At 34.8% G+C, this 144,179-nt stretch overlaps 1 long non-coding RNA gene across 1 annotated transcript; it reads right to left on the bottom strand.

Moving 5' to 3' along the window:
• Positions 1-56,383: 56,383 nt before the first annotated feature.
• On the bottom strand, positions 56,384-115,780 carry LOC105370283 (uncharacterized). The gene is made up of 4 exons (XR_942125.2): positions 115,647-115,780; positions 109,044-109,197; positions 60,012-60,083; positions 56,384-56,453 (listed from the first exon to the last, which is right to left on the bottom strand). It is a non-coding gene; the product is annotated as an uncharacterized LOC105370283 (long non-coding RNA).
• Between the last annotated feature and the right edge of the window lie 28,399 nt (positions 115,781-144,179).

Below are 144,179 nucleotides of genomic sequence, written 5' to 3'. Positions count from 1 at the left end.
CAAAGCTCATGCCAATTAAATCTCTTCAAACAGAATCATTCTGAGGTTATTCAATATTTCAGGTAACTCAAAGGTAATAGCTTAATGAACCTTATTATCTTCAAAGGCTTAAAACCAATATAGCTTTAAAATATGTATTCTACTGTGAGCAAGACAGCATCTAATTTTCCTTACAATTACAGTTTTTAATGGATGGAGGTAGTGGAATACATGGCTCAACAGCTGGCTTCACCAGGGTACTCCAAAAATCTGGGCATTTATAACAATTATTTATTTATGAATTGCTGACTCTTCTTTGGTTAACATTCCATTAATTGAATCTATGTTTTATAGTAGTTTTAGAGCTTAGTGATATTGCATTGTATGTCTCATTGATCTCCCTTATAAATATTAAAGCAAATGAACTCTTTCCAGTTTGTTAACATAAATAATTTATCTCTAGAGCCTGGAAACTTACTGGAAACTTCTTGCATTTTAAGTAAGGCATTTCTACACTTAAATACTCAGAGAAATGATAGAAGGACCATGTACAGATTATAAGTGTTATACCAATAAATAACCTACCATTAATGAACTTAATAACTCTGATAAGTCAAAGAATAATTTGTTTTTATTCATATCCATTTTTATTACTAGAGAAAACAATTAAAATTTTATTTTTTATTAAAATAGAATACAATATATAATTTCAAGTTCAAAATAGGAAATGGAATACACTAGAAGTTTGTTGAATCTAGACGATTTTAATTTTATATGTGTGTGTATGTTTATACATATATATATATATGTATATATAAAGAAATGACTAATGAACAGTCAGAATTTCTAATTCTATGACCTTGAGGAAACGCAGAGTGGTTCTACAATATCCCCAGCAGTGCATTAAATTAACCTTGTAAAGGAAATATTATGTTAATGTACATATTGACAATAATAATCCTTCAAATCTGAATTCTGTAGGCCATATTGACAGCAATGATCCTTCAAATCTGAGTTATATGGGCCAAAGGTCATACTGTCAGTCAGGTTTTCCTTGGTAAATTTCTAGAGAAAAGGTTGTGTTGCAATGTATGCAATTCCAGCACTCCTTGGACAAACTGTGACTTACAGGAGGCTTAGTGGTAAGGAACTTTAATTCTGAGCTCTTTGTGACCTTCAGTTAACCAGTTAGTGTTCCAAGGTTGTCTTCTGGAAGATGGAGCATAAATAATGTCTTATTGGGCTCTTGTTGGAAGTATATGAAAAAACAAACAAACATATATTTAGTAACGAACACATTATAGGTACTCAATCCTTTTTACCTATTTTTACCCTTTATGTATAGTTCTTAAGACTCCTAGAGAAATTCCATTGTACATTATCAAGCACTTCTACTGCTGAACTAGGTCATGACTTCCAGAGGCAGCAATTCCATTCCCTGTCTCTAAAGATAAATGATCAGTAATCCATGAGAACAAAACACGAGCATCCAAAGACAGATGTATTTCTAATTCATTCAGAGCATAATAGAATAAATCAGATGAAAATCAAGACACATGGAGATATGTATTGATTAACATAAATAAAATGCATATTTGCTTCAGACCCCAACCACTATCATAGATTATTTTTCCTCCCAGATACAATCTTTAATCTTCTAAACTATTATATTAGAATAGAAATTCGTGTTTTGTGGCATGTATTTCATATGTGTATTACAATTTGTGAATTGTATATGTTTATGTATAAATAATGTATGTATATGAATATGTGTGTAAATATATATGTGATTATATATAATGTGTATGATTGTGTGTGTACAATGTCCTAAATTTGTGTCTTTACTATTGTAAGGGACTTGTGACTATGAAAGTAAATTTGGTGTGATGCTAGGTCTCAAACTGCCAAAGTGGCTCTGGAAGTAGAGGTCAACAAACCACGGAATGTGAGCAACCTGTAGGAGCTGGCTGGGGCAAAACAAAACAAAAGAATGTATTGTTATCTGAAATTAAAATTTAGTTGAGTGTCCTGTATTTTTATTTACTAAGTCTGTCAACCTAATATTTGTAAATATATTAGAAATTTAAAAGTGAAAAAAAGTGGAATTCTGAGTGCTGAAAGGTTAAGACTTTTTAGATAAAAACATTTGGGATGGACTTTTTATTTTTAACATATAAATGTTATTAATTCGTGGATTAATTTTTAAAGTACACCTCTATGTATGATAATTTGTTTAATACCAGGATTACATACTAAACTCTTATTTCAGTATAGGGTAGGAATTAAGTCAATATGTTTTAACAGATATGAAATAACTATTGAAATAATATACCTTAAATAGTACGTAGTAATTTATTAAAATTTATTTTATAGTGTGAACCACTTCCTAGAAAAAAACGCAAGAAAGGCACAATGTTAAGACACAGTCAAACTGTGGTTAACTAAGTGTCTAGAATAGACTCAGCTCTGAAGTATAAAGATGCATATAGGACATTATCTAATTTGGCAGTTGGCTGTTAAAACAAGTGCATGCAATTAGTTGCTTTAGGTGTTACATAATAATTCCCTAACTTAATTGTAGTTTATTAATTGTTATTTAATTTAATTTTGAAGAATTTAAATCACAGTACACTTGAAAGTCATTCCTGCTCAAAACAGGAAAGGCGAAAAGTAACACTTTAATTTTTTAAAGAAATTAAGCAATTGACATAAGAATGTAGATTTCAGCAATGATAGATTAGAAAAGATAAAAGATAATTAGAAAAATATTTCTATCCTTCATTAGAAAACAATAGAGAAGAGTCTCGTAGCCTGCATGAGGTGTCATGAGTCTTCTGAAATGTTTCCTAAATAACAAGACTTGAAACTCAAAATTACTCTTTGATCCATGGACTGTAGAATGGAAGTTATGTTAGCAGGCATGAAAACAACATTAATCTTGTATGTCTCCATCAGAGCTCCCAGATGACCAGGTACATTATTGATTCACAATAATATTTGAAAGGAACCTTTTTTGTTTTCTTAGCAGTAGGTCTCAACAGAAGGCGTAAAGCATTCAGTAAACTATGATCTAAAAAGATAAGATGTTTTTCAGGCTTTGCTGTTCCATTTATAGAACGTAGGCAGAGTAGATATCACACAATTCTTAAGAGTCCCAGGATTTTCAGAATAGTAAATGAACATTGACTTGAAATTAAAGTCATCAGCTGCATTAGCTCCCAATGAGAGAATCAATCTGTCCATTGAAGCTTTGAAGCCAGGCATTGACTTCATCTATCTAGCTATGAAAGTTCTAGAAGGCATCTACTTCCAAAAGAAGGCTGTTTTGTCTACATTGAAAATCTGTTGTTAAATGTAGCCACCTTCACCAATTATCTTGGGTAGATCTTCTGGATAACTTGCTATGGCATCTACATCAGCACTTGCTGCTTCAACTTTTATGTTATGGCGACGGCTTCTTTTCTTACACCTCCCATCTCACCCTCTTCTATTTTCAAACTTTTCTTCTGTGGCTTTCTTACTTCTCTCTGCCTTCATAGAATTGAATAAAGAGAGATAAGCCCTTGTTCTAGATGAAGCTTTGATTTAAAGCAATGTTGGGGCTGACTTGATCTTCCACCTTGCTAAAACTTTCTCCATATGAGCAATAAGGCTATTTTTGCATTCTTTTCATTCATTAGTTCTCTGGAGTAGCACTCTTAGTTTCTTTCAAGAACTTATCTTTTGCATTCACAACTTGGCTGTTAGGCACATGAGACTTAGCTTTCACCCTAAGCTTTCCTCAGTGAGCTTGATTATTTCTAGCTTTTGGTTTAAAGTGAGGGATGTGTGACACTTTGTTTTACTTGAACACTTAGAGACCATTGTAGGGTTATCAATTAGCAGAATTTTAATATTGTATATCTCAAAGAATAGGGAAGCCTGAGGAGAGGGAGAGAGAAGTGGGAACCAATGATCAGTAGAGCAGTCAGTATATACAAATCATTAAGTGATTTGTATATCCATTAAGTTTGCCATCATATATAAACACAGTTTGTAGTGCTCCAAAACAGTGACAATAGTACATCAAAGATCACTAATTACATGTTAGTGTAATTACTAATTACATGACAGACATAATGATAATAATAAAGTTTGAAACATTGCAAGAATTACCAAAACGTGACACAAAGACATGAACTGAGAACATGCAATTGGAGAAATGGAACTGAGAGAGTTGCTCAACACAGGGTTGCCATGAATCTTCAATTTGTAAAAAGCTCAATGTCTGTGAAGTACAATAGCATGAAGCACAACAAACTGAGGTATGCCTCTAATTGATGTTCTCCTTTTTGAAGAATAATCTCTTAACTGTTTTGTTTAAACTCAACTGAGACAGACATCATCAAAGCCACGGTTTTATATAATGGGTGGCTGAATCTTGTATACTGTAGTTTCATGTGAAATCAGACTTTTTTTTAAAAAAGAGTAGCCTAATTGTAGCTTTAGTAATGACATGTCTTCATCTTCTATACTAAGATATCCACCTATGTGACTTCTTAAATAGGAGATTCTCCAGGATTGGAGGAAAACTGAAGTTAATAATTTTGTTAGATAAATTGAAAGATATTGATTAAATATATTTTAGATGAAAAACATAGTACAACTTTAAATTGATATATGCAAATTGCTTAACTGAATCAGGGTAATATCTTTATTTTTAGCAGATACAACCATCTTTCATTAGAAAGTGCATGGATTTGGATAATCTCCACAAAGCTGTTCATGAAAACAAGGTAAAATTTACTCAAAGAATTAGGGAAATATCACTACCAAAATAATGCAAGATATAACTCTCTTTTGAGAGTTAAAATTTTTATGAAAATTTTCACTGTTTAAAATTGTTTTTGTTTGTTCCATGTGATTATGTCCTATTTGTCATTATTATTATTGTTTTGTTTTGTTTTCAGAGGATTTGAATGTTACCTAATCCAAAACCAGGCCTAATCCGAAACCCGGGAAAAATATCTACAATTCAAGCCTACACATTAGAGACTAAGGCTTCAATTAAGATTTATCTGAAGTCAAATCTAATTATACAGTAGGTAAATTACTGTTTGTTTCCTGATTGTCCTGTGATGACTGATTTTTAGATACATGATTTTTTTTTTTTTTTTCTGAGATGGAGTCTTGTTCTGTCACCAGGTTGGAGTGCAGTGACGTGATCTCCACTCACTGCAACCTCCACCTCCCGGGTTCAAGTGATCCGCCTGCCTCAGCTGAGTAGCTGGGACTACAGGCGCGCATGACCATGCCCAGCTAATTTTTGTATTTTTAGTAGAGATGTGGTTTCACCAGATACATGATATCTTAACTCTAGGAAGATGATCCAAAAAATGCTGTCTTTTCTGTAGCATAACTTTATCTATGCCACTGTGAAAATATTCACTCTCTGGACCAATATTACTAGATCAGAAACACATCATATTTATCAGACGTGGAGGCACCATTGATGGACCAGGTAATATTATATACAATAATTTCAGAAGGAAGAAAGAACAGAATCTTCATGCTGAAATTAGAAATTTTTCTCCAAAAACCTTTTTCTTTGTAATTTTACAAATCATCTTACAAAGTTCCTTCTCCATGTTAATTTAGCTACTCTCTATTCCTTCACATTTCTTACTTTTCAAAAATAGATTTATACAGATGTCTATATATAAAAACTCATATACAGGTAACTAAGCCTAAGATAGGAAGAGGTTAAGGCCTTGGCTTTTAAAAGTTGAGCAACTCAGTTTTGATTCAGAAAGCAACAATGACTTAAAATATTTTACTTTTTAAGAAAGACGCCTTCAATCAACATTCAATTGTAAGCAGCAACCCTTCTAATTTGCTAAGCCAGGAAACCATTGCATCTTCCCCTTAAAAGTTATTCTCATTTTTTTCATATTTACCTAATTACCATTTACAAAGCACATAACATTTCTTATAGGGCTGATTCACATTAGGAAGAGATGAAGTGGTTATAACTTCACAATCAAAATCAGTTCTGATAATTACAGTATTCAGCCTGGATACATGGGTATTCATGCATAGCTTGTGAATAATTGGGGACAATTCAAAGAGTGTGTAGAATTTACAAAGACTTACAAGTGAAAAAAGTTCAGGAAATAGGAAGAGCCCAAGTTATTTGAATGATGCTATCTGTATGATTTTTCAAATTCATATCATTTCTGCACAATATCACAGCTTTCAGGATGTATGCATACTTTGGTTTATCCTCTTTGAGGCACAGACTGTATATCAAAGCAAGAAAGAATTGATAATCATTTACATTCTGTTTAGTAAAGAGCTTTACCAAATGATACATAGAAAAAAAGATTGAATTTTTATATAAAATGAGTACTGCAATTATTAACAACAATATTAAACAACTCATGAATATGTACGACTCTTCTCCATGTACTTTGATTAGCAGTCTTTGAGAAGCTTCATTATTTAAATGATTTGTAGGGGGTAAGGTTATTTTAAAGTCAATTATCTGTTCTCATATGTATATAGATGCTGAGGCTAGAAGCTACATAGTTTGTCACAAATATGAAAACATGGCTGCCAATGTTCAATTCAATGAAATATTTATTAAGTTTTTGATATATTCTGATCACTGCTTTAAGTCAGGGTGAAAATGGGAAAAACCAAAAGAATATGGGATCCAAAAACTGAGTCAACATGTTCCCTACAAAAGAGAAACATAAACATGTTGAAAAAAAGAAGATATGTCAGCAAACACATAACTAGAAAAAAAATTTTTTTAATCTTTAAAGAAGGAAAGTATATAAAATTTGTGACGTTCAGATTGTATTCATGAAGGGTTAAAAGCACTTATTCTTCCTGAATACTATTTTTCTGAGAAGCCTGCAAACTTTCCTTACAGATAGGCAAATTATTTCTTGGGACAGGTAAATATATTTATCACAGCCTTTCTTTCTAATAATTTAGGAGTTCCTTATAGGAATCTGACTTTAAAAAGCAAAGCAGGGGAGCTGATTTTCTGAGAATTTCCCCTTGTGTTGTTTCTTTGATGTTTTATCAGCATTAATACCTGCTTAAATTGTCTGGCTAATCTCACTTTTAGTTTTTTAGCCTAGTCACATTAGATTTGCTTTCCACATTTAACCCTACCTATTATTCTCAATAGTGGTGCAGGAAGATCTCACTCCAAAGACCATAATTGTTAATATACAAGTATAAGTATTTTATTCATTTTCACGGTTTTTGCCACCTAGTTTATTTATAACGTTCACAGAAATTTTCCATAGTTTTCACCAGGCCTCCCTTTAAATATTAAAATTCTCTTTAAACGTGAAAACACACTCACACTAACAGACAAATTCTGTTCTATATACATATTAATTAACCAAAGCATCAAGTACTGGCATAGAATACCTGGACCTTGAAATTTTATAATCAAAGTGTTAATTGCTTCTAGCATGACTTTCTGTAATTTATTCTTATATGCCACAGATTATGTTATATGAAAACATATATATACATACACACATATGTATAATATGCAAGTATGCATATATACATAAAAAAATTACAAAACATTGAATTATGAAAATTGGCTTTATATTAGTAAAATGACCTGCAAAACTACATTTTTAAGCCAATAAACAGTCTTTCTTCCTTGAAAAGTGAGATAGCTAATGAAGACTCAAAATGCCTATGATTTACATATCTGATCTTAAGAAAATATTTTGAAATACAATGTTTGGAAATATTTACTTATCTTTCTGTCTAATGCAATGTGATGTTTTAAGAAAGATCAGCAACAAAATTTTATATGAATATTTTGAAGTTACAATATTGTGCTTTCTCAGTGTTAAAATTGATTAGGATTAAAAAAAAATTACATACTGAGATTGTGGGCTTATCTGCTGTGTTATGGTGTCCCCCAGGTTTAACAAAATAACTGATACATAGAACATACCATGTAATAAAAATGGTTGTCAAATTGAATTTACTAAAACTAATAATACACGAATACGTTGATATAAAATAACATGGTAACTTCAGGAGATAGCTTTGAGTTTTCTTCAGATAAACTCGGATACAGCGAGATACCACTTTGCTGTTACAACAAATAATAAATTTGATTCTTAGAGCGGGAAAACATCTAAAACTTCATGAGTATACCATCCTCTCTAAAGTCACAATTTTGGTTTTTAAAAAAATCTATCTTTTTGCTGTATAGGCTATATTGAATTCTGTAAATAATAGGAAATACGTTGCTTTGTTGAGAGGTCATAAATTATTAGACATCTAGTGTTATAGAGGAAATTATTCAAACACCTTGGTACTAAAAGCCCCTACCTAGATAGGCTCCCTTTAGTTATCTTCCTGCCTTATTGATTGTGGTGGTTAATTACTATGTCAATTTAGCTAAGCTGCATCCACAATCCTCAGAATTTTTTTTACTATATGTCCTCTGGTTAATATTGACCAGCAGACAAATTTTTTGAGAGTTTGAGGTAGAAATAAAGGCAGTCTTATTTTTGTACTGTGAAGACTGAAGGAGGGTGTTATCCACTATGGCAGCTTGCACATGTTGTCACTAATGTGTTTGGTCACGTTTTTGAAGTGGGGCATCAGCTGAACCTGCAGCAACTCTAGCTCCCACCATACCTATTCCTTCATCTTTTCTGATGCTGGGCTAGGTATATGTAGAGCTACATGGCAGCAGATATTGACCTCTCCTGCGGAGCCTCCACAGCCATAGTTGCAGACAGTGAGATAGAGGCACAGATTTTATTTTGTCCCCAAAGTTTTTTGTTTGCATTTTCCAGCTTTAGTTTATCCTTGTTCTCAACCACATCTATCGGGTTGATGTTTTCCAAATTCACTGGGTGTCATAAGCAAAATTCCAAGACAATCTCTCAAATTCCTGCCCCCTGGTGTTCAAAACTTGTATAGCCTCCTCTCCCGATAGGTGTGCAGAAGTTGTGACTGTAATGAGATACCATTCCTACAATAGACAGACTTTTAAGTAATCAAAAGTAGATTATACTGGTGGGCTTGGCCTAATTTGATGGTTCTCTAAAAGAAGGTGAAAGACATTTTGCCTGCTGACCTTGAACAAGCAAACTGCAGTCTTGTAGAGAGGGTCACAGAGCAGGAACTGCAAACTAGAAACAGCTCCTGGTTGACAGCCAGAAAGAAATTAGGAAGCTCAGGTCTACAACCACAGTGAAGTCGATTTTGACAGCAATCCAAACAGGCTTAGGAGAAGGCTCCAGTCCTCAGATGAGAATGCGGGCCCAACTGAGACCTTGATTTCAGCCTGATGAGACTCTGAGCAAAGGAACCAGCTAATCTGTACCCAGAGTCCTGGACCCACAGAAATTTTTAGATAATAAATTGTTATTGCATTAAGCCACTAACATTGTGGTAATTTGTTAGGAAACAATAGAAAATTAATAGAGATTGTGTTACCTGGAAGTGGGGGTGTTGCTATAATAAATGCCTATAAATGTAGGAAACGCTTTGGAATTAGTCTGTGAGCAGAGGCTAAAATGATTTTCAAGAGTCTAAGTGAGAAGTGCTAAATTTTCTTGAAGAGACTGTTAGCAGAAACTTGGACTTGCAAGATGCTGCCCAGGAGGACTCCGGAAGGAAGTGAGGAAGTGAAGAAGATGTAACATTGTAAACTGGAAAAAGGAAGATCCTTGTTATGTAGGGATAAAAAGCCAATGTTTAGGAAGGAATAGGACACTGAAAATTGTAAAAGTCATATATTTTCAAATCTTGAATCCCTAAAATTTTGTTGAATCTCCTTTACCAGTGGGAGTACTTTTTCCTCTCTGTCTGAAGACTTCATCTACTTTTGCCTGAAGAAACTTTGGTGTGCTCCCCTGTGGTCCTGCTATTCCAAGGGACTGCTGATCCTTCTGAAATGTACCTCTTTATCCCTTATTACTCCTCAATATATAACTAGACTTAAGTCTCAAGAAATCCCAGAAAATAAGGTACACAGTATGACCCATGGAAAGGTGTGATACACATAAAAAACTTTTATGATTTAAAAAATTTACATAGAAACCTGGGGATCATATATTGTAATTAATACTAAAGTTCTTAGAACTGGGTTAACAAATATTTTGTTTGATCAGGCTGAATTGAGACTCCATAAGTAAGTATTTCACATTCAATATTCATATCAATATTCAATAGATACAATCTATTAATTTATGTCTTAATTCAGTTAGATGTGAGTAGCTATATTTTTCTTTGTTGATTGATTTGGGCCTAAATGTGCATTACACTAAATGAAGGGGACATACCAGAACTTCTTTATTATGCCGAAGGCATAATGAATGCCTGTAGATTAAGGCATCCAAGTGTTGATGGAGATTGGAATGCATTAGTAGATTTATCATATAAAATGAACAGCAACTTATGGAAGTTATAAAGGACAGTCCTTCATAAGTTTACAGAAATACATTTATGAATGGAATCTCTCCATGCTTTAAAAGTCCTGTGATGACTATTCTTTACAAGCCAGAAATGGTAGTCAGAACTACTTCTATTAAAATGAGCTCTCCAAATCTTCAAGGGAGTAAAGGGATCTGGTGCAAATTGTGAGTTTTAATTGCCAAAGAGAAAGGATGCATGTTTGCCATAATCAGTGACAAGCCAACACAGTAATCAGAATAGTCTAACCTGCAGAGATTTTTGGCATTGGCCAGTTGATTACTGCATCACTAAAATGAAATATATGGATATCCTGCTAAACTTGTATGAGTAATCCAACTCCAGATTTGTTGAATGTAATTGTTTAAGTCACTATAATACAAATCACAACCCCTGTACCAATTCCCAGACTTCAGTGAGTTCAACCCACAGTCTTTTGATTGAATAAGAGGCAAGGTTCATTCAAGGAAGAATCCTTCCCTATATCCAAAAATGACTACGCAAAATTTGTTTCTGCTTTTCCCCAAATTACCTGTGGCCATTTACCACGGTGATTTTGGATTGGAAAAGAGGAAATGATTAGATATTTAAGGGGTTACTGAACTCTGTCTCTGAAATGACCTTAATGCTAGAGACCTGAAATGCCATTTTGCTGTTCGCCATCAAGATTAGGGGGTTATGGAGGTCAAATAAGCAATGGAGTTTTGGCTTGTGTCCATTTTACAAAGGGCCTACTGAGATAAACATCCCTGGTGATTATTTCCTATAATTGGAATAGTCACACTTAGCCACTGGCAGAGTTCCCACATTCATCACCTGGGCTCTTATAATAAGAAAGGTCAACTGAAAACCACTAGAACTGACTCTATCTACCAATAGAGTAATTCAAAATAAATCATGAGAGAATTGTAGAGATTTGTGCCACTCTGAAAGACTTGAAAAATGCAAGGATATTGATTCATGCTACATTGTTATTCAATTTGCCTATTAGGGTCATACACAATCCAGATAGATTTGGAGAATAAGGATGGATTGTCGTCATCTCAATTACATGTTGACTCCCAACTGCAGCTGCTTTTATAGATGAAGTTTCATAGCTGGAATAAATTAACAAATCCCTCAGCCAGCACCTCGTATGTGTCTATTGATCCTGAAAATATTTTTTCTTCTCTATATTTATAGTAAATGCCATAAAAGCACTTTACTTTCAGCTGAACTTGCTAGTAATATGTGCTCTCTGCCCTAGCTATGAAACTGTCTAATCCTACATCACTTGGAGCAAACATAATCATCCCTCCATTCCCCCAGAATGGTATATTACATTGATTTATTTCATCAATAATAATCATGCTGATTAGGCCTGATTAATTCAGATGCAATCACTATTATAGACATCTTGTTAAAATATATACATATCAAAAGATGGAAAACAAATCCCTTAAAAATTACAGGTTTGAAAAATGTTTTGAGATCACTTTCAAGTTGAATGACAACATACTTCAGGCATCTCCAACCACTAAGGAAGAGGACCTCTTTGGAACTTGGAGGCAATATGTACTTCCATCTGTGCATGCTATCCTGACTAGTTTGCTGAGTAACCAAAACAAAGCTCACAATTTTGAGCAGGTCATAAAACAAGACAATGCTTTGCAATATGTCCAGGTTGTCATACTTGCATCATATAACTTAGCAGATTACATGGTGCTTCTAGTATCTATGGTGGAATGGTATTACATTGCCCCCACTCCCTCAACCCACATGTATGGTCTTTTAGGGGAATTCCCTATATATATAGCAGCTAATGAAAAGCAATGGGGGCTGTTTACAAATGTTTTTACACAATACACTGGCACTATACACAGGTGCAGCATTACAATGGAGTTACTCTGGGATCACTTCCAGAAAGGTGATACTAAAAGGTTATTATGTTAATTAAGGAAAATCCTCACCTTCAAACAGTATACCTGGTTTTTAATGTTGTGTAGTAGGAAAGATAGCCAGAAGCATGGATCTTTCTTCATTCATGGACAGTGGTTGCTGATTTGGCTGAATGTTATCGATTTGAAAAGAAGAAAAGGGAAAAACTGTGACAAAGAAATGTGGTGCATAGGAAAACATTTCTGAATGGCCCTGGGTATGAAGATACTTGTGTCCCATAAGAAACTTCATGAAAATGCAATTTAGAAAGGGAGAATTATAATAATTAGATGGGAAAGTTGACCCATTCTAAGGATAACAGGAAATATTTCCCTTTAGCTATATCTATGCTTTCCTGTTGGGTTCATAAACTAAGTGCTCATAGCAGCAGTGATAAGAATGCCTGGGGTCAGCAATCTGGACTTTGACTCACCAAAGCTGATTTGAATCCAGCTACAGATAGCATCCACCTGCCTAAAGCAGAGACCAACAGTAAGCTCTCCAAATGATATCATATCTAAGTTGACCAGTCAGTTACCTGGTGGTGGGTAAATTGAATGAGACACCCCATCACAGAATGGGCAGTACATTAGTCTCACTGAAATAGATCCTCATACTGCATATAGGTTTATCTTTGTTGTCCACAATGTTTATGCTATAAGCACCTCACACATATGCAATTTATTGGACTTCTTTGTACTCCATGACCTGAAACAGCTGGCTTAAATAATGGTATGACTTTTAGATTTATAGATGAATGCACCAGGCAATAACAACTCTGTAAAAAGGCAGGATAATATTGTTTATTTTAAAATGTCAGAAACCAAAAATTATAAATTAAGAATTTTCCAAAAGGCACACAGTTATTAATTATTGAGGTGTGTATTGAAATAAATATCGGTAAACCAAGCACATTCTCTTTCCCATTTACTATATCCCTTCTCTTATGACCAGAATTAAAATAACGTTATTTTCTATATACCTATATGCTTCATCTAGAAGAAAACTAACATATATTCTTGTTAATTACTTCATCTTTCCAAGTTGAATTAAATTTGCTTCTATTATCTGTATTTTCCTCTACTAGAAAAAAATTAAACTACTTATAAGAACATCTGCTTTGAACAAGTCAGTGTATTTTAGCATTTCCTCTTTCTCCTTTTGGATATCATACAAAAGCAAAAAAATAATTTTTAAATAATTCAGAAAATGCATTTTTAGAGAATCTTGGAGATAAATATAATCCAAAACCTCAAAAATACATTTTTGGCTGCCAACAGCACTGATGCTGAGCATAAGTCATCTGAAAAGGAGTGAAGACAAGAAGCATAGCGAATGATGAGAGAACTATCCTTGACATAGCTAAAAAAAAAAGCTGCAGACAAAAAATATCTACAGTTGAAGTGCTCATTCTGAAGCTTAAAGCAATACTAGATAAAGTAACTAGTTTGACTCAAAGAAGCAAAGGACATACCATGATACAAAGAATTACAGAGATGGGCCATATTTTCAGGAAACAGTCTATCTCTGTGACAGCAAATAGTCTCCCAAATTATCATCTCTGCACACTACTGCCTATAATAAAGACTAGCCTTTTTGAGTCATATTGCATGGCCAAATGAAGAAGTGCTGAATGAGAAAATGTAAGCTGAACTTCCTGGAAACTTCAAAACATGACTCAAGGGGTCCATTTATCCCTTTCTTTACCCATTCTTCCTGCTTAAGATTCAGACGTAGAGCCAGAGTGGTAGAACAGCAAGATAAGATCTTCCTAAGAGATGAATAAGCTTGTCTCTTGTTTAAGCCAATTTTATTTTGGATTTTCTTTTGGACAGCAGCTAACCTTATCAAAATATATTTTTCCAAATATACATGGGTTTTAATTTCATTTGATGTCTTTTTTCCAGAGAGAAAAGTAACAATTCTGACAACTTAACACTTAAACAAGAAAAGCTTTATGTAAAAGGATAACTAAAAATATGTATGTAACCAAGGATATCATAAGCAGTGTCTAAGATAGGTCCCAAAGAGTGTTGGTTTTAAAATCCTCTCATTGTCTGGTGAAGTATAACCCTCTTCTTGAAAATCTAACCACAACATCTAGATTTTAGAAAAGACAGAGAGAGAGAGAAAAAATGTGATATCCTTTTGAAGAAGTGGCACGCAGACACCCAATGACATCAACAATTTCTTTGAGTCAGTGTTAGTTTCTGCAGAATTGAAATGCTGTCTCTGATAATGAATGTTGTCACCTCTCTATTCATAAGTTCAATAAGGCGATCGTACTGCTCTCCAAATAACAAGCAAAGGAGAAATGGACAGGGAAATCCAGTATTCGCTTGTGTTTTTATGTAGCATTTGAAGGCTGTTGGCAACCAAGAATAAACACAGTAAACAAAATGGAGTAGATTTTTGTAACAGAATGCCACGCATATATGCATTGCTCTTAATACACACTACTGAGCAAGAAAAATTAAAATTCAATGAGGCTTATACAAAAATATAACTTGTGTAATAAAAACAGATACATCCATGAAACCATATAATACAATTTCAGAGAAGCATATAGATATACACACACACACACACACACATTAACGTGAATGTCTCTGATGTATGGTGTGTTTGAAGAGGATCGTGGTGGGGATAGGGCTAAAGAAGTGGGCCAGAAAGGGAGTAGTTCCTTGTTTAGTTTGTTAGTTCTTATGAGGTATGGGCCAAATAACATAATTAATTTAATTTTGCCTTTGAATTATAGAATTAGAAATATACATATTTAAAAGGTTTTGTTTGTTTTATAGAGACATCTGTCCAATATCACACAGGACTGAGAAACAGGAACATTTCCCTGGATTACAATGTCAGGGTTACTTAGGTATACATTTTAAATGGCAGATGCCCATCACTTGTGTGTGGGAGGAGGAGTGTATGTATACTTTGCATGGAAGTGGGTACATCAAAGGCTTTAAGAAGCATCCAAGGCTTAGTTTCTGAGGGTTGACATGTATTCTAAACTCTTTACATCTCTGGAATATTTTTTTCTTTTGTTTTCTGTGATCCTAAATCTTTTTTTATTCTTTCTTTCCTTTTCTTTTCTTTTTTTTTTTTTTTTTTTTTTTTTGAGACAGAGTTTTGCTCTTGTTGTCCAGGCTGGAGTGCAGTGGCACGATCTCAGCTCACTGCAACCTCTGCATCCTGGATTCGAGTGATTCACCTGCCTCATCCTCCTGAGTAGCTGGGATTACAGGCATGCACCACCATGCCCAGCTAATTTTGTATTTTTAGCAGAGAGGGGGTTTCTCCATGTTGGTCAGGCTGGTCTCGAACTCCCGACTTCAGGTGACCTGACTGCCTTGGCCTCCCAAAGTGCTGGGATTACAGGCGTGAGCCACGGTGACTGGGCGATGCTAAATCATTCTTAAAGTCTAGGTTTTGTCCCCAATTATTCTACATCAATCCCTGATCCTAAAATATAGATCCATGCACCTGTACTGTGTATTGTCCTGCTGCCTCGCTCACTATTATAATTTTTCTAATCAGACTTTTCATTACTGTTTTTCAAGGCAACTGAAACTAATGATGCAAATGAGTCATTATGTATTCAATTTAATAAAATTGTACTATATACCTATTCTCGCAGTGTTCCTATTACGCCTGGATAATTATCCCTTCTTTATTTATTTAAATAAATTTTTTTTATCTTGAATGGCGGGTATTTCATAAAGCTTAATATAATTGGCTTCAGAATAAAGATAAATGATAAAAGAAACATGTATGTTGATTAAAATATTTTGAAAAACATATAACAGATAAGATAAAATATTAATATATGTTGTAATTTTAACAGAAGAAAACCTTCCCTACCCATTCTCCTTTGATATAAAGCAGAAAAAAATAAGGCTTGAGAGGTAGCGATTAATCAGAATTAGATAGATTCTCAATTGGAAGAAATATCTATGTCTATTTTATTCACCCTTCTATTCAACGCATGGATTCCCTTTCTAAAGTTTGGTGTCCAAACAAGATAAAATTTAGACAAAGTCTCAGATAAAACCCTAAATCAGCTGAAGAAGAGTTATGCTTAACTTCTATAAGAACATTTCCTGGAAATCTACAGTGAAGACAAATAACAAAAGCATTGAGAATGCAGTAAAGCTTGCTGCACATCAACGATGGTGTCAGCAACTAGTGCGACGGAACTGAGGCACTGGAGCAGAATTCACAATAAAGCCTGAGGTGTCAGGCAGCAGGCAAAATAGGTACAAGTTAAACCGAGATCACCTCAGTGCATCTAGGGAATGCTTCAGTGACAGTTTTAGGAGCAGTTGATTTAGAAAATGCATAGCAATTATGTGGTCAATTTTAGCATAAGTGTGATGTGGTGCTGAGAAGAATGTATATTCTGTTGATTTGGGGTGGAGAGTTCTGTACATGCCTATTAGGTCCGCTTGGTCCAGAGCTGAGTTCAAGTCCTGAATATCCTGGTTAATTTTCTGTCTCGTTGATCTGTCTAATATTGACAGTGGGGAGGTTAAAGTCTCCCACTATTATTGTGTTGGAGTCCAAGCCTCATTGTAGGTCTCTAAGAATTTGCTTTATGAATCGGGGTACTCCTGTATTGGGTGCATGTATATTTAGGATAGTTAGCTCTTCTTGTAGCATTGATTCCTTTACCATTATGTAATGCCCTACTTTGTCTTTTTTTGGTCTTTGTTGGTTTAAAGTCTGTTTTATCAGAGACTAAGATTACAACCCCTGCTTTTTTTGCTTTCCATTTGCTTGGTAAATATTCCTCCATCCCTTTATTTTGAGCCTATGTGTGTCTTTGCATGTTAGATGGATCTCCTGAATACAGCACAAAAGTGGGTTTGACTCTTTATCTAATTTGCCAGTCTGTGTCTTTTAATTGGGGCATTTAGCCTGATTACATTTAAGGTTAATATTGTTATGTGTGAATTTGGTCCTGTCATGATGCTAACTGGTTATTTTGCATGCCAGTTGATGGAGTTTCTTCATAGTGTTGATGGCCTTTACAATTTGGTATGTTTTTTCAGTGGCTGGTACCGGTTTTTCCTTTCCATATTTAGTGCTTCCTTTAGGAGCCCTTGTAAGGCAGGCCTGGTGGTGACAAAATCTCTCAGGTTTTTCTTGTCTGTAAAGGATTTTATTTCTCCTTCACTTATGATGTTTAGTTTGGCTGGATATGAAATTCTGGGTTGAAAATTCTTTTCTTTAAGAATGTTGAATATTGGCCCCCACTCTCTTCTGGCTTGTAGGGTTTCTGCAGAGAGATTCGCTGTTAGTCTGATGGGCTTCCCTTTGTGGGTAACCCGACCTTTCTCTCTGGCTGTCCTTAACATTTTTTCCGTCATTTCAACTTTGGTGAATCTGACGATTATGTGTCTTGAGGTTGCTCTTCTCGTGGAGTATCTTTGTGTTGTTCTCTGTATTTCCTGAATTTGAATGTTGGCCTGTCTTGCTAGGCTGGGGAAGTTCTCCTGGATAATATCCTGAAGAGTGTTTTCCAACTTGGTTCCATTCTCCCTGTCACTTTCAGGTACACCAATCAAACGTACATTTGGTCGTTTCACATAGTCCCATATTTCTTGGAGGCTTTGTTAATTACTTTTTATTCTTTTTTCTCTAATCTTGTCTTCACACTTTATTTCATTAAGTTGATCTTCAATCTCTGACATCCTTTCTTCTGATGGATCGATTCGACTATTGATACTTTTGTATGCTTCACAAAGTTCTCGTGCTGTATTTTTCAGCTCCATCAGGTCATCTATGTTCTTCTTGAAACTGGTTATTTTAGTTAGCAATTCCTCTAACCTTTTTTCAAAGTTCTTAGCTTCCTTGCATTGAGTCAGAACATGCTCCTTTAGCTTGAGGAGTTGGTTCCTACCCACCTTCCGAAGCCTACTTCTGTCAATTCATCAAACTCATTCTCAGTCCAGTTTTGTTCCCTTGCTGGTGAGGAGTTTTGATCCTCTGGAGGAAAAGAAATGAGGCTTTTGGAATTTTCTGCCTTTTTTGTGCTGGTTTTTCCTCACCTTCATGGATTTATCTACCTTTTGTCTTTGATGCTGGTGACTTTTGGATGAGGTTTTTGCCTGGACATCCTTTTTGTTGATGTTGATACTATTCCTTTCTGTTTGTTAGTCAGGCCTGTCTGCTGGAGGTCTGCTGGAGTTTGCTGGAGGTCCACTCCAGACCCTGTTTGCCTGGGTATCATCAGCAGAGGCTGCAGAATGACAAATATTGCTGCCTTTCTCCTCAGCAAATGCAAAAGGACAGAAATAATAACAAACAGTCTCTCAGACCACAGTGCAATCGAATTAGAACTCAGGATTAAGAAACTCATTCAAAACCGCACAACTACATGGAGACTGAACAACCTGCTCCCGAATGACTACTCAGTAAATAATTAAATTAAGGGAGAAATTAAGAAGTTCTCTGAAACCAATGAGAACAAAGACACAACGTACCAGAATCACTGGGACCCAGCTAAAGCAGTGTTTAGAGTGAAATTTATTTCACTAAATACCCACAGAAGAAAGTGAGAAAGATCTAAAATCAACACCCTAACATCACAATTAAAAGAACTATAGAAGCAAGAGCAAACAAATTCAAAAGCTAGCTGAAGACAAGAAATAACTACGATCAGAGCAGAACTGAAGGAGATAGAGACATGAAAAACCCTTCAAAAAATCAATGAATTCAGGAGCTGGTTTTTTGAAAAGATTAGCAAAATAGATAGAAAGCTAGCCAGACTAATAAAGAAGAAAAGAGAGAAGAATAAAATAGACATAATAAAAAATGATAAAGGGGAGATCACCACTGATCCCACAGAAATACAAACTACCATCAGGGAATACTGTAAACACCTCTATGCAAATAAACTAGAAAGTCTAGAAGAAATGGATAAATTCTTGGACACATACAACTCCACCCCAAAACTAAACCAGGAAGAAGTCTAATCCCTGAATAGCCCAAAAACAAGTTCTGAAAATGATGGAGTAATTAATAGCCTACCAACCAAAAAAAGCCTAGGACGAGATGGATTCTAGCAGAGGTACAAAGAGGAGCTGGTACCATTCCTTCTGAAAGTATTCCAAACAATAGAAAAAGAAGGACTTCTCCCTAACTAATTTTATGAAACCAGCACCATCCCGATACCAAAACCTGGCAGACCCACAACAACAAAAAATTTCAGGCCAATATCGCTGATGAACATCAATGTGAAAATCCTCAATAAAATACTGGCAAACCGAATCCAGCAGCACATCAGAAAGCTTATCCACCACGATCAAGTCAGCTTCATCCCTAGGATGCAAGGCTGGTTCAACATACACAAATCAATAAACATAATCCATCATACAAACAGAACCAATGACAAAAACCACATGATTATCTCAATAGATGCTGAAAAGGCCTTCAATAAAATTCAACACCCTTCATGCTAAAAAGTCTCAATAAACTAGGTATTGATGGAAGTATCTCAAAATAATAAGAGCTATTTATAACAAACCCACAGCCATACTGAATGGGCAAAAGTTGGAAGTATTTCCTTTGAAAACCGGCACAAGACAAGAGTACCCTCTCTAACCACTCCTATTCAACAGAGTATTGGAAGTTCTGGCCAGGGCAATCAGGCAAGAGAAACAAATAAAGCATATTCAAATAGGAAGAGACGAAGTCAAATTGCCTCAGTTTGCATTTGACATGATTTTATATTTAGAAAACCCCATTGTCTCAGCCCAAAATCTCTTTAAGCTGATAAGTAACTTCAGCAAAGTCTCAGGATACAAAATCAACGTGCAAAAATTACAAGCATTCCTATACATCAATAACAGACAAACAGAGAGCCAAATCATGAGTGAACTCCATTCACAATTGCCACAAAGAGAATAGAATAGCTAGGAATACAATTTACAAGGAATGTGAAGGACCTCTTCAAGGAGACCTACAAACCACTGCTCAAGGAAATAAGGACACAAACAAATGGAAAAACATTCCATGTTCATGAATAGGAAGAATCAATAATGCAAAAATGTCCATACGGCCCAAAGTAATATATAGATTCAATGCTATCCCCATCAAGCTACCACTGAGTTTCTTCACAGAATTAGAAAAAAACTACTTTAAATTGCATATGGAAACAAAATGAGCCTGTATAGTTAAGACAATCCTAAGTAAAAATAATAAAGCTAGAGGCATTATGCTACCTGCCTTCATACTCTACTACAAGGCTACTGTAACCAAAACAGCATGGTACTGGTACCAAAGCAGATATATAGACCAAGGGAACAGAACAGAGGCCTCAGAAATAAAACCACACATCTACAACCATCTGATCTTTGACAAACCTGACAAAAACAAGCAATGGGGAAAGGATTCCCTATTTATTAAATGGTGTTGTAAAAACTGGCTAGCCATATGCAGAAAACTGAAACTGGACCCCTTCCTTACACCTTATACAAAAATTAACTCAAGATAGATTAAAGACTTAAATGTAAGACCTAAAACCATAAAAACCCTAGAAGAAAACCTAGGCAATACCATTCAGGACATAGGCATAGGCAAGTAATTCATGACTAAAACAACAAAAGCAATGGCAACAAAAGCCAAAATTGACTAATGGGATCTAATTCAACTAAAGAGCTTCTGCACAGCAAAAGAAACTATCATCAGAGTAAACAGGCAACCTACAGAATGGGAGAAAATTTTTGCAATCTATCCATCTGACAAAGGGCTAATATCTAGAATCTACAAGGAACTTAAACAAAGTTACAAGAGCAAAACAACCCCATCAAAAAGTGGACGAAGGATATGAACAAACACTTCTCAAAAGACGACATTTATGCTGCCAAGAAACATATGAAAAAAAGCTCATCATCACTAGTCATTAGAGAAATGCAAATCAAAACCATAATGAGATACCATCTCACACCAGTTAGAATGGTGATCATTAAAAAGTCAGGAAACAACAGATGCTGGAGAGGATGTGGAGAAATAGGAACACTTTTATACTGTTGGTAGGAGTGTAAATTAGTTCAACCATTGTGGAAGACAGTATGGTAATTCCTCAAGGATCTAGAACCAGAAATACCATTTGACCCAGCAATTCCATTACCCAAAGGATTATATACCCAAAGGATTATAAATCATTCTACTGTAAAGACACATGCACACATATGTTTTTTGCAGCTCTATTCACAATATCAAAGACTTGGAACCAACCCAAATGCCCATCAATGATAGACTGGATAAAGAAAATGTGGCACATATACACCATGGAATACTATGCAGCCATAAAAAAGGATGAGTTCATGTCCTTTCCCGGAACATGGATGAAGCTGGAAACCACCATTCTTAGCAAAGTAACACAGGAACAGGAAACCAAACACCACATGTTCTGACTCATAAGTGGGAGTTGAACAATTAGAACACACGGACACAGGGCGGGGAACATCACACACCGGGGCCTGTCGGGGGGTTGGGGGCTAGTGGAGGGATAGCATTAGGAGAAACACCTAATGCAGATGACGGGTTGAGGGGGTAGCAAACCACCATGGCATGTGCCTACCTATGTAACAAACCTGCACATTCTGCACATGTATCCCAGAACTTAAAGTATATCAAAAAATGCAAAAATACAAAAATATAAATAATAAAAAATAAAATGCATAGCAAATGCATGAAGCAAAGAACAGTAAAGAAAAAATGGCAATGATATTGAGTAGCAAATTTTCATTCTCGCTAAGCATACTGTAAGTCTGTATAGCAAATTTATTGATCGTATTTACACTGTGCTTAATTTAAAATCACAAATAAAGTTGAAAATATGAGTGATTCATTGGTTTGGGGTTAAAAATGTATTGTAATCTGAGAGACTCAAATACATTCTTTCAAGGCTCCTAATAAAGAGGTCTGAAGAATACAAAAGAAAGGAGTTCACCCTCTGTTTTAAATGGTTGCAGTTGTGGAGGTAGCAAGACACAAGTTTGATGTGAAATGCATATGTGATTAGGCCTTTTGTCATACTCTCAAATGTCATTTTTCCTAAACTATTTCCTTTTTTGGCCTTTGGCAAGGAAACTATATATAACATTTCAGTAAAAATAGCTAACAGTTATGCATTAGTAACAATTAATTACTGAGAGAATGTAAATATGCTTTAACTATTTTACAGGTGTAATTGTGTGGAATAGGTAACCAGCTAATACAATGTTTTACACACCAATTTCTTTATCCCTAAAGCACTGACAATTATTTTACAGTACAGACAAGGACAAAGCATCAATCGTATGATAGGGAAATAATTACTCTAGTATGTATAACCTGTTACAAATGCATTATATATAATTTCATTAAATTCTGAAGGAAAAAACAATACAATATAATACTTACTTGCTTTCCATATTTAATAAGTACTTTCCTCTTATCTTCCATACCAAAGGAAGCCTCAGGCTTTCTTATGTCCTTGCCTAAAATACTTTAGCAAGACAGATAGAGGAAACTATTGAAAACAAGCCTCATTTTTGTATGAATATGAAAGCTTGAGCTTATTTATGAGCCTTTGCTTGGTGTCCCATTAGGGAAGCCCCTTACACTTTGGAATCCATTTGACTGTGAATTAATTCACCTAAAACAACCCATTATGCTTGCCAAGTTCCATGTTATCAAAAACATGTTCTTGTTAAATATTTACAAAGTTTTTAAGCAAATTGTACAGCACGGGATGGTTTCAACCACCTTTGAATATTTTTGAAGTTCAATTCAATTCAGTTTTAATTTTAATGTGATTCTTTCAAAATCCCAGGCCTTTGATTTAGCTGATTAGCTATGGTTTTGAGGGATAGCTGAATTGTATGCCAGTGTATATCTATTCACATTTCAGACACTGAACATCTCATTTTTCCCCAAAATACACAAAATGAACATCTGATCAAGTTAGTTACATTTCTGGACTGGGATTGAAAATGTGTTTAAATTAGGAGCATTTCATGATTTATAAAAGCATTGACATCCAACCATTGGAAACACTTGAAAATCAAAACATACAACAAATGCATTACCAAATATCATCAAACCAATGTCTAGAGAAACTCAAAAGTATGCTATATTTTGTCCACAGTGGAATTGGTGTCATAAAACTGCTTCAGGCAAATTTAAAAAAATTACAATTAAAATTAAACTACACTGAAACTCTAAATTGACCATCTGCAATTCAGGAGGAAGACTCAGAAGCTACTAAAATTACCCCATTCTATATAATTTGTTGTAAACTGCATAAATACTTAAAATATGTATTTTGTAAATAGGAAAGCCTTTAAATTTAATAATCATTCAACTTAACAAATTTTCTTTTAGCCAGTTACATTTTATTACAAATTTTCACAAGATTTTTGGCCACACATCATATTGGCAATTGCACCTGGCAGGTGGTATATCCTAGGAAGGAATATACCCACTTGTTGCCTAGGGAGACTGGACATTGGGCAGGTTCCCATTCTCTCAAGAAGATCATAGAAACTGAAAACTTAGCATTGGCTTTCAAAGGAGCAATTAGCATCCCATGTGTAGACAGAAATCCAGGACATTCTCTGGAACTTTGACAGAATAGAAGGACTCCAGGATCTCTGTAGGAATCTGAAAATGTGGTACGACTTTTTTAAAAGCTGAAGTTATTTACTGAAATGAATGAATATCTTGGTTTCAAAAGACATTGATGTTAAAATCTGAATAATTTAGAGATAATATTTGTGGTGTAAGAGATAATATTTTTTGGCTGAAGGATAATGAAGTAACTGAAATGGAAATAAAAACATATTAAGGGATACATAGCAAGAAGGCTGTACATATCATAAAAGAGTCTTTAACTAACTTTACATTTTGTCATTTTAAAAATGCTTACATCTGTAAGAGTATATTCATAATTATTGCACAGAAAACTATTGATTTACAGGTACTTCCTTAGATATGAGCTAAATGGTCAATTCTTAGATATAGTAAGATCAGCAACTACAATTAATTGCAACAAGGCAACTGGTTATTATTCTAAACTAACTTAGTTCCAATAATACCAACATTTTTCCATGTGACATTTGCAAAGCATCACAAACATAAGAGAGCATGGAAACATACCTACAAAAGTATTAAAAGTATTAACAAAATATTAGTTGTTAATGAAAACAAAACATTTAACGCAGTTCCTGGAGCCATACACAAGTCTGTAACAATAAATTTTATTAACATAAAAATGCCTGAATGAGACAATACTCAAGTTGCCGGCACAAACGAACATGTTTCATGTAAGTTGGAAGGCCAACTTACATTTCATGTAAGTTTTGATACCGGCAAAATACTGTTAGTTTTTTAAAAACAGTATTAACTATATACTGCATTTCATGAAATTTTATTTTCAGTAGTTTTATCAAATGCAATATCCTCATTAGGCAGATGAGACAATTGAAACATATAGAGATAAACGTTTTCTTTTCTCTTCAATTCCTTTCTTTTTTACCTTATTTTCATAGGATTGAAATTGAACCAGGAATGCCCCAAAGCAAGTTAATTCTATTTTCATGTTGACGACAGAATAAAAATTTGTAGAAGCATTTTTATAAGTTCTTGCACATACAAGAGAGAGTTAAGGACATAGTGATGATTGTTTATAGATGGAAAATATATATTATCACCATAACATTTTATGCAAATGCATTGAACATAAGTCTGGAGAGCAAGAACAATAATCAGCATAACTCTCAGAAAACTATACACTGGTTTTGATGAGATTCCGCAAACATTTTATTAACTTTTTTGTGTTGAGATTTTTTAAAATTACATTCTGTCTCAAGCATGCTTATGAGCTTTCCTTTATTTTTCAAAGCTTATTTGTAGAAGGAAAACACCATTGCCATATTTATAGAAAAATCAGAACTTCCTGCTTTCAGTTTACTTCCCTTTTACCCTATTTTAAAATTTTCCTTTGAACTTGGCTTCTTCAAATTTGTCTATATTTCTTAAGACATCATATATTTCATGTAAGGTTTCTCAATGTCACCTTTTTAGCAAAGCTAAAAATAGAATTTTTATGTCATATTTAATATTAAAAATACCTTATAAAAATGTAATAATCCACTTTGCAACCAATAAGTGAGTTCAATGCACATCATAACTAAATTTTTTAAAGGTCATTTCATATTTTATTTGAATTGTGAAAACAAAAGATAAAATAGGACAAAATAACTGTTATCAACACCATTTTCTGCTGACAGGTTTTCTAAGTTATTGATTATCAACCATGGGTAATTTTGCATGCCCTACAGGGTTCATTTGGCAAGGTCTGCAGTTCGAGAAGGGAGCTGAAGTTGTTGGAACATAGCAGGTGGAGGCCAGGAATGTTACTAACCATCCTATGAGGCACAGGACAGACCCCCACAACGAAGAGTCATCCAGTCCAAAATGTTAACAGTGCTGAATTTCCCTGCTTTCAAGTAGTCTTGAGATTAGTCAGTATTTAGAAAATGTAGATTAGGAGGTTTACTGCACCTATTTGTTCTCCTCATTCAACTCCCACTTATAAGTGAGACCATGTGGTGTTTGATTTTGTGTTCCTCTGTTAGTATGCTGAGGATAATGGCTTCCAGCTCATCCATGTTCTTGCAAAGGACATGATCTCATTCATTTTTATGGCTGCATAGTATTCCATTGTGTCTATGTACCACATTTTCTTCATTTAGCCTACCATTAATGGGCATTTGAGTTGATTCCATGTATTTGCCCTTGTGAATAGTGCTGCAATGAACATATGCATACATGCATCTTTATAATAGAATGATTTATATTATTTTGGGTATATACCCAGTAGTGGGATTGCTGGGTCAAATGGTATTTCTGGTTCTAGCTCTTTGAGACATTGCCACACTGTCTTCCACAATTGTTGAACTAATTTACACTCCCACCAACAGTGTAAAAGGGTTCCTATTTCTCCACAGCCTTGCCAGCATCTGTTGTTTCCTGACATTTTAATAATTGCCATTCTGACTGGCATGAGATGGTATCTCATTGTGGTTTTGATTTGCATTTCTCTAATGACCAGTGATGATGAGCTTTTTTTCATGTTTCTTGGCACAGGTTTACCTTTGTAAGAAACCTGCACATCCTGCACATGTATCTCGGAATTTAAAATTAAATTTAATTTAATTTTTTAAAAAAGAAAATGTAAATTAGGAAATAAACTGATTTATTTTCTTTTCAAGCTGAGAAAATTTCAGGTGTGATAACTAAATAATCAACACTTTCCTGAATAGCCTTTGTCTATTTTGCTCTCCAATCATCAATTATTTTTTAATACTTTTGTTAGACATAGAACATACATAAATAAATTTTAAAAGCTCTTACTAATATAACATAATATAAACTGAATTCACTTTTTACAATTTGCCAGGTTCTCATATGCAAAATTACACACACACACACACACACACACAGATTAAGAAAATATGCTACCTAACATTTGTGTAACCCCTGAAAATTTACTAAATTATTTCAGTGGCCTCATTATGCCTATGAATTCAGTTACCTCCAATACACTGATTATTTTCCAAATTGCCTCTAATGATAATCTTTCTTCTTTAGTTTCAAAAGTACTCAAGGACTATTGGTGCTTTCTCATAGACACTCTTAGTACACTGTCCAGTGTAAAGTAAATTACACAGTAAACGCTATTGACAAGACCATAAATAGCATGAGATTATGAATAAGCCTGCCTAATTCACCAATGTATCCAAATACCTTGCATAATACTTGCCATATATAGCTTACTCTCAATCAATATTTATTAAATGAATAAATGAATTAAATGGAAAGCTTGTTGATTTAATTCCATACAATATCTCTGCTTTTTTGACTTTAATAAAACTAGAGAAGCCAAAAGATATAAAGTCCTTATATTTTGTATACTTTGGATTGCAGAAAATATTTAAGGTGGAAAATAGTTGAAATAGTTGGCCATGTGTGTTGATGTTACCTTAATTGTTGAGTCACACAATGTAAAAGCAGAGTAGCAAAGTTGATAAACTGACAGGAAGATTATAGCACAACAGCCTGTGATAAACAGTGAGAGGCTGAAGGAAAACCTATTGACTTCTCAAGTTGTAAACTTCTGAGATAGCATCCTTTGTTAGAACATTGCTTTGACTTCAGAAAAAAAAAAATATTTCAATCTCTCAAAGTCTATGTGTGCTTTGTTGGGGGAAAAAACAGATTATTTTACATCTGTTTACTTATTATATGGAAACAGGTTCAAATCAGACTTGTAAGATGCACCAAAACTTAGATGCCATCAAAGTCTATTCACAAAGCTAAGAACAAATATAAAAAGGACCTTCTATTTTTATTTACATCTTGCAATAGTAACCATACTATGATACTAAGTAATACTGATTATACTTAGAACTGAAATAAAAAGAAGACTATACTTTAAGAATTCCACATTCAGGCAAAAGTATTAATTAAATCAATAATAAAAACAAAATAAAAATTCAATAATTTTGTATTGGACATTACATTTTCATGTTCTTTCACACTTAGGGGTTATAATGAGGATGTGTTGCAGATGGCATAGGCATGGAATTTATTCTTGTTTTAATTAGTTACTAGACTTATGACTTCATATTTAGATAGGAATTAATTGTCTTTTGAAAGCTACAGAGATACATAAAATGTGCAGAGTATATTTCACTGTTCAAGAATATATACTTTTTTTTCAGACACTCAGGGAAACATGTAGTGGATTTTTTTCTAAAATTTTCTTTAAAACATATTGTTCAATATTATCATATTTTCTCTCTAACAGTGGTAAATTAGAACAGAAGAGCTATGCTATATCTACTTTGCAAATGTAGATTTTTAACCACTTTTTTTTAACTACACAATATTTATTTCAGATTGTATTATACAATGTGATTTTAAAATTATCCTTATTTTCATTAAATGTTTTAGTGTAATTTCTTTGTGCCTTGTATATGTGAGAGGATAAAACTTATTTTATCAGGTTTTATCTTTTGGAAATAACTTGTCTTTGTTTAGGAGAATAATTTTATATACCACTTGTAAGTACTGAGTGCACGTTTTAGAAAGAAATACCCTGAAGAGAGGTAAAAATCACTGTGTAAGAAGAAAAAAAATCCAGAAATTTAAGAATAGTAGATTACTGAGAATCAAGACAGGGATAGACAATTAAGTGGATCTTGTATTAGGGATTTACTACCACAAATGGTTTTCATAATTACATGTAATAAAGTTTTAACTGTGAGTGCCCCCAACATCCTATTCACAATCCATTCTTACCAACACACAAGAAGATGCAGTATCTCCAAGAAACTAGAAAGGCAACATGTCCCTGCCCACAATTATAAATCATTTCACCTATTAAAATACCCACTTGCCAAATGTGATGAAATCTTCACATTCATCAAGTTGCTCAGATTCATCAAGCAGTATATTAAAAAAAGATAACATATACACTTAGCCTGTTCTTTTCAGGTTCAAATGAATTCCTATCTACAAATTCCCTTTAAGAAAAACTATCAAACAAGTTTACTAGATTTTTTTTTTACTATTTTCTTATTTTTATTTTATTTTTTAGAGACAGGGTCTCACTCTGTCACCCAGGCTGGAGTTTTGTCACAATGAAGAAGGAGCTGGCAGAGGCTTCAACTGGGAGTAATGGAAAGTAATTTGGTGACATGGACTTATGCTTACCAGGTCAAGTGGCACAAAATGTAATTCTTTATTTTTTAATATTTAATTTTTGTGTGTATATATATATTTATAAGGTACATGAGATATCTTGATACAGGCATCCAATACATTATGACACATCATGGAAAATGGGAGTATCTATCCCCTCAAGCATTTATCCTTTGTGTTACAAACTATCCAATTATATTCTTTTAGTTATTTTAGAATGTACAATTAAATTATTGTTGACAATAGTCACCCAGTTTTTCAATCAAATACTGGGTTATATTCATTTTTTTCTAATTGTTTTGTTTTTCCCATAAACCACCCCCACCTTTCTCCCATCCCCCAACTATTCTTCTCAGCTTCTGGTAACCATCCTTCTACTTTCTATCTCTATTTTAAATTTTAAATTTATCTTCAGAATTTACAAATATCACTGTAATATAAGAGCAATGTTTTAGCTTTGCAATTTCACTCTTTAAAGGGACAAGTTACTTACTGATCTGGAATGTTTGATATTATTTTATTAATTTTTCCAGCAAATAATACAGTGTACTTTAATTAAAATGTAATTCAGATTAGATTCCAGCTCTGCTCAAACTACTGGATGCTTCCTATTTCCATCTGAAAATATTCCAGTATCTTCACGTAGAATATAATATCCTGCACTGTCTTGGATATCTGCTCTTCTCTCAGACCTCATCTCACCATTCTGCCCCTTTCTCCATGGACTCCAAGCACACAGGTACCTCCGCAATTAACATCCTGCCAGGATTTACACTTGTTCCTCCTGTCTGGGGCACCCATTTCAGATATTTCCACGAATACTTTCAAGGAGTACTTGAAAACTTGAATAACTATAGGTTTGACAAGTTAGTAAGTACTTTATCAAACTTATTTTGGAGTTTGGGAAGGCTTCATTTAAACAACTACTTCCATCGCAGTGATTCAGTAAAAGGTTTATTTCCTTTTCCGGGAGAAAGTGGATATTTTAAACCATGAATCTGTTTCCTTAGAAAGATACCCATTAGCATACACTTTGAATAAATCCTCTGAAATAGTTATCTAAAATGGAGAATTTAACAATTTTCTAGACGTATGCTTTCATTTCCTGCAGTCAGAGAGTGTAAAAGGGTGTTCTAAAAAGTAACAAAATAAAATAAAAAGCTGAAGGAAAATTCCAATGTAAAGATCAACAGTAGTTACCAATTTTTAGAAGAAATATGCTTTAAACTTCCTCTAAGAGACTTTTTTTTTAAATTACTTCTTGGTAAAACCATATTTCCTATTCTTTTATCTTTAAATGCATATTAATTCCAGACTACTATATTAATATTGAAAATGTGATAGTTTTTCTTCTAAGGAGATTATTAATATTTGATTGCATACAATCATACATAGCTTTTATATCTCACTTATTACATACCTTTTTGTATCTCACTTACTTTTTGAAAAACAGTGGATAATTCAATTATATGTTCAGCAACACTTTTGCAACAAGCAAACTGAAAAACTATCTTTTGCTCATTTAAATATATTAGCTCATTCAAGTGTATCAGGAAAGTGAAAATAGCTAGATAAATTACTAATGTTTCTTTATTTTTGTGGATATATGAGGTATCACACATTATATATTCTTTACAAAAATAATGTGTCCATGCAAATACTTTGTTAGTCTTAAATTTCATTACCGTTATATGCCAGAAACTGAATATATTTACTGATTTACTAAAAGAAAAACTGCACTACTACAAAAATAATTTTGAGTAACCATGATGGCATAATTTATACTCTATAAAAAGGTTGACACAATGAAGAGACTTTTAAATTGTTTATTTTTGTTTTTAAATGTATGCATTTATTTAAATTGTCAAATTTGTATGTATTTATGTTATACAACATGATGCTTTGAAGTGTATATACACTGTGGAATGGTTAATCTAGCTAATTGAGATATGAATTTACCTCACATAGTTATTATTTTTTTGGCAAGAACACAACATGCACTCTCAGCATTTTCCAAAAATATAATATACTGTCATTGACTAATGACCATGCATTATATAAAAGGGTGTAATTCTTAGGTACAGTCTATGACAGCTGGAGAACTGAGAAAGAAAAAATAAGTAATAAGCAACATTTTGTTTTAAGAAATTTTGAATACTGAATGTGCTGTCAAGTTATCAATACTTAAAAATCAATAATTTAATTATTTTATTGAGTCACTTATCTGGAGTAAACTAGATTAGTCCTAATTTCCATTTATGTGTTTTATAGATATTGTTATGACAAAAAATAATTGAGTGATATAGATATAAATTTTCAGTAAATATATTTTTGACCCAGAGGCATACCTTTTGAGTTCTTAAATCTTTTTATTGTGAAATTTTATTTTAAAAAACGTATCATATATTCTTCTTTAACCATAAAGACATTCTTTGCTATGAATTATGGGGGTTTTATTGTAATTTAGAATCACTATAACTCTTGCTTAGATTCTGCTGTAATCAATAGGTCACAAACAGCTAGGAACTTGCGCTTAGGTCAGATAGAATGTAAGATTTTAATATTTCCACAAATAGCAATTATCATCTTTTAGATGCTCAGGTCAAAATATGTGTTGGCATTTCTTACTCCTCTCATATTTTACATTCAATTCAACAACAAATTTCTGTTGGCACTACTTTCAAAACAAATGCAAAATCTTACCACTTACTACTATCTCTACCACTACTCCTTTGGTTCAGGATACTATTTTCTCTTGCCTGGTCTATTTAAAATGTGAACTGTGCAAAACACTTAACAACTAGCCTGCCTGAGCAATGATTTCTTGGAATGCGCAATTATCATAAACAACAAGTATGGTCACACTGGTAAATGGTAGTGACATACAATGAAGGGAAGTAATTAAAGTTTAAGAGAAAGTGATAACGATTTGGGAGTGTATTCTCCGTAGAGAGGAGGGAAGAGAGTTTGATGAAGAAGAACCAGTTCTCTGAATATTTAAATTCTAGTAGACATTGCTTAAAAGTAAATTGTCGTTAATGCAGTTTTCCAATGAATTCTCTTGTATACTTTGAGCATAAGTCTGATGGAAAAAAAGGTCCCTACATGTATTTAACAAATTTATGAACAGCAACAAATAACTCCTGTTGCTAAGTAATTGACTTTAAGTAATAATATACTAATCTTTCTTATGCATTAAAAATAGTACTGATATAGTTGTCAAAACTCTGATAATACAAATAGAAATAAATTATAGAAATTTATATAAGATGTATCATTATTTCACTCTTTCTTCACTCTATTTACTTTTTGTAAAACTCTCCTGGGTGCCAAGGTCCTGCTATATAGTAAATGTGATGTATGAAGTTAGCGCATATACAATGTAGGTGAAAATATTTCCTGCTCTTTTAAAAAGTAGCAGTATCTTGCAGGAGACAGAAATGCTTTCATGTAATTTCAAGATTTTAGTAAATACCAAAATAGAACATAAAGAAGCTCAAAGTTCTGACAAGACAAAGTTAGTAACAGCCCAGAGAAATATGAGAGATGCCAACTAAGGGTCATATTTACTCTCAGTGTGGAAGGTACTCGGCATGCAGGAAAATTTGGTGTGAGGGGTATGATAACTGTGTCTGGTAAAGAAAATGTCAAAAGAATATCAATAAAATTCTCACAGCTTTAATAATATTTTAATGGAAATTTCAAAATACGTATCAATATTTAAAAGCTAAAATAAATACATGATTTAAATGTTCCTTTTTAATTCTTTTCCTGACTTTTTATTTTCTAGCCATTTACACTCAAAGAATAAAATAGGTAATAATATTTGCCTAATATTCACATGCTTAGAGTAGTATGTATATAATTGCTCATATTCACTTATACCTGAGACTAGTACTTATTAGGCAAAATTTCCTTTCTTCTTGAAAAATTTCATTGCTATATATTCACCAAAGTTTTTATAAAGAAAATAAACATTTCAGACTTATCCTCATGAGTAAATAATGTTTTTTTCACTTGAAAAATTAGGATTTGCTTCTATAGATCACACTGAGTTTGGCAATAAAGCTCATTGCCACAGCTGCACTCACTTCAGTGAATTACTTTTTAATTACCAACAATTCTTTTCATTTGGCTTGGATGACCAGACTAGCATCTGGGAATTAAGGGAGAAAAAATGGCTTCTCCAAACAACAACTTTTCTTAGCTGTACAAATCCTTTTTTGTTGTTATTCTTATTTTTAACTCAGATTTTAGTGTTATTACTTTTTCTTTCAATACTACTAATTTTAGGCAAAATACCAACAAAAAGCTAAAAACTAAGTTCTGGCAAAGCCTTGTAATTAAGTCATCAGGTCTGAGATTTCTCCCCAATAGAATTTTCCAACTTCAGTGCCAATTGGCACAACCTATTTTAGAAAAGTGTAAACCCAACTTTAGAGAAGAGTACTTTTCAGGTGAAATTATTTCTGTCATGGAGGTCTGGGTCACCTTTCAAGCTGTAACATTTCTACGTCTTTTAGTCTTTTAGAAATTTCTGGGAAATAACTTCCCCAGATAATCCGCTAGACTGGAAATAACTAAACTAGCCAGCCTGAATAAAGAAGAGCTTCAAAACAGTGTTTTCCATCTGAGAATCGGGAAAAAGAGAGACAATCTCCCAGAGAGGTTTTAACATCTTTGGATACTCTGCTTATAGAAAAGTCTCACACAGAGTCTGTTGGTTAGTTCCCAAATCACACTCTGCTATAAGAGCTTTGCACTTCTCTGCTGTTCATAAAGGAGGCATTATGTTCAAACATTATGTTCAGCATCTGCCTGGGCTTCTCTCCCCTCTCTTATGTATCTTCTGACTGCATTAAAAAAATCTTTCTAAAAGAAACCACCTCTTTCTCTTTAATATTTTCAAAATAACACATTTGACAAATCAAGTTCTAGCACAACATACAATATTTTCGTCAGTTCAATTTAGAAGGCAAAATAGCATTTACTATTTCACAACCAGGTAGAGCTATTTAACGTTCAGCATTATTTACTGAATGGTGTCCTTCAGCCTCAAAAAAATTCTTGACAATGGAAATTAAAAATTGTGTGTATTAGCAAAGATCTTAGTTCTTATAGATTCTGCATTCTAGAGGGAAGCATTGAAAGCCAATAAAAAGAGAAAGAACAGCTTTGGAGACATGTATAATCAGAGAAATAGAATTAGGTTAAGGTTTAGAGAGGACATTCCAGAAAAGTCACCAAGAAGGAAGTTCTGGTGTATTCAAAGAAACTGAAAGAAGGCAAATATGGTGGAAGTCAAGGGAAGGTAAAATGTTTCACTACCAGTGAAACAGCTAGTGGCAAGTCATAATGGGCCTTGTAGGCAAGGGATAAGGATTTGGTTTTTCTTTTAAGGGCACTGGAATTCAATAATTCTGTGCTCAAGAGTAAGACAATGTAATTTTTATTAAGAAACATCAATGTATCTTCAGAGCAAAGATTGAAGCAAGAAGGTCATATATATGCTAATATCAGTAGTCACCATAAGAAATGATGTTGGAATGGATTAGATTGAATTGAATCGAATTAGGATGGAAGCAATAAATTTGAAGAAAAGTAAATGGAAAATTGCGTGTTTTGTTTTGTTTGTTTTGCCTTTTGCTTGAAAGTAAAGCTATCAAAATTATCTAATGGTTTATATGTAGGAGGATCAGTTAGGAGACATCCATATTGAATTCTAGTTTTGCCTTTAATAGTTGTCTGGATGATAGTCCTATTTACTGAGATGAAAAATGCTTAGGCGGGAACACATTCAATTGAGGACAAGGTTCTGTTTTGAACACATTAATTCTAAGGTGGCTAATAGACTTGAAATTGAAAGTATTGACAAGTATTAGGAAATTCTGACTTGAATTCACAGGTGAGGTCAGACCAGAACATTTAAATGTGGCAGTAATTAATAAATGGATAACATTTAAGCTGTAAGACTGGATGAGTATACATATTTCAAACTATATTGTGCCATATAAACATATACAATTATGATATGTCAATTAAAATAATAAAGAAAACAAAAGACTGCATGAATTCATCTAGGATAAGTTACAGAAAATAAGGGTCAACGAGGCTCAAGCATAGCACATTCTACAATGCAGGATCCAGCAAAGAAGGTTTAGAACTAATAGTCAATGAGATAGATGTGAACTTCTAGAAACAAAGAGAAGGAATGTTTAAAGGAGAGAATAGTACAGAGAGTTAAATGCTGCTACATTTATATATATATATATATATATATATATATATATATATATATATATATATATATTTGTAAAGTGGCTATTAGATCAGGCAAACAAAGTTGACAAGAGTAGCTTTAATGGAATAAGGCTGGTATTCAGATATGGTAGAATGAACAGAGAGAAAGTTTCAAAGATAACACTTTACGGAATTTGGGGGGCTTTATTTTGTTTTTGTTTATTTGTTTGTTTTACAAGGAGAACACAGATATAGAGAAGGAAGGACCGAGAGAGAAATGTAGATATCAACACTTTTTACTGATGATTTCTGATAATATTTAATATTAAAACATAACCTCAATTTTTCATATAAGAAAATAACATTGATATAAAAATCACTTTAGGAATAAGTATCCATTCTCTTCCAGAATAGCTCTATTATAATGAAACTCAATATTATTTATTAACCATGGCCTCAATTCAGTACAGAAAGCTATGAACTAGACTTAAAATGTAGGAGCTATCATTCATAACCTTTAAAGACCTGCTTCTGTATATAGTACTGCATTTTATTAAATTCTCAAATTTAATGTTGTAACTTTGCTATTCATGAGGAACACCAAAGTTCCAAGTGTAGATCTTTCCTTCCCCTTCATTTCACAGGTTTTGATCCCAATCAGCATCTTGCACCCAAATTCCATCTTAGCTACTCTCTCTTTTCAGAAGGCCCAGCCTAAGAAAATAGTCTTGAAAATAATATTTATTCTGTAATGTCAACACTATAAGCTTTTTTGTCTATGTGTTACTTTTAAAAGAAAATTAAAGTATAAATTATTATTCTTAAATATATGTCATTTCCTGCAGAGTTAAGTAAGCTCTTTTTATTATATTTTCTTCTCAACAGCCCTAAGTATCATGCCTATTGAATGATGGTATTCCTGGCATAAATTCAAAAGAAATTTTCCTTACATTTATTTGTCTAAGTCACGATACATGTTGACTTGTTTTATATTGAAAGTAGGTCTTTGCTATACAGTTTGTGATTTTATCTGAATTTTCTTACTGATGTTGTTTTATATTGAGAGAATAAATAGGTTCTTTTCCTATTATTCAAATATTATTTACCTTTTCTCTATTCTAGATATTGCTTGAAACCATTCTTTTCTATTGACATCATTCATTTTATTTTTCAGTATGGAAGATTTGCTTCATGTTATATCCATGTATCTGCCCCCTGGAATTTCCAATTGCTGTGTATATACATGTGTAGATGTATGTGTACATATATGCATACATGTCTTATTTTCTCATACTCTCTCTTTATTATATCTCATATATTTTTTCCAAATTGACTCCCATACTACCCCAGTCTATGGCATCCTTACTACCTGATATGGTTTGGCTGTGTCCCCCACCCAAATCTCATCTTGAATTGAGACTCCACAATTCCCACATGTCATGGGAGGAACACAGTGGGAAGTGATTGAATTATGGGGGCCAGTCTTTCCTGTGCTGTTCTTATGATAGTGAAAGAGTCTCACAAGATCTGATGGTTTTAAAAAGAGGAGTTCTTTTTGCCTGCACAAGCTCTTTTTGCCTGCCGCCTTCCATGTAAGATGTGACTTGCTCCTCCTTGCTTTCTGCCATGATTGTGAGGCTTCCCCAGCCATGTAAAACTGAAGTCCAATTAAACTTCTTTCTTTTGTAAATTGTCCAGACTTGGGTGTGTCTTTATCAACAAGCATGAAAGCAGACTAATATGCTACTCTATTTCCCCTTTAAAAGCAAAGCAAAACAAACAAACAAAACCCACTTCTCACCTGGAATATTTAATTTTTTTGCTTTAATCTGTGCAGAATTCTTATCAGGTTCCTGCAAACCCTCATTGCTTCCTTCGTTGGAGACTTGTTTCCTTTACCCTTTACCTTACCTTGCTTCATTTGATCCCTCAGTTATCTATGTATACTCACTTTAATATATTTTAATATATTTTTAATAATAGGTATTCAAAGCAAAATTTCTAAATCCCTTCAGCTCTGAAAATGTATGTTTAATCAGTCTGTTCTCACTACTTGGTACATAATTTGGTAGGAGAAAGAATTTGAAGTGAAAAAGCATATCTCTTTCAGTATTTGAAAACCAATCACCACTGTCCTCTAGGATTTAGTAATATTAATGAGAAATCTAATACAGTAAGTCTTCACTTAATATGATTGATAGGTTCTTGGAAACTTTGACTTTAAATGTAATGTTATATAAGGACACCAGTTTTACCACAGGCTAATTGACATAAACAAGAGTTAACCTCATACGGCATATTTCTGGTCACAAAAACATCACCAAAACACTTTCTCAATAAAAAGTCAGAAGTACTTTTAATATTAAACATTCAAATAAATGTGAGCTCTACATTCATTTAAGAGAAATTAATAGAAACTAGTAAGATAATTATGTACCAAATTTTTTGGTGAATCAGTGAGTGATGGCAGTCATAGAAGTGTGGGGGTAAAACAAGGAATATGTTTGGAAAGTGATCATTGCTCAGAGCAGCTTCTACCACTGTACAGTTCAAAAACAAACAATCCCAACTATCCAAGCCCTTTCAGACCACATATATTTATGTATTTATTTAGACAAATATATGCTTGTTAATAAACAAATAACATTCTAGAGATGGATGCATGCAAAGATTTAAAACTTTGAGAGAATACAGCACACCAGGGAGACTAATTCTATGACTATTGGAAGGATAATACCAAGAGTTTGGAGTATGCTCCCTACCCAGATTTCCCATAAACCAAGTGACCTAAAATCAAGTAGATCAAAGAATAAGCTAGATAAAGAGTTTACCCACTTAAAGCAGTTTCTTTGTTGCTTCCCTACAACTGAATCTATATAATCTTCATTTGATGTATTTCTCCACAGGCCACAAGGGCGAGCAGCTGCACAGATATTTCTCTGTTTAGCCAATTCTATTACTTAGTATAACTTTCACAAGAAAATTTAAAGTCTGCTGTGTAACTAAAGCCTTTACATTAGAATCTGCTATAAAGCTTATCATGAGGAATACCTTTCTAATCATTGCTTATTTTACTCCAAACCATGGAAAAAGGACCTAACAAATGATGCCCTTCTAAAAAAGTGAAGGCCTCCTGGCAATATTCTCTTTAACCCATGATGCAGACCACATCATTTATTGTCAGGAATTTGTATGATTATTGCCTACAAATTTTTGTTTTATAATAATTGGAATTTATTCATTCACACATTTCTAATTTGCTTATTTCATTTTAGGGTTGCAGGTGGTTGGAGGCAATCCAGGTAGCTCAGAGCACTGGGTGGGAACCAGCCTGGACAGAAATAATGTAAATACACCAACTCGCCTAATAGGCACAACTTTGAGATGTGGGAGGAAACCAAACACCCAGAGAAAACCCACACAGACATAAGATAATGTGCCAACTCCACAGAGGCAGTGGCCCCAGCCAGAAATAATTTTCTTTTCTCATCAAAGTTATAACAAAACTACTTTATTTGACAACCTGCTGTATCATTAAATTATTGCAACTTTGTAGATTACCTATTTTCTCTATAAAACCCAAAACTTCTACAGATTTATTTGTTGTTCTGGTTACTCATAATGATTTTTATAGGTATCAGTATAGGTTATTATATTTACTCCGTTTGGCAATTCTAATATAAAGACTGCTTTTTTATGATCTTTTAAAAAATTTCTTTTGAAAAATGTTTCCATTTTTTGGTTTTTCATTTTTACTTTGAAAAATCTGTTCTTGTCAACATATTGAACCAATGGTGGAGTCTGCATCTTATATTCATTTTGGCACATAGTAAGGACTTGATATTTTGAATCGATACCTTCATCTTTTTGTCATTTTATGAGCAATTTCTTTGATGTAATTTAGCCCTTCTATTGATTTTTTAAAAATTTTTCTGATGAGCAAAGAAAATCTAGCAACTTCATTTTTTAAAATAATTGATTTAATCCTCAGAAACTCTTAGGAATAGATAAGGAGGGGAATCAACGGTGTAGGATGCAAAACAAATGCTCAGTTTTAGGACAGCTACCTTTAAATGTTCAGTTACTTTAATGGTTAATTCTATTATTGGCTGATTCTATTTCTTTCTCTTTCTCATTCTCTTTTTCTTTCTCTTTCTCTTAGCCCAGATGGTGTGTGAGCACAGGGTTGTGTAGGAAATAAGCTTGAATGATCTCATACCAGCCATGAGAAGAGTCTGTAGAGCAGCATGTGTGCTCTGGCCCCGCATTGTTTTCCACTGTGGTAGGGGTGGGGATAGATATTATTAGTCTGTTCCCCACAGATGGGATTTGGCTACAATATTTGTGGCTGATGACCTCCTGGTTTCTTATTCTAGTATGGCCAGAGCCTACCTAGATCCCACCAACTATCTTATTTTTACACCATGCTGTGTGTGCTCTCCTGTGGGATGACGGTGCTTCCTAAGATGTCTCTATATTGCTGCTGTAATGAAGTACCTCAAACTTACTGGCTTACTACAATAAAAAATTATGATTTTACAAATCTCGGGTTCTAAAGCAAAGTTCAAACTTAAAAGTGTTGGGTGGGCTAAGTCTCTTCTGGGGGCTCTACAGGAGAACTGGTTCCCTTCCCTTTTCCAGTTAAAAGTTCCTTGCATTCTTTGATTTGTGGCCAGCAGGAGTGTATTATCTCTCTCTCTCTCCGCCCTGTTTCTGTTGTCTTACTTTTTTTTCTGACTCTCACTTACCCTTTTCTAATCAAGACTCATGTGATTACATTGGCCTCCAACTAGATAATGCAGGATAATTTCCATGCCTCAGGAACCTTAACTTAATCACAGCCCCGAATTCCCTTTGCCGTGCCGTGTGGTACGTACTCACAGATTCCAGGCAATAGGTATCCTTGGAGAAAGTTGGGGAGGACATTTTCTATTTACCATTTTTTAAAATAGATGGTCTTTGAGCTACTGGTAACCTTGCCCCACCAATAATGACTACTTCATCAGTTTTACCAGGCAAAATTAGCAGTCACATGTCATATACTTCTATGGGGCACTGGAAACTGAAGCCATAAGCTTGGAAGGCTCACTTTCTGTCCTGTTATCATTTCGTATCATATTCATCTTGTTCCATTTACTCAATGATTGTATGTATCATCTCTTGGAGAAATCTACTCTGAGTATCTAAACTGGGATCATGAATCAGACACAATATTATTTCTTTTTAAATTACTTTATATTTTTAGAGACATGGTTTTGTTCTGCCACCTAGGCTGAAGTGCAGTGGTGTAACCACATCTCACTGCAAATTCGAGCTTCTGGGCTCAAGCGATCCTCCTACCTCAGCCTCCCAGGTAGCTAGGACCATAGGCCACCAAACCAGACTAATTTTTTAAATTTCTCTTTTGTAGAGACGGGATCTTGCTACGTTGCTCAGGCTGGTCTGGAAGTCCTGGCCTCAAGCCATCCTCCTGCCTTGGCCTTCCAAAGTGCTGGCATAGCAGGCATGAGCCACCACACCCAGCCCACAATTTGATTTTGATTGTTCCTTCACTACATCTAGAAGCCTGTTTCTTCCTAATCTAGGTGAAGGAATTATACAAGAAAAAATGCATGTTTCTAACAACTTGATTCTAGTTGCTTCCCACCCCAAAACCCAGGCTATTCCTTTCCTTATTTTTGTTTCATTTTCTCAAGATGGCCTTCTTTTATATAGTAACTTCTTTTGCCAGTGAGTTTGTGATCAGCTTTTTGGGTGCATATCACTTGGTATTTTATAACCTCTCCTTTAAAGGACCTCAAATATTAATCCTGAGTTAATTGCTATTAATGTTTGTATGTATTTGCCAAAATTTCAAGATCAATTCTTATTGTGTGTTACCCACACTGTGGAAATATCACAGCACTGGCAATTGCATGATTTGTGTTTAGAGTCTAGTTTCAAATGTGTTATCTGACATTGGGAAAATCAATACACTTTCAGGGCTTTGTTTTCCTTTGGTATCAAATGAGGTTATCTAACTAAATATTATTTGAGATGCAAAGTTTTGATTTTCTGATCCTGAGAAATCCACTATATGTTTATTTGTAGCTAGATGTATGGAACTACTCATATTAGGAAGACATTGTGAGTAACCTTGGGGTATGTCAATGAGAACCAGAGCTGGACACTAAAGTGATACTGATAGATTTTTTAGAAACTATTGCAATAGGAGAAAATAGACTTCAGTATTTAACTGAGTTCAATCTCAAGTATAGCAAGGGCAAATAGGAATTTATAGCCAAGGGGAGGGAGGCAATGGGTAGAAAATTACTAAGAGGAAATATTAAGGGGATTCTTGCTAAACTGACTGAAGCAGGATTCTTGCTACAACTGGGCTGTGCAGGCTTAAAGTCAAGGGCCAAGGACAAGACCTAGTCCAAGAAATGGCTCAGAGGAGCCCGTGGAAAGTTCAGTCACGGAATCTTACTAACAACCCCCACAAATGCTGTGCCTGGGAGAGAATGAAACAATGTGTTGGTAAAAAGTTATATTAGGAATCAAATATAAATATGTAGCACTACAATGTTTCTCAAATTGTCTTGGTTACAAACAGCAGAAAAGCTTAATAAATATGAGTGCCTTGGCCTGCTGTGAGAAATTAGCTTACGGCTGGGATTGAGAACTATTAATATTTGTGTAGATTATCACCAACATATTTTTAGCTTGTTTTAAATTACTTTACCCTCTTGCTTACAATGGCAACATATGTTTTTCTTTGTTGGGGGAGGGTAGAGAACATTAAAATAATATAAAAAACAGAATATATAATTATCATTACCTTAACCTTATATCCCAATCCAGAAAATATTGCCCTTAGGGAATTCTATTGATGAAGAGCATGTTTGAAAGAGAAATTGCCAAGAGCATATAAAACAGTAACAACATAGGCGTTATACCCATAAATAAAAGGAAGTTCCATATTTTTTGCTAATCTTGAGTTCTAAGTTGCTTAATAGGTTCATTGTGGAAACTTGAAATTAAAGTTTTAAAAAGCATGTGATGATTATTTTATGTGTCTCTATCAATTATAGTTTAAATTATGACATCTTTGTGCATGGAAATAGTGTCCCTACCTTCTATGGATCATTGAACAGGTTCCAGAAATGAACATAAAGATGTTTCTTATTCAATTGCTTGGAAAAAAACTATCTGCATTGTCACGGTATACATTTTTTTTTTTTTTTTGGGACGGAGTCTTGCTCTGCCGCCCAGGCTGGAGTGCAGTGGGGCGATCTCGCCTCACTGCAAGCTCCGCCTCCTGGGTTCACACCATTTTCCTGCCTTAGCCTCCAAGGAGCTGGGACTACAGGCGCCCTCCACCACACACAGCTAATTTTTTGTATTTTTAGTACAGACGGGGTTTCACCGTATTAGTCAAGATGGTCTCGATCTCCTAACCTCGTGATCCGCCCGCCTCGGCCTCCCAGTGCTGGAATTACAGGCATGAGCCACCCCACCCGGCCGTCACATGGTATACTTCTAATGTGCTTAGAGCTAACTTTGGAATGTGATAATTCTTCCTAAGACTTAACTATAATAGAAGTACATACATGTAGTACCTAATGTCATCACAAAAGCTTAAAAAGAAACAATTCATACCATTAATTTTGAGCTATAATTTTAGTGAGAACTAATGTATTAATTGATTCCTAAAATTGCATATTTTATACTTGACTATTAATGATGTATTATTTATATTTAGATATTCTGAATTACAAATTAAAAGCATGATTTGCTAGCATTTTTTACAATATTGTGTTGTGTGAGTGTAATAAGCTATGACATGCTTGTGTGATGTAGATCCAGTTTCATGTCAATTATATGAAAAGTAAAGCTGTTTACAAGCCAAATGATCTCCTTTGAGTTCAAGCTCTCAGACTGTGAATACCACGGGTGGTTTCTTGGCATGCAGATTTCTTCCACCTGTTCTTAGATGAAACATAAATGTGAACCATAGGAGATGTGATTTTCAGTGCTAAATAGAAACCATTTACTTTATAACTTTGCAATGGAAAACTACCAGTATGGCCAATTAGGTGTTGAATACTTTAAATATTTTTCTCTACCAATATGAGATTTTTGCCTAGAAAATGTCTTCGCCAAAACAAACAAGAAAACAAATCGGTTGTTTAATTTACACAATCAAGTTAGACAAATATGATAGAAAAAACTGAGGCAATAATATAGAAAATTCAGGTTAAATAAAATTCTATTGGGTATAGTGTTTAATCTTGTTGAGTTTTCTTAAAGTTTAATTGGAATGATTGGAATCGTTGGATATGCATTTCAGTTAATCTATAGAAGCAGGTTTAAGGAAATAGTGAAGTAGATCCATAGTAGCCTGAAGAAGTTCCTTTACCTTTCTCTTATATATTATTTATAAGTAAAGATAATAATAAGAAGTGGTAGGATGAATTCTATGCCATCTTAAATTGCTAATGTAAAAATCAGAACATTCAGTGCTGAGTGCTTTGAACTGTTCTCATTCCTTTCCTAAGTGTATGAGAGAATTGCCTTGTTGGTAAAATCGCTTGGACCAAGTGTACCTGACTCAATTGGACTCAGAACTGGTAAGCAGATTAATATCAAAAGTAATACTTTTCACTGGGAAAAGAAACTAAAAATAAAACTTGGAGTTTTTGGTATCTTTCTTAGCCTGGGCATAAATCATACCTCAAACAAAGGAAAAGCAGAAATTGATTTAACAGAAAAAAAATATATATATATATATATTTGGGAAAGAGTCCTTGGGAGCACACAGGTCATGGTTTCTCAGATGCATTGGCCCCCTTTCTCAAGAGCTTGGTTGTTAAAATGTTCTTTGGAGTGTGGGATTTGTATATGTCCATAATTTTTTTTTTTTTTGACAGTCTCGCCTCTGTCACCCAGGCTGTAGTGCAATGGCGCGATCTTGGCTCACTGCAACCTCTGTCTCCCAGGTTCAAGTGATTCTCCTGCCTCAGCCTCCTGAGTAGCTGGATTAAAGGTGTGTGCCACCATGCCTGGCTAATTTTTGTATTTTTAGTAGAGACTGGGTTTCATCATGTTGGTCAGGCTGGTCTCAAACTCCTGACCTCATGATCCGCCTGCCTCGGCTTCCCAAAGTGCTGAGATTACAGGTGTGCGCCACTGTGCCTGACCAATGTCCATGATTTCTTAAGCTACCTTAAGGATTTCTATCAATTGAAATCAAGAGTACTAATATAATTAGCTTAAGATTAAACAAGACTCAGTTCCCTTTAATAAGAAATTAGATTTCAAATGCACATCTTATCAAAACTAAGGTCGTACTTGAATAATAAATAAACCTCATTATATATACATTTGAAAATATTAATATTCTTAATAAATAAAGATACATCTTTCGGAACCAAATTGGCAAAGTGAAAGAATAGGCAACACCAGACCATTATGAGGCTACAGAACTACTAAAAGGAAAAAAAATAGCGTAATTATATGAAGACATTATACTTTTTTCAGTTTGGATGTGATAAAGATAATATGCTCAAATATTTGGTAAAAAAAAAAACAAAAACAAAAACAAAACAAAAAAAAAAACTGTGATTAACAGCATTACCACTCGGAATGGGTGGAAACATGAGTGAATCATTTTTAAGATAAGCATTTTAGTCATTAATTGCAAGAGTTTGGAAACATTTATTCTGAAAGCCCTTTTAAATAAAATGAACTGTTCAACCATGGAATATATATTTTTCTGAGGATGGAGTGAAAGAAGTAAGTAGACTCAGCTATTACTACGAGTAATGAAGACAGTATGGCATGGGTACTCTCGCAAAATTGTAATCAACTTCCTTGTGCATTTTTAGGACACTTCATCATGTTTTAGTTGACATAATAATCAATTGTCATACTGAAAAGACTACACAACTATCTAACTAAATTCTGGAATAAACTTGTACACACAATAATAGGTTTTGTGGGTTTTCCTACACATCCAATGAACTTCTTTATTTTTTCTAGTAATGGAACCCCAAATTTACTTTAAGTTACCATTGCTCCCTAATTGTTTCCATGTTTTTTGTTTTTTGTTTTTCAAGCAAAGTCAATTTCACCTGTAACTCCAGAGACAGGGACATGGCCCGGTGTTGATTACTCAAATTAGCTGAACATGAAAGAGGTCATGTAACCCAATCAGAGCCTTTGAGACAATGTCTCTGGACTTTCCTTGGTCTATACATAGAGGGTGGCTCCACTTTTTACATAAGCTTGCAGTCTGGAGGCCATGAGTGGGAACTACTCTGATGTGACTGCATGTGGACACTGCATGGTAATGCCCTGTCTGAATGAAATGACAGCAATAAAACCCAACAGCGGGGCCTAGGGTCACATTGTAGCACCTAGATTCAGCTTCACTAAACTCTGGCTTTTGAGCAGCGTAACTTCCAAATTCCATTTTACTTAAATAAATTTATATTGGCTTTTCCTTGACTTGAAACTCAAAAAAGAATTAATTGGGAACTTGAGATTCTGAAAATAATGTGGAATCTAGGAGATAAATACGTAGAATTATGAGCTATAATTACCATTTGGAGTATCGACATCTCTCACAACTATTTCTCTCTCTCTCCCTTTTTTCTTTTGTCAATTCCTGCTCCCAAAGGTAAGACCCTCAAAATCATATGTGTGTAGAATTTCCAGCTTCCTCAGTGGAACTGGTTATATGACCCAAGCTGTTCCAAACATATTCAGATTAAGGAAAAACCATATAATATTGGGAGTTTTTGGATTATCTTCTGTTTGCAATATTGTTTAAGAAACATAAGCAGGAAGTGAAGGAAATATGTGGAACTGTGCGGTTATAATAAGCTTACATCCGCCTTTTTACATACATGTTCACTAAAGCAATTTGGTACTAAATACTTATCCTATCCTACCAAATATTTTATCAACTTAAATGCAATTTCCACAAGTCTTATTAATATGTTGGAAGTATCAGAAACCATAGGATGTGGAGAGTCTGTTTTTATTCCATACATGATGACACATAACCTCCAAGTTCATTTTCTCTATTTTCCTGCCTTTATTTCCTTCCTTTGCTTTACTTTTCTTAGACTCCTATCCCATGCTGGGTTTGATCTATGATCTTCTAGCAGCATCAGAGGGAGTTGGAATAAAAATAAAAATTTTATAGTGTAGTAATTAGAGTAACAGGTAGAAAGATCAGTAAATACATGGCTCAGTGCTAAATTCTTGCAGATGTTTCTGATTGAATTCTTGCCAGGAATTTGAAAGCAATGTATGACTGTTTCTGGGAGCTGCAGACAGTCAACTCTCCCTTTCTGCACTTTTAAGTACAAGGTACTTACAAGCAACATAATGAAATAACTTACATCTCTCTAGTTTGTTGAGCCAGAGACAACATCTGAATCTTGATTTTTTTCAAATCTCCTTTATGAAACTTTTTCAAAAGCATCATTGTGTTATTGTTGTAAACAAAAGTATCTTTTAAATCATAATTATCTGAGTTTCAGACATCTGTTGATAATTAGTACTCTTATTCACACAAAATTATTTTTAGTCCAGAATTGTCACAGTTGTTTTTGATTGTGAGATTATCTAAGGACTTTGGCAAAATTATGGCTATCTTTGGACCTGTCCCAACTCTAATATCTCCCAGAGATATTAGAATCTGGAGGGTCTTGTAGCCATAATTTGAATAAGGCCTCCACGCAATTCTTATACTCAGAAAACATTGTTAAACACTGATTTAGTCTTGACATAAATTTAAACCATATGTCTCCGCTTCTGCTATACCTTCTACATCTAGTTAGTAATCAAAAGTTCCTGTGTCTTTTGTTCCTCAATCTACTCCAAAGCCAACATCTTCCCCCATGTCCTTCACATAAATCCTTCTTCCTAAAATTGTACTCTTCCCCCATGACTTAGTTTGTGCTGATGTATCAAATTAGCATAGACTGGGCAGCCTAACCAACAAACTTTTATTTTTCTCAGTTCTAGAAGCTGGGAAGTCCAAGGTCAAAGGGTGGGCAGATCCACTGTCTGTTGAGTGTCCTCTTACCGCTGTGTCTCTTCACATAGTAGAGAGAGAAGAAGCAAGCTCTGTCCTGTTTTTTTATATAAGGGTATTAATCCCTTCACAAGGGCTTACCTCTTAAGGAGTAGTTACCTTCCAAAAGCCGTATCTCCAAATACCATAACATTGAGTATTAGAGTTTCAACATAGAAATTTTGGGGAACACACATTTTTGTTTTCTTGATATATGATATGTAGTTAACTTTGTGAAATTATGTTCTATTCATGTGTGCTGCATAATATGAGATTATATCAGTTTTTGACTTTTACATATTGACTTTTACTTTAGTTTTGCAGCAACTCACATTCTTTATTCTCCAAAGCAGTTTGGCTTCTGGTTTGTGAATGAGAGAAACTAACAGTAGCTAACTTAAGCAGAAAAGAAATTTATTGGAAGGATATCTAGCTGCTTAAAGAATCATCAGAAAGACCAGAGGGACAAAGTAGAGAAAATTAGCAGGAAAAAGGAAAGCTAGGCCATGTAAATTTGCCAAATATCGTATCACAGAAACAGACCTTTTTTTTTTTTTTTCTTTTGTCTGGGATTCTCCCCATGGACACACTTTACTGGCTACCAATATCACTTCTACTCTAATTTCCACACCACTGCCATTGGACATATTTTCTCAACTGGCCATTTACTTTTCAGCTATTTCTTTAATGTCCAAGTAGCAAATGGGAGCATTTATATGGGTGATTATTGGTCATGTGCTCATTTTCAACACTAGAGGAGATAAAAAGAGATGATATTTGAACTCTTCTTCTCTCATAGTACAGGTAGAAGAATTCAGAATCACATAATGGGAAATTAAAATAGGTAGTGTCTTCACATGCTGATTTATAAAAATACAACTGTTGATTCTAATAATACACATGAGTAATTCTTCCCATACACAAATTTTCAAACTAAAAAATTGCCCCAACAAACGTAAAACAACTATTCTCTGTTCAATGTAAAATTCATATACATGCGACAAAGTGACCTAAAGGGAGGCAACCCACAACATTATTACAAACAATGCTGAGGCCCACGTATCTTGATGTTGTCCATTTTTTCTCTAGTTCTGACCTGTTGTTATCTAAATATTGTCTCATGTACATAATTAAATTGCAAAGCTAACCACAATCGATACACTCAATATATGGTTTGGGGAAAAGAAGTAGTAAAGACTATATATATATAGACGTGTATATATATATATATATATATATATATATATATATATACACACACACACACATATATATACACTATATATATGTATATATTATATAAATGTATATATGTGTATATACACATATACACATATATATGTATATACACATATACACATATATATGTATATACACATATACATATATATCTATATACACTATATATATGACTATATATGCACACACATATATATATACACACACACATATATATATATACACACACACACGCACACACGGAAATATAAAGGAACACAAATGATTTTAGAAAATAAATTTTCTCATTTTACAACTGAATTTTAGGGGGAATTCATGACCTTTCTTCTCCGTTAACGATACCATCTTCCCTATGACTTCAACAAAAGGCTCAAGTGGTCAGATCCTAAGTCTTCTTTTGTAACATAAACTCTCCTTTCTGAAAGACCTGTGTCCACAGTGGCTCTGCTTTTATACTGTTGCAATAGTCTTCCACTAACATCTACCGTTAGATACAAAAGAATAATAGAGTCTTCCCAGAGGGAATTTGGGCTCCATTTGAACTCTCCTTGCTTCTAAACTTTGGAAATCACCCTAACCAAAATAAAAATTTCCATTTTTCCCAAATGGTGGCAGAAACTACAGAAGATAAGCTGCTGTTTCAGCTTTCAATTCAATGGAATCATGGAATAGGGGAAGTCTATCTGAGGTAGAAAAATCTCTAAATTGCACAAGATGATAGTCATGGAAATAGTAAGCAATTTTTTTTTGAATGGATATTTAAGGGTAGCCATGGGAAGTACCACCCCCTACTTCTGCTTGTGGACTTCCAGACCCATGCAGAATATATTTTGTACCTTACATTGTGTTTTTTACAACTGATGCCTGACTGGGGAAACCAGTGATCCCCATTGACTTTGGCCCACTTCCTTTCTTATTTTCCTGTATAATGAATTTCTTTGTCAGAAGCAATGCTCTATAAAAGATTAAAGTGGTTTGTCATCACTTACTAAGTACATAGATAATAGTACTAGCAGAGGCATAAAAAGGCAGAGAAAGAATTTTTAAAACCCAAACGAGTAACTGAGTTATCACAAATTACTACTCTCTCCAAGGTAAAATGAATAAATAAAATTGAACTTTTTCAAGGTTATTCTAAGGATATAATACAATATTAGGGGCTTAAGGCTTCTTACTTCTGCTAAGTTGAGCACTTGGTGGCAGCAGTCATTAAAATAGCTTTAGTTATGGGAAGACTATGCCATTGATTTTCATGCATAGCCTCCTATTTACAAAATAATCTCCTTATGAGGTCTTTGTGAAAATACTACAGTGGCAGATGAAGGAGACATACTTACTTCCTTAGCTTAACTAATCTTGCCATGTTGATTATTAAAGTTTCTTCTGTCATAATGGCTTTTTTGTTGAGCATTCATATGTGACACAAATACGTTTATAGAAGGGACCATTATACAATATCTCTCTAAAATAATCTTCCTCATTGTTTAATAATTTTTTTCACTTCCTTGACCATCCAACAAAATTGATTACTTGTACTATGAATTGTAAGATACCCCTATCTCATACCATTTTTTTCCAAGCAAAATGGGCCATAATATGTACTACTCTAAAAAATATCTCTGGCAAAACATTGCTTGTTCTCATGGCCTTCAGAACCACCCCTGAGAAGACTATACTGCTATCACAGTTCATTTTTCATTATTTTATTGGTATATAAGGTAAACTCATCTATAAAATGTTATATTGTTTCAAATTATCAAGGAAATCTCCTTATAGAAAAATTGTTAATTGAGAAAGGGGAGGTTACAAAGTTGGATAATTACAGTGGGAGGTTAATGACTCAATCTATGATGTGCACCCAAAGCTATGTCAATTCAACAAAATTCATAAAGAACATTTAGCATCATATGAAAATTGGTAACCATTCGTATTAGTCCATTTGTGTTGCTATAAAAGAATACCTGAGGTTGAGCAATTTATAAAGAAAAGATGTTTATTTGGCTCATGGTTCTGCAGGCTGTACAAAAATCATAGCACAAACATCTGCATCTGGTAAGGGCCTCAAACGGTTGCCACTCACGGTGGAAGGGGAAGGGATGCCAGCATGTACAGAGATCACAAGGCAATAGAGGAGACAGGGACAGGGGAGTGCCAGGCTGTTTTTATCTACCAGCTTTTGTGAGGACAGAGTGAGAACTCACTCATTATCTTGAGGACAGCACCAAACCATTTATGAGGGATCTGCCCTATAATCCAAATACCTCCCATTAGGCCCTATATCCAATACCGGGGCTCAAATTTCAACATGAGCTTCAAATGGGTCAATGAAACCAAACTATAGTGCCATTCATGGTTTCAGCTGTTGGACTCTTCCATGGCCTATCACCAATCTAAAAGCTATGTCTGAAAATGATAATGGTTATATAAGAAAGGTGACAGTCTTGCTTCAAAACTAGAAAGTTTCTACTATGCTTTCAAATTGTGGGTTATTGTAGCCTCCGTAGAACATTCTGAAATATCACAAATGCTTGAGTGATACTAGATTTTCTGTTTCAAAGAGTCAAGTGGCAGAAGAACTTATTTGTCATGAAGGGTTAACTGCAGAAAATTCTCTTGCCGTGCCATGAGTCTCATTTAATTTTGGCTGCCTTTCAGATCACAAAGTAAACAGACTGAGCCAAATCTCTTGTTTTTGTTTTTTCTGTTTTTGGTGGTGGTAAGCAAAAGGTAGAGCAATTTATTTTTTCCATGATGTGCAGGAATCATATATGCTTCCCTAAAATGAAAGTTTTACTTTTTCTTTGGGATATGTGTCTTTGTCTCTGCCAAATGTATTACCATATTATTTAGATTTTTTATTAATTTGAAGTCAAGTCAGCATGATGCATACAATGGGTCCATCGGAATGGGAAGACATTAAAGATCCCTAAAAATAAGAAGTGATAACAAGTTTGAGAAATAACCTAGCCCAGGAAAAATGTTGAATGTATAGTCTACTAGGTAAAGGAAAACTGATTGTGATGTTCTGTGTTTATTAGGATAAAGGCAAAAACATTGCCACATCGATAGTGTTCACAGGAAATGAACTGATTTGCTCTGAAACAAAACAAAAGTTAAACAAAAGCTACAACAAAAGCTACAATCATTGGTTAATGTACTACCATTCTGCAAGACTTCTCAGCTTTCATTTCAGACCAAACAAGGACATGCAATTGCTTTTAATGGACTATTTTGATACTGAGAAGGAACTGCTATTATTTTAGGGTCCTCTCTTAAATATATATACCACACTTATATTTATATATTATTTACATATTTATATATATATATATATATATACACACATATACATATGCATACACACACATAATGTTTCATAATTAATATAAAGCAGTATTTCCTGCTTGGAAACACATACTATGTGCACTAGGACTCAAACATGATGAGATGTAACTTTAGGACAGATGGAATATAATCAAAATAAACTTATATTATTGACAGACTGAGGGTCTATTAAGAATATTTCATCTTTAAGAAAAATTAAAGTGAGATAAATAAGTTGGTTTTTAAAAAGTCAGTGGATATATGCTTTCAGTAATAATTAACTAGATGATTTGGAATAAGATTTTATAGAGAACCAAGTGAAAATGCATCAGAGAAGAACAATGTAGTGAGAAACTGTGAAATCAGAGTCTGGGCAAAGAGAGAAGACTAAATAGATAAAATGGACATTTGGGATATTTTCTCTTGTAGAAGACTTTAATGATGTTGGACACAACAGCTGAGAGTTTGAGAAGCTGAACAAAGCTTTCTGCAGACTCACGGACCTAGAGGGACAAACTTGGATTTCAAAACCACCTGAAAAATCCACAGGACTTGGAAAAGGGCCCACAAACAGCTATAATGAAGCAATAAAAGTTAACTGGAAAGAAACAAGATTTTCACCAAAACTGAAGGCAGCTTCAGATTGTCTCAATTTCGTAACTTTGCCAGAAGCAAGATAAAGTTACAATCATTGGTTAATGTACTACCAGAAGAAGATAAATACTCTCTAAATGAAGATTACATAATACAGAGCCTCAAATTGTTTTCATAAAGTGTAGTATAATATGGCAAATGCTCAATCAAAAGGAGCATGAAGAATAAAATGTGAATGAAAGCAAACAGTAGCAACTGGAAAGAGACACTGACCTATAGAAGACACAGATAATAGAGTTGTCAGTCACAGACTAAGCAATGTATGTTTAAGAAGAATTTATTGACAATAAATGGCAGTATTGTCAGAAGACCAGAAAGTATAATAAGAAAATAAGTGTAATATGTAACACTAAAAATTATAATAAATGAAATCAAAAACTCAGTAAATACATTAAGATAAAATCAGATGCCAGTGAAAAAGAATTATTAAACTAGAAGGTAAGCCAGAAAAAGAAATATTTGAAATGAAACACAGAGATACATGTCAAAAATTGTGAAAAATCTGAGATTACACTGTGCTTACAAGTTAACAAATTAGTCTTCCAGAATGTCATCGATGCTATCAGAAAGCACAACATTCCTGAATCAGACAAATAGCTCCTATAGAGAGCATGACAGCAGCATGAACATGATGTTCATATCTAATTTGTCTCCCTCTATATACCCCACAAATTCCATGGGGATGAGGCTCACATTGGGCCCAGGCAGATGCTGCACATACAACTTGTTTGTTCCACAAAACTGAAGAACCCCAAGATTAGAAAATCTCCAGTCTCATAAGGAAGCTGCAAGCAAACCTACCTAACTTTTTCTCAGGAAGGATATGTTATCTTTATTTTTCTGAACAGAAAACAAATCATTCTTTTGTCCCAGTGTGAGATACTATCTTTCTCTTTCAAGTTTATTTACTATGTAAATCTCTTTGAATATATAGTCTGAAACAAAATCTACTCCAAGATATGTAGAAATACTATGGAGAATTGCTCACTAACAATACATAACTCTGTTTGCATCATCATGTTTTCTGAAAGATTTTTCAATGAATATGCTGATCCATTATCCACTTTGATTAATCTGGGGAAAAGGACTTCATTCAATGAAGATACCATCAATAGAATTCTAAGCATCAGGCCAACTATCAATGCCACCCAATAGTATTTATAGTAATAGTATTATTTATAATAATCCCCAAACTGGAAATTGCTCAAATGACCATCAACAATAGAAAAGATAATAAACTAGCCAGGCCCGGAGGTTCACACCTGTAATCCTAGTACTTTGGGAGGCCAAGGCCAGTGGATCACTAGGTCAGGAGTTTGAGACCAGCCTGGCCAACATAGTGGAACCCTGTCTCTACTAAAAATACAAAAAAAAATAGTTAGGCATGGTGTCAGGCACCTGTAATCCAAGCTACTTGGGAGACTGAGGCAGGAGAATCCTTGAACCTGGGAGGCGGAAGTTGCAGTGACCCGAGATCGTGCCACTGCACTCCAACCCAGGTGACAGTGCGAGATTCCATCTTAAAAAAAAAAAAGAAAAAGAAAATATAATAAACTATGGTGTATTAACCACATAATACTTCTGTACTTGTAAAAATTGCAACTTTATGAGCCAATGGTGAGGAACCCCAGAAAATAGTTTTGAGAGAGAAGAAAAAAGGCAGACACAAAAGGATGCATCCTATGTGGTTCAGTTTACACAAAATCCCAAAACAGAATTGATATGTGAGTTAGAAGTTAGCATAGTTTGGTTAGTCAGTGGGAGGAAGAACCAGGTGGGACAGAAGCCCAGTATACTTCTTCTCAATCTGTATACTGGTAATAGAGAGTTGCTAGTATGCAAATACTTCATTGGGTTTTACATCTAGAATTCATGCACTTCCTTGAAGGTTCAAAACTCTGATCATGGTATAATAATAAAAAAGTGAAGAGACTCTGTCTCTCCAAAGAAAGAAAGAAAGAAAGAAAGAAATCCTAAATAAAACTTAGAAAGTTATAAACATTAAGAAAAAGAAAAAGACTGACATTTGGTTTCATACATTAGAATGATAACTTATTTTCATTAAAAGACAGAAACAAATGCATGAAGAAGCAAGGCAAAGAGCTGTTTGCGACACATGTAACTGAAGAGGGGCTTATATCAAGAACTTAGCACAAATTCCTGCAAATCAATAATAAAATGACAGACAAACTTGTTTAAAAATTAAACAGGTTCTTCAGAAAAATCGGATATAGAAATGTCCAAAGTGGTTATTTTTCAAGGAAATGCAAATGAAAGGGGCCCTATCACCAACATTGGCAGGACTATTACCAGCAGACTCTGTATAAAGTAGACCAATAGCTTGGCTTTACAAAGAAACATTATCCTCAGGGAAGGAATCAGCAGAAAAATATGTTCTTGCAGTGGGATTTGTCTGAAAAAGTTCTAAAGTTTTCATTGACATAACACAGTAATTTACCCAAGCAAGCCTGAGTAATTGAAAAAAAAAAAAAAAAACTTTCTATGGAGCAACAAGAGAATTATAGCAGACTTGGGAATGATCCAGAGAAGGTCCAGAACACTCCAAGCCCAATAAGGCAGGACTTTTATTGGAACACAATTTTCCAAAGAGGTGGAGGAGATGGCACTATGGATGCAACCTGTGAAAATCCTATAAGACTGTTACAGTGACCTTCTTTTCTGATCACACTGGAATGGTAGCAAAATATTTTTATATGCAAATAGATATCAATCAAGTCATATTGACTATAATTCTGAGAAAATTCATGAGTTCTAATTCATTATGAAAATTCTTACTATTTTTTGCTCCTAAGCTTTGCTTTCATTTAGCCAGCCGACTCCAATTTGAAAGGAGCCCTTGGGAAAATCCACACTCCTCAGGATAAACCAGACTCACATTATGAGACATATTTCTTGCTTACTATGATGCTTTTCTGCAAAGGCCTTTGGCTGTTTAATGAACTAAGTCATGAAGACTGAATCACCCGAAGTTTCTTAATCACCTTTTTGGACTTTCCTTCAGAAAAGCTAGTTAATTAATTTTGGAAAAGCAGCTGTTTATTTAAAATCAAATAAATTAACACTGTAAATCTTTTAGGAAAAGCTTTTTCTTTCTTTCATTTTCTTTCTTATAAATGAAGCAAGAATTATTTTCTAGGAGAAGTTTATTTCATGGCAATTTAAATATGCGACCTTAGTCTGCACTGAATGTAAAGAATACCATTTCAAGTATATGATTTAATGAGGAGGAATATTTTAAAAATTCAAAGGACAAGAATGGCTTAAGAGTTGAAATAGGTACTTTGGAAAACTGGGAGCTGATATGATTCTAAAATCAGACATTCCGAATCAACTCATACAATTGGAAAGGGATCATAAAAAATTCACACTTAAAAATCACGGATTTGCAGGATTTTAACAAAATCATTTTGGAAACTGAAGGTGGGACCAATTTTATACAGGACTGGAAGCCCCAAAATCTGAGTCTGTTACAGACTGTTTTAGGGATGGTTAGTGGCTTCCACTTTATATTTTTCCATAAGCCTAAACTGATGTGAAAATAACTCAGCCCAGGTTTACTCTGCGATTTATAACCTCTTCCCAGTGGAACACCACTCTTGTCCTGAATCTGAATTTCTTCTCCTCAACTGTTGGACCTAATCTACTACTCTCTTAGTCTCCTTAAATAGATGACAGTTTCTCTATCATGGGATTTCCGATTTCTAGTCCATCACATACCTCAAGAGAGGTTTTTAGTCAGTTCCTAAGTCTCAGGACTTCCTCCAAAGGCAATAAGTCTGGTGTGAATATTAAGCTAGAAAAGAAAAGCATGGTGTGAATGTTAAGATAGAAAAGAAAACAAGTATCTGAATTTAAAATAGTTTCAAATCCAGTACAGGGTGCCTTGCAAATATAAATAGATAAAATGTTTTTTCATGTGTATTTAAATACAAATCTCATTATACTATTGAAACTTATTTCTGGAAAACCAGTTTTAGAATATTTATACATTTTAATCAATATAAATGAAATAAATGCAAAAATGAAGTTTCTGCCCACCTGAGCAAATTAATGTTGAGGTAATTGAATAAATAATGAATTAATATTGAAATGAGTTTTCTGCCAATTTAAGTAAAACCACAAGTCATTATAAATAATTCCAGCCATCCTGCACTAATCTCATAAACATGTCCAATTGACTAATTTAATTATATCATTTATGCTCCCATCATTTCTAAAATGTTTAATTTTAATAGAAAATAAGTTAAGTGGCTCATTGAAACATATATCTACCAGGTTAGAATAGGGTGGCATATTTTTCTTCAGTTGAAAGATGTAGAAATAAGTGAAGACCACTGAAATGAGAACAAGCAAAGGCAATTTATGCAGAACTTGCCATGGGTGACAAAGAGCCATGCACCATCACTTGCATTTGGCAGTAGTTCAAACACAGGCAGGTAGGTGTAAAAGCTTTACAGAGAAAAAAGAGGAAAGTTTTAGTATGACCTGATAGGAGGTTGTTAGCAAGGGGAAGCTGTAGATGGACTAACTAGAAGTGGGGCATCCTATCTGATTGGTTGGGGGCACACACTTGGCTTTCTCTGGTTGATCCAAAGTTGGAAGTGGGAGTAAAAAGGCGAGAAAAAATAACAAAGCTGGCAGGTATCAATTTAGTCGTGACCATTTCAAGTGCTGCAGTGCTACAGAGTTTGAGGTTTGGCTTTCCGGTCTGCAGACTGTTGGACAAAATTCTGTGGGTCAGAGTTTTATTTTTATATGTGGTCTGGCTGCTCTCCTTGTCCATTTGCACATTCAATCTCTAAGAGACAAGTGCAACTACAATAAAACTCAACTTTTCTTCTATTAGGTATTTTAATACTACAAATGTATGTGTTGCTTTTTGAGATATTTAATCCCCAGTATATAGATAACACTTATTAATGTAGAGAAAGTTATTGAACTTACACACATAGTTGAAACTTTCATACACAATTGTATTCATTTTCAAGTCCTTAAATATAAGGAGCAATATATATCTTTTGTTTCAAATAGAATGAAATCCTTTTTGACAGTGGTACACAGTCTTGGCAGATCTTTAAGTAGAAACTTGATTTCCAGAGAAATTAATATCTGTGAGACTGCACTGTTCTCTCATTGCTTATAACACATATTGTTAGTAAGCCTTCAGGAATCACCTTCAGTTGCCTCTCTGCCCAGTACTTATTTTGGTGGCATTTTCCAAATTTAAAGTTACTCAGGCACAACTACTCAGAAAATACAGAGAAAACTACAAAATTCATTTGATCTCAAAACAAATCTTCTGGGAAGTGGACTATGAAAGTTGTGCAGCTTCAGTTCAGACTTAGACACAGAGAATAATAGACAAGATCCTGCTAGAGGGTGGTGGATCCACAGAGCACAGAGAATAATAGTCAATGAAGGAGTTTTGTGAAAGAGCTTAATAAGAGTCAATCTCTGGTCTATGGTGGAGTGTTGGGGATAGACTTTAGCCATAGACTTTTGTAAAGGCCCTTTCCTGAGAAAGTTCCTCTCTATTCCTATTTTGCTTTGTGTTTTAGTCATTGACTTGTTCTGTGCTCTTCCAGCATCTATTAAAATGACCATATATTTTTCATCTTTACAAAATGAGTTGGAAAGTGTTTCTTCCTCTTTGGTGTCAAAATTTTTTTAGAATTGGTGTTCTTGAGTTCTGTTTAAAGTAAAGCTTTTGAAAATGAATTCAATCTTTTAATCGATACAGGACTAATTTTTTATTTGGCATATTGGATTAGTTCAGATAAGTTGTATTTTTCATGAGATTGGTTTAATAAAAGTTTTTGAGTTTATTGCCATAATGCTTATACATATACATAGTTATACATATATATATACACATACATATGTTTATATAGGTAATTACCTTAACATATATAGAATTTGTAAGTATAGACTTTTTTTTGCCTTTTTTTTTTAAATCACTCAGCTCAGGGCTTCTCAACTTTGTTGATCAGTGCAAAGACCTAACATTTGGCTGTTAGTTGTCCCAATGGTTGGCCTCTTTTCTATATTATTGATTTCTCTTCCTGCCTTTCCTTTTTTATCTCTCTTACAGTTGATTAAATTTGTTCTTTTTTCCCTTAGCTATTAGAGCAGATTTTAGATCATTTATTTCATACATTTTTGTTTCTTCCCTAATACCAAAGTATTAAAACCTATAAAATTTCCTGAGTCTTGTTTTTGCTACTTCTAATATAATCACATAAGAAAAATAATAATTTACTGATGTGCAAATAAGGGAAGATATTCCGCCCCCCAACTTTAGGAAGTTCTTTTGTCTCTTTGAAATGTATGTGAAATTTTCTAAAAGTTAAATAAGCCTCTTGCCAGCTTTAGGACCCCAAAATGTCTTTTTTAAGTACCTACAAACCATCTCCTTGAAATACCATGATTAAAGAAGACAGTGCTGTCTTCAAGTTTCTGTGAGAGAATAGGCACATGACTTCAGCGGGCACCTTGTTCCAAGTTGTAGAACCATTTTCTGTTATAAAGATCTAATTTTATTTTTTCTTTAAAGTCAATTAACAGATGACTACTCTAATTACTGAGTAAATTTAGGATAAATATGTGTGACAAATCATGTTACACATGCTCTTACTTGAGGACTGCATATTTTTTATCTTGAGAACACATATGTAATGGGCTGTATTTGATTGGCTACATAAAAGGGTGAAATTTCTTTATGATTTTGCAATCTTTTTGGTGGATTGTCTGTGATATGCATCATTAGTACTTATTCAATAGTTAAACTATTTTTTTTCTTTTCTACCTTTGTGGAGAATTTTTCTATATTGGAAGATTTTATTTTTAATTTTATTTCCCCAACAATGGTATGTTTGTTAACATTCATTTTGAATTTTTTAAGTTCCTTTAAAATATCATTTTAAAGTTTCATTCTTTAATGCATGCATTATTTAGAGGTGTGTTTCTTACTTTTCAAATATTTGAGCTCAGTTATTTTATTCTGCTTCTTTATATATTAATGATTAAAATTCTGTCATAATTTGAAATATTAAAATTGTAAACATATTGGATAAAATAGGATATAAAGGTCAATAATTCTTGACTTAGAAATACAGTTTTGCCAATTAACTTGTGTGACTTTTGAAATGTTAGTGTCTCTAAGCCTTAATTTCTTACCTATAATATAAAATAATACAAAGTTGATCCGTTTGAATGAAAATATAAATATGTGTATATTTGTATGTGTAATGTAGGTTAAAGCAAGGGTTAAATTAATAGTATTATTATATTGACATGGGAGATTCATCAGCCTTCCACTCTAAAACTAGTCATTGTTATTATTCAAAATTACCTTGCATCTTTGATGAAATCAATGCACTCACATTAGTAAAGATGGTGGAAAACAACAGTGATAACATTTTTCCTAAAGAAAAGAAAGTAATATCACAAAATATCGTCTCCGAGAAACAATGGGTATTTTCCTTAATTGAAATAACAAATTATAATTTATACCACTGATCAGAAAAGAAGTTGGGGTATTCTCCTTAGTTAAATACTTTAATGAGGACTAGATGGGTTAATGTATTTAAAGCAATCTGAGAGTGACTGAAAAGATGTGCTTTTCAAATGAATCAATAAATCAATGCATATGTACTACCATCACACCCAATGGCTTAAAAGTAAAGGAGTCATTACCATAACAATAGACGTAAACCTACTTTGCATTGTTACTGTAATATCTATATTTGCTTTTAGATATCATATGCATATAATCTGAAAAACATTGCTGTAGAGAAGGTGTAAGTTATTACTCTGAGTTAAAATGTTCTGACCTAGTAGTTAGATATCAAGGAAAAAGCAAATAAAATCATCAATAATTTATTATTAAAGGGCATGTATATGAGATAATTATTACTAATTTCTAGTCTCATCATTTACTAAAGAGTCAATATTGTTGTTGTTGAATGATAATATATGAAAGATATTGTAGAAATGTTAGAAAATATTTTACCAACAAAAGCATTCACTATTATGGTATCAATGATATCATGCACTAGATGCTGGAAGAAGCTATACATACTACAAATATTTTCATTTTGTTGGTTAAACAAATTACTTTTTTGCTGTATTCCACTGGTAATCTTAAAAACAAATTCAAACAACAAATAACATTGTATGTCAGTTAACAGTTTAAAATGTATTTTCTCCTTGTTCATCAAAAATCCGTATGAGAGAGATGAGTCTACATTGTTAGGTACCTCATTTTATTTATAAGTAAAAAAAAGACCAAAGTTTGTATAACTTTTATATAACAGGCATTACTTATCTTTGTAGTCAGATAACTTCAAATGTTTGTTGTCTCTTTAATCTGCAATTCTCAAATTTTAATATTCTTAGGAATCTCTGAAGTCCTTGAGAAATAAAATTTTGATCCCAGACTCTACTTACATTCTGATGATTCATAAATCTTATTTTTAGATAAGCACCGCACCCAATATTATTCATAATTGGGTTGTCTATTGACCATACTTTGAGAAAAAACACTTTCTAGCCTACATTTTTGTATATGTCTAACTGCCATGATTGGCATCATGCATACATGATCCCCTATTAGGCTCCACCTTTGGAAAGAAATGAATATAATACATGTGTTTTCCTTAGGTAATTGTTGAGTGTATCTGGAATACCCAACAAGCCCTTCTGAATGGCGTATATTTGCTATCAAAACTTCCTTAAAGGTTACTGCGTATTTTCTACACAAATAAATGGATTATGCAAGTTCTTAAGTACTCTTTAATTAGACCTGCATCCTAAACTCCAATTATTTCTCTCAAATCTTGTTTGTATTTGACTAACATCTATTCTAATCCTACAAAGTAATTTCCAGGCTCTGCCAAATTATTGCACTATAAATAAGAAATAATCATTTAAACTTCAACCTTCTCTTTTCAAAGATTATGACACTCGGGTTTGATGGTATTACCACAGAAATGTCAGCTCAATTATTTTTAGAATAATTAGTTTCATTATATAAGAAAGTACACAGATATAAAACTCAGTTTCCTGATTCTAAAGTACCTTCAATAGCAATCAAATCCTAATTGAAAGAGGCTCACACCTGCTAGCTTCATCCTTTGTCACTCTCTTATGGAAAGATTTACTACCACAGAATCTAAATAATTATTAACTATCCCCATAGAAATGATTGTTAAATATCAACACATATATCCTTAAGTTACTAGATTGAAATTACCTAAAATTATTTCTTATAATTGGAAAATACATTCCTATATAGGGTTGCTGTGTAGCTAAAGTATTAGAGGCACAGAGATGTTATGCAATTTGATGAGGAAAAAACCTGAAATAGGACTTAGGTGTTCAGACATAATCACTCCTGTTAAATCAGTTCATTGCATTCCTAGAACATAGGTGTTTACTTTGTCAACTGAAATTGCTTCTGGGATAAATGGAAGTATTACTCTAGACCTAAAACAATCTAATTTTTTTCATGTGATTTTCCAGGTATACAATTTTTAAAGAACATGCAGTGAATAATATACAGTTTAGGGAAAAATAAGAAAGATTCTGTTTAGTTGCCAGGAAGACCAAGAGACAGGATGAAGATAGTTATGTGCAGAAAAAGTCAGGGGAAAAGAATAGCAGCTGAGAGCTATGAGTATGTGCCCATTAATTGAGAGGATAACTTGGGGCTCAGGTTTGGTACATCATTAGTTAGACAGGTTATGTTTCACATATGAGTAAACAATATGAAGACACACAATAGTTTCAAAGATTAAACTTAGGTGTATACTCCACTCTCCATAAATATGCTCATAAAATAATGATTTTGTGAGATGAATCAGTTTTTGAAATATTTTACATAAAAAAGTTGAGTTTTTATTTCCTTTTAAAATCCAATTTGTTTCATAATTATACAATAATCTAAATTTGGATTTATACCAAGTTCAAATTATTTATTACATAATTCTCATGAAATAATGTTAATTTCTTTTTAAAATTTTAGTCTATTTATTTGGAGACCAAGTTATGAGACTGGCTAATTTTTGCATTTTTAGTAGAGACGAGGTTTCACTGTGTTGCCAAGGCTGGTCTCGAACTCCTGGGCTCAAGCAGTCCACCCACCTTGGCCTCCCAAAGTGCTAGAAATACAGGCTTGAGCCACCGCACCTGGCCAATAATTTCTTTGCCTAAGAAATATTAGATACAACACTACATGCACTTTGATTTCTTTTCAACTGTGGTAAGAACACATGAGATCTACCTTCTTAACAAAGGCTTTAAGTGTATAATACAGTATTGTTAACAATGAGCACGATGTTGCACAGCAGAGCTGTAGAACTTATTCATCTTTAGTAAGTAAAATTTATACCCATTAGCTATTCCTTATGTTCTCCTCCCCTAATACCCTGAAACATCACTACTTTACTCTTTGCTACTATAAATTTGACTATTTTAGATACCTCTTGTAAGTGGAATGATGCAGTATATTTCCTTTTGTGACTTTCTTATTTCACTTAGCTCAATATCCTCAAGGTTCATATGATAGGATTTATTTCCTTTTCAAGGCTTAATAATATTCTACAATGAGAAACCCTGTCATCCCTGTTAGTATGAATATTATCATAAACACAAAAGTATTGATGAAGAAGTAGAACAATTAGAACCCTTGTACACTGTGAACAATGCAAAACAGTGCAGCCACTATGAAAAACAGTACATGTTTCCCCCAAAATTAAATATAGTACTACAATATGATCCCCTCATCTCACTTCTGAATATTTATCCAAAAGAATAGGAACCAGGATCTCAAATAGATATTTACACTCCCATGTTCACTGCAGCATTATTCACAATAGTTAAGATGTCGAAACAAACTAAATGTGCATCCATGGATGAATGAATAAAGAAGGTATTTTATAACTTAATAAGCATAGTTACTATGAATATTGGAAAGACATTTATATTTTTATAAACCATTTAAAAAACAGTTAAATCATATTTAACTCTAATTTTTATATATTCTTGGAACTAATGAATACAAAGTATACGTAAAATGTGTGTTTCCTAAATAAATGCATGTATGTTGTCCTCAAAGCATTACTATTATTACAATCTCGGTGTGATTTATGAATGAACCAATGGAGTTAGCCTTAAAGGAAGGGCTTTTTAATTTAATTTTATAACTGTTAAGTACAGTTATCATCTGCCTCAGATTTTAAACTTTTGTTCAATAGAAAAAAGTTTATCATTAAACAACTTAGGAAAGCTTATCTATGTAGGTTTTTTCCAGCAGGTTTCTGTTGTCAAAGGTCTAGTTCAACCATCTGATGAAACATGGTAGCAGAGGATATTTGCTGAATGGTACAAGCATTCAGGATTATTGAGAGGAATTTCTTTATAAATAAAATTGTTTTAAAGATTAATGTTTGGAATAGATTATAAATCCAGCTTCTAAAGGCAGAGAGCAGTCAGGTTTTTTTAGATGCTGGACTCAAGGCATCTTTAGATGGTGGAGTGAGCGAGTGAGAATGGTAGTGGCAATCAGATAAGTATCCCAGTTATTATTCTGAATGTTTTTTGTGATGGCATAGACATCAGAGAGGATTTGAAACAATGATGATAACACTTAACTTTCTGTGAGAATATAATGTTAAAGAATAAAGATAAAATATTTTTTGGACATAATAAGGACCATGTCAAATGTTGTATCATTTCATAAATGATTGGTATTTTGTTTTATATTATTAACAAACTAGATGGTAAACAACATAATCATAAAACTATAATATGATTTAGAAGAACAGCTCTCCCTAAACTTCTAAATAGGAGCTTTATAACAGGATATCCTGACTTCTGAACTTCTTCTACAAATTGACATTTCTTAAGTAGAAGGAACATATTTTTGCATCTCTATAAAAGCTTGCATATAAGTAAGGAATTTATAGTCTCCCATAAGAGTATCAGCCTATAAACTGCATGGAGCTTCACACTCCTGAACTACTGTTGTTCCTTCTCCATCATTCCATCAGTGAGCATAGTCAGAGAAGAAAATATAGTCTCCATAAACTAAGATCAAACTGTTAATTTTTAATTCAGCTCTTATTGACATAAATGGCATGGTAAATGCTTAGAACACTGACTGAAAATAAAAAGAACTGTTTAGTAAATTTAAAAAGTGTTGAGAGATTTACTAGCAGCCTCATAAGAATAATTTTTCTTGAAGTGAATTTCAGAATAAGATATAAATCACTAGATCTTATTTAGAGTAGTTTATTACAGATGCCACGAGGTCCGTTTGTAAGATGGCCTAAACTCAAGTTTCAGTGCCTGTTTTCTAATAGCATTACATAACCATATCTGGGGTAGTATTTATTAGGTAGTAATTCTCTGAAATAAACCTCCAGCTCTGTGTGCTTATTTATGGCACTTATAAGATTAAGGCGTGAGCTTAAATAAAGCAGTTTGGATCAGCGCTTACAGACTTGTGCCCTCATGTCTCACGAAAGGATAAAGACAGGAAGATAAACATGGACTGGCTTTACCAAGAGGACATCCTGACTCTTCGTAAGTCACTTTGGAATTTTTCTCACCACTTGATGCCTAACACTTTGCCACCTGTAAACCAATGACTGTTAGGTTTCCAAGACAAAAAGATTTGTCCAAAACTTGTAACCAGGGAAAGTATTGCATCCCATGGAAGAAGCTTAAAAAATATAGCACTCTCTTTATCCAGAAAAACTAATAATTATTTTAAAACTGCTTACACTGATCAGTATGTGAAGAATGTTTAGGGAGAAATTAACAGATATATTCCTTTTTTTTTTTTTTTTTTTGGCAAAGAACTTCCCAAGTCAACCTAATAATAAGAATCATAAGAGGCACCAATTTAAAATAAAAATAACTAATAAAAGTAATAGAACACATAACTGGCAACTTCTCCTTTACTCTAATTCATTAAATCTGGGGCTCCCCAAATAATCTATCTTTTTATGAAATAATTTTAATAAGATTTTGAGAAACATAAGTAATAACTGAAAAGCCATTTAAAATGTCTCTTCATAGCATATACTGCAATACAGGTATTAATATAGTTTAGAAGTAGAAAACAGAGTTTCAAATCATGGGGGTAAAAATGTGAAGCAAATATAAGAGAAGAAAAATGTATTTGAAAATAATGCAAAAATAAAATTTAGAATAAATGGCAAATATACATAGATTGTGTTATGCAACAAAAGAGGATTTATAGTATAAAAATGATGTATATCACTTAGCATTTGTAGATGGTCTGCATTGTAGTCTGTGTCTGGTGCTGGCCTAAAGATCTAGAACTTATTTCTTTCCCACGTTTTAGATGTGGGGATATTATTCACACCTAATTAATGTTCTCTTCACTCTTATTTTAAAAACCATCTAAGTGTATAGCACAGTCACAGATTTTAACCAGCACAACAATTTCTTTATCTAGAAAATTGTAATTGCTTTTGACCTACCTTGAGCTTTCTCAATGACAGCACACACTCCAACATACACTCATAATCTAATTTAAACTGTATTCTGATGCAATAATTTAAACTTTAATTTCTATTTGTCCTAGAGAAAATTCTCAGTCCTCCGTGAGGAAGCACGATCCCTGCTTCTTTGTTCAAGAAGGTGCCTATATGTTTGAAAGAAGGAAGGTGGAAGGTTTTGGGCATAATGACCTCCATCTTCTGGGATGCTATCTTTTTTCCATGTGAAAGCTATTTGTCCTCTAAATCTCTCTTGTCTAAAACATGAGCATATGGTGCTCTTTGCTCCCTGGCTTAGTGTCCATCTCTTGTTCCTGCCAATCCTATGTTCCCTCTGGGGTCTGGGTACCATTTTGGCACAGCTCTGAAAGTCTGCTCTGCAGGCACATTATAGAACCAGCTTTCTAAGGCAAACTCCTTAGGCACAGTGTCAGCAATATCTGGATCATGTCATTGGTACACAAGAAGGAAAGGCAAAATTAAAACCTCAAAAACTGTCCTCTGCTTGATCATTAAGCTAAGCCCTGCCAGATGTACTTTGATATGACCCAACCTCGATTTAGTATGGAATACCCTGCAAAGCAACCTTTTCCCATTGTCTCTAATGTAAGGGTCTGATCCTCAGTCCACCCCCAGTGTCAACCTCACTTACTAAAAGACTTCCTCATCAATGAGTCAAAGTCTAGAATAAAAAAAATCCAGATCTCATTCTTTGCTTTCCTTCTTATAATCCTCTATGCCTAAAAGTAGGATTTTTAAATATCTCTTATTTTGTATACATCTTTGTTATAGCCTTCACAGAATTGTCACAGATGTTAAAAGTTTTATTCAACACATTGCAGGAGAACATTATGAGTTGGTCCTTTCTGCCTTGAATCCGGATTTGCTTAAAAGGAGGAAATGATAATATGGAAAAATGATCTCTCTACCAAATCCCTGAATCTAAATGCTGCTGTCTAAATCTATAATTCCATTGTGTAAGTCATTATTATCATAGTCTTACCTTGTAGTTTCTTTTGTAACCAATAGAAACTGATGTGATTTGACTCTGTTTCCCTACCCGAATCTCATCTCCAATTGTAATCTCCACATATTGAGGGAGGGACCTCATGGGAGGTGATTAGATCACGGGGCCCATTTCCCCCATGCTGTTCTCATGATAGTGAGGGAGTTCTCACAAATCTTGATGGTTTAAAAGTGGCAGTTTCCCCTGTGCCCTCTCTCACACTCTTGCTGCCTTATGAGAAAGGTGCTTGTTTCCCCTTTGCCTTCTGCCATGATTGGAAGTTTCCTGAGGCCTCCCTAGCCATGCAGAACTGTAAATAAATTAAACCTCTTTTGTCTATAAATTACCCAGTCTCAGGTAGTATCTTTGTAGCAGTTTGAAAACAGAATACAAATACCAATATTTCTACTATCACATAAATATCTTTAGTGGACTAGTGTGTACATTTTATGCTTATAAATGCAAAAAGTAAAAGCATATTAGTAATTTTTAAAAATATTCTCAATAAAAACATTTATATTAATATTTATTTGACAAAAAATGTAAATTATACATAAAACTTGAGAAATACTCTAGCTCCTTCTTCAAGCTGCAATATTCTTCTGAAAGCAGTGCTTCCTTTGGAAGCAATTACTTAAATAAACTACATTTTTCACTACAGGTTTTTTTTGTTTTTGTTTTTTGGTTGGTTTTTTTTTTTTGCTACCAAAGTGCAAAAATGCTTTTGGCTGGCCATTTTCAGTTATATTTTGTGTTCTCTGCTCTCATTCATAACCTCCATTCACAGATAAAGAAAAGCTGGTTTTATTCTTTCACTGAATGTATCAGTTTCCTTCACCTTTCAATTACTACAGGAAGTCAACAATAGTTCCACTTACCATCTCCCTTATTTGTTCCCAATAAAACCTCAAATGGCTCTCCCTAGTCCTTCAAATGCCACCTTTTTCTAGAATGTATCCATGTACCATTCAGTTACTTTTTTGGAGGGTTACCTATTTCTTTTTTATGCTCTAATGTCCTGGACAAGAAAGGGAATTTCCAGATTGAAAACATTCTGTATAATATGGTGAAAATAGACTAATATCACTATTATCCTTGCTTCAGATTTCTAAAACTCAAAAGCATACTAAAATACTGTGTTTGAGAAGGTATAATTTGTAGTATTTACAGCTATTCTTAGAGGTAACCAAAAATTGAAAAAAATTTTATATATATATATATATATATATATATATATATATATATATATATATATACACATACACATACACACACATTTATAGTCTGTTCAGATGAGTTTTAAATGTTGTCTTGACCTTTATTTCTCTCCTTTATTCTTTGATAAACACAGCTCTGAATATTGAAAACTCTTATAACATAGTGAGTAAACAGCTATTTACTTATTATTCATCAGTCTTATAATTAGCTATTCCTACCTTGAATGCTATTGGGATAATTCACGTAACTGCAGATGGTTTGAACCATTTTACAGTAACATTATTTCTAGTAAAGAATGATCAAATTCTGCATTACAAGTTTAAAAGGACTGTTTTGTTTAGATTGAGAAAAAAGCTATGATCATTTTAGTTTTATTTATAAAAAATAAAGAGGTCATTACAAAATTTTAGAGTTAGAGTAATAAAATAATTTAAATGTGCTATAACAACGGTCACCTATTTTTTCACATATTTAACTAAAGTTGATTGCTTCTGAGAGATGACTTTCCTCTTTTATGGAGCTTAATTAGTCGATCATTTTTTGTTCTGGCCACATAATATATTATTTACATTACCCTAAATCATTTTCTTTTCACTTTAAAGTTACTCCAAAGTCTTTTACTTTATTTAGTCTTCTCAGAGCTTTGCAAAGCAAGCTTAGGGTCTAAAAAGAAGACTATAGCAATTTCCCTGCAGCGATTTTGCATTGACTAAAAGACAGCAATCAAACTTATCAGCTGAAAACAGTTTTTGGCTGCAAGCAAACAAACCAGTTCATTTACTACATTTAGAGTCTTACTGGGGCAGTCCAACTCCACTGCGAAGAAACCACTGCCACAGCATAATTAAAGAATCTGTCATTCCGACTGGAGTACTGTGCATCTTAACCAGGACCTGAGGTTAGGATGGCTAAGGCCCAAACAATATGGAACAAAAGAAATAGTATTTTATAACTGGTGATTTATGACAAACCTGAACTTTTAAAATAATTCTCCATTGTAAAAAGCCAAAATCTTTCTATTTATAATACATTGTTATTGTAATATATTGAAGGAATGCTTTGGAATTACACTCAATATTTTAACTCAGTACATATCTTGTAACAGGTTATAGGAATAATAGAAGTGCAGAGAGTTAACTTCATTTCTCTGAAAACTTAGTAAATTTTCTTTAAAATATTATTTTCAATATAATTAAGAGAAATAAAAATTATGAACAAGGGCTTAAAGAACAAGCATGAAAGCCCTGGCAGCTACACAGAAGAAAATACAAATGTAAGAGGGAGTGGGGCAGAAAGATGAGAAAGGAAGGCATACTGCTCTACAATTATGCTTAAGGGGATATATACTAAATAAAGGAGTTCTTCAAAATATATAGTATCAACCTAAGAAAAGAAAACAGTGAAAATATATTCTTGTTTTTTTCTGCATAGAATAGACTTCTACTGTAAAGAGGAAGAAACTAGCCTCACACAACCATATCATACTGCAAATAGAATTAAGTATGCTGATTCCACACCAAATGGTCACATCCAACATTGCTGCCGGAAGAGAAGAGAAACCATGTGTTAGTATTTTCATCAAGGGTCTCACAGTGTAATACTTGGAACAAAAAAATTAGATTATAAATTGGTACTACCTATGATATATCTGAGACAAAAATGTGACTCCTTCAGTAGCTTTCTAAGACTAACATAGGCAAGTCAATTCATCTTTCTCATTTTCAGTTTCTTCTTAGATAAATTGAGACAGTTGAATAAGTTGAATTACAGAACACTTTGATGCTATATCTTAAATATTTTGTGGCCTCCAAAATTCACGTGTTAAAAATTTAGTCACCAACCTACAGGCTTGGGCAATGGGGCCTGTAAGAGGTGTTTAGGTCATAAGGCCTTCACCATCATGAATGGATTAATGACATTATAAAAAAGGGAGATTGGGAATGAGTCTTTTTTCTGCTCCTCTGCCACGTGCAGGCACAGAGTCCCTTTCTTGACCCTTCTGTCTTCTATGTGAAGAAGCGCAGGAAGGTCCTGGACAGATGATGGCAACTTGATCTTGAATTTTCCAGCCTCCAGACTTTGAAAAAATATATTTCTGTTCTTTATAAATTATCCAGTCTCAGACATTCTGTTATAGCATGCAAAATAGAGTAAGACATTTAAAATGAACCATGCCAATGATTTCATACATCAGTAATTAGTGACTTTTCAATAAATAATAGTAGTTTGCTTATCTATACTTCAATGCCAGCAAATAACATCTTTTTAATGTAAGTGTGGTGTTGTCACAATTGAAAATATACAGATATGGTTGCTTAAAAGTTACATATCTCCTAAATACTAAAAACAAAAATAAATAGCAACAGAACTCTAAATATTTCCAAATTTGAGAGTTTAATCTTAAATAACACATAAGCATACCTTTATTCTTCAATAATTTAATTGATTTAGTCATTTGATTATTTCAAGCAAAAATAATTAAAGGTTTATTTGCCACATTTTATCTTGTAAATCTGAAAATAAATCAGTACCATCCAATTGTTCACCAGTCACTGCCTTTTTGCTTTCATTGCCATGGTTTTGAACTTTAAAGTTATTGTTAAAATTTGTAAAAGTCTGTGATCAAGAAATATCACTTCCAGATGTAAATTAGAAACTATCCATTGAGGTTTCTCTATAACGTCACAGTGTGATTTCAGCCTTTTTCCTAGGGGAATTTATTTTTGAAGTGCCTGTGTTTCTTTTTTTTACCATTTCCAGCCTTTTGTTTTGTTTCCTTCTTCTGGGTTTCAAAGTTTCTTTTTGTTATTTCCAATTAAGGTTGAAGTTTGCTGTGGTTTTTTTTTTTTTTTTCTTTTTGGAACAATGCCATTTTCCTAACCCACAAAGCTGTTACTGTGAGTAGGCCTGCTCTTAGATAACTCCTCCGGTAGAGCTCTGTTCATGATTAATTAGCATTTCTAAAGAAGTAAATGAGCATCTTGCTTTTCACTTTCTTTGCAAATGTTTGACATATTGTGAATGTTTGATTTTGCTGTATTACTCTTAATATATGCTAATACATGCTTGCAATGGGATAACATAGTATAGTGATTAGGCAGGTACATGAATCTCAGTGAGGTGATTAAATGCTTTTCTTCTTCAATAGTATGGTGACATAGTAGCTTGTCTATTATTGATAATGATACTATTAAAATAATCTTAAAAATGGAAAATAAACTGATGGGTTTACTTTCTCTTCTCTTGGAAAGTATGAGTTTTGGAACTCCTCTATATTCTTAACCATTCTTAATCCAGGAAGGTATCCAGATATACCAAAATAAAATTGTTAGATAATTTATGTGCATTAGATTCAGCTTCAAGAAACAGAGTTTTTCATTTCTTAATTGCCATAGCTCCAATTTCTAGAGGAAAATTACTTTTGAGCTTGAATATCAGCATTATATTTTTACAGATATTGTCAAAGTTACATCAGAATACACATATACCAAGTTAAAAGGTAAGAAGCAACCTAAAAAATTATATTCAGCTGATCTTTGACAAAGGTGCGAAGCCATGCAATGGAAAAAAGATAGCCACAAATTAAAAAAAAAAAAATCAATCTAGACACAGACCTTAGAACCTTCACAAAAATTAACTCAAGATAAATCATAGACCTAAGTGTAGAATGCAAAAAGTATAGTATAACATTCTTAGAAGGCCAAGCAAGCACCATGGTTCATGTCTGTAATCCCAAATTTTTCTGGTCCATGATTCCTTTAAGGATCACGGGAGATGGGAGGTTAAGGCAGAAGGATTAAGAAAAAAAATTCTTAAATAGAAGAAAATCTACATAACTTTGTTTTTTTTCCCCTTTTCTAGTTGGTTTTTTTTTTTTTTTTTTTTGAGACGGAGTCTCGCTCTGTCGCCCAGGCTGGACTGCAGTGGTGCGATCTCGGCTCACTGCAAGCTCCGCCTCCTGGGTTCACGCCATTCTCCTGCCACAGCCTCCCGAGTAGCTGGGACTACAGGCGCCCGCCACCGCGCCCAGCTAATTTTTTTGTATTTTTAGTAGAGACGGGGTTTCACCATGTTAGCCAGGATGGTCTCGATCTCCTGACCTTGTGATCCGCCTGCCTCGGCCTCCCAAAGTGCTGGGATTACAGGTGTGAGCCACTGCGCCTGGCCATTTAAAAAAAAAAAAAATAGCTTCTCACTGTCACCCATACTTCTGTATAGTGACACAATCACAGCTCACTGCAGCCTGGACCACTAGGGCTCCAGTGATCCTCCCACTTCAGCCTCCCAAGTAGATGGGACTACTGGCATGCACCACCACACATGGCTAACTTTTTTATTTTTTTATTTTTTGTAGACATGGGGGTGTCTCCTTATGTTGTCCAGGATGGTCTCAAACTCCTGAGCTCAAGTGATCCTCCTGCCTGAGGCCCTCCAAATGCTGGGATTACAGAAGGGAGCCACCATACCCGGCCTGACCTTGGTTTTGACCATGAATTTTTAGATACAACACCAAAGGCATGATCCATGAAAGAAATAATTGATAAGTAGAACTACATCAACATTAAAAAAAAAGAAAACAAAAACACTGCTCTGTGAAAAACACCATCAAGAAAATGCAAAGACAAGCCAAAGACTGGAAGAAACTATTTGCAATAGACACATCTGATAAAGGACTGCTATCCAAAATACACAAAGAAAACTTGAAACTCAACAATAAGCAAACAACTTGATTAAAAAATGGGCAAAAGATGTATAGGCATTTAACTGAAGAAGACATACAGATGGCAAATAAGTGTATAAAAATGCTCAATATCCATTTATTAGGGAATTGCAACATAAAACAATAAGATACCACTACACACAACGAGGTACCATTTGAACTAAAGGGATGTCCAAAACAAAAAATACTGACACCACCACATTCTGGCAAAGATGTGGAGCAACAGAAACTTGCATTCCAGGTGGGAATGCAAAATAGTACAGTCGTTCTGAAAGATAATTTGGATTTTTTTTTTTACAAAACTAAATATATTTTTAATAACCCAGAATTACATTCCTTGACATTTATCCAAAAGAAAAAAATTCTTATGTCCACATAAGAACCTGGACAAGGATGTTTATAGCAGACTTTTTCATGATTATCAAAACTTGAAGGCAACCAAGATATATTTTGGCGGGTGAATAGATAGATAAATCTTGCTACATCCAGACAAAGGAATATTATTCAGGGCTAAAAAGAAATGAGCTATCAAGTCATAAAAAGACATGAAGGAAACTTAAATACATATTACTAAGTGAATCAACTAAATCTGAAAAGGCTACCCCTTGTATGATTTCAACTTTATGACATTCTGGAAAAGGCAAAACTATAAAGGCAGTAAAACGATCAGTGGTTGCTAGGGGTTGGGAGGAAGAAATGAATAGAATATTAGGGCAGTGAAAATATTCTGTATGATACTAAAATGGTAGACACCTGTATTATACATTTGCCAAAACCCATATAATATACAACACTAAGACTGAACCTGATGTAAACTATGGACTTTTGGTGATACTGATGTATCAATGTAGGTTCATCAATTGTAAGAAATACACCATTTTGGTGGGGGAGGTCTATAGTGACAGAGACTGTGCATATGGGGGTATAGGTGGGCAGAGAGTATATGGGAACTCCTTATACTTTCTATTCAATCTTGCTTTGAACCTAAAATATCTATAAAAATAAATTCTATTTTAAAAAGCAGAAAATATTAGAACTTAAAATATTTGTAAGTTACTCCTCACATTTAGAGGAGAGGAAGTGGACTGTAAAGTGCTAGGCGACTTGCCCAAGGATGGACAAGTAACTAAAGACAAATTATTGAATAGAAACTTGACTATTTACTGTCCTCAAAGTCCCTGCTCACCACTAATACAGGACAGACATGTTGTTAAATATCTTTTCAATAGTGTCTGAATTATATTGACCTTTTAGGCTAATCTATGTCTCCATGGTTCTAGTATACTTCCCAAGATAATACTATCCAACATTGATTTCTGTTGTTCTTGATCAGCATAACGTTTACACTGGGTATCATACAACCTAGGAAACAAATTTAATTCAATTATATGCTCTCTGTGATGCAGTATTTTCATTCTTCAATAGTCTGATTGTAGTATAAACTCTTTTTAAAATAAGTAAGCTATTTTAAAAGTTGGTTGATGGCTTATACATATTCGATATGCTTTAGAACCTAATCTCATGCACTGAATTTTATGTGGCTTAAGAAATATTTATATGATCTGGAAAATCTACACAATGAGACTTTTACTAAAAGGAATTATTTATTGCTAAAGTTGAACATGAGCTGATAACATGATTTAGCATCCAACAAGAAAAAAGTACTGCTTATTTAAAACCACTGTTTGGATATTAAATGTCGTAGTATTTAGTACTGTGTGCTAGGTATAAGACAGGAATAAAGGTGAAACCCCGTCTCTACTAAAAATACAAAAAATTAGCCGGGCGCGGTGGCGGGCGCCTGTAGTCCCAGCTACTCGGGAGGCTGAGGCAGGAGAATGGCGTGAACCCGGGAAGCGGAGCTTGCAGTGAGCCGAGATTGCGCCACTGCAGTCCGCAGTCCGGCCTGGGCGACAGAGCGAGACTCCGTCTCAAAAAAAAAAAAAAAAAAGACAGGAATAAAATTACCTTCTTCATTATAAATAATGCTTTCTTTGTGTGAGATAAGCAAAATTGATATTTATTGCTTTGATAGCACTTTTAAAAATGAATACATTTTTAAATCATTTATTAAATATTATTTCCAAAGAGATGGACAACCAAAAATACAACATATATAAAAGAGCTACTAAGTTAATTCAATTTCTAAAGGCGTCTTAACAATTCATGTGTACACTTAACTCTTTACTTTAATTTGATTTTTATTGTCTCCTCTGTTAAAGTAACTGTAGAAAATTACTCTTAAGCTGAAGAAAATATAGAAAAGAAATATAAGTGAAGAAGAACGTAAGTTTTTATTTGTCACCTTTTTATTTGGATTACACAGAGACTTACAGAAAAGGTAAAAAAAAAAAAAAAAAAAAAAGTAGCATTAGATTCCCAATGAACCCTTAACCTGTTTAAACAAATGTAAGTATCTTACAGAAATAGTTTTTATGTAAGGAAAAACTATGATCAAACTAGGAAACGTTGCTGTAGTACTAATAACTAAGCTATAAACCTTACTCAGATTCCCAATTCATGTGCATTTTTCCTGGTCCATGATTCCTTCAAGTATACTGTATTAAATATTTTGCCATGTTTCCTTAATTTCTGCTTATCTGTTCCCCACCCCCGCCATCCTTATCAGTCATATTGAAGACATTTCCTCAATTTGGGTTTGTCTAATGATTTATCATGCATTTGGGGCATGTCAATATATGTGTCTACATACATAATATATAGTCTTGTGTATATCATTGTGTGTGTTCATTGACAGTGTTTATACTTAATTACGTACACATTTTATCCAATTCAAAATGTACTACGGTTTGTGTTCTTAACAATGTATATTGAAAATCCTTCCTCTTCAGTAAAGTTCTTCATATATTTTCTATGGCATTCAAAAATTATATTAATTATTAAAGTCTGACGAATCAGAGAATTTGTCTTTTTAATAAAATACAATCAATATTCAATAATATATTTTCTTATTCATTGTGATGTATGAAACCAACTTTACTTTTACCTATTTGTTGATAATATCCCCAAAATTCCCCAGATATCTATGATTAAATACTTTCTCTTGTCCCTAAGCATAACTCAAAAATTTTTCATTGATTATTTGTTAAGGAGATTTTCTACTTTTTCCAAATACACACACACACACACACACACACACACACACACGTATGTCATGGGTCTAACACTTCTTTCACATCTCTTATTTTTACCTTTTTTTGGGGTAAGTCTCCTGATTTTCTGCTTTAAAAAAATATATTTCATGTTCATACCTAATGCACACCTGATAAAAAGCAGAGGAGTGATTCTGAGTTTATGAAATAATGCCCTGCTTCAGTCAGACCACACAGACCAAATTAGGAACTCCAAGAGCCAGTGTTTGTTCTCTTTGACTTGTCCCCAAATCACAGCTGATCAGAGCAGAGTTAATCAGATTTTCTCTCCTGTAGCTTTGAATGTGGAACACAGAGACACAGAGATTAATTATTATCTTTGAGTCACATTAATTGAAGTGGCTCTCAAACTTTAATGTGCCTATGGATAACCAAAGGACTTGCTAAAATGCAGATTCAGGTCTAGGATACAGAGAGCAGTTCTGCCTTTCTTGTAAGCTCTTAAGCAGTGCTTTGGCTGCTTTTTAGCTGGACCACATTGTTAACAGCAAGGATATATGTTAACCAGAAAGTTGATGAAATTCTTTGCTGATACTCTTGAAGTGTCCAGGTTTTTCCCCTTCCTTGGGTTATTTTCTCTTCTAATTGCTCAAGACAGCTCACCATCTTTTCAATAAATTCATCTTTTTTTCTATTACACTTAAGTTTTATCTAAAGGTACAGTTCATTCATTTGTAATTCATTTAATTATATGAGCTCCTATAATTATTTTTTAGGAAAATAAAAAGAGTATCTAAAGACAAAAATCTTAATTAATTTTTAAAAAATGTGAAATATAAACCCAAATTCATTTTTTCTTCACATTAACCAGAGTCAAGTCATTGTGATTACAACAAAAAAATGTCGAAACCAAGAATACTAACTAATGCCACTGTGTGTGTATATTAGTGTGTAGGTATTCACAATGAGCTTTATTTAATTGCCCCTATTCATTACATTACAGAGTGTTAAATGCATTAACAAAGAAATTACAACTCTGGCTTCCCCCTGAAAATACTTGCTCTGTTGTGGACAGGTAATAGTAATTTCTGAGTGTCTGTTAAATTAAGGTAATCCAATTTATTTCCCTTCCTACATGGCTTGTTGCACCCAGCCTCAGTTTCTCTAGTACTTGTAGTCCTATGTACATCATGATGTCTCACAATGGTATCTGAGATTTTTGAGGCTTAAGTGAGCATCAAATAATCAAGTACAGTAGTAATTATAAAAAATCCATACCGCACTTTGGGAGGCCGAGGCAGGCAGATCACTTGAGGTCAGTAGTTCGAGGCCAGCCTGGCCAACATGGTGAAACCTCGCCTCTACTAAAAACATAAAAATTAGCCAGGCGTGGTGATGGGCACCTGTTTTCCCAGCTACTCAGGAGGCTGAGACAGGAGAATTGCTTGAACCTGGGAGGAGGCGGAGGTTGCAGTGAGCTGAAATGCCACTGCACTCCAGCCTGGGTGATAGAGCAAGACTCCACCTCAAAAAAAAAAAAAAATCCATACCATAGATCTCTAAGTAGGGAAATGAAGAATATATAATGGATAACATTCTAATATGCATGTCAATGAGTCTTTCCCCCATTGCTTGAATTTAGGAGGAAATAATTTTGACACAATTTTTAATCTCATTCAGAAAAAAAGAATCTGTAAAACACATAATTTTTAGTTGTAAAATAACTTTCACACAATGGGGGGAAGTTCTTAAATATTGTAAGAATATTAATAATAGCTCAAAGTACATAGAAAATACATATTTATGTTTATATATTTTAACATCTCTAGAATCTACATAACACAACAGAAACAGCTTCTTATAATTTAAAGTGAAATGCAATGTTTACAGTATTTTTGCTTTCTAATTCCTTGTTATGACTACCCAAGAATTCGAAAAATAACTCTCAGAAGTGTCCACTTTTTTATCTGGATAATTGCCGCTTTTGCTATCAGGAAATCTTTCATCTTTCTGGCAAAAGATTACAGTAACTTTCCTTAAGTACAATGCTACACAACTCTCTCCCTGTACACGGTTTGGATGTAGTTGCCATAATCACTAGCTAATTGGTGAGCTCTGATTGGCCTAAATCTTGCAGAGTGACCTAAAAAGACTGGTTCAAGTGTGGCCTACTGATCCATTAGCGGCCTATGAGATCTGCACTCAGGACTGTTGTTCCTCTGTTGAGTGAAGAGAAGAGTTCTTTTCGTTACTGACACTTAAGGAGCTTTTAAAAATAGGGATGTGTGGGCCCCACGCCAGACATAGAATCTAAGGAGCTAGGTTTAGGTAGGGGTTGTTTTTAAAAGCTCTTTCAGAAGTCTAATAAGCATTCCAGTTTCACTCACTCACTGATTCATGGTGTAGATTAACGCACAGCAACTTTCCATGATGTAAAACTTGAGTGTGAAAATAATGTAGATGAAGACAGAATCAAGACATAAAAGGAAATGGAGTCTTGACAAGATTTGAATACATGTCTGAATTCAACATTACTGTGAAAACTTTGCTTCTACTTTACAATCAATTATTTTCTGATGTAAATGAGTTCAAGTTGGATTTTTTGTCACTTTCAACAAATAGGCCTAATATATAAACAAAGAACATTTTAAGTACTTTATTTTATCACTGTTTTCTTAAGATATTTTATATCCACTTACAAATATTAATATGGTAATTTTCAATAAGTAATGCTATAAAATAAAATCCAGAGTTACTATATATATATACTTCTATGGTCCCATCAATTACCCCATACAACTGAAGTCGTCATTGGTCCCAAGAATTGCAACTCATCTAGAGCCTAATTATATTTCTCTTCTAAGTCTCACAAAATAAATGACTTTGCATGTTTTGATATTAGATAAATTAAAAAAGAGTGTAATATAAAAGGAAACAGGTTAAACTCATTTTGTTTGTACTTTTAATTGATTTTTGTTTCATAGCCATATTACATTATCAAAACTTTTAATATATTTATGATAGACTCATAGCAACTATAAAAGTCATCTTCATAGGACAAGTATTTTTTCTGTGCCATATATATTTCAACAAATCAAAGAGGCCTGCAGCTATATGAACAGCTTTATCATACCTACTAATAATTAATCATGTGACTAAATAAGCACATGACTAAATTAATGCAATTCTAAAATCTACAATGGGATTTTTCCTTTTGTCTCCCTCATGCATTCATTCCATATTGTTGTTTCATGGCCAGAACACTTGTTTGTACCAAGAATATTAGGTAAACTGAGAAATATATGTATTTTTATGTAAATAAAAGGATAAAAATTATGCCAAGCAAAAATCTTTTTTAGGCCCAATATATTGTTCTAATTTGTTACCAAATCTGATGTTAAGTGGAAATTTTACCAACTTATTTACAATGCAATTATTTTATCTTTAAAATATAATTCTGTCATTTTTTAATTGATTCATAATTTGTAACAATGATTAGTATATATCTATGATACCTAATCATTATAGAACTGTTTATGGTTATCACAAATGCTAAGAAAAGGATAAATGTTTATTCTTGTTCTGTTTTAGTTATTCATTCCTACATTTGAAAAAGCTCTAATAGTTTGTAGTTTAGGACAACAATGAGTTATTATTTCTCATATTTCTGTAGGTCAGAAATGTAAGCAGTGCTGGGCTGGGCAGTTCTGTTCCACTTGGTGTCAGTTAGAGCTTATTCTGTATTCAACTGTATTCAAGTGGTATTCAACTGGTGACTGAAACGAGCTACTCTAGAAATATGCAAAACATACACATCCCTCATGTCACAAATCTATCCAAAAACAGTATTAGCAAAAAGCCAAGAATTGCATCATGCAAATTAGGTCCAGGTACAGAAACGCCTCCCTAGGGGAAATTACTCAGTTGTAGCTTCTCAGTTTAGCTCTCTTGTTCCAGAGCTAAAAACATAACTTACTTGAAGTTTCTCTAAATCTAACTATCTGTGTAAAAACGAAATTATTTTTCTCCCTTACCCTACCACATAACATGTAATAATGAAGCAGAAATGAGAAAAAAAAATCACAGAAACTCCAATAAAGAGGTGAATGGAAGCACCTAGCAGTCAATGGTTTACACCTGTTTTGAAATCCAATTGTGCATATATTGTTAGTGATTTCTACGTCCAAAGCAGGGAATAGTTTTCAATTAAGGCCCCATTTTCTCTCTGGAAATGCACTTCCATGGCCATTAGCACTATTTTCTGGGAGTTGGTTTCTGCTCTTGGAGTTCACTCTTAATGTTTTAATGAAACATAGCCTATGTTTACAACTATCTTTCTCAGCTAATTTCTGCCCTTAAAAGATAGGAGGCCCAGATTCCTCCTTTCTTTTCAGCTAACTCTTCCTCTTTTATTCCAAGCTGTTGATTCTTTCACTAATACAATTCTCTTAAAAACATTGTTGATTTCAATGAACAACATTGGGATTCATTCGTTCTCCCAAAACACTCGTCTATAATTCATTTTGAGACAGACAAATCTCTACTGTAGGCAGATAAGGCTGCTTTTGGACAATGCCATTTAGATTCTTAGAATCCATTTTGTCTAGCTGCAAGAGATTGCAAGTGACCCCCTTAAATATTTCAAATATTTTAATAGGGAACTTGCAGGCTCAACTTGTAGTTTTATCTTTACCATTAATCAACATTTTACTAGGTGCACTTTAAATGTTTATCATAAGGCTGTTTCCCACTTTGAGAAAATTTTTTTGTTAGGAATAGTAGAAGATAAGAAAACACATTTTCCAACTTAGCAATTTTGGGTATGAAATATTTCCTCCAAATTTTGCTTAAAGCTGAACAGCTCTGCCTTTTATTAATCTCTCTTGTAATATCTTATCATGTCATATATAAACCAATTGGCACTTTGAACATTATGCCTTGAAATATATTTAGTAGTCCTCAAATTCATCAGGTGTATTTTCTATTATGCATGTAATGCAGTCAACTGTCCTGCTGGTTTTTCCATCAGAATATAATGTGCCTACTTTTCTTCAGTCTCCAGTAGCAATAGCTTCATTGAATTTACAGTTTCCATTAACAATCTTCTTCTTGTCTTCCTAGGCTTTTCTTACTGCTTGACGCCAGAGCCAATGTCACATGTATTAGGTCTTTATTAGAGCAACAACCACTTTCAAACTCAGTGGAAACAAATTCACCTCCTAGGAGAATTGGTATGTACATAGAGATAGAAAAAAAAGTTAAAGGCTGTCTTTCCGAACTACCACATGATCTATGGTAATTGATTATGGTGGTTATAGAACTCCACCCTTCTGCATAGTGCCAATTTCAGACTACTACATGATCTACGTCTGTGTCAGTTTCAGACCACTACATGATCTATATCTTTACATATCTACAGATAGACATAGATCATGTAGTACTCATCGGAATAGGTACTATGTAAAAGAGTGGAGTTCTACAACTGAAAGCTAAAAACCGAATATTTGAAAAGTCATTAGTGTTTCGAATGGGAATGCAAGGATAATTTAGGCTTTCTTTCCAATATGGTTTTATATATTTTAATATATTGAATGTTATGTGTATATATTTATATGTACAAATATAGATAGGTATATAATATGGCATGAATAAACGGTAATATTTAACAACTATTTTCTCTCTATTTCTTCTTATTGTAGAATTCTGAAGGCTATGGCGCTTGAATAGATGAAAGTAGTTGTTTAGGTTGGAAAAATAAATATCTTCATTTTTAAATTTTGGCAATTGTATTAGGATATCTATATCAGTCTCACTTACACTAATTAGCATGATACGTATTTCAAAGCCAAAATAAGTACTGATTGAGAAGCAATATGGTACAGCAATGAAGACAGACCTAATTATTTTGAATCCCACTTTCTCAATTTCCTATTGCTGTTGCATTAATCAGCTTGTCAATGCCATAATAACACTTCATAACTTTTTTAAATGAAGCAAAATGCTTGACATTTAATAATTTAGCTATTGAATAAAATAAGATATTTTCACTGGAAATGGGGAAAGCACCAAATCACTACAATCTATAGTATCACCTCTGAGAAGCAAGCAGACCTTCCTTGATAAAACCCTATTTTAATTCTCTATAAGGTCACATTTACAAAAATAAAGTATTTTATGTAAATATTGGTTTAAATAATGAAAAAGTGCATGTATTCATAGCATACTGTTAATAACATTTCAAAATATATCTAATATTTTATGGAGCATTTAATAATATGGATTTATTTTAAAATATTTTAAAAGTCCAAATGTGCTTTCTCATAAACAGACGTCGATAACACTTTAAGCCAAAATTTGTCAAAATTTGAGTATGTATTTTTTCCAGTGCAGAGACTGAAAAAATGAATCTAATATTTTCATTTCTGTCCTCAAACAACTTATTAAAAAGGTCAAAACAGAAGCTATCTGTTGGAGTTTCACTGCTTTTGAAAATTTACCATGATTTTTCAGCGTATCTATTCTTAATGGGAAGTGACAGCATGGCAACAGAAGTAATTTCAACATATTTTCCTGGTATCAGTGGCACACACTATTACTTGTGATCACTACAAGTTATATTTGGCTAAATTTCCCTTGACATTTTATAATCCATTTTTTCTCGGTATAATCATTGTACTTAAAAAAAAATAAAACCTCATATTATCTCAAAGCTTTTATTCACTATTAAAGACCCAACTAAACTGCCAGAAGTTACAACCTTTCCTTTGAAAATTTTTAATAGATCTGCTAACTTATTAATTAGTCCAATCAGCAAAATTTTGGACTGTAATATATCCAGTCAGTATTTGAAATGAATAAATCAAGAGCTAAAATTCCAGCACTCTAAGAAATAATACAGAATAAAAGTCTACTAAATAATAAATCTAAAACTTATTTTAGATAGTCTGAATTTTCATTTTTGTGTTTTTCTTCTCAATTTGTATTTTACAACAGAGCTCCAACTAACTTCAAGTCCCTAGATAATGTTCCATGTTATTATGTCTATGTGATTTGAAAGAAGTTAGTCAGAACCAAGTATTTGGTTTGGTATATTTAGCTGCGATTGCATGAATGGAATTTTACTAACATAAATTGGATTAGTTTTCATTATTAATAAGTGCACACTACAGTTTCTATTTTATAATACATCTATACTAAATTTTCAAGATCAAATAAATATAGATCCATGAAAGAAAGGTAACACAAGAAACCCCAAAATCGTGGTAACAGTTTAATTGGCATGCCCTTAAAGTAGGTATTGTATTTTATTGAATGGATTAATCAATTTTTCAGATAACACAGTTTGTGCTTAGAGATTAAAAATATTACAGGAAGTAATTTCTGAAGAAAGAAATCCAGGAAAAAATGGGAGAATGCATAACAATTATTTGGAGGAAATACATTTAATCAATCCAATTGCTTCAAAATTATACTCTGGATCAAATTTGTTTGAATATACCTTGTGAATAATACTAAATTTGACTAATGCCATTTTGAAACCAATTTGTGGAAGGCAGCATGCTAGAAAAACATATTAATTCAGTCAACTCTACATAGCACCCAAGCTAAAAATTATCATCCTCTTTTGGTAGATGAGGAAGCTGAGGTTTAAGTTGGCAGAGAATAAATTCAAGTTTAAAAACTTCTGTTTGGGATTTATTGAGTAATATTAGATTCAATCTTTTCAGTAAGTCTTTTTAATAAAGGGAGATACAAAAAAAGAAGGAATTGAATTCTCTATAAGTTGATGCTCTAGCTTTCCACCTTCAGGTTGATGGCTAGTAATTTTCCCTACTGGATATTCTCTAATTGATTCATGTAAAATTTAGTTATTAAAGTGAAATGCAGAGACCACATAAAATCTTCCAAATACATATTTTACAGCAACTTTATTCAAAATTGCAAATACTTGTAAGCAAACAAAATGACCTTTATTAGGTGAATGGATAAATAAACCATGGTACCTCCAAAGGTATTTCCTTTTATTCTGAGCTAAAAAATGAGTTATCAAGTCACAAAAAGACATGGAGGAACCATAAATGGATATCACTAAGTGAGTAAGGACAATTTGAAAAGCTATATACTGTAAAATTGCAACTATATGACATTCTGGGAAAGTCAAAACTAGAAATCCAGTAAAAGAATCAGTGGTTGCCAAGGGCTTAAGCCGAGAGAGCGGGATGAATAGGTGGAAAGCAGGATTTTTAGGGTAGTGAAAATACCTGTAGGATACTAAAATGATGGATACAAGTCATTACACATATGTCAAAACCCATAGAATGTACAACACCAAGAGTGAACCGTAATGTAAACTACAGACTCTGGGTGATAGTGATGCGTCAGTGCTGGTTCATAAATTATGACACACGTACCACTCTCATGGGGGAGGCTATGCCTGTGCAGAAAAGGAGGTTTATGGAATATCTCTAACTTTCCATTCAGTTTTGCTATGAACCACAAATCATTCTAAAAAATAAATCTGTAAGAAAACGAAATGCAGAAACAGAAGCCTCTGGTAATAATACAAAAACCTGTCCCTCTCTTCCAAAAATTAAAACCTGGAAGTAGGTGTTCAAAAACGAGCTTAGTAAGTGTTCTACACTTTTGGTAGCTTTCAGTGTGAATTAAAAGAACAATTGCAGCACAGCTATTTTGAATGATGATGCTTATCTTGACTTCTAATAGTTTTTTTATTGATAAGCCAAGCACAGAATAAAAAACAACTTCTGTTTTGACTTTCAATATGAAAAACCAGTATATAAGCCATGCAATACTGGAAATCCTTCAGAAAAATCTATCCTTTATAGGAGTTAACATTTATCTCCTGAAATTCAACTGTGTTCTTTACTTGTGTGTTTTTTAAATGCAATCAGCTTCATAAGAAATTGGGACCAATAGTGCTATTGTTTTCTATATACCACTTCAAGAAATTCCAATTAAAGTTATTAAAATTTACATATTAATATTTGTCAGAGACAAAACAGAGACGCTAAGCTACTTGCATTGTTTGTAAAATCCCCACCTCTCCCAATCTTGCCTTCATATATTAAAAAGTACCATTATCATTTCAAACAGTAAATCATTTGATTACAATATGCACGACAATGTGAGTTCACCTAGTCCAGGGTCACAGGGACACCATGGTATAGCAGAAGGGCCCATCTCCTGGCCCAAGACCAGAGTCTCAGATTGAAAATTTACATGTGTTTTTTACAATTAGGTCAGGAATTGAGGCTTACATAATTTTTTGTCCTAAAACACTGACATTCCTCCTTGCTTTTTTTTCTTTCACATATGCAAGTACACAAAGCATATTTCTGAGAGATTAATTATTAAAACCTAGGTAGTAATTGCAATCAAAGCAATATGTTTTCATATTTAGATTATCTTTGGTTGATAAGCTGTTTTGACTCCAAACCTCAATGCTTTAGTCACTAATGAGGATTGTTTTCTCTCTGAGGGCTGTAAGCTTAAGTATGTCTTTATGTAGCTGATTTTTTCCCTCTGTCTTAAAGCTCATTAATTAGAAGCTAACTTCCCCCAGTTGTAGCTTTTTAATGTGCTGCTTTAGAAGAGCTTTCACTGCTTAGCATTAAAATGTCACTGAATCCAAACAGCTTTTACATTCTCTTAAAGAAAGCATTTTATACCAAGTGCAATAATACAGTTAGCAAAGAACTAAAAGAATAAATTTGTGTTTTGGAATTCATATGAAGCTTTCTTTTTTTTCCTAATTCCATTGAAGAAGTGAAGAATCTACTTTTGCAATTCAGGATTTTTCTGTGTAGCATAACCCTAGAACCAAGATGGCATACCCTAAACTACCAGCAATTACAGAATTATGTTATATGATTTCCATAACTGTTAACTTAAGCCCGTCAGCAACTCCCAATGAGTGCTTCTCATCACCATCCATCATCATCTACTTTCCTTTTAAAGTTTATCTTAAACATGCTATTTTTAGACCTTGGGCATCTGCATACAATCATATGTTTATGCTACTGATGCTACTGATACTCTTTGTTCCCGTCATGTTTTATTTCACTCCCATTTCTCACCCCCAGCTCTGTTTCTATGCCATAGACAACAATTTAAAATGTGTTTGATGTGTGTTATTTTACTCTTATGTTTTCATTTAGAAAATGTAATGTAGTTTTCTGTGTACATATTTTAAATGTTTCTAACTATATTATTTTTAACACTATATTCCTGTTGCTATGTGTACGTTTCATCATTTCATTCCCTGCAAAACCATCCTTCACATTTGGGTTTTATATTTGACAGTATTGGATATAATTATTATCTCCTACTCCCTGCAATCACACACATACTCACACACCCATCTGTAATAAATGTTCATAAATATAACCTCTTATGGAGCACTATGAAAATTTCTCTGTGGTTCATATCCAAGAGTGGGGTGGGCTGGTTCTTATGGTTAGAGCTTTATCAATTTGAATAAGCCTTGCTCTTCAGAATGCCTGGAGCAGTCTATATTCACATGAATAGTACATTGGGCTCATATCTATAACACTAATTATTATCCAGTTTTATAATTTGCTAAACTGTCTTAAAATATATATATTCTCTCTTGTTTTGTTTTGTTTTAGACAGTGTCTTGCCCTGTTGCCCAACCTGGAACAGTGGCGTGATCACAGATCACTGCAGCCTTGAACTCCCCAGCTCAAGCAATTCTCCCACCTCAGCCTCCCAAGTAGCTGGGACCACAGGTGTGCGCCACCATGCCTGGCTTTGTTTTTGTTTTTGTTTTTGCTTCTGTTTTTGTTTTTGTAGAGATGAGGTCTTCCTATGTCGCCCAAGCTGGTCTTGAACCCCAAGGCTCAAGAGATCCTTCTGCCTCAGCCTTCCAAAATGCTGGGATTACAGGCATGAGCCACTATGCCCAGTCAAAATACATATTTCTAATTATAAAACAGCTCTTCATATTTATGCAGTGAATTGGATTTCTTCTCAAGTTACTTGATGACACCTTTAGTTTACTTATTGAATAAGCTGTTGGTTTGTAGGACTCTCTTGTGTTTTCTTGATTTTAACCTTCTAACATTATTAGACATTTTGCATATTGTTTCCAACAGGTCATCTTTGTTATATTTGTTCCAGGTATTGTCCTTTTAACTGAATTGTTTTTATTTTAATGTATTAAATATGCCAATTTACTATGATGTAGCTTTCTTTAAAAAGATGTTCTTCTATACCACAATTCTCTTACCCTCATAGTTTTAACTTTCTAATTTAGATCTTTAATTTATCTTAAAGTAGACTGAAGTCTACTTTAATATGTTCCTCTGTGAGGATCCACATTTTATACAAACAATGGGGCATCATGCAGTTAAATTTCTCAAAGCACAAGTTATAAGTAGAAATCTGTATCTAATTGCCCTGGCCAGAACTTCCAACACTATGTTGAATAGGAGTGGTGAGAGAGGGCATCCCTGTCTTGTGCCCGTTTTCAAAGGGAATGCTTTCAGTTTTTGCCCATTCAGTATGATATTGGCTGTGGATTTCTCATAGATAGCTCTTATTGAGATACATCCCATCAATACCTAATTTATTGAGAGTTTTTAGCATGAAGCATTGTTGAATTTTGTCAAAGGCCTTTTCTGCATCTATTGAGATAATCATGTGGTTTTTGTCTTTGGTTCTGTTTATATGCTGGATTACATTTATGGATTTGCATATATTGAACCAGCCTTGCATCCCAGGGATGAAGCCCACTTGATCATGGTGGATAAGCCTTTTCATGTGCTGCTGGATTTGGTTTGCCAGTATTTTATTGAGGACTTTTGCATCAATGTTCATCAAGGATATTGGTCTAAAATTCTCTTTTTTGTTTGTGTCTCTGCCCGGCTTTGGAATCAGGATGATGCTGGCCTCATAAAATGAGTTAGGGAGGATTCCCTCTTTTTCTATTGATTGGAATAGTTTCAGAAGGAATGGTACCAGTTCATCCTTGGGGGCAATTAGGCAGGAGAAGGAAATAAAGGGTATTCAATTAGGAAAAGAGGAAGTCAAATTGTCCCTGTTTGCAGACGACATGATTGTATATCTAGAAAACCACGTTGTCTCAGCCCAAAATCTCCTTAAGCTGATAAGCAACTTCAGCAAAGTCTCAGGATACAAAATCAATGTACAAAAATCACAAGCATTCTTATACACCAATAACAGACAAACAGAGAGCCAAATCATGAGTGAACTCCCATTCACAATTGCTTCAAAGAGAATAAAATACCTAGGAATCCAACTTATAAGGGATGTGAAGGACCTCTTCAAGGGGAACTACAAACCACTGCTCAATGAAATAAAAGAGGATACAAACAAATAGAAGAACATTCCATGCTCATGGGTAGGAAGAATCAATATCGTGAAAATGGCCATACTGCCCAAGGTAATTTATAGATTTAATGCCATCCCCATCAAGCTACCAATGACTTTCTTCACAGAATTGGAAAAAACTACTTTAAAGTTCATATGGAACCAAAAAAGAGCCCACATCGCCAAGTCAATCCTAAGCCAAAAGAACAAAGCTGGAGGCATCATGCTACCTGACTTCAAACTATACTACAAGGCTACAGTAACCAAAACAGCATGGTACTGGTACCAAAACAGAGATATAGACAAATGGAAGAGAACAGAGCCCTCAGAAATAATGCTGCATATCTACAACTATCTAATCTTTGACAAACCTGAGAAAAACAAGCAATGGGGAAAGGATTCCCTATTTAATAAATGGTGCTGGGAAAACTGGCTAGCCATATGTAGAAAGCTGAAACTGGATCCCTTCCTTACACCTTATACAAAAATTAATTCAAGATGGATTAAAGACTTAAACGTTAGACCTAAAACCATAAAAACCCTAGAAGAAAACCTAGGCATTACCATTCAGAACGTAGGCATGGGCAAGGACTTCATGTCTAAAACACCAAAAGCAATGGCAACAAAAGCCAAAATTGACAAATGGGATCTAATTAAACTAAAGAGCTTCTGCACAGCAAAAGAAACTACCATCAGAGTGAACAGGCAACCTACAAAATGGGAGGAAATTTTCGCAACCTACTCATCTGACAAAGGGCTAATATCCAGAATCTACAATGAACTCAAACAAATTCACAAGAAAAAAACAAACAACCCCATCAAAAAGTGGGCAAAGGATATGAACAGACACTTCTCAAAAAAAAGACATTTATGCAGCCAAAAAACACATGAAAAAATGCTCATCATCACTGGCCATCAGAGAAATGCAAATCAAAACCACAATGAGATACCATCTCACACCAGTTAGAATGGCAATCATTAAAAAGTCAGGAAACAACAGGTGCTGGAGAGGATGTGGAGAAATAGGAACACTTTTACACTGTTGGTGGGACTGTAAACTAGTTCAACCATTGTGGAAGTCAGTGTGGCAATTCCTCAGGGATCTAGAACTAGAAATACCATTTGACCCAGCCATCCCATTAGTGGGTATATACCCAAAGGACTATAAATCATGCTGCTATAAAGACACATGCACACGTATGTTTACTGCGGCACTATTCACAATAGCAAAGACTTGGAACCAACCCAAATGTCCAACAATGATAGACTGGACTAAGAAAATGTGGCACATATACACCATGGAATACTATGCAGCCAGCCATAAAAAAGGATGAGTTCATGTCCTTTGTAGGGACATGGATGAAATTGGAAATCATCATTCTCAGTAAACTATCACAAGGACAAAAAAACCAAACACCGCATGTTCTCACTCATAGATGGGAATTGAACAATGAGAACACATGGACACAGGAAGGGGAACATCACACTCTGGGGACTGTTGTGGGGTGGGGGGAGGGGGGAGGGATAGCATTAGGAGATATACCTATTGCTAAATGACGAGTTAATGGGTGCAGCCCACCAGCATGGCACATGTATACATATGTAACTAACCTGCACATTGTGCACATGTATGCTAAAACTTAAAGTATAATAATAATAAAAAAAAGAAGAAAAGAAAAAGAAATCTATATCTATTAGAGGGTCTTGGACTAGACCAGGTAGCCAGCATTCACCTGCTTTTGTTTATTTGTTTGTTTTGTTATGTGTTTAAGACAGGGTCTTGCCCTGTTGCCCAGGCTGGAGTGCAGTCATGCTATTACAACTTATTGCAGCCTTGATATCCCGGGCTCAAGTAATACTACCACCTCTCGGCCTCCCAAGTAGCTGGAACAACAGGTGTGCACCACCACTCCTAGCTCATTTTTGTATTTTTTTTAGAGATGGAGTTTCACCATATTCCCGAGGCTGAACCCAAATTTCTGGGCTCAGGCCATCTCCCTTCCTTGGCCTCCCAAAGTGCTGAGATTATAGGTATGAGTCAATGTGGCCAGCCTTGACTATTTATTTATTTGTTATAAAATATATTGTCAGTTTATTACAACCCCTTGCTAGACTACGGAATTTTTTAGAAGAGTTAAGTATTAATTTTGAAACTGAACACTGAGAGCAAGTTTAAAATAGTACAAATTAACATGAAAATCCATAATACCCAAAAATTCTGTATCATTTTTAAACTAGAAAATTAAATGCTAGGGCTGGTTACTCACATTGTACAATTTCCTAAGTTAAAAAAAAGAAGCCTTACCTGTAAGTGTCAAAATTATAGAACATTCCAATATCCATGCAACTACTTTTAACCTCATCTAACCTTCAATAAAACTGATGATTTCAGTGTATACATGTTTAAGATGGAAGTTCCTATCTAATATAAATGAGATAATTTTGAGAAGAATTTGATGACAGGCAGAAGAGCATATTCGTATTTTAAAAGTCTGAAACAAAATTATAGATGGTATGGGAAAGTTATGTGTTACTCATGAGTGAGAACATAAGAAGCATATTTGTCAGATTGTTTTACATGTTGCCACTCCAAGTTGTTTAGATTGTTTTAGATGGTGAGCTCAAAACTATTAAAGGATGTAGCAGCATTTGAACCCAAGAATATGAGAATTAGTCTGTCAGCCTGTGGAAAAAGGTTTACATGGACCACTTAAAACAGCATGGCAAGATAAATATACACATAACTAAATAAAAGTCTACTTATCAATATTTTTTATTAAAAGTATGGCATGCCAGGGAAATTTTTAGGTGATAGGGAAACAGAATTTTATGAACACATGTAATTCTTATCACAAAAAAAAGTATCTTCTTCTACTTTGGGAGAAATAGACAATAGATACATAGTCATACACTAGTCACCTAGTCGTGATTTTTGCAAAACGAAATGAGGGTTTATACCACAAAGACCTTAGAAAACATTCACTGATAAAATATAGCCCTAAACCAGTTGAAACCACCATCTTTGTTTCTGAAATCCACAACTATACAAAAGTCTATCTGTTAATGTTTGATAGCTAATTAATATGGGAAGCAATTTCTTCTTTGCCTTAGATTCCATTCAAAACTTGATAAGAAGAAAAAAAAAACTTGACAGAAATAAAGGATGGGGTTCAGAGTCAGACTGTTCAACGACTGAAAAATTAGCAAGACTTGGATCCTTACAAAGTCCAAAGACTATCTTACTAATTCAGCGCCACATTTGCAATATAGACATTTCAACTGGTCCACTTGATATTAATCCAAAATTGCTGGTATCTCAGACAGATATTTTCTCAATCTATAGTGAAAAGGCTAATAAATTGAGAATTAATTTATAGCCTTAATCTCTTTAACTTTCACTGATTCAATGGTAGCTCTTATCACTGCTTAAGGAAAGCTCAAGTCAAAACACAACCACCAAAGTCAGTGAAAACAAGTTTTGACAAAAAGAATATCTTTAACTTTGATGCCTCTTGCTGAACCAGATGAATTATCCAATCCAAAATTGTCACATATTTCTGAGCCTTATTTATTCAATGATTCCAGCGTGATAGAACAAGTTTGTTTTTATTGTCTGACCACAGTAAATTGTTTAATTTATCTTATTTCCCTTCTTTGCATTAGCTGCTATACAGAACACACCCAAATTTGCAGCTTAATTCAAGCAAGAGTAAAACAAAAGAAAAGCAAATTACGGCATATTTTTCTGTACTAATCTCAAATTTCCCTTGTTTTTTTATTTTCTAATTTTGCAATACATGTCTCAATTTTCAAAATAATGTATAATACAATCATCTATTTATTTTTTTAAATAGTTCTGGAAAGAGTACCAGATGAAGAAGTAAAGAAAGACAGGTTGAAATTGTGGTATTTTAAATCATATTAGATGATATTTAAGGTCAGCCTTAAGAATGATATGTAAAATTATTTTAGAAGAGTTTTTCCTGGGGTGAAATTTCCTATGAAAAGGCTTTATTAAATATGTCTATAATTTTTCTGCCAGAGTAGCTGATTTAATTGAAGTCTCATTTTAAAAGTAATTTATGGAACAAATGTATTTTCCTTTATCCCTATTCTTATTTGACTAATTAGCACAGTTCTTAGTTTTTACACTAATTAAAAACAGTTTGTATTTAGAGCCAAAAAATGAATATAGATAAAATTCTTTTTTCTCAGACTATAGAGAAAATTTAATATTAATAAAAATATGCAAAAGTTACTGATTTCTTCAATATTATGTTTACAACAGAGCAAATGTTTCTATTGTTTACTTTGTAATGTTACCACCAACAGCCTTATAAGATAAGCTGATTTATCACATTTCTGTCTCTTAATCCTTCAAATCTAATTTTGGAGATATCAGTATTTGAGTTAATTTCAGAAAGGATACATAAAGCCGATTTCAGTTTTTCCTATAAGACAAAACTTTTTCTAAGAGATGAGGCAATTTAATTATTCCCAATTGCAATCATTTTTCTAAGTCTTCTTAAAATCTTGAGAATGTGTTTTGCTAAGTTTGGTGGGTATTTTTTAGCTTGGCATTGACCATTATCATGAAACAATGTGAATCTCATCAACACAAGTAATTGAAGAGATTGTAGTTGGTAAATTAATGAACAAATTACTTTGGCTGATTTACAAAATGACCATTATTTGGCTCTCTTGAATATTTTATAAATAAATGCCTAAGGTTTCTGACTTTTTTTTAAATGTTTTCTTTAGATGTTTGATATTATGTAAAAATGCCTGTAAGCTAAGAGGTTTGGGCAGTTCACAAAAGGGGCCAAAGATTTCTTTGTGGTAATAGAAAACCCATCATTTTTCCTAACACTACATATTCCCTTTTAATTCTGCTTCTAGTATACATGATAGCACAAGAGGATCTACCCTTAACCTCCTGCTGTAAAAAGATTGGTCTCAGCCAGCCACAGTGGCTCATGCCTGTAATCCCAGCACTTTGGGAGGCCAAGGTGGCCAGATAGCCTGAGGTCAGGAGTTGGAGACCAGCCTGACCAACATGGAGAAAGTCCATCTCTACTGAAAATACAAAATTAGCCGGGCGTGGTGGCACATGTCTGTAATCCCAGCTACTCGAGAGGCTGAGGCAAGAGAATCGCTTGAACCCAGGAGGCAGAGGTTGTAGTGATCCGAGATCGTGCCATTGCACTCCAGCCTGGGCAACAAGAGTGAAACTCCATCTCAAAAAAAAAAAAAAAAAAAAAAAAGGTTGTCTCTTTCTTTATTTAACCTTTCTATCATGATCTGACATATTTAGTATCTTACCCTTAATGCATTAACAGTTTAGGTTGAATGACTTCTGAAGTTTACGGGATACGTACAATGTTCCAAGTGCTGGTATACCATAATTTTCACACTTGTTATGAAAGTGGTATTACTATTAGCCACATTTTTTAGGTGAGGGAACTGAAGCACAGAGAGTTTGGGTTGTGAACATGCCAAAAGGTGACAGAGATTTGGTTCCAGGCTACAGGAGGGATATCCTATTTTATCATCTCTCTTTGATTTCTACCCCCGCAGATAAATTGCCATTTTGGTCATTCGCTTGGGTGATCTACAATCTGTAGCTCGCAGACAAGTACTGCAGAGCCTCCTCCCTTAAACCTGCTTCCATGAGCCTTGGATTCTCTATCCAATTCTTGTCCAGTGCTTCAATCCTACTTTTTTATTTCCTTTTTATTTTTATTTATTTATTTTTTTTTTTCTGAGACGGAGTCTCGCTCTGTCGCCCAGGCTGGAGGGCAGTGGCACAATCTCGGCTCACTGCAACCTCCGCCAACTGGGTTCATGCCATTCTCCTGCCTCAGCCTCCTGAGTAGCTGGGACTACAGGCACCCGCCACCATGCCCGGCTAATTTTTTGTATTTTTAGTAGAGATGGGGTTTCACCATGTTAGCCAGGATGGTCTCCATCTCCTGACCTTGTGATCCACCCACCTCAGCCTCCCAAAGTGTTGAGATTACAGGCGTGAGCCACAGTGCCTGGCCCTATTTCTTATTTATATTAAAGAATGATTAAGAATTTTTAGTGAAATCAAGCTAGAAGAAGCACAAAAGTTCCCAACTCTGCCAGTTTCCTTTTCAAAATTGATAGATATGAAATTATGGCATATGCAGAGAGGCTGTTTCAAACCTAAGTAAGTATATAGGAGATGCATACCAGAGATAGAAAATGAAGAAGCCTCTATCTGAAGATGTAAAAAGGTAAAAGAAATTTGCTCAAAATTACTAAAACTTTCAGTGGTTTAGCAAGACTATTTCATTCTCTGTTTACGTGAATTTCACCCACATACATCTTTGTTCTGTTCTTTATCCATCATACTGAAGTTATTCTCTTTCTGCCTGTACTCAGGTGTTTTTGTCAAAGTGGACTTGGATAACTTTGAAATTACTGGTATAAAGATTTTGCTTTGCTGTGACTAAAAGAATAACAGAAACTAGGCTACCTTCTTTTTGGTTCTACATGAAGTAATTTAAAATATCTCCAAAAGTAACACTATTAAAAGGGAAACAATATTCAAGTAATGTAATTCTAGGCAGTTATTAGCCCCTAGAGGACACAAACCATGGCTTCTGAATCTATTTATAAGCGGTGTTATCTTGCATAATATGCCAACCACTGTTGACCATTTAATGAATAGTTGTGGAGTAGGTGAATTTAATAACCTTACAATTACCTAGCTGTGATGATTGTTGCCCTAAATTTAAACTCCAAAAAGATATATTGCTAATGAGAATTTACATTGTGCAAAATTAGAATGGCTAGTGATGATGTGTAATTGTTATGAATCTTAGTTTGCACACTTGGTTGGGTACAACACACATTAAAAAAAATCCTCTATATTTTAAGGCCTCACCCAATGTTCTGTAGAAAACACAACCTAAATTAAACTTATATGGTATTATTTCATTGAGAAGTACAATCCCGCAGAAAGAGAAATGGGAGGGGGACGGAAAACAAAGTGTGGCCAGAAAGGATGGAGACCACACAGAAAAGAGTGTATTAGGAAACTGATTGTTCTTCATATCAAGCACAGCTGATCACTTGGCCTTCAATGATGTCTTCATTGAGGCATTATTAACTGCTGCTTTGTAGAACAGTTCATGGAGAGGAGGAGAAAAAGGAAATTCATCGTCTTGATTTTTCCTGTTATGCTAGACAGTTTCTTTAGCCAAAAGCATAGATTTTCTCCAAGTTCAGAAATGATAGGAAGAACCAATAACATGGCGGTTTAGTTTATCAGTCTGGTGCTTGTCTCTAAGTCTGTGGGTCTTGAACGGTTGTGCCTAAGGATTCTCAGAAGTCACATACAAATGGTCACCTATTACTTGTTGCATTAATTTATGAAATAGTGGCTACATGGTCCAGGACTCAGGAATTATTGTAGCAATACCGAAGATAGAAGTCTTAGGAGTAAGGAGGGAAGTGAAGCAGGTAGGGAAGATGGCAGCGCTGAGAGAATCAAGAAACACATAAGAGATGCCTAATACATGCAACTTAATTTTAGTTTGAGTCAGAACATTATGTATCTATTGCTGAATAACTATTAGCTTAGAGGATGCCAGCAAAAGTGGTAGAGTGGGCAGCTTCAATGGCCCATCACTCCACAGAAACTTCAAAAAAATCAAGCAAAAATGATCAGAATCAACTTTATCGGAATTCTGAAAAACAAAGGATTACCGCCAACAAGTAAATGCTTAATAAATAAAAAGGCAACATAAAAATGATAAGAAAGCTATGTGGCACTTTTATTTTCCCTTGTTCTTCTTGACAGTTTGATGATGGTCTTGAAGATGGCAGCCAGTGTTCCCAGTGTAAACTCTGGTATCTGGTTTCAAAGAGAGGAGAGGAGACCTCAAGGACAAATAATTGTATTTATCTGTTCTAACCAGCCTGGTGCTAGCCAAAAATTACTTACTCAGGCATTTGTCTTTATTTCACCTAACATGAAATTCACTCAGGGTGGAAAAGCAGCAGGTGTTCCTTTAAAACTTCTTAAGGCAAACAACCCTCAGATCAAGGAGGAAAAGGTTATGGTTGAGATATATAACAGACCTCCTCAAGCCTCATAGGAAAATCTGGGGAGAGAGTTTCTTTGGAAAATAAGAACATTAAAAATACTCTTTGTATTCTGGGAAACTTAGGAAGCCAAATACACACCCAAGGCAAGAGGCAAGCTTAGAAAAAACTGAGAAGATTCCAAACTTTCAACTCTGTCTGATCTCTGAGACTTACTGAAAGACAAAGTGAAAGATAAGACATAGTTGAAAATGGCCTGGCTAAGTGTTGAAAAAGTATGCAAACACCATGCCAATCTAGAAAGAAAAGCAGATATTTTTCTTTTACTTATTTATATTTTTAAATCATTCTCTTCCCTCTCTATCTCTTCCTCTGGCATTTAAGAAAATCCCTGTCAAAATGTTGACTGATTATACGATAAGGAGCAGAGACTCTAGGGACCATGAAAATAACACAGTTTTTTAAAAACTGTTTGGAAAAGTCACGAAGCAAATAGCTACAGCCCACAACAGACAAATCAAAAAACAAGGCTGAAGAGAACAATCTGAATTTCAGAACCATATTAAAATATTCGACATCCAAGTTACAAACAAAATATATGAAGCATGCAAAGGAATAACAAAATATATCCCATTCAAAGAAGAAATTTAAAAAACTGCCCCTGTGGAAGCACAGACATTGTTAGTATGACACAGAGTTTAAAGAGCTGAAGGAAAGCATGGACAAAGACCTCAAAGAGATAAAAGAAACCAGGAGAACAATATGTGAGCAAATAAAATATATAAACTATTAAAAGGAACCAATAGAAAGACCAGTCTTGTTTCAATGAGAAGACTACGAAGGCTTGAAAAAACCATAGTTTTAGAGGTGACTACCCAGTCAACACTTTTCTGAAGGATTAGAAATTAAGTCTCAGTAAATTTAAGGTTGCTTCCTCTTTCACCTAGGTTGTGGCTAAATTTCATGGATCCAAGCTATATGGTGGATTTGGCCCCTGATATGGTTCGGCTCTGTGTCCCCACCTAAATCTCTTATGTAATCCCCATATGTCAATGGAGGGGCCTGATGGGAGGAGACTGGATCATGGGGGTGGTTTCCTCCATGCTGTTCTTAAAATAGTGAGCTCTCACAAGATCTGATGGTTTGAAAGTGTTGCAATTACCCTCCTCCTATTGCCATGTAAGATATGCTTACTTCCTGTTCCATCATGATTGTAAGTTTCCTACGACCTCCTAGCCATGCTTCCTGTTAAGCCTGGGAAACTGTGAGTCAATTAAACCTGTTTTCTTTATAAATTACCCAATTTCAGGTATTTCTTTGTAGTAATGTGAGAACAAACTAACAGAGACAATTGGTATTGAGAAAAGGGGGCATTGCTAGAAAGATACCTGAAAATGTGCAAGTGAATTTGGAACTGGGTAATGGGCAGAGGCTGAAACAGTTTGGAGGGCTCAGAAGAAGACAGGTAGATGAGAGAAAGTTTGGAACTTCCTAGAGACTTGTTGAATAGTTGTGACCAAAATGCTGATAGTGACATGAACAATGAAGTCCAGGCTTAGGTGGTCTCAGATGGAGGTAAGAAACTTTTCGGGAAGTGAAGCAAATGTGACTCTAACTATGCTTTAGCAAAGAGAATGACAGCATTTTGCTCCTGCCCTAGAGATCCATGGAACTTTGAACTTGAAAGAGATGATTATCTGGTGTAAGAAATTTCTAAGCAGCAAAGCATTCAAGATTAAATCTGTTTTTTTCTAGATGTGTATTTTTACATGCATGAAGAAAGAGATAGCCTGAAATTAGAACTTACGTTTAAAAGGGAAGAAGAGCATAAAGGTTTGGAAAATTTGCAGCCTGATCATGTGATAGAAAAGAAAAACCCATTTTCTAGTGAGAAATTCAAGCCAGCTGCAGAAATTTGCATAAGTAACAAGGAGCTGAATGTTAATAAAAAAGACAATGGGGAAAATGTTTCCAGGGCATTTCAGAGATCTTTATGTCAGCCCCTTCCATCACAGACCCAGAGGCCTAGGAGAGAAAAATGGTTTAATGGGCTGTGCCCCGGCCCTGCTACTCCCTGCACACTAACAACATGGCACCCTGTGTCCCAGCCACTCTAGCCATTGCTAAGAGGAGCCAAGGTATAGCTGAGGCTGTTGCTTCAGAGGGGGCAAGCTGCAAAAATTGGCAGCTTCTATGTGATGTTTGGCCTGTGGGTACACTGAAGACAAGGGTTGAGGTTTGGGTACCTCCACCTAGTTTTCAAAGGTTGTATGGAAATACCTGGATGTCCAGGGAGAAGTCTGCTGCAGGGGCAGAACCTTCAAGAACCTCTACTAGGGCAATGCAAAGGGGAAATGTAGGGTTGGAACCACCACACAGAGTCTCCACTGGGGCACTGCCTAGTGGAGCTGTGAAAAGATGCCCACCATCCTCCAGACCCCAGAATGATAGACTCATTGACAGCTTGCACCATGCAACTGGAAAAGCTACAGGCACTAATGCCAGCCTGTGAAAGCAACTGTGGAAGCTGTACCCTGCAGAACCACAAGGGAGGAGGTACCCTAGGCCTTGGGAGCCCACCTCTTGCATTTGTGTGCCTTGAATGTGAGACTTGGAGTCAAAGGATATTATTTTAGAGCTTTAACATTTAAAGACTTCCCTGTTGGGTTTCAGACTTGCACAGGGCCTGTAACCCCTTTGTTTTGGCTAATTTCTCCCACTTGGAATGGGTGAATTTACCCAATGCCTGTATCCCTATGGTATCTAGGAAGTAACTAATTTGCTTTTGATTTTACAGGCTCATAAGCAGAAAGGGCTTGTCTTGTCTCAGATGAGACTTTGTACTTGGATTTTTGAGTTAACGCTAAAATGAGTTAAGACTATGAGGGACTGTTGAGAAGGCATGATTATATTTTGAAATGTGAGAAGGACATGAGATTTGGGATGGGCCAGGGGTAATATGATATGGTTTGGCTATGTATTCCCACTTAAACTTCACCCTGAATTGTAATACCCATGTGTTGAGGGAGGGCTGTGGTGGGAGGTGATCGGACTGGGGACACAGTTTCCTCCATGCTGTTCTCATGATAGTGAGTTCTCATGAGATCCGATGGTTTAAAAGTGTGGCACTTCCCCCCTCTCACTGTTTCTCCTGCCACTTGTAAGATGTGTTTGCTTCCTTTTCCTCTTCTGCCATGATTACAAGTTTTCTGAGGCCTCCTTAGCCATGCTTTTTGTTAAGCCTGCAGAACTGTGAGTCAGCTACACAGCTTTTTAAAAAAATAAATAAATTACCCAGTCTCAGTTAGTTCTTTATAGAAGTGTGAGAATGGACTAATACAACCCTTTCCCTTCTTTGTTGATGCCTAATGGCCACTGCAGAGATAGACTTCAGGAACTCCACTTGGCTTCCTTAGGTGCTGCTCTACTCTTCTACTGCTTATAGGCTACCATTGTTCATTGCAATTGTTCTATTCTTATAAGCTACACTAGATTATGCAAAACATTCTGAGATTCCTTAGGCTCCATCTGGATACAACATCTAGTTATAGTCTCTCAAAAATCTTACACCTTCCTAACTGCAAGGCATAGATGTCCTCTGCATTCAAATAATATGATTACTTGTCTTCTTGAGGACTTGGTCCAAAAATGAGCAAGTATTCTCTCTCTGGGGATAACCAATTCTATTTCCCCATCCTTTGCCTGGCAAGTTTCATCTTCCTTAAAAATACACAATCCACTACTAAGCTGGTGAGAGGAAATCTTTTTTAACTTATTATTTTTCCAAATACCTTGACATGAGTCATTTTATACTCCTTAATGGATAAAGTCTTTTTTAAATTCTGAAGTCAAGATGAGACCCTTTTTAAATATCTACTTTGTAAACATTTCATTTTTCGCTGAATTGTTTGCCCCAATTATAAGACCAAGTTATTACTTGATTAAGAAAGAAGAAAGAGGAGATTGTTTTAGTTGTATATTGTTGTGTAATAAATTATTACACAATTTAGTGCTTTATTAGACTAACTGTGAATGAGGAATCTGGACCCAGTTTTGGCAGGTCTCCTAATTCAGTGTCTCTCATAAGGCTACAGGCAAGTCAGTCTGAACATCTGACTGGGGAAGGACATTTCCACGATTACTTATGTGGTTGCTGGTAGCATATACTCTCTCAAGAACAATTTGACTCTAGGCTTCAGTTTCTTACTAGCTATTGGTCAGAGGCACTCTCAGTTCCTTGTCACATGGGCCTACCCATCATGATCACATTTTCCATCACAGCCAGCAAAAGACATAATTTGCTACCAACATAAAAATTACAATTTCTGTAGTCTAATTATAAAGTTACACTTCATCACTTTGCCATATTCTACTTGTTAAAATCTATTCGATAGGCTAGGCTGTACTCAAATAAAGGAAATTTCACAAGAGTATGAATACCAGGATGTGGATATCATTGGGAGCCACCTTGAAGTCTGCTGTCACAGTAGTGAACAGGCTTCATTTAAAAAAAAAAAAAATCCACAAATATTTTTATGGACCAACAGGTTCATATGCCTGCTGCACAATAACAGAGACAGCAGAGTTTGTAGCAGAGAAAAAGTTTAGTGATAGTAGGGGGGCTGAGAGAGGAGATGGGAAGGACACTCTAATCCATCTCCCCAAGGAGTGCTGCAATGGGGTTTAGGGGAGATTTATATGGTTTGGCTACATCCCTACCCAAAACTCATCTTAAATTGTAGTTCTCAGAATCCCAACGTGTTTGTGGGAGGGACCTGTTGGGAGGTAATAGAACCATGGGGGCAGTTACTTCCATGCTGCTGTTCTTATGATAGCGAGTGAGTTCTCACAAAATCTTATGATTCTATAAGGGGCTTTTTCCTCTTTGTTTGGCACTTCTCCTTCTTTCTACCATGTGAAGAAGGACATCTTTGCTTCCCATTCTGCCATGATTGTAAGTTTGCTGAGGCCTCACCAGCCATGCTGAACTGTGAGTCACTTAAACCTCTTTCCTTTATAAATTACCCAGTTTGGGATATGCCTTTATTAGCAGCATGAGAACAGACTAATACACTAAATTGGCCCTGAGAGAGTGAGTTGCTGCTATAAGGATACCCACAAATGTGGAAACAACTTTGGATCTGGATAACAGGAAGAGGTTGGAACAGTTTGCAGGGCACAGAAGAAGACAGAAAAAGTTGGAAAGTTTGGAACTTCCTAGAAACTTGTTGAATGGCTTTGCAATGCTAATAGTCCAGGGTGAGGTGGTCTCAGATGGAGATGATGAACTTGTTGAAAACTGAAGTAACGGTCACTCTTGCTGTGCTTTAGGAGATCTGTGGAACTTTGGACTTAGAAGATTTAGGGTATCTGGCAGAAGAAACTTCTAAGCGGCAAAGTATTCAAGAAGAAACACAGCATAAAAGTTTGGAAAATTAGCACCCTGATCAGTGCAATGGAAAAGAAATACCCATTTTCTGGGGATAAATTCAAGCCCACTGCAGAAATTTGCATAAGGAATGATGAATAGAATGTCACCAGACAATGGGGAAAATGTCTCCAGGGCATGTCAGATAACTTCATGGCAGCCTCTCCCATCAGAGGTCTGGAGGCCTAGATAGGAAAAATGGGTTTCTGGGCTGGGCCCAGGGCCCTCCTGCTCTGTACAGCCTCAGGAAATGGTGCCTTGCATTTCAGCTGCTTCAGCTTTAGCCGAGGCTAAAAGGGGCCAAGGTATGGCTCAAGACATTGCTTTGGAGGGTGCAAGTCCCAAGCCTTGCCAGCTTCCATGAGGTGTTGAGCCTGTAGGTGCACAGACGTCAAGAACTGAGGTTTGGAAACCTCCACCTAGATTTCAGAGAATGTATGGAAATGCTTGGATGTCCAGGCAAAAGTTTGCTGCAGGGGTGGAGCCCTCATGGAGAACCTCTGCTAGGGCAGTATGGAAGGCAAATGCTAAGTTGGAGCCCACACAGAGTACTCACTGGGGCACTGCCTAGTGCAGCTGTGAGAAGAGGTCTAACATCCTTCAGAACCCAAAATGGTAGATCCACCAACAGCTTGCATCATGCACCTGGAAAAGCTGCAGGCACTCAACACTAGCCTGTGAAAGCAGCCAGGAGGGGGCTGTACCCTGCAAAGCCACAGAGGCAGAGCTGCCCAAGGCCATGAGAGCCCACCTCTTGCATCAGCATGACCTTGATGTGAGACATGGAACCAAAGGAGATAATTTGGAACTTTAAGGTTTAACTGCCCTATTGGATATCAGACAAGCATGATGCCTGTAGCTCCTTTGTTTTGGCAAATTTGTCCCATTTGGAACAGATGTATTTACCCAAAGCCTGTACCTCCATTTTATCTAGGAAGTAACTAATTTGCTTTTGATTTTACAGGCTCATAGGTGGACTTTGGAGTTAATACTGAAATGAGCTAAGACTTGGGGTTTTGAAATGTGAGTGCATGAGATTTGGGAGGGGCCAGGAGTGTACTGATATGTTTCGGCTATGTCTCCACCCAAATCTAATCTTGAATTGTACTTCCCATAGTCCCCACGTGTCATGGGAGGGATCTGGTGGGAGGTAATTGAATCATGGGGATGGTTACCCCCATGCTGTTCTCATGACAGCGAGTGAGTTGTCATGAGATCTGTTGGTTTTATAATGGGCTTTTCCCACTTTGCTTGACACTTTTCTTTCCTTCTACCATGTTTGCTTCCCCATCCGCCATGATTGTGAATTTCCTGAGGCCTCCCAGCCCTGCAGAACTGAGTCAATGAAACCTCTTTCCTTTTTAAATTATCCAGTCTCCAGTATGTTTTTATTAGCAGTGTGAGAACAGACTAATACAGGGATCATGGATGGAAAGAGTCTGGAAAATTGGGGTTCCTGACTGGTTGAGTTAAGGGGGATGAAGTTATTAGGATGTGGAAACTGCATTTTTTAGTGAGTCAGCTTCTTATCAGGTCCTTCATATCAGCAGATGTCAGTAGTTTAACTAAGAGTCAGGACCTCAAAGAATATCTGAAATGGGAAACTTAATGTTTCACAATGCTTAAGTCGTTATGTATAGGGCAGTTAAAGAAAACTATAACCTTGCAACAAGGCTGATATGATTCTGAAGCAATTGGAAGCAAATAACTATGAGGAAGCAGGTCAGAGAGCAAGCCGGCCTAATAAGTAATGCTGAATGTGCTTCAAGCTTGGTTTATTTTTCTCTGCCTCCCTTCTTCGCTAATTAATTTTACAAAGTTTATAAGGACGATTTCAACATTTGAAAATTATTTTTCACAATGGATATGTTAAAGGTGGAAGGCTGCGGTGAGAAGAATAACAGCTGGTCAAATATTTCTACATCCTAATCCCTGAAAGCTGTGAATATATCACATGATAAGAGGGAATTTAGATTGCAGAAATAATTAAGGTGGCTAAGCCAGGTGCAGTGGCTCACTCCTGTAATCCCAGCACTTTGGGAGGCCGAAGTAGGCAGATCACAAGGTCAAGAGATCGAAACCATCCTGACCAAAATGGTGAAACCCCATCTCTACTAAAAATACAAAAATTATCTGAGCGTGGTGGTGCATGCCTGTAGTCCCAGCTACTCAGGAGGCTGAGGCAGGAGAATCACCTGAACCTGGGAGGCAGAGTTTGCAGTGAGCTGGGATCGTGCCACTGTACTCCAGCCTGGTAACAGAGCAAGACTCTGTCTCAAAAAAAAAAAAAATTATAGTGACTAATAAGATGAAGTTAAGATAGATTATCCTGGATAATCCAAATGAGCCCAATGTAATCGGAAGGGTATTTAAAAGATGGTAGAAGCAGAAGAGTCAATGTCAGGGTGGTATAGTGTGAGAAAGACTTGCTCATCCATAAATGGCTTTGAAAATTGAATGGGGCCACAAGAAAAGAAAAGTGGGCAGTCTTTTGGAGCTGTAAAAGGTGAGAAAACATGTTTTTCCCCCAAAGACTTTGGAAGAAACTCAGTTCTTCCACTGCTTTGATTTTATTCCAGTGAAACTCATCCTAAACTCCTGACCTCCAGAAATGTAAGATGAAAAACTTGTGTTGTTTAAGCCTTAAGCTTTAAGGCACCAAATGTATGGTAATTTGTTACATCAGCAAATGGGAAAAAGATACAGAGGTGATTTGCCAGTTTTCTAATGGGGAAAAACAATAAGAAAATGCTAAATTAGGCAATATAGACATAGATTTAAATATTTAGATTTATGATAAGAATATATATGTATATATGATTATGTGCATGTGTGTGTGAATGATGAGAGATTAAGGTTAGATAAACACAAAGTTTGTGTAGATGTTATAATTTAATTTTTTTAAGTGGCAGGTTTTCACTCTGATGCCTAGGGTAGAAGTAGGGTTCATTGACATGATCACAGTTCACTGCAGCCTTGAACTCCTGGGTCAAATCGGTCCTCCTACCTTAGACTCCTAAGTAGCTAGGACACCAGGTGTGCACCACCATGTCTGGCTTCATAAAAAAATTAAGTCACATTAAATAGGCCCAATATAAACACAGAGCCTAATTTTAAATCATTACAACTAATTAACATTTATTTTAGCCTTTCTGAAATAAGTTTGAAATGGTAGAAATTATATTTATTAAATAAATCAAAATAATGCCTTTAAAAATGTGATCAAAATTTGCTCTCATAACTTCATCTGTTTTTAATCACAGGTTTTTAATCACTGCTTCAGCCACTCAGGGAAATTTTCACTTCAACGGGGTTACTATGCTAAGTGACTTTGGCTTAGCACCAATTAACAAATGAGCCTACTTCCTAGTACATTTCTAATTTTCTGAATTTTCCTGTATTTTAAAAATTTCTATTAATTCATTTATAATCATCACCCCCATTCAGCTTCAAAAACTTGGAACTGTCATGCCTCGATGTTAGAGAATAATATCCTACACTTGTTTTAAGAGGAAAACCACGTGTTATTAATAGCAACTGGAAGCTGACAACATATATTATGCATTGGGGATTAGACTTAATTTACAAAGCTCAGGAACTCCAAAGAAAATGTGTGAATTTATAGCATTTGGGTATTGAGCTATATTTCTAAATTTTATGATGTTCCAAGGGGACTTCCTTCTTTCTAATATAAAACATCTGTGAAATTTTTAAGAAAAGTTTTAGCATAGTCTATGAGCAACACCCCCTTGGGGTATGATAAAAATTAATTATAATGTACCATAGTTAAGAATACAATAAATTTATTGCAATTAAATTTACTGAAGAAAATTTACCTGTATGCTACTGTACAGATGACAAAAGGTCTTTCTACATATTATTTTTATGTCATAGAATCTAGAATTGTTAATTCATGATGAAGACAGTTTTCTAAAACAATACTTGTGTTATTAGCCATACTCATGTGTTTATACTGCTTTTGATAAAGTAAATAACATTCAAAGTAAATAATATTCAATGGTACTTGTTAAAGCATGGTAAGGAAGATTTTCCTCAGAACCACTGAGATAGGTGGAGGAACAACTATAACAGAGTCTTGAAGTGTGGGAGAGAGATTGGGCCTAGCTGCAAAACAGCATGGGCAAATGGAAATTTATAGCTAACTAGCATTGTGGAAATCAATAGATGGAAAATTACTAAGACCAAACAGAAGTAAGGGGGATTTTGCCTAAACTCACCTAACAGGATTCTTGCTGAAGCTAGGCCAGGGTGATCAGTCATCACCTGAGAAATGGTGGAGGATTAGAATCCCATTCAGACATTGAGGGTAATCAGATATCAAGGGTGAAGAGTTCTTGTCAAACTACCTTAGTAGCATTCTTTACCAAAACTGAATTTTATAAGGAAGTACATATACAGAGTTAGAAAAAGGTTCAGAAGCTTGACTAAACTATGGCCATGCAACGAATCCTTGTCACTTTGAGCTCTGTAGGATATTTATGTACACAGGGAATTATAGAATGTCAGATTTAAAGAGTCTTTAATGATCACGCAGGCCAGTGTACTCATTTTCCAGTTAAGGAACCAAATCCTATGAAGATTATAAAAGGTACATAAATTTACATAGTGAATTTTTAGTAGGGTGAATATGCAACCCAGCTACTAATCCCCAAGCTAAGTCCCTTTTCATTCTCTATACCATTTTTTAAAACCACTCACCTATCTCAAGACATTAATGAGGATCCTGGCACACTGACATAAAAATCTATTAGAAACAAATACTTAAAAACTTTATTGTTTGTAATGCAATCCCGTTACAGGAAAAAATTCACTGACATATTACATATTTTGTAAAGGAAACAAGTATGTTGTGCCCTGGTTTGCTTGCGGCAATTCTAATTTGCTCCTATGATTCCAGCCTAAATATTAGAGACTTTTATTTTTGTCAGTCAAGCAGGATGCAAAGCCATCAGCTGAGTGTCAAAATAGCATTGTGAGGATGATAAAGGAGAAATGATAAAATAGTATTTATACATAGTAAGAAAATAAATTTTCTAAAGACACAGCATAAGATCAACAGGCAATTTCAAGTACTTATTTGAGGCATGTTATTATTAATTTAAAGTTAAACCAGTGAGACTGTTTGTGTTTTTGTCTCTAGCAAAATTCACCTGCTTGGGTAAAGCATACAGAAAATAGTTTGTTTTGCTTTTGATTGTGGTCCACCAGTTAAGTGTGATGGTAGGAGAGAGGGGGTTGTTGTTTGAAGACATCTGCAATAGTTTAACTATAAAGAACAATCCACAGAATCAAATGTGGGAGAAAGAGAAAATGTATAAGGTCAGTGCAGTGGATATTTAGATGCCGGAGTGATGACCGAGGAGTGTTGCAGAAGTGAAGGGAAGGAATGGGAGGCAGTCATCTGGGAGATTCATAAACAGTGAACTTACCTGTGATCACAGAAGCGTGGCTATAGGAATTAATAAATATGAACCAGGAGCTTAAGTGAGGAGCATGTGTGACACTGAAGAAGTAGGAAGGGCTAAGAAGTCTACACCTGACAGCAGAGCAGAGAGGGTTTGACAGAGCACTGTTGAGATAGAACACCAAGTCCACACCACACAGCCCCTTCCTTCTGGCTCTGAGGCTAAGTAACAGTAAAAACAGGTTCCTCTGAGAATGCTAGAGACAGGAGATATCATGAGGAGCAGCTGTTAACAAAGGCTGGAAAGTGTAGAGAATATTCAGAGAAGAGGTTAACACAGTGTAGAGATCACTGCTAGCAGTTACGGGGTTCCCAATGGCAGAAAGGAAAGTAGGGGTTGGCTGGATTTTGAGGATTATAAAAATCATGATAATGATATGTAATAATTCTGCAACTATACAAATCTCAGTGAAATGGGATATTCCCACACAGAACACTGTATTTAGTTAGGCAAGAACTATAAAATTATGTCCAACACTAAACATCATATAGTTTATTTGTAGACTAGCACACCCCCTGCTGGCTCTCAAGAGTATCCAATTTACATTGATTTTTAGCTAAAATAAAGATTAAAATCAGTAAATTGACAGAGTCAAAAGGCAGGAGTTTTTTGTTGTTGTTGTTTTTGTTTGCTTAAGGCAAAGACTGTAATAAAATAGCTGGCAGAGTTCAGAAAAAAAGAAAGAACGAAGTCAGGAGGAAGTGAGAGAGAGGGAGACAGGAGGAAGGGAGGCAGAGAAGAACAAAAGGGAGGGAAAGAGACAGAAGGGAAGAAGAAGACAAAGAACAAGAATAACAAACATATATATTGCAAACTGCTATGCTAGTTAAAAGTTCCTTCCTACACCTGTCCACAGTCCTTAAGGGTAGTGTGGTAGTATTCATATGGCTTTATATTACAACACTTTGGCTCTTCATAACTCTCTTATAAACTTCAAGGTGCTATATTGATACAAAATTACTAGTAGACATCCAAATCACCAGGATCAGTCCTGTACAGAGCAGGTAAAACTCCCGAGCGTGATAAAAATGCTCTATATTTTAACTGCGTTTCTAGTTGCACGCATTAAACTAGTCTAAATTCACGAATACTTTGGTTTGTGATTTATCAATCAATTTAGTTGATGAAAAATATTAACACCTGGATACCAACCTGAAGTTTCTAATTTAAATTATCCTGGGTGCTAGCTGGGCATCAGCTGTGTTAGGAGTCCCCAGGTGATTACAATTGGGAACCACTCCACTCAGTGATCTCTCCCCCAACAACCTGCCACAGGAATGGAAGTCTCAGGCTGTTTCTACTTGAAAGTACTGATCAAATGTAGCATTACCAGGTATGGACAACTTGATATTATGGGCTATATTACTCATCTAGGACTGCCATAACAAAACACCACAGACTAGGAGCCTTAAACAACAGAAACTTATTTTCTCACGGTTCTGAAGGGGTGGAAGTCCAAGATCGTGGTGTCAACAGGCTTGGTTTCTCCCGAGGCCTCACCCCTTGGCTTGCAGACAACAGCCTTTTTATAGCATCCTCCTACGGCCTTTCCTCTGCGCATGAGCACTCCCAGTGTCTGTCTCTCTCACCTGTTGTAAGAACACCAATCTTATTGGATGCTATAGGCCTCCACCCTTATGACGTCATTAAACTTTAAATGCCGGTTTAAAGGGCTTATATCTAAATACAGTTACATTGAGATGTAATATAAGCTGCTGAAGGCTTTCTCCCTACTTTGAGTTCTTCCATAACCAATTGCAATCTAACTTAGTATGAAAAGAAAAAAAAAGCTAATTTAAAAGTATAGTTTTGTAACAAATAACCAGGGTTTCAGCCAATCACAAACAGTTAAGCTTAACTAATCACAGCTAGCCAAGTGAACACACTATGCCCAAATAAGGCAGATGCCTGGCTGTAGTCAATCAGGCGATTTCTCCATTTTGCATCCCTATTTGACCTCTACAAGCTCACTCTTCACACAGCTGGGTGAACCGCTCCGAACTTCTTCTGGTTCTGAGTTATTCTAAACCAATCTTTGCTCAAATAAACTCTGCTAAATTTGTTTTGTCTGAAAGTTTCTTTTAATAGTGGGTTAGGGCTTTGACATATCTATTTTGGGGACATATAATTTAATCCACGATATGTACCTCCTATATTAATAAGGCAGAATCACCTCTTAAGTATTCTTGCTAATAAATTGAACTTAGAGCTATTCAAAATTTTATGTCTAACTACCAGTTTACAGGAAACACAGAGACTAAACCTCTGTGACAAGGAGCTACAAAGATGACTTTGGAGGAATGGGCAGGCTTCAATATGTTAATAGAAAATTGAACTGGACAAGTTAAACAGGTAAGGAAGACCTTATACAAGACTATTGCAATAGGAAAGGGATGTTGAATTCAACTGTCTTGAAACAAAAGGCTGGAGAGCTTTAAGCACCAGGACATGCTAGTGGAACAGTACTGGAAAACTTTACAGGATAGGTTGATAAATAGGATTAGACCATCTATGTTTCCTAATTGATACCTAATTGGCACCTCTCCTCTCACAGAGACTGAAAGATAGAGGTTCTATCATTCTTGATGATTGCATTTCAATGGGATGACTCCCAGATCCTTGAGAAAGAGATTCCTAAGTTGTAAATTCGGCAAGAGGCTTCATGATTTGCATCTCAAAGAAGCAGATAAATGATTTAAAATTGCATACTTTATAAAGCAAATGCTATAAGAAAAGGTAGCTCAGAAACCTATGGGTAAAATGAAACTTGTCTAATGTTTACTCCAGCTGAAGGGGAAATTAACACCTTTTTGATCAAGGACAACTGATTCTGTTTCTTCAAGAGTTAATGGAATAAAAATGTTAGAGGAAACACCTAATTTAAAAAATACTTAAATACAACACAATGCAAGATATGGGCATTTATTACAGACTGAACTGAACAGACCAACTTTAAGACTTTTTTGGGGGGCATATCATAAATATTTTAAATAATTTTTTTGAATTGACAAGTATCTATGAAGGACAATGTGATGTAAGAGATGTACATATTGTGAAATAATAAAATCAAGATAATTCATATACCCATTACCTCACATATTAATTTTTTGTTGTAAGAACATCTGAAATGTACTCCCTTAGCAATTTTGAAATATGTTATTATTAACTATACTCTGCTGTGCAATAAACCTCAAAAACGTATTCCTCCTAACTGAAACTTGTACCCTTTAATGCACATGTCTACACTTAATGCCCCAGCCCCAAACCAGCCTTCGATAACCACCATTCTCCTCTCAACTTTTATGAGATCGACATTTTTAGATTCCACATACAAGTAAGCTCATGCGGTAACAGTCTTTTTGTGCCTACTTAATGTCACTTGGCATAATGCCCTCCAAGTTTTATCCATGTTGTTGCACAAAACAGAATTCCATTCTATTTTTGTAAGACTGAATGGTATTCCATTGTACATATAATCCCACTTTCTTTATTCATTCATCATTTGATGTACACTTAGGTTGATTCCACATCTTGGCTATTGTGAATAATGCTGCAATGAACATGGGAGTGCAGATATCTCTTCAAACTACTGATTTCAATTTCTTTGGATATATGCCCAGTGGTGGGATTGCTGAATCATATGGTAGTTCCATTTTTAGTTTTTAAAGGAACTTCCAGACTTTTCCATAATGTCTGTACTAAATTGCATCCTTGCCAACAGTGTATAAGGGTTCCTTTTTCTCTACATACTCACCACTTATGATCTTTCACCTTTCTGAATATAGTCATTCTAACATGTATGAGAAGATATTTTATTGTGGTTTTAACGTGCATTTCTCTGATGACTGATGATGTTAAGCATTTTTTTTCATATGCTTGTTGGCTATTTTTATGTATTTTTTTGACAAATATCAATTCATGGCTCACGCCTGTAATCCCAGCACTTTGGGAGGCCGAGGCGGGCGGATAACGAGGTCAGGAGATCAAGACCATCCCGGCTAAAACGGTGAAACCCCGTCTCTACTAAAAATACAAAAAATTAGCCGGGCGTAGTGGCGGGCGCCTGTAGTCCCAGCTACTTGGGAGGCTGAGGCAGGAGAATGGCGTGAACCCGGGAGGCGGAGCTTGCAGTGAGCCGAGATCCCGCCACTGCACTCCAGCCTGGGCGACAGAGCGAGACTCCGTCTCAAAAAAAAAAAAAAAAAAATCAATTCATGTACTTGCCTATTAACTTTTATTTTAGGTTTGGGGTACATTTGCATGTTTGTTATCTAGATAAAATGCATGTCACAGGGATTTGGTATACAGATTATTTTGTTGTCCAGGTAATGAGCATGGTACGCAATAGGTAGTTGTCTAATCTTCTGTCTCCTCCCAACCTCCATCATCAAGTAGGTCCCGATGTCTGTTGTTTCTTCCTATCCATGTGCATAAAATGTTTTCCCATTTGTTGGTGTTATCTCTGATTTCTTTGAGCAGTGTTTTGTAATTATCATTGTAGAGCTCTTTCACCTCCCTGGTTAGCCATATTTCTAGACATTTTATTCTTTTAATGTCTATTGTGAATGAGTTAGTGTTGTTGATTAGGTTCTCAGCCTGGATGTTGTCGGAGTATAAAAATACTATAGGTTTGTGTACATTGATTTTGGATCCTGAAACTTTGCCAAAGTTGTTTATCAGATCTGGGAGTTTTTGGACAAAAACTGTGGGGTTTTCAATGTATAGAATCATAAATCTGCAAACAGATATAGTTTGACTTCCTCTCTTCCTATTTGTTTGCCTTTTATTTCTCTCTCTTGTCTGATTGCTCTGGCTAACACATCTATTACTATGTTGAATAGGAGTGGTGAAAGTGGGCATCCTCGTCTTGTTCCAGGACTCAAGAGGAATGCTTTCAGCTTTTGCCCATTCAGTATAATGTAGGCTATGGGTTTGTCATAGTTGACTCATTATTTTGAGGTATGTTCCTTCAATGTCTAGTTTGTTGAAGGTTTTCTACATGAAGCGATGTTGAATTTTATTGAAAGTTTTTTCAGCATGTATTGAGATGATCATGTGGTTTTTGTTTTTAGTTCTGTTTACGTGGTGAATTACATTTATTGATTTGCATATGTTGAAACAGCTTTGCATCCTAGGGATAAAGCCTACTTGATTATGGTGGATTCGATTTTGGATGTGCTGCTAGATTAGGCTTGCTTGTATTTTGCTGAGGATTTTTGCATCAATTTTCATCAAAAATATTGGCCTGAAGTTTTCTTTTTTTGTTGTGTCTCTACCAGGTTTTAATATCCGGATGATGCTAGCTTCATCCAGTTAGTTAGGGAGGAATCCTTCCATCTCAATTTTTTGAAATAGTTTCAGTAGGCATAATACCAGCTCTTCTTTATACATCTTGTAGAATTCATCTGTGGATCTGTCTGGTCCTGGGCTTTTTTCTAGCTGGTAGGCTTTTTGTGACTGATTCAATTGCAGAACTTGTTATTGATCTGTTCAGGGATTCAGATTCTTTCTAGTTCAATCTTGGGAGGTTGTATGTTTCCAGGAATTCATCTATTTCTTTTCAGTTTTGTAGTTTTTGTGCATAGAGGTGTTCATAGTAGTCTCAGAAGATTTTGTATTCCTGTGGCATCAGTGGTAATGTCCCCTTTGTCATTTTTGATTGTGTTTATTTGGATCTTCATTTTTTCTTTATTATTCTTGCTAGCAGTCTATCAATCTTATTTTTACTTTCATTTTGACCTTGTAGAATCTGACAACTGTGTCTTAGGGATAGTCATCTGGTATAGTATCTCACAGGGGTTCTCTGCATTTCCTAGATTTGAATGTTGGCCTCTCTAGCGAGGTGGGAAAAATTTTTGTGGATGATATCCTCAAATATGTTTTCCAAGTTGCTTGCTTTCTCTCCTCAGGAATCCCAATGAGTCATAGATTTGGTCTCTTTACACAATTCCATATTACGTGAAGGCTTTATTCATTCTTCTTTATTGTTTTTCTTTATTTTGTCTGACTGAGTTATTTTGGAAAACTGGTATTTGAGCTCCGATATTCTTTCCTTAGTTTGGTCAATTTTGCTGTTAATACTTGAGACTGTATTCTGAAATGCTTGAAGTGAGTTTTTCAGCTGTATTAATTCAGTTTGGTCCTTTCTTAATGGCCATTTTGTCTTTAATCTCCTGTATCATTTTATTGCATTCTGTAAATTCCTTGGATTAGGTTTTGACTTTCTCCTGAATGTTGATGATCTTCATTCCTATCCATATTCTGAATTCTATTTCTGACATTTCTCACATTTCAGCCTGGTTGAAAACCAGCGCTTAGGAACTAGTGCAGTTGTTTGGAAGTAAGAAGATATTCTGGGTTTTTTAATTGCCAAAGTTCTTGTGCTGGTTCTTTCTCATCTGTGTGGGCTGATGTTCCTTAAATCTTTGAAGTTGCTGTCCTTTGCATTTTTGTATGCCCTTGGGAGTTTGATTGTGGTAAAAGGTAAGTTCAGTCAACTGGTTTTGATTCTAGTCTGTTCCTTGGTCTTGGAGAAGCCTGCTCTCATTATTGTCTCCGTAAATGTGTTTCTCTTGTTGGGTGTTCTGGTCAAGATCTTGGAAGTCTGGAGTCTTATAAATTAATTAAATTTGTTTCTTCAAAACCTTGGAGTAAAACTGATGCTACAGAAATACATACCACAGATATTCTCCTCTTGTGCATCATCCCTGCAGAGACTTAAGGTTGCGGCTACTCCAGTTACGGAAGCATGTAGTAGTGGAGTAATTAGAGTTAATAGGAAAAACAGGGAGCTTCCTGCCTGGACTCCCAAGAAGCCTGAGAACTGCCAGGACCCAGGGCGGTTAGGACCTAGGCCCGCCCCTACCTACTTTGCCCATATTTATTGTAAATTGAGTTATTTGTTTTCTTGTTATTGAGTCGTTTGATTCGTTATACATTTTGGATATTAATCCCTTATCAGTTTTATGATTTGCAAGTATTTTCTGTTACTCCATAGATTCTCTCTTTACTCTGTTAATTGTTCCCTTTGCTGTGCAGGAACTTTTTAGTATAATGCAATACTATTCATCTATTTTTGCTTTTATTCCCTGTGTTTTGGGGGTCAAATCCAAAAACTCATTGCCCAGTCCAATGTTGTGGAGGTTTCCCCTTATGTTTTTGTTTAGTGGTTTTACAATTTCAGGTCTCATATTTAAGCCTTCAATCCATTTTGAGTTGATTTTTGTAGATGTTGTAAGATGAGGGTCCAATCTCATTCTTCTGCACATGGATGTCCAATGTCATTTATATATATTTTTAAAAACTGTCCTTTTCTCATTTTGTGTTTTTAGAACCTTTGTCAGAAAACAACTGACTGTAAATGCATAGGTTCATTTCTGGGTTCTCTATTCTTTTCTGTTTGTTGGTGTGTCTATTTTTTATGCCACTGCCATGCTCTTTTAAGGACTATAGCTTTGTAGAACATATTTCAAAATCAGATAGTTTGATGCCCCTAGCTTTGTTGAAATATACATTTTTTTAGTCAATCAGTGGTACAGTAGTCACCCCTTATCTGTGTATTCACTTTCCATGGCTTCAGTTACCATCAGTCATCTGCATTTCAAAAATATTAAGTGAAAAATGCCAGAAATGAACAATTTATAAGTTTTAAAGTGCATGCTGTTCTGAATACATAATAAAATTTTGCACTGTCCCAACTCTATCCCACCTAGGGTATGAATCATCTGCTTTATGACAGTTATATTATTATAATTGTTCTAGTTCTTATCAGATATTGTTGCTAATATCTTGCTATCCTAAATTTGTACTTTAAACTTTATAATACAAATGTTTGTATAGGAAAAAACGTAAAATATGTAAATTGGTACTATCCTAGATTTCCTGCGTCCACTGGGGATCTTGGAATGTATCCTCAGAGGATTAGAGGGAACTATTTTATTTTGTTATGAACTGGGTGCTATATAAAATCAATACATTATTTTAAATTTTGGTTAAAAATGCCATTATTTTTATTATGAAATTAGTCATATGTTCTTACCATTTGGAGATATATGCTGAAGTGTATAAAGGGATGAAATCACCTGATATCTTCAATATGCTTTAATATACATCCATAAATCGGAAACCCTCTTTTTCACTCTTGTTTTTCTACCTTCTTCCCTTCCTTCCAGCCTTCTGTCCTCTGAGCATACCTGGGGGCAATAATAAGGACACTTAGAACTCAGACCTTGATTTTTAAATACCTTAGAAAAATGTTCAATTCCAGGACAAAGGAAAAGAAAGAGTAATCTGACCCTGAAATAATTTTTGTGTGTGAGAAAAATAAACAATTTCTTGTAAAATTATAGGGGTATATTAAAATAACACAGAAGCCAGCTTCAAGGAGCTTTTTCAATTAAATCTAAGGCAATTTGAGCATTAAAATCCTACTAATATTAGATTGTTCTAATTAAAACAGAAATGTGTGGATCAACACAGATACTAATACAGAATAAATAGAAGTCAAATACCTTTCTTACCATAGAACACCAACTAGAAATGTAGAATAAAATATTAAATTAGAAAATCACATTTGACAACCATCATATTAATAATTCATTAATTTACCTGAGAAATATCAATGGATGCTAAAACTAATGTGGAAAGAGGGATGAAAATTTGAGATTTACATGGTTTCGAAATATCTTGTCATAAAGGACTCATTAATTGTAGTGGGAATGGGATGGGGAAACATCGCTTTATGATGGCAAAATCTGTCTGATATCATCTTGAGTAGCCCAATTTAACACTGCAAGTAACGAATCCAGTAGACATTGGGTGTCACTTGATAGAATGCCATGAGATAGCAGTATTATTTCTGTGATAATTTAGCTAAACAATGCATCACCTGAATCTACTCACGCAGAAATATCCTATAAACACACATGAAAAAATATTCTACAAAATTATTGGTTTGTAATAAAAATTTCTTAGTCATGTAAGCCAATAAAGGCTGATAAATTATTTCAGATTGAAGGAAACTAGAAAGACATAAGAGAAAGTCTAAATAAGTGAGTGCAATATATGATCCTAGTTTGGATTTTTTTGCTGTTAAAAAAAAGAATACACTATGAAATCAATTAGAGGTTCTCTATATGTTGGATGTATAGCATTCTTTGTATTATTTTTGCAAGTTTTCATTGAGTATGTTGCCTGAGAATATGAATGCATTTAAACAATATAATGGGTATATAAATACAAGGAATTTCAATGATTTTGGAAAATAATTCTGAATTGCTATTTTTCTGTATTCTTCATATGAAATTTTGATCATTTAGGTAATGTAGAAAAAAATTAGAAAACATAAAATATGTTCCTGCATTAAAAATGTATGTAATAAAAATCTCAAACACATAAAAAATTGGGAGAATTTAAATTAACTCACATTTTTCTACTCCTATCTTTTAAAATTACAAAAAAATTAACAAGCAATTTTGTTTAATTCTTTTCAGAACTACTGATTCACTTATTTTAAATTTCAAAGAACGTTGAAACTTAGAGAAAATTACTAGAGTGGGAAAAAGAGGGAGAATACTCGTTTTATGCTGAGTAAAATAAACAACACACTCTCTTTGAGGACTAAGTTCCTCTGTGATAGTGTGCTAGAGATGATGATAACTCCCTTATATTACTAAGTTACTGTGTATGCTATACTGAGCTAAATGAAATTTTACCAACCTGAGATAGTCTGTGTCTCTTTGCATAACTATACTGAGAATAACTTTGCCACATGGCGCCATAACTTACATGAGCTCCTTCAAAAGCAAAATCTGAGACAGCCTTTTACAAGTCACTCCTAGACTTAACCTATTCTAAGTTCATTCCATGTGCCCCTGAAATTGAAATGGTAATTTTGTATTACTTTCTATGATGGTGTTCAATCTGACTATTACCTCAAAAAGTCATACTTAAACTGTTTAGAAAATTAATAGTCAAAAGCACATTCTCTTTTATTATAGCAATAATTATCACATAGTACTTATTAAGGGTCTAGTGTATACTGCATAATGCTGACACTGGTGTTCTTGTTTTTCCCCTATGGTAAAGTATTTGGAGTACAGGGCTGCTTTGTTGTAAATAAACATTATTTTCATATATATGGCTAACCAGGTAATCTTTCAAAACCAAATGTTTTTCCTGAGCAATGACATAAAAGTAGTTAGAACCTGTAACACATTCAGATTATATAGTCCAATAAGTAATACCCTGTTTATTGCAGTTTTTAAAAAAATGCAGACCTATTGTTTGTTTTTACTACACTATTTTTTATGGTTAGCATAACTTAGTACTACTTATTCCAAACCAGAAATCTGCAAGCCTCTGAAAACTGATCTTCCTCCATTGCCCACCTGATTCCATTAATTATTGTTTCTCAATACTGCTGCTTCAATATCTCTGTAATAGGATTACATCATTATGCTTCATGAGACATTCAATGGTTTTCCATAATTCAGCAGATAAACATTAAATGTTTTTAAATGATGATGCAAGGCCTTTTATGATCTGCACTCATGACTTCTCTCCTTTGCACCCCTATCATGAACACTTGCTAATTCTTGTAGTTTTTACAATGGAGTCTTTCCCGTTGCTTCTCTTGGCATAATTTGCTTCATATGCCTGGAACTCAGTACTTTAAATAATTCCTTTCTCTTGGTATCTGCCTTTCATCCACTGAAGTGTCTCCACATCAATCAAAACAGAAGATTCTTAAGCATCTAACCTTACTAATTGCTAGCCTTACCTAATGGACTCTTGACATATGACCTTCTTTCCTTTGTATATGCTTCTATTTAATGATTGTCCACGGTATTGAAATTTTACATGTATTTACATGTTTTTCTCCTCCTACTACATCTCTAAGCTCCTTGAGGACAAAAATTATTTCCAATTTATCTTTTGTCTCTCCAGAAAAAAAAAAGAAATTACTTTACCCAGAACGTATATTCAGAAAATATTTGACTACATTAATTTAGAAAATGTTCATCAGAAAAATGCAGAAGGGAAAGAAAAGGAATATTAGAAGCCCTGTTAAAACAGAATCTAAAAGAAAGGTAAACTCAGTTCATTCTTTAGGTTTCTCTTAGTGTAATTTTAATGCTGATGCCAGGGTTTTTCATTTTATTCTCTTTTAAAGAAATTCAGAAAATTAAATTCACACCAGTGATAATTCGATACTGGAAAAAATTGATCATCAGGATAAGATCCTGCAGCTGACCATCAGTTTTATATGAGTATTATATAATAAAACATTTTTTTCTTGAAGAGCATTGTAATATTGTAATATGATAAAAAAGAAAAATTTTGAGCAATTAAAACTCCACTTAAACTTACTTACTTTTAAAACACTCACTGTAGTTTTTTCTTGTTCAAGAAAATGACAATATGAATAATTAAAATTTATTACACAATTGTAACAGCCCAACAGGTTCATCTTGCCCACTGCCGAGATAGAACGAATATATCAAGATGGGGACTGTGATAGAAAGAGTTTAATAGATGAAGAGGCAGAGACCTAGGAGACCAGAGGGCTATTATTTACTCAAATCAGCCTCCCTGAAAATTCAGAGACTAGAGTTTTTTTTAAGGTGGTTTGGTGGGCAGGGGTCTAGGGAATGGAGAATGCTGATTGCTTAGGTCAGGGATGAAATCAGAGAGTCAAACTTGTTCCCTTATGCTGAGTCAGTTCCTGGGAGGGGGCAACAAGGCCAGATGAGCCACTTTACTGATTTGGGTGGTGCCAGCCGATTTTTCAGGATACGAGGTCTGAAAAATATCTTGAACACCAATGCTAGGTTTTACAATAGTAATGGTATCCATAGGAGCAATTGGGGAGATTAGGAATCTTGTGGCCTCTGGCTGGCTGCATGAATCTCAAACCATAATTTCTAATCTTCTGACTAATTTGTTAGTTTTACAAAGGTAGTCTGGTCCCCAGGAAAGAAAGAAGTTTGTTCCTGGGAGGGGGTGTTACCATCTTTGTTTCAAAATTAAACTGTAAAACATCCCTCCCAAAATTCAGCGTACACCCAGGAATGAACAAAGGCAGCTTGGATGATAAAGGCAAGATGGAGACGGGTACTTCAGATATCTTTCACTGTCATTATTTTGTCACTGTTACGATATTTTGGCAAAAGAAGTTTCACAATTGCTCTGTGCTAGGGTTATACCTTGTCTCAGTTAATTTAATCCTAAAAGTAGCCATATGGAATCAGTACTGTAATTATTCCCATTCAACATACAAGGAAACCAAAGAGTAGGGATGTGAAATATACTTCTCCAGGTCCCACAGCTGACAAGCAGTGCTGTAGCATTTTAACCAGGCTAACTAGCTCCAGAGCACTTTTCTGCAAGCATAAAAACTAGAATGTTGTCTAAGCATGCTTGCAGCTTAAGGGAAATATGTCTAAATCAAATATTAACTTCATTACATATTAGTTATTTAGATCATTTATAGTAATTTCATTTTTTAAATATTGAAACTAAGTGACCTAATAAGTTTGCCACATATTGCTAACTTTCCTTAAAATTTTTGGAATAGATTTACACACATCTTCATTTTAAGTCTGTGTGTGTGTGTGTGTGTGCATATGTGTGTGTAATTTTTACTTGATGGATGAGGTAATATAACTTTGTAAAACTATATTTTTAAATGTTTACTGATCTATATAAAATAAAGGAAATTTCAGTCAACATATAGCATTTTATCTCATTTTTCTCTTCCTTTACTTTCTCAGGTTTTTAGCCTCTTTTACACTTATACCTTTCCCTGTAACAAAACCTCGAGGAATTTGAGTGTATGAAAAATGAATAACTACAGTTTCTGATTTTACCTTGTTGATGAAAAGGCTTCCCAAATATTTGACTCAATCTAAGACTTGTGCACTGTAAACAAGATTTATGATTCACCTTGCTAGTTAATAGAGGGTGTCTAAAATGTGTCATTCTATTTTATGATTTTCCACATTTTAATAAGTTTCTCTCATGCAATAAATGGGTAAGCAAATGAAAGTGAAATGGTGATATTTGATGTCAGTTATAAAGTGCTTTGGTCAACTCTGGCTTCTTTGTGGAAATGATTGAGATTGTTTATTACATATAGCTTTTACATCAGATTATCACTTCAAAAATAAGAGACTCTGTAGAAGTTCTGTACAATTTCCTCTCTCTCAAGTTTATTATTTGATTGATTTAATGTCATCGCCTTTATATTTTATACATCGATACTAGGTTCAAAAAATAGGTAAAGCAGTAAACAATGTATATTCTTCCCTTACCAATGTGCTGAAAAGTAGACTTCAGGGTACTATATCAGATTGCAATAACTCCAAAACATCAATATTGTCAAAACATTATGTTCTACTATTTTCTCACTCTATGCACATGTCTATCATTGGAATCATTGGAACTGCTTCTTAAATGCATCTACCTGAAAGTGCTATATATCACTGCTACTCAGATTTCATTGGGCAGAGCACATCACTTGGCCATACGTTATCAAGGTACCTGTTATGTTCCAATATGCCAGGAAATAGAGGAGAACAAGACATTGGCAAACAGTGGTAATATCTACCACAGGTACCAAGATGATGAGGAAAGACATCTGTCCTATGCTCAGGTGGTTGTTCTTATCAGGTTTTTTCTGCTATTTTTGGTATTTTCATGTTTTGTTCTAACATATTTTTGTTTTTTTTCTTTCTGAAACAGGTATTATTGTTAATAACACGTTATTGCAATGTACTATTGCAGATCCCTTTCTTCTCTTTAATTTTTGAGCTGCTTAGTACTTATTGAAGACCTAGGAGAAACACAGAAGTGTTTTAGATAGATAGATAGATAGATAGATAGATAGATAGATAGATAGTTTGTAAAAGATAGATAATTTTATTTAATAATATTTTTAAAGGTTCACTTGCTGTTCAATATGGATTAAAATGCATTTAATTAAAACAGTATTTTAATAAAAATTACTTGCTGGTAATGAGTCTTTGGAAGGAAGAGATATTAAAGACCAGAAAATCAGCTTAAGATTTCTAGCAATACAAAAATACTCATATTATAATAACAATATAAGGGTTTTGACCATGGGAAGAAGAAAATATGAGATTAAAGGATGATCAGAACAAGAGAATAAATTTCCTGCTATAGTCAAATTTTGAGATTAAAAAAGAAGAAAGAAAAATCCAAGAAGCACCAAACAGTATCCAAAACATCTGAGTAAATGTGAGGAGGTACGTTTGAGCATCATCTGCCTCTTACTCTATTCTCTCTGGAACTTGAGGCCCTGAGGCTTTTTTGCTTAGTACTACTCTCACATAAGCAAACATATGTAGAAATTATTAAATAATAAATTTTTATGTTAATATGCTTTACTGTTAGTCAGATACAAGGACTAGAAACTAAATCCAATTATATAAAAGAAGTTACACATTATTTCAATTAAATCAAGCTACTTCATTGCTATTTATAGTGAGGCCTGTGACAAAGTACTCTTTGCAAAATGTATAATTGACTTACCTGTGTATGCAATAACAAGGTTACTTGCCCAGCTGGAGCAGAGTCTTTGCAGAATGCTGAGTTGCTACAAACTAGAGGCTGAAACAGAAATAAAATAAAATAAACTTTCATTTCTGAGAAGATAGATATCAATGTCCCTATGAGGCTCTTAAACACACTTGCCATTTCAAATGTGTTTTGCCTTATTCCCCATATAACATGAATATTATATTAATAGCTACAGGGTTGTAAATGTATCATGCAGGGCCAAGAATACAAATTTAAAAGAATAAAAATGCAGACATTAAAGAAAACAATACATTTAAATCCTTTTTAGTGAAATATTGCTTTGCTTAATTTTATTAAGACTCAAGCCATGCTCCTTGAAGGCCAAATACAATATTATTTATTTAAATAAGACAGTGTGTCATTTAAATAAAATTGATATTGAAAAACAGTATAATTGTTTTACAAAAGTAAAGCATACATTTACCTGTTTACAAGAATGAAATTGCTTTTGAGCTATAGTGGTAGCACTATTAGATACAAAAGAAAGCGCTTTGCAAATTAAAATGCATTATAAAGTTGAAGCATATTATTACTCAGGAGGTTGATTGTACATGTACCCAGAATTAAGCCCATCAAATTTTGCTTTAGAGTCCATGCTATAGATCCCAAATATTAATGATAATTAGCAATATCGTCTATAACAAAAACATTGGATATTTCAGGAGTTTATCCCCCATGAAGATCCAAACATATCTTTTTTATTGAAATGTCTTGAGTGTCAAAGTAAGAATTTAATGTATTTAGGTAATAGGTTATTACTATTTATAAACAGTCACCAAATATTAAATACATGGAACAACTTAAATAAATATATTAGTTTTACAATATTTGTATTTCCTTTGTAACTCTCTTCCCATTTCTGCTTCTTTCAAAGTGTATGAATACATATACTGACAGTTTATTTCAGAAAACATTCTTGAAGGTTTTAAATAACCAACTTAAAGTTTAGGAGTTCTTATAAATTGTCAAAAGTCATAATAACACATGGACAGCCTAAGTAAATTATATTTACATATATGTAGGTTTTATTAATAAAGAAAGGCATGAGTTTTAAAAACATAATAACTATGATATTAATTTTGGGTTAAAATAAAACAAAGCAAAACCAAATCAATTCCCAAAATAGCCCTTCTACCAAAATCTGCTTAATTTTGTATGTTGAAAAAATAAAATATCTTTTTTTGTAGTCTTTTTACCTGGATCTTGAGATGTTATTCAGTAAGAAATGGAATAGTCATCAAAATCTATCGGGGGAACCCACCCCCAATATTTCAACGTAGGTTCTTTCTATTTTCCCTGAGTGTCGGCCAGTCTGACAAATAATGAGAAAGAGTACAAAGACAGGAATTTTACAACTGGACCGCTGGGGGTGACATCACATATCTGTAGGTCCGTGATGCCCACCTGTGCCACAAAACCAGCAGGTTTTTATTAAGAACTTCAAAAGGGAAGGGGGTGTAAGAACAAGGAGTAGGTCACAAAGATCACATGCTTCAACGGGCAAAAAGGAGAACAAAGATCATATGCTTCTGAGGCCAATAAAGATCACAAGGCAAAGGGCAAAGCAAGATCACAAGGCAAAGGGCAAAATCAAAAACTCCTGGTAAGGGTCTATGTTCAGCTGTGCACGTATTGCCTTGATAAACATCTTAATCAACAGAAAACAGGGTTCAAGAGCAGAGAACTGGTGTGACCTCAAATTTACCAGGGTGGAATTCCCAATCCTAGTAAGCCTGAGGGTACTGCAAGAGACCAGGGCATATTTCAGTCCCTATCTCAACCACATAAGACAGATATTCCCAGAGCGGCTGTTTATTGACCTCCCTCTAGGAATGCAATTCTTTTCCTAGGGTCTTAATATTCCTTGCTAGGAAAAGAATTTAGCCATATCTCTCCTACTTGCATGTCCGTCTATAGGCTCTCTGCAAGAAGAAAAATATGGCCCTTTTTGCCCGACCCTGCAGGCAGTCAGACCTTATGGTTGTCTTCCCTTCTTCCCTAAAATCACTGTTATTCTGTTCATTTTCAAGGTGCACTTATTTCATATTGTTCGAACACACATGTTTTACAATCAATTTGTACAGTTAACACAATCATCACAAGGTCCTGAAGTGATGTAGTACATCCTCAGCTTACGAAGATAAAAGGATTAAGAAATGAAAGTAAGACAGGTGTAAGAAATTATAAGAGTATTATTAGGGAAGTGATAAATGTCCATGAAATCTTCATGATTTATGTTTCCTCTGCTGTGGCTCCAGCTGGTCCCTCCGTTCAGGGTCCCTGACTTCCCACAACAAAAATCTGAGATTAAAAAAAAAAATCTAAAGTATTAGTATGAAAGAAAATTGTGTTATGAGAGAAATACCACATTTGTGGAAACTGGAATAGAAATTAGACAATTTTATTCAAAGGAGAGACATGATCTGGAAATTAACTTTAAAACATACACATTATTTTTTTCATTGCAATATTAAGACCATTTATTTACAATTCATTATAACTATGAATTGTAACTATTTCCATATGACTATTTCCTTTTGTGCTCTCCAATTTGTTGCTACAAATTAGGCTCCAAACTCAGGGCTACTAAGGCCCGGGGTCATATCTTAAACACTACTGTATTGCTACTGCCTAGAACAATGGATGGCACAGTCAGGGCCTCCAATAGCATATATTGAATGGAGTAACCCCAAGTCCATTCACTTTTGTTCCTATCTATTCAATTTAGGACTTTTCCATTCTCTTATATTCTAGGTTATTTTTAGAGTCCTCAGAATATCACAGATCATGAAGATATCCTCCAGGATCAAACGGAGCAACCCATTTGTACTTTGCTGGATGTTGTCTCTTCAATTCTAAACCACCATTTCATCACCCACTCTGAAAGACATCACTTCCACCACCTTCCAAAGACCAGAATCTTCCATTAGTTACCTGATCACCAATAGATATTGCCACCACTGATAGAACACTCTTACCTAGGAATACCAAAGCATGCAGAGGCTTAGATAAATTACAGCTTTCATTTCATTAACCAGATGTCCTTATTCTTCAGCTCTTTTCCTCCTCATAAAACCCATAACCCTTAATAAATACAGTCGACCCTTGAACAATGCAGGCATTGGAGTGCTGACCATCTGCACAGTTGAAAATCCATGTACAATTTTTGACTCCCTGAATACTTAACAACTGATAGCCTACTGTTGACAAGAAGCCTTACTGACAGTGTGGACCATCAATTAACACATATTTTGTATATGTAGTACATACTGTATTCTTACAATAAAGTAAGCTAGAGAAAAACAAAATGCTATAAAGAAAATCATGAGGAAGAGAAACTATATTGACTATTCATTAAATAGAAGCGGATCCTCATAACAGTCTGCATCCTCATCATCTTCACGTTGAGTAGGCACAGAAAGAGGAGGAATAGGAGGGGTTGATCTTTCTACCTCGGGTGGCAGCAGAGGTGGAAGAAAATCCACATATAAGTGGGAGAGCATAGTTCAAATTTATGTTGTTCAAGGGTCAGTCATAAGATCATCAAGAATGGCAAGAGGAATAATCTTCTAATCACTTCCAAAACATGAAGGTGATTGATATTTGGCATTATTTTCTATTAATTTTATCTTTTTGTGGAAGCATAGCTTTATATGACATATAGTATTCATTAACTGAATTAGCCTAGAAAATATCTTCTGACAGTTTAGAAACAAGGTTGAAAATTAGATCAACATTTTCAAAACTGGTATTGATTTGATACATGACAATAGTAGCCAGGCTGAGGAGGACAGATCACCTGAGGTCAGGAGTCCAAGACCAGCCTGGCCAACATGGTGAAACCCTGTCTCTACTAAAAATATAAAACATAGCTGTGCATGGTGGTGAGTGCCTGTAATCCCAGCTACTCTGGAGGCTGAGGCACGAGAATTGCTTTGAACCCAGAGGTGGAGATTGCAGTGAGTCGAGATCATGCCACTGCACTCCAGGCTGTGCAACAGAGCAAGACTCTGTCAAAAAAAAAAAAAATAGTTTTCAGGCATTCATTTCATATAAGGTAATATTTGCCATTAAAAAATACCTTGGTCGGGGACCTCCTCTTTCAGTTTTGGAGCCCCCCTCCCTCTGTCTCTTTACGGGGGATCTTCTACCTTCTGTCTTCTCCCTTCTTTCTTGCCTGTTAAACTCTCTGCTCCTTAAAACCACTCCATGTGTGTCCATGTCGTTTTATCTAAACCAGCATGAGGACCAAGAACCCTGGTGTTCCTCCACTCATCAGAACCGTATCATTCTGGTGCATTGGACGGGAAAGGAAATTGAATCATCCTCTAGTGAGTATGGAGTGGATTTCAACTTTAAATCTGTCCTTTAATCTCAAGGCTCTCTTCCAGCTACCCTGTTGCCAAACTTTCTCTCCCTTTTTATCCGCGGTCTCTTACCCTCTCTGTGTGTATCTAATGTAGAGGGATCTTTACAGTTCAGGGAAACAGGTCTGTTAGAAAAGATCATGAATCACGGCAGACAGTAACTCAATAAATCTCTCTCTCTGTCTGTTTTCTCTGCCAAGCACATTGTATTTCTAAGCCACCTAGTAGAAATTGGGCTCTAGGCCTCTTCTGGGAAGTATCTGCCTTTAGCAGTTAGGAGTAAGAGGTCTTCCATAGCTCAATTTTAGTCTCAATATTGTCTCACCAGCAGGAAAATGGTCATTCGATTCCTATGTTCTTTTAAGGCATCTATTCTGTCTCCTATTAAGACAGTACTTAATTCGTAAGGGGATTTTAAGTCCGGAAATTAACTGGAACCATTCTTCTATGGGTAAATGCTTTAGCATGGGCTATAATAGCAGGATATAGAGTTCAATCTAGCACACCCCCTCCCTTAAAGAGGCCTTGCCCAATTACGTAGTGTTTTTTTGAAATCCATTTTTTGGAAGGCACACGGGCCACACAAATCTAGGAGGTCAAAGGGAAAGAAAAGGCAGAGGACTGATTGCTTGGGGACAGTGCGACAAAGGCCTAAAAGTCAGTTCCTCTGGTGCAATGGCTTGGAGGGTCACACCTGCAGTCATGGGTGGCACATTTAAGCAGGTGCTGGGACTACAGGAGCGATGGAGAGGAAATAGTTGGGGGGACGCCCTCTATGTTTTCATCTCCATCCTGGATCACATACCAAAAGGAAGGAGACCAAAAGGATGCTTTCATTCTCACTTCTCTTTCTATATGGGTAACATAATCTTCAACATGCACTCCCGTGGAGTGTATTTTGAAGCACTGGGACTCCTTCAACCTTGAAACTTTGAAGAAAAAGTGGCTTATTTTCTTTTGCAGCCATATCAGGCAGGCCCAGGGAAAACAGTTCCCCAAAATTAAAAAAGTGACTTTCAAGGAAGTCATCTCAAGGTGCCCCTTATTTGGGGCCCCTTCAAGTTCCCTTCTCATTCCAGGACCTTAGGCAAGTGAAAGGAAACTGAGGCTGATTTTCTGACAAGCCTGATAGGTATATAGAAGCTTTCCAAAATTTAATTCAGGTATTTGACCTCACATGGAGAGATGTTATGTTGCTGCTAAGTCCAACCCTCACTGCAGCTAAAACACGCAGCTCTGCAAGCAGAAGAAAATTTTGGAGATGAGCAGTATGTCTCCTGTAGTAGGCCAGAAGGGAAAAGAGAAAATAGGAAGGCAAAGAAATAGAGGAAACACCATTCCCAATAGGAAGAGAGGTATTACCTCTTAACAACCCTAATTGGAACTTCTTTCTATGGTGTTTTTTCTTCTTTTGTGGTTTAAAATGGCTTCTATCTCTTTTATAATGTTCTTCTAACCTGGGAAAAGTTAATTTTCCAAACCTTAAAATGCTTGGCATAGAGTTGAGCTAGGAGAAAGGGAACCCAGAAGCCTGATATGCTGGCAAAAGGGCAAAAATTTCTTACCAGTTGTTTCATGTCCTTGGGAATATAATCTGTAACCATGTGGCAATACTTTGTTTTAGTCTCTGCGATTTTACAATGGTGGCTATCTTCTTGTACTAAATCAGATAAGCCAGTCTGTCAATCTAGGTGGTGCCAGCTGATCCATCAAGGGCAGGGTTTACAAAATATCTTAAGCACTGATCATGAGAGCAGTTTAGGGAGGGTCAAAATCTTGTAGCCTCCAGCTGCATGGCTCCTGGGCCATGGTTTGTAATCCTGCGGCTAGTCTCTTGGTCTGGTCCCCAGGCAAAAGGGAAGTATGTCTTGGGAAGCAGCTGACATCATCTTTGTTTTAAACTATAAACTATAAACCAGGCTCCTCCCGAAGTTGGTTCAGCCTATGCCCAGGGATGGGCAAGGACAGCTTGGGGGCTGGAAACAAAATGACATTGTTTGGGTCCGGTCTCTTTCACTGTCTCAGTCACAATTTTGCAATGACAGTTTCAAAAGCTGCCTATCACTCCATTGAAAATTCCTTGTACACTCACCATTAAGTCATACCCTAATTAAGGCTTGTTGGTTTCACCTGTGAGGCTACTTTTCGTAAAGTTTAAAAGCTGAAAATCTTAAGTGTTTGGCACGGCTAAAGTCAAATAGTAAGGAATTTAAAAAGATTTTTTTAAAGAGTGCTCAGCTTAATTAAGAGTGAATATTCAAGTTATAGGTATATTTAAAAAGTCTTTATGTTTTTCTCTTCTTGGATCTTGTTTTCTGGAAAAAGGTTCTTTTCTTCTCAGTTGACTTAATTATTTTTCTCCATTTTTTTTTTTTGTCCTATCACTCTTAATGCATGCATAAGAGGCCCTAAGATAACTTCTGGTAGCATGGGACTCCTTGGGAAAAACAGAGGGGGCGCCACAAACCCCGTTTTGGGGAAAAAATACCCTCTGTTTTCCTCAAGAAACCCCAGGGATTAAGTCTATAGTTCCCTCCCAAAATCAAAGGCTCTGTTCTGTTTTGCATTGTGTTATCTAATTTCCATCTGGAAAATAAGAAAACATCCACATCCCCCACTGGGAGATGAGACTCCCATCAAGGATGGGCTTATTTTATTTTATTTTATTTTATTTTTTGAGATGGAGTTTTGCTCTTGTTGCCCAGGCTGGAGTGCAATGGCACGATCTCAGCTCACTGCAACCTCCGGCTCCTGGGTTCAAGCGATTCTCATGCCTCAGCCTCCCAAGTAGCGGGATTACAGGCATGTGCCACGACACCTGGCTAATTCTGTATTTTTAGTAGAGATGAGGTTTCTCCATGTTGGTCAGGCTGGTCTCAAACTCCAGACTTCACGTGATCCACCTGCCTTGGCCTCTCAAAGTGTTGGGATTACAGGCATGAGCCACCATGCCTGGCCAAGGGATGGGCTTATTCCAAAATAAGCCAACTGGCTTTGGGTTGCCTTGCAATGAAATGCATGGTAGAAGCACTACACCATCTTCTCCCATAATATCTATATGGTCTTTTCATAAATTAAGCATTGAAATAAAATGAGGTCTTAAGACACTAATCTGCCCTTTAGTAAAAAGGTTTGTAGAAATTTCACCTCATGATCAAGTTGGTTAGGATTAGATGGAATGATCTATAAGGTTTCATTTAAACAAATTCGTGTTAACATTAACAAACTAATACAAGAGTAAAATTTGGCTATAAACAGGATTTTCATGTCATAATAAAGGCTAACAAATGGTTTTTGCCCTTTGAGTCATCATTTTGGCAAAATAATTTATGGCAATCTGGGAGTTGTTCTTCCTAATGCCTGGTTTTATGGATGGTTCAGAGGGCCCCTGAAACATTCAGAGAAGAGGTAAATAGGATCATCTGACATGTTTAGTCACATGAGATTGCCAAAATGATGTCCAATCTTCTTTAGGTTATATTTTGGTGAATGATACTAATATATGTTCCAAAATTGTATGGGATTTCTAAAATTCTAATGTCTAAGTATATGCTATCAATCATAATTAAGGGTAAAGTTATTGTAAACCATGGAGATAAACAAACTTCTTTGTCAGTCATATTTTTAACTGTAACTATCCTGGAAATGTCATTCACAGACAATTGTTGTCTTGCTTCGTTCCTTCTCAAAAGATGGTTTATAATCAACCTATACTAAGGACTCTAACAGGTGTTCTCAAATTCAGGTTTTCAATAGCTTTGAAGATTATAACATTGGAATAGAGAAAGAATGTACAGGACTCCTAAAGAACTGACATGTTCATAAATATCAAACAAAACAAAAGTTAACTAAGTGAACTGCACTCAGAAAGTTTAAGCAATCTTTTTTTTTTTTTTTTTTTTTAAGACAGATTCTCACTCTGTCTCCCAGGCTGGAGTGCAGTGGCGCCATCTCGGCTCACTGCAAACTCCGCCTCCTGGGTTCACGCTATTCTCCTGCCTCAGCCTCCGGAGTAGTCAGGACTACAGGCGCCTGCCACCACGCCCAGCTAATTTTTTGTGTATTTTTAGTAGAGACGGGGTTTCACCGTGTTAGCCAGGATGGTCTCGATCTCCTGACCTTGCGATCTGCCCACCTCGGCCTCCCAAAGTGCTGGGATTACAGGCGTGAGCCACCGTGCCTGGCCAGTTTAAGCAACCTTTTTAAGTTGTGCTTGGAATATTGCTGATTCTTGTTTTGTTTTTCAGAGTCAGGGAAACTTATTTTAAATGATTTATGGTCTTTAATAATTAAGTAAGGTATACTACCGTGAACAAAATTTGGAGCATATTCATTTTTCTCTGCCTGGTTCCTCTAAAATTTGGAGACTATCTGTGAGTACTCTTAACTTATGGCAATATAGTTGTTAGCATCAGTGCAATAAGAATCCATTTTTCTTTGTCAACAGAACACAATTGGAAAAACTGGTTATTTTACCAAGGCTTTGACCGAAAGGGTGTGTTTTCCTTTAAGGAATCAAGCTTCACCTGCGGAGCCAATATAAGCCCCTTGGGGAGAACTGGCTTCATACCTTGTCTACATTGTCCCCCCACAGGGTTCCTAACCTGTGGTCAGTAAAGAATGTCACTTTCTAACAGGTCTGGAAGCTCTGAGTTTATCTTGGGACCTCAAGAGGAGAGGATTACCCAACTCACAGGTATTGGAGGATACAAACCCATGGCTGGGCTCAGCTTTAAAAGTCTTATCTGAAATTCCTTATGGAACAGAGTTTTATCAAAGCCAATCCAAAAGGCCTATGTAAAAATAAACATTCTTGCTGCACTTTATGCAAATAATCAGCCCAAGTATAAGACTAACATTTATTCATAATTAGTTTTTGCCAAAAATGAGGACTGGAGAGAAAAATTTTGCTCCAAAGCTTATCATACATTTGTCATTAAATCCTTGTCTTGTTAACTGTTTTTAAGCTTTTTGACTACATTTTAGATTAACCCTGCTATTTCCTGTGAGTCGAGTGGTGATCTTCTGCAGCTCGGAGAAAAAAAAAAAAAGGATGGGTAACGTACAAATGTGAATCAGTATGCTAGTTCTGGGCAATTATCTTGCAAATTCTGCCAGGTAATGAAAGTGAATAAGGTGCCCATAACCCAGAGGTTTCTTTGTTTGGGAAAATAAAACCAAGGAACTTTATAGACCTTCAAAGGAGACTTCTATATCTTGCCAAGTAAAATGTTAGATGGAAATTACCTATGACACCACATATGTGGAAATTACCTGTCACAACGTATATGTGGGAACTGCTGTCCTCACTCTACTATTTGCAATAGGATTATACACAGTAGCACCTTCTAACTGAAATATTGAACAGAAAGTTTCTATCACTGTCATATTTTGTTTAATTATTATCCTTATAGCAGGGATAATAGTTACTAACAAAAAGGAAGCTTGAAAGTTTTACTATCACTGAGTCTGCTAAGACTTTTTATTGGGTCTAGTGATGCACTTTTAAATGAAACATGCTGCTTTTGGATTAACACCTCTGGTATAGTAAAGGAAAATCTACAGGTACTTAAAGATCAAATCAAAATTATTGGCAGGCTCAGGGAAAATGCCAGCTTCAGCCCCAGGTGGCTACAATCCCTCTTTAATGAATTCCAGTTTTCTTTATAAAACTGGTTAGCCCCTTTATTAGCCTCTTTCTTGCTTATATGTCTTGTATTAACATTTGGAATCTGTACACTCAATACTATAACTCAAACTGTCTCTTCTCACCTAGAAGCAATCAAACTCCAAACGGTGCTGTAAATTGAACCACACATGGACGTGCCATTCTTCCAAGACCCTTAGATCATCCCCAGGAGGAACCCTAGGTGCTGTTCCCCATTCCACACCCCTTTTCAGCAGAAAGTAGCCAGAAAGAGTCATCACCCAAAATCCCCTAACAGCAGTTAGTGTGGCATCTCCACAGGGGGGAATGTTATAGGAGTTACTAAGAAATTATTTTAGGCAGATGGAGAGGAAAAGGGGTATTGGGAAGTTTTCATTTTTTAAAGCATCTCCAGAAAAGTTTCTTCTAAAGCCCCGGCTCTTAGACCCAGGCTGGCAACCTTTGATTTGCAAATGCTAGCCATTAGAACCTGGATCCACCCAACATGGTGATTCCTACAGCCTTCTTGGCGTTTCCCCACATGTTCCTGGCAACATGGCCACCCCCACATATCCCCATGTGTGTAGAACACCCATGGGCCCTGCATTTGCATATTAAAAGGCTAGGGTGGGCCGGGTGCAGTGCCTCATGCCTGTAATCCCAGCACTTTGGGAGGCCTAGGTGGGTGGATCACCTGAGGTCAGGAGTTCAAGACCAGGCTGGCCAACATGGCAAAACCCTGCCTCTACTAAAAAATACAAAAATTAGCCGGGCGTGGTGGTGGGCACCTGTAATCCCAGCTACTCTGGAGGCTGAGGCTGGAGAATCACTTAAACCTGGGAGGTGGATGTTGCAGTGAGCTGAGATGGCATCACTGCACTCCAGCCTGGGCAAACAGAGAGAAACTCCATCTCAAAAAAAAAAAAGGCTAGGGTGGGAGGGCCAGCTTTTTCTCAGGCTACATGAATGACATGGCTAGTCAAACCAATCCCCTGAGCCCTATGCAAATCAAACACTGCCTCCTCCAGCCTCGGCATATATACCTGGCTGGTATCCTTGGCAGGCGGGTACCTCCTCTCTCAGCTTTGGAGCCCTCCTCCCTCTTTCTCTGTATGGGGAAGCTTCTTCCTTCTGTCTTCTCCCTTGCTTCTTGCCTATTAAACTCTCCGCTCCTTAAAACAACAACAACAAAAAAATACTTTGGTCAAATAAGTTTGTGAAACATTGTATTATTGTATATCTTGCTCTGGAAAATTTACAATGCATGGCAGCATATAATGGCTCAAAGATTCCCTACAGTAAAAACATCTATCAACTTTTACCTCAGCATTTCCCAAGCATATTTGAATATGGAAAATGCTTGTAAGTTGTTGCATGAAACAGGTATTTGGAAATTTTTAACTTAGAATGATATAGGTACTCACCAACGGATAATGGCAATACATGATATAAAATGCTAATTACACAATTTTGACACATAACACAGGGAAAGATGAATATCCTCATGACAATATTTTTCAGCATTTACAAATATAACATGAAGACTCTTCACAAAATAGATAATTATAAAAGTCTAAGTATATATTGTAGAAGAAAATAATATAAATAGAAATCAAACTCAAAGCAACTTTAATACAGATCTTTGCCCTTTAATTTGGGTTATTAAAACACACATATTTCATCTGAACAATCTTTCCTAGAGATGAATACAAGACACAGAAAAAAAGGAGGTAATTAACAGCCTTAGCATTTATGGGAGGATAAGAAAAATAAATATATATACTTTTATTAGCTTTTTATAAGAATTTTTGGTTTTTTGGAGCAACACTGAAGATGAATTGAAAACTATGAACAAAAACGAAAGGCCAGGATTACATAAATTATATGGCCTTTGTCAAAAGGATACAACAAAAAATGGAATTAGCAGTAGATAACTGGAGAGTTAGTGAAGCTTAGATCATCTAAGGTCTTATCTACCTTCCAAGGGTATCTGTTCTTCATCCACAAGGCCACAGGGAAAAACTCAGAGGATTAGTAGAAGGCCATGAATGGATTGTCTTGTAAAAGGAGCACACTAAAAGCATCAGGTACTGTAGAGCAACAAGGTAACTGTTGAGGCAGGAATTGGAGTTTGTGTATCTATTGAAATAGTGAACCCAAGTTTGGGGGCCTGAGGGAAAGGGAAAAGTTCTAGATCTCTGAGTTAGGTGACTGGATGGAACTCAGTGCAATTGTTAAAGTTAGGATGTGGAACAGATTTAAAGTGAGGGGAATTAAGTGAGGGGATGTCTAGTAAGATTAATTTCAACCTTTAGTATGTTATGAGAAATGCAGATTTACTTACCATCAGAGAGAAGTATCTTGAGAGCAAGATGAGAAACTGGGATGAATAGGTTAACGGTGGAGGAGATCAGAGTTATTCTGTGTTACTGGTGGCCTATCCTTACGGGTTCGTAGCAACTTCTGTCCATGCCTCCTCAGAAGAAAGAATTTGACTGAGGGTCCTAAGGGAGAAAAAGCGACCCATAGGTTGCATACAAATTTCAGAGCAGGAGTGGAAGTTTATTTTAAAAGACCTTGGAACAGGAAAGAAAGGAAGGTGCACTTGGAAAAGACCCAATCAGGTACATGAGAGTTAAAGAGAGAAGGTCAAATGCCTGGTTTAACCCTAATTCTAGGATTTGTATAAGCTTGCCTCTTTCCAGTGATTCATCCCTTAGGGTGGTCTGCCCGCATGCGCCGAGCCCTCCTGACCCTTTGAAAGTAAGTACGCCGGTGTGTTTAGGGAGCTATAGGCATGCCCACCTGAGGCTTTCTTCCTTTTTCCGGTGGAGTGTACCCTGAAGATTATACTTCGCCATTTTTGTATTTTAATAAGCATTCCCAGAAAGTTGCTTTTCCCTGGGGCCTGCATTCAATTAACATTTTGATGGTAACAGATGTGGACCATCGGGAAATGCTTCTCCCTGGCACTGCCTAATTATCACTTTTAGAGAGGCAATGCGATAATTGCCGAACCATCACCAGATATTTCTAGTGGGTTGAGGGAGAGCCCTCTTCTGCCCCCACTCATGCCTAACTGCCTGTAATAGAGAGATAACATAAGAATTACCAATACGTAAATTATAACTGCATAGATAAAATGTTAGTAGAACTGGATGGTGACATTGAAAATGGCCCGTCACAAAGAAAGGAGGATGAGAGTGGAAAAATATCAACAATGGAGAAGTGTTATGTGTTGTGAAGCCATCGCAAAAAAGGGGGTCAAGTATAATAGGTTTCAGAAAGGGTTAGCTGAATTTGGCGATTAGATACATTGCTATATTCCATAAAGAGCTTTGATTTTAAAGTAAAGATGTGTCTAAATAAATTTAAATGTTAACCTTTCAGATTAATGTACTTTTCACAGAAAATTTTCTTTGATAAACTTTCTATAGCATTAAATATTTATTTATAGGATTGCAAAATCTTCTGACAAGAGAAAAGATCAGAAGATAATTTTTTTTATCCCCTGGCTGTTATTTTCACGAACAAAACTGAAAGCTATTTTGAAAATTAGTAAAAGAAATATGGATTTAGAAGAAAATTACCATAGAAAACTCCATTTTCAAGCTTTTATAGATGAGAAAACCAATGGTTGGTAATATGGAGAAAATGGAAAAAACAAACAACTGTTCTTAAGTTGCCTTATTAGCTCTTATTAACTAATACATTTAACATATTGTGAAACAGACTAAAATTTAATATCAAAACATAAGAAATCTATGTTTTAATTATACTCACTGACACATATAGATTTGCCTCAATTCTGTAACAAAAATTGAGCTTAATCATGACAATTTGTTTATATTTACTAAGATTCCTGCCTTCAAATAGTAACTGAAATTACTATTTTTATGCTTTAAAGTTATGATGACATAGCCTCAGTTGCACAATAAGTAATACAAATTAGAGGTTGCAGCTAATTTTCTGAATCTTTGTTTTTCCCAACTAAATTATATCAAAAGCTAAAATAAAAAAGGAAAAAAAATCACTATTCCTGACTTGTAATAAATCTGGGTTCTACTTTTTTATCACTTTCTACATGGAGTGATTTTTCCTTAGTGGAAACAAGAAGTAATAATAATAAAAAAAAAGAATAGATAGTCTTTCCCTGGAGTAGCCAAAAAGTGCAATTCACTAGTGGCCATTGTAAATTGCTTTAGTACAATAAAGGATGTTGATTCATTGGCACTGCACAAAGACCGAGGACTCACAGCAGTAAAATGCCAGGAAATGTAGGGTGATATGATGTAAAGGGAATAAGTTCAGTAGTAAAATGGAATGAGAAAAAGTACTAATATAATATTCTGTGGTGTAAAACTTCAGACCTGATGCAATATTTAAAAAGTAGCATGATACAAAAACATGCACTGTAGATGCATAGGGCAGAATAGTAAGCCACATACAAAGAGATACAAAGCATCCAAAATCAGCAGACCAAAACTACAAGAGGATTACAGTTATGGAAATTAAGAATGGAGAAAGAAGCTGAACAAAACTGACAGGCAAAGGATGAGAGGTGAAAAAGTCGAGGTGCAATGAAGAGGGAAAGCAACAGCTAACAGGACAGAAGGGAGAAAACTCACTGTAGATTAATCAAAGAGTAGCAGCTGTATGATGACAGGGAAAACTGATGTAACTCATATAAAAGACAAGGAGGGAGGAACCATCAGTAGAAGACCCTGGTTGGTCTAGGAGGAGAGGAAATGTTGTACTTATTTAGAACAGACTTACTTTTCCTCTAGCAATAGAGCAGAAAACATTACCACATATTCCTTAAGGGTTTGTTGCATTTATACAATAAACTTGATATCAACTAAAATGCACACGTACGAAATCTACTTATGAGCATATTTTGCTTTTTGGTGCATGTGCAAGATTTTAATGTGGGTATTACTAACCTCTACTTAGGAAGTTGTGAGTTTCAAAGTGGTGTAATAGGGGATTTGAAATTTGTAAGCATGTAAAAATGATTAAGTTCAGTAAAGACGGCACACTTAATTAGGTATATTTTCCTCAAATAAAATAGTTTCTACAGAGGTACCAAATTATATCTGAACCCAGAAGGTCAATTCAATTTGATTTGTCTGCTTCTGGTTCAGACTGGGGGTGAGAGAAAGCTGCCATTCATATTTTCAGACCTTAAATAATTCCAGTTCATTTGATGGAGTTGACTACTTTCTCCTCGTGAAAATTCTTTTTTCACTGCTTGTATGACACTGTTTTGTTTTGTTGCTGTTGTTGTTCTTATTTTTCTTTTAGTACAATTTTACTTTCATCTTCTCTCTCTCTCTAAATATACATATAATAGGTATACTGTGTGTATATGTGTGTGTGTGTGTGTGTGTGTGTATGTGCATTTTTAAAGCAATAACCTATTGTCTTTGTTTTTTTCCTTCAAGCCCATCCACTTTTAGAAATGCAACACTTAAGGCAAATATCTCCAAAATCTTTATCACTAGCTCTGAACTTATTCTAGATTTCCCCAGACTGGTGGAAAATTTTACTTTTCTAATTTGCAGTCTCGTTGACTACAATATAGGTAATTCTGAATTTATTTTTTTATTTAAAAATTATTCCACTTTCTATGTTTATTCTGTTTTTTTTGTTTTGTTTTGTTGTTGTTGTTGTTACTGTTAGTGACACCAGTGTCATCTCAGCTGTCCAGACTTGAAACCTCGGAAAACTTTACTCTTTACCACATACCTCACAAGTCACTGGTTACAAACCCTTTCAATAATCCCCAGTACTGTTCCATATGATTCAGTAATGCACTCACTCAACAAAATTCAAAATTTGATACTAACAAAATATCAAAATTAGATATCTATATACTATTTATTTACTATTTTCCAGGCACTATTGCAACAGCTGAGATATGGCAACAAATCTACTAACCATATCTTTTCCCTCATGGATTTTCTAGTTATGAGAGATAAAGAATAACATGTAGTGGTTGAAGTAGTATATACTTCTCTTTAACACATTCTGAACATAAAACACATTTCCTTCATCTCAAAAAAAGAGGCACTCATTTCAAAACTTTGTTTATAGAAGTTCCACTTAAAAACAAGTTTTACCTAGAGTTGCAGTCCATTAAAGTTTCTGAATGCACTAATTGACATCATTTTAATATTATTCAATCAATCATCAAGTATCTCTGAGCACTTAGAGCGCATACTTTACGAAAAGCTTTGTATGGCAGGGCTGAGAGGTTGGTGCAAATTTGGAGGTGGATTTTACACTACAGCAATGTCTAAAATGAGATTTTTACAGCACCCTTTAAAAATGATTTTGTGTGACACAGTACTTGTAGTCAAGTGTGCTTTCTTAAATGTCACTTACTGTATTTTATTTTACTTTCTCTTCAGTAAAAGTAAAAAAAATAATAATGAAAGAAAAATAAAGCAGTCTTGCAACCTTAATACTCAGGGAGACACTTTGAGTCCTAAATGAGTCATGTGTTTTAGATTAAACAATCTATAACTCCTCTACTCTTTCTGTGTGAGCAGCATTTTTAAAACTCTACATTTGTCTTCCTAACTCCCAACTTTCAACTTGCAAGTCTTTCCACTCATAAGTTTTGTGTACGTTGTAAAGGGATACAGAATTCTAATAGAGTTCTGCCCTTCTTTTCTCTGTGTAAATAAACCTGGAATTTATGCATTAACAGGGTCGTAGCTAGCTGGAAATTATAACCTAAGTTATTAATGAATTGGGTATAAGAGGAAAATGATCCATAATTGAAATGGCTTTCTCTGTGGGAGTAATGTTTCCTCTTGCATTGACCAGGCATCCTGCACTCAGAGCCAAAACTTGCCCTGGAGTGAAAGACAAACAAAACATCTTTTTTTTTTTTTTTTTTCATAATCAGAAGTTACCTCTGTAGATCTTAGACTTCTTCAGTGAAACCATGCACTTTTGAATTATTAGTAAGTTAGGGTAATTGGCATTATTCATCACTGCAAACATTTATTATTTCTTTGTAGTCAGAACATTTAAATTCTGTATTGTAGCTATTTTGAAATATACAATATATTATTATCTATAGTTATGCTACTGTGCAATAGAACACTATAAGTTATTCTTCCTATCTAATTGTATCTTTGTACCTATTGGCTTGTATCTCTCCATTTTTCTCTCCCCCAACGCTCCTGCACTCTGGTAACCACAATACAATTACTACTCAGTTGAGTTCCTTATATATTATTGACATTAACTCCTTGTCAGACATATAGCTTGCAAATATTTTCTGTCATTTATTTACAATAGCAGTGTGAGAGCATAAACAACTGCTGGTAGTATTTTGTATAATAGTAGAAAATACCACAGAAATTATGCAAATTCAGTACCTTTGATCAACAGAGCAGTATTTAAAAGATTTGAATCAAAAAGGCCTGAGGAGAGTCTGTCTCACTCCCACTTTCCACAGTTCTAAACATTCCATATTGTCTTAAGCATGGCTGTTTTCCACTTACACGTTAACCTTTGGACTCTGAAGCCATATCCCTTAGAAATACTTTTGAAAAAATTTTTGTAAAAAAAAATGTAATCCACTTCAAGTAGATTTTTGTATAGGTGAAAGATAAGGGTCCAGTTTCATTCTTCTACATGTAGATACCCAATTTTGGAGTATCCACTTCAAAAGCACCACTTTTGAAGAGACTCTTCTTTTTTCCCAATGTGTGTTCTTGGTATATTTGTTAAAAATCTGTAGCCTATAGATGCATGAATTTGTTTCTGAGTTCTTCATTGAGACTTAAATTTAAGACTCAAAACTATGAAAGTACCCAAAGAAAACCTAAGGAAAATACTTCATGACATTGTACTAGCAAGAATTTTTTGCATATGACTATAAAAGCACAGGCAATAAAATAAAAAATAGACAAATGTGATCACATCAAACTACAAAGCTTCTGCATAGCAAAAGAAACAACAGAGTGAAGACATTGTGCAGAATGACAGAAAATATTTGCAAGCTACATGTCTGACAAGGAGTTAATATCAATAATACATAAGGGACTCAAATCAGTAGCAATTGTATAGTGGTTACTAGAGCCTAGGACAGTTGGGGGAGTCAAGAATGGGGAGATAATAGTCAATAGGTACCAAGATACAATTAGATAGGAAGAATAACCTATGATGTTCTATTGCACAGTAGCGTGACTATAGATAATAATATATTGTATATTTCAAAACAGCTACAAGATAATTTAAATATTGACTACAAATAAATAATAAATGTTTGCAATGATGAATAATGCTGGTTACACTAATTTGATCATTGCACAATGTGTACATGTATAGAAACATCACAATATAAATATGTACAATTGTTATGTGACAATTTTAAAAATGACAATAAAATAATTTAAAACTCTCTTGCAAAGTTTTTTCTTCAACTTGTATTCAGAATATTAATCTATCTCTTTTTTGTGTTGAAAATAACATCTTCTCATTCCACTCTTCCTCTAGGCCTAAAAGCTTACTCAAGCTCACTTATTATAAAATAGCCATTCCTTAAAGTTGAAAGTAAAATAAACAGCTAAGAGCAAAGGGATAGACAGTGAAGAAAACTAATTAATGTTTATGATTAGGATCTAAGTCTTCCTGAAATGTTTAATGGATATCCAATATACACTACTTAAGAAAGCAGACTACTTCTATTTAAGATAATAAAGCAAAATGAATTCTTAGCAATTTAAGACACAATTAAGAAAATATATTTATATTTTTATACACATAAAAGTTTATATAAACATAAAATTTTAGTATTTGGAAAGAACATTAATGGTTATTTAGGCCAATTTTTTTTTCAGTAGCAAAGAAATCAGGGCCCATAATGGGAAAACAAATTGTCCAATGTTACAAGCTAAGGGGTAGCAGAGCTAATAGTATAAGTCATGTCTTCTTCCCAAAGATTAATAAGTTTTTAGTGAATATTTATTATGTTTCAGGCAATAGGCAACATAATCAAATGCACACAAAAAGGCCAGCCTAATGATTCCTTTCCTTCTGTTGAAATAGTTGTTCTGTACTAAATACTGAAACAAACTTTGTTTCATTACTCCCTTTATATTTCGTACTGTTCCTAGTCTCATTTTTTAGGTTGATACTGTTTTATTATTGGCCTTCCTTCCTAATATTTTATATAATAATGCCCACTTCCAAAAAGAAATTGATCCATGGATACACGTAGATTAATATAACAATAGAATGACAGCATTTGCCTCATAAAAGTCAGAATTTTTAAAAAGTATTCTTTTACAAAAAAAAAAAGATTAAGCATATTGTGCCTCCTTAGTTTGTAAAAACTGTGTTTTGGTATGAATGCACAATAGGTAAGATCCCTAATTGTTAATAGCTTAAGTCTGTAAAGAGTGTGTTGAATAGAATTACAACTCATTTAAGCCTCTTACTGTAAATCTGCATAGATTTGTATTTTTAAAATATATAGAAAGAACATCCTTCTGTCCAGGGTGTTTTCTCACTTTTTACATGTTTAAAGTTAAATACAGAAAAAAATTGTAGCTTTCTTTTTAATTAAAATTACTAAAACTTATAACCAGTTAACTTTTATTAATGTTACATTTTTCAATAAATATATATATATATATTACCAATAAGATGAACTGATATTGTGACAGCATTCTCAAAAGGATCAAAAAGAAGAGTTTTTCATTAGACCATCTACAGGATAAAATCTTGGAGTCCTTCCCTATAGCATCAGCCTCCTCTGGTTAATTTAGTTGGCTTGTAGTAAAAGACTTGAAGGCTGACCTAATCTCTAATATTGCTCTGTGAAATGTTCTGTATTTTGTGTCTTCTATTTACTTTTGTGGAGTCAATATTTTTCTACTCAACTGCAAACCTAGTTTTGTATTCCCTTGTTACTTTCCTTAGCAGAGCAAACACTATATTACATTTTTAAAACTGTAATAGTTGACTGCTGCCCTGCAGCCCCTAACCACCTCAATTCCCCTTGGTTTTCAAAGGAAAAGATTGGAAATGCACATAACTGCAACTTTCACAAATTCATTGAACCTGAAAAGCTAAGAAAACCTCGATAAATGTTGGAGCAGCACACAAGACAAACTCTAAAGCAGTTCAGGAATAAAACACAAAATTAATGACCTCTCTGAATGCAGAAAAGGATTCAGAGTTGAAAAACTGAAAAGGCACCCAAAATAAAGTGAGAGGAGGATAATAAATGTATTTTATGAATTAAAATATAGTTTTAATTCTTTCTAGTTTCAAAATATATACTTACACACACATAAGTGAGAATGCTTAGTTTTCTCTTTTGTTTACTCTTAGGTATGGAGGGTGATAGACTAGGTTTTACTTTTTCATAATGTTTTTATCATGATTTCAGAAATAATATTTTTCCAAATAGTTTATTACTTTGTCATGCTTTTAAAAAATTTCATAGATAGATGGGATTTCAGAAACTGCTTGAATGAGAAAGTAAAACAGCTTAGAGAATTTTTTCAAAGAAGAAATATTTCAAACTTAGAAGACTGGGAAATGAAGCGTGAGGTGACTCCTGTATGAAGAATAAACATTTGAAGTTGGTAGATGGGCAAAAATGTACTTTATTTAAAATTCTAATTATGATATATACAGTTACTAGGTTTCACATTTTATTTGATATTCAGCATCTTAACTCCTAACCCTAAACTAACTGAAGAGAGGATTAATCCTTGGTTTCTCTTTCTGTCTTCTGTACAGAAATTCTGTACACGTAATTTAGCATGGTGCTATATTAAGTGTTACTATGGGGAATGGAATGAGGAAAGAAAGAAAGATAGGAAAGGAGGGAGGGAGGGAGGAAGAAAATCATGTTGATCAGAGAATCACATGAAAGTACAGTGAAAGAGAAGGTTAGAACCGATAAATGAATCAGGAAAGGAACTATAGAAATGTTTGTGATGGTCAGGAGAACAATTTCAAGCAAATAACTTATTTCTAAAGTGGCATATTTCTAGCATCTTTTATTGAGACACAGGAAACACAGATCAGATTCTGTTGCTTCACAAACCTATTTAGCAAACAAGAACAATTGACGGTGTATCAAACCCTTTAAAAGTCTTGCTAAACTATGAGCCAGACTCAATTCTAGGTGGCAGTTTACATGTTAAACACTGCATATGATGGCCAGGATATTCAAATTCCAAGTGATGAATGAACATTGTTAGGTTTTCCTTCAATTTTATTGGGAATTACAATTAGTAACAAAAAATAAGTTATCCCGCAATTTTATAATATACATTTAATGAATGTGGAAACAACAAGGATAACACTGTTTATAATTAAAAATAAGCCAGACTCATTTTTGAATTCTTAAAAGTATTAGCTACTCAAGAAGAAGCAGCTTAAAATGTTGTTTTCACTTTGAAAATTATGTGTTTGTGCATGTGTACGTGTGTGTGTGCTGTCTTTTCCAAAGAGCATATATATGCTGTTTCCAACATTTTATAGAATTACAATCAGATATTTGTAATGTAGGGGAGAAAATAAATTTTAAAATTGGACAATCATATATTAACACAAAGCAATATAGCTATATTTCCTTTATAAAAGTCAAGACTTTATAAAGAGTCATGCTATGTACATAATATTTATGATTTTAATGATTTAAGTATGTATTGTGCTGTGTTGAACATTATTTTACATGTATTAAGCAGATGTTCAGCTAAGTTAAACTTATTTGAGCCTTCCACTTCATAGATGTGTATTTTGAAACATTTATAATTAAAAGTTACTTGTGTCTGTTTTGTCTAAAGTTTTCTCTCTTTATTATTTTTAACATTATATAAGAATAGAGACTCTACCTTATTATTTTTATTTATAATTATTTTATTTATAATTTCTGAGGGTTTAAAACCAATAATATTTTATTCATACTAGCTTT

The sequence above is a fragment of the Homo sapiens genome, chromosome 13, assembly GCF_000001405.40.
Source record: "Homo sapiens chromosome 13, GRCh38.p14 Primary Assembly".
Lineage (NCBI taxonomy): Eukaryota > Metazoa > Chordata > Mammalia > Primates > Hominidae > Homo > Homo sapiens.
Note: the sequence above shows the minus strand (reverse complement) of the source record. Positions and strands in the feature narration are given on the sequence as shown.